Genomic DNA, 112,962 nt, shown 5'->3' with positions numbered 1-112,962 from the left:
AAGGTTCTCAAATAGTTTATCATAAAACACTTGGGGTTTTTAGGGTTTTCTAAGTCAGCGGCTAAACTCTTTTTCTGGGCTGAAATTTGTGATCCAAAACTTCAGCCTAAAGAGCATTTTTCCATTTAAATTGAGTTTCCATTTGATTTAAGATGGAATGATAAAAGAGAATTTGATTTTACTTATAAAAAATGGGAACCTATTTAAATATGCATACGTTTTATTTGTTCATTTACCATTGTTGCGTCATTAGATTGAGTTACAAAAAAGAGCTGATCTCTATTAGTGTAAGATATCAGTTGGAAATCAAGCACAATATAAAATATACAGGAAAAATAAACTATTGTGGTGGGAGATCACTGGGCACAGAGACGAGTTAGGGAGAGGTAAGCTGGGTTTTGAACTTGCGGCACATCAGGTACTTTGTGGTAGCTGCCTGTACACGCTCTTACTCACTTTCATTGAGGGCTAAATGGACAGAGCTCCCCATGGTGTAATAGCATGGATAGGCGCAGCTTCCTCAGAACAAATGATGTGTTAGAAATCTGCCTTATCTTATCTTGCAGCAACTTGTCTGCATGCCCAGACCCTTAGTCTTCACTGTTTGCATCTAAATAACGAGGATCATTCAGGCAGCCAAAGCCCTTTACAATTGTAATGAATTAATGTTCACAGCCTCTCTCAAACAAAAAGTTGCAGTTACTGCCCAACCATAGAGAGGAGCAAACTGAAGCACAAAGCGGTTATCTGATTGACTTAAAGTTACACAGCAAACACAGGAACAAAACTCAGGATTCCCATCTCTCAGTCCTGCCCGCTACGTTATCACCATACTGCCTCCCACTAATCCCACGACATAAAACGATGCACGACTTGCACTGCCGTACCACCAAGGACACTGATTCTCAGCCAGGGTGCCAGGGCAGCCAAAGGTGCCACGATTTTTAAGGTTCTCAAATAGTTTATCATAAAACTTAGTGGGTTTTCAGGGTTTTCTGCTGACTTTGAAGGCTGCTGCAGGAGGAGATAAAAAGATAAGGGCAGGCTCGGGCTCTCCCTGCCTGGCCCCTCCGCACTGTAATAAATAGATCCGTTTTGAAAGGGCTGCTGTTCAGTTCACAGCTATGGAGGAGCACCTTGAGTCCCACAAAGGGACAAAGATTGAGAACCACTGTCTTAGGAGCTCTAGTCCTAAGCTTGCAAGCTAAGCATGAAACAGGAGACACCAAATGGATATGGGTATGGAGTACAAGGAGACAATACAGATCAGTGCGCTAGGCTAAGCCTCCATGCACTAGCAGCCTAAACACCCAAGTTTTTGGGTGGCATTGTAGCAAAGGAAAACATTAAAAAAGGATTTGCAGAAGGCCAACCAAGTGACTTGGCAGGTCTTTCTAAAAAGCTCCTCAGGAGACACCCGAAAGATGCTTGCTTGACAGTTTAACGGTGGGCCATGCTTCATCGCACACCTGGCAGGGCTGGCCTGCTTCTCCGAGCAGTTTTTCTGCAGCCGGAGCGTTCATTCTTTATGGAAATACAATTAACTCTTCTGTTTACTTTCACACTTGCTTCACTTGCCTTACTTATTGTTTGCTCTCTCAGACTCGAGAGTCTCAGGTTCGGCACTGCTAACCTCAAGTGTTAAAGTAAATCAAAAGTCAGGCCAAGAAAGTGTGAGATGGGTTCAAGCACCATGAAATTTTAAACCTACTATGGGCTCTTTTTACTATTAAGACTTTGGGCTTCGCATTTCCAAGGTTTTCTCCACAACCAGGCGAGCTAGCGATCTATAGCAGTGGTTCTTGGTCATTTTAGTCTCAGGGCTTCCCTCCAAAGCTTTTCTAAATTGAGCAGCAACCCATTTTAAAAAAAGAATAATTTGATGAGTGAAGGAAATAGCCCATATCTTTGCTTTCTCTCATTGGAAAAATACGATGGAAAAATAGCAGACTAATCCTTCTGTTGCAAAGAGCTCAGAAACATAACAGGCATATTATGTGTTTAAAACTACAGATTCCTATTTGAAAGCTCTGAGTGGTAAATCATGCACAGGTGTTTCTACGCATAAAAATGCAAATATTACACGGCACCTTTAACAGGATCTCATGGCACAGTGGGTGAGGATCACTGCTCTATGCAAACACCATGGCAATTGGAAAGAGGTCATGATCTGCAGAGTAGTCAGTGCTGAGCACTGCACCTAGAGTGGGTGTCAGGCCTGTGGAAAGGGGCTAAATAAAGGAGAGCCCATGTATCTGGGGCTAACTGAAAAAGAAGCATAGCCGAACTGATTTCGGTGGAGGAATGAAGTTTGCTTAGAGTCAGGAACTGCATAAGATCGTGAGAGGTCAGAATATCCTTTAGGGGAAAGCAGGCTTCACACTGGCTCATTTGGGTTTATCCAGGACCTAATGAGTATTATTAGGTCAGATAACAGCAGGCAGTGCCCTGCAGAAAAAGAGCAAAATGCAAGTTATGAACGTTTGTAAGGAGGAGGTGGAAGGGCTGAGCCATAAATTTGCAGAGTAGGTGGGAAGTAACATCAGGGAAAGTGACAGCACAGCTGCGGCATCCTGCCCCGCAGTGAGGAGGCAGACGGGGCCCTGACCTGAAAATAGCTAGACTTTTTTTTTTTTTAAATAAACGATGAAGTTCTCAGTCATGTCACTAAGAGCTGGACTGTTAAGAAAACCAGCAAGTTGCATGAGCTGAGAAGTAGCCGTGGGGGATTTTATAAATGCATCTGCTGCCTTCTTTTCAATTCAGTCTTTCAGTACAAGTAAAGCTCCTTTTTCCTAAAGCTCCTGAGAACACACGGGTTTTTTTCATACAATCAGTGGGACTTGCAATTATCTAGGAGGAGACTGAAAAGCATCACTGCTAAATGAGACCCATTGCTATCCTGCAAAACGCTAGGAGTAATTAGAAATAATGGGTACAAACTAGTGGAGAGTAGATTCAGGTTAGACATTAGGAAGAAATGTTTCAGTTAGGGTGGCCAGAATCTGGAACGGGCTGCCAAGAGAGGTGGTGCTATCACCTAACTTGGAGGTCTTCAAGAGGAGGCTAGATAGGCACCTGGCTGGGGTTGTCTAACCTCAGGCCCCTTTTCTGTCTGGGGCAGGGGGTCGGACACGATGATCCTTGGGGTCCCTTCCGACTTGACAATCTATGAATGCATTACTTGAAAAACAATTAAATAAATAAGAAAGGTCTCATCCGTACCAGGACTGAAATCACATGTACGATACGTAGGTTAGCAGATGCCCGGTACTATTAGAAGTGACGACTACTATTGTGAAAACTGCAGAAGAAATCACCTGGAAGGGACTTCACATCTGAGTTCAGTTATAAGGTCAACAAGAGAACTCTTTGAACATAACGATTCGAAATGTGTAGAATTCAAGACACTTTGCAAACAAAGGATAACGAGACAGGCAGAAGGATTCAGCTGCTTCACACGTGGTATAAGGTGGCACAAGAGGGAATAGCGCAAGGCCTTAGCCATAAGCACTGCATTGTGCACGTCCGACACCAGTAGAGCAGGAATGGCAGAAAGGAATTCCTCTGCTCTATGAGACAGGATGTGCGTGGTCATTACAGCAACAACTTTGACCATGATGTGACTCTATTAATACACAAACAATGGCTTAAAATATAACGGATAGGTTTTTTCTTTTTAATTCTCCAACTTGGAAGTTTCCAATTTAGAAAAGGGAAGAGGACATAAAACCCCACAGCCTGGACAACTCCGTTACCAGAAGTTACAGGTCTCTCAAACAGCTTATAAGACGACATTCCTATCCATGCAGTCGTCCATAATTTGAGAAAAATGTCTAAGGTCCAACTTGTCCTTAAACGTGTTGGATGAAATTAGACGCAGTCTTGCAACTCCTACACATTGGTATAACAGATGATTTGTTAAACTGCTGCATGTCCTGGAACAATCCCAGTGTTTCATTTGGCGCATATCCTGCTTTGATGGCCTGGTTACTCTGTAAAAGATGAAGAAAGCAAAAAAATGCTTTAAACACAGATTTCGTCATTGTGGTTTTACCATGCAAACCAGACCAAAACACTCATTACTACAGATCATAAACTCAAAGTCCAGATATTAACTGACGCAAATACTGAATTGTTAGGCTAAATAAACTATAGCAATAGCCAGATGCTGAGGGCTCCAAGAGACTTAGCACTCTCAATTCCTGTTGAACCAGATGAAAAATGGATATAAAAATTCTCAGTATTTAGCAAGTATTTCCATGTTTTCTAGAACTGCAAAATTTATACTGCATTACATAATTTATAGATGTCTGCAAAAGTCAGCCCTGTTGCCTGTTAATAAGAAACACTAAATAAAAGAACAGAAACGTATTACTTATGGAGAGGGGATAAAACTCTGCTCTATGCCATTCAGAACTTGTCTTACCATTCAAGGACAAAGCAAACTGCCTATTTCAGCAAAGCAAAGCAAAATAAGTTTTAAATAGAAGATAAAAGCTAGTTACAATGTTCCTAGAGTAACACTGCCTATTTCAGTGGCTCTCCACACTTTAAAATCAGATTTTTTTTTTACCTCTAAAACGAATTTGGAATTTTCTGTTTTAAAATGAACCTGAGTTTCAAAGCTGAGTTAAAATCAGGGCTGTAACAACATGATTTGGGTTGGTCTGAAAGAGGTTTGGTTTGAAATCAGTCCACAGTGAAAGGCCTATGAACCTTCGGACAAACTCAGACCATACTTCATTATGAAAGGTCCTAACGCCTTCATAATCAAGCTCCAACAAACAGCAGGGCTGTGCTGAGCGCTGTTATTGGAAATATGTGAGGTTAATTAAAGTGTCTCTTACAGAAGTCATTTTAATTAAATACATTTGAAGCAACAACTCCTGACATCCTCTCCCCTTGAACAAGAAAGTAGCTTCCATAAGATGGCTTCTTTGATTTTACAATTTGAAAGGAAACCAAAAAAAAAAAAAGGGGGACGTTTTAGAGATATGCATTCATTTAAGAAATTTTCCTCTTTGGCTTACATCTTCTGTCTCCACTCTTACTCTTCCCCGTGTACAAAAATATCTTGAAGAAGGGGCGGGTGAAAGGTATACGCGAGCTAAAAACTTGCTTGGCTTGTTTGAGTGCTTTCTTCTTGACTTCATGAAGACCTGTAAATAGGAACTAATGTTTTAAACCTGTTTTGTATCATGGCTATGGGGTCTCTAGAACAGTGGTCAGAAATGTTTTTCGACTGTGGACCGGAGTAGCCCAGTTTGGGTCAGAGGTAGAAAGGTGCTAGGACCCTGCTGCTACTGCCGTGGCAGGACGAAAGTGCCCATCACCGCAGGCAGGATCTGGCCGGTGGGGCCATAGGTTACGGACCCCTGCTCGAGAAGCAGATCAGTTGGACTGCTGGGAGTTTTTGTAGATTATTTGTTAAGACTACTTAAAGAAAAACAAAGAACTTTAAACTATCCTTTGTTAACAATCTTTTCCTATTCCATCCTTCCCACAGTTCCTACAACAAGCCTCCTGCCTATGCGCAAGGCATTAATAAAGGATCCACAGGCTGAGAAAAGGAGAGGCTGCTATTATGCCAAGGTTTCTCTGAGATTTAATATTAAAAAGAGAACAAAGCTATCCTGCATCCAAAAGCAATTAAAAACTTGAGAAAGTTTTAGGAAGTCTTTAGAAAGATGCTAAGAGTCTGTCTCAGATTAGGAAACTGGTGAGTGTAGAAGCATTGCTTTATGGACCTAAAGCAGGAAGGCAAGTACAAAAATATTGTTTTCCACTATGGTCCAGCTAGAACAAGATTTTGAGACGGGAGGAGAGGAGGGAAGGCTATGTACTTGAACTTTGATCCTGAAGAAGACTTGCCAACTGAATAGATTTTCCCCAGGGTGAAGGCTGATATTTGCTTCTATTAATCTTGAGGACAAGCTTTGAGGAAAAAGTTCTGAGAGACACTCTGGACATCCCTTCAGCATACTCCAGTTACTCTCCGGTGTTACAGCACAGCACAGCACAGCACAGGGTTTTGGCTGGTTTGTATTATCATCCTAAAAGTACAATCGTTTACAGCTGACTTGTGAAGTTTCAGAAAAATCATCTTGTGAATCCTTTTCAAATCAAATACACAACATTTCCACCCAGAAGCCTGATGGTTCACTGGGAAGAGCTTAAAAAATGTAGGGGAAGACGCTCTTTTTGGTTTTTGGGGGGGGCTTTTTTTAATTGTTTATATAAAATTTAGTGAGGCTGAAATGTCTCCTCAAATCCTTGCTGCTTGTGCCTAGAGTCATTTGGGGTAGATAGAGCTATATATCATAGTGTATTAACAAAGGTTGCACGCATTGTACAGTATGTGCTGCCCGGAGTTTGTGCTGCTAAGACAAATTCTTTCCAGTGATCAAAGATACTGCATCTCCCACCATCTGTAATTTGAGCAGAGGATTTATGACAGGCTTATCTGATACCATTCTAACTAGCTCTAAGGGTGGGGTTGTTATATAAAGGACCTATGGATTACCACGTTAAATTGTGAATTACTACCATGTAGGCAACTTTGTTATCCATTTGGTACATCAGTTGAGTTGGATGCACATCAACTACAGCATAAACGCACTTACATAATCCTTAAAATGTTCATATATCATTCAATTCTGAGATAAAGTCTCTTTAAATAATCTGAGAGAGGTAGTTTGAAGCGACTACAGCCAAGAGATTCAAAATTTGTAGCTCAGATTCTCTCCTCCTCCTCCTGTCATGTAAGAGAAAAGGTACAGCTGTGAAAGTCTTACATTTCAGGTTCCTGCTCTTTGTGAATATCTTTCAAGTCTTTCATAAGAAGTCTTGTATTCACTTACTATCGCAGGGCATTCGCCTGTCAAGATATGCCTATACAGGTACTCCTCACTTAACATCGTCCCGGTGAATGTTGTTTCGTTATTACGTCGCTCATCTATTAGAGAACATACTCGTTTAAAGTTGCGCGACGTTTGCTTATAACATGGTTTGCCGGCCGCCTGCTAGTAGGCGACTACTGTGATGCAACTGGATTCGCTTAACATCGTTTTGCTTAAAATCACATTTTTCAAGAATGTAACTAATAACGTTAAGAAAGGAGTAGCTGTATCTTTTCCCGAGCGACCTAGGAAGCATCAAAATGAAGTACAGCTTTCCAGGTGCTAAACCAGGGGCGGCTAGCCTTTTTACAGTTAGGACTGCCAGGCTCTGGAACGGGCTCCCAAGGGACGTGGTGCTCTCCCCTACCTTGGGGTTCTTCAGGAGTTGGTTGGATAGATATCTGGCTGGGGTATTATCCCAGCACTCGTTTCTGGGGCAGGGGGTCAGGCTTGATGATCTGTTCAGGTCCCTTCCAACCCAAGAAACTATGAAATACATGCCACAAGTGGCACAGGTAGCCTCCATGGGTGCATATGGCAGATCAGGGAGGAGACAAATAGCACAGTGGCAAACAGGGGAGGGAGAAGAAGGAAGAGCAACAGATTGGGCAGGGGAAGTAGAGTGGGACTCGGGGGGAGCACAGGGCTAATTTGTGGCACGCCTGCCAGAAAAGGTTGTCCTGCACTGTGCTAAACCCAGAAAAGGAGGTGCCAACAAGTGGTGCAGAAATAAATCCTCCAGTCCTAGTTCTTATGAGCTGTGCTGAAGTACAGGGACTACTCACTGAGTAAAGGCTGCAGAACTATCCTCTTCGTAGGCAGATTTGGTAAACATCAACTTAGATCTATTTTTCCATAAACTGCCACAGAAATACTTTATCCTGTAAAAGCCTTTTTCTTCCAAGACCCCAGTGCATTTCACAAAGAGTTATTTGAGTCTCAATATCTCAAGGGGCCAGACAGGAGGTAGTACCCCCGTCAAATAGGAGTCCTAAGGCCAAAAGAAATTAGGGCCGGCAGTTGCAAAGTGTGTGCTGACATCTTGAGACACTCAGAAACAGATTTTAAGGCTCCTCAGCACCCAGAGTTGTCATAACAACGTCCCAGTACTCAGCACTTCAGAAGTTATGCCCTGGGTGTCTCTAGGACAGTGGTTCTCAGCCGTGGTGCTGCATGACCCCTCCAAGGGTGTCGCAACGCAGGCACCACCGCCATGGAGAGGAGGCTGCAAACAGCTGCACCAGGGTCTGCAGAGCTTAACTATAAATATTAGTTCCCTCCCCCTTTCCCCTTACTGATTAATCATTTAACCATCGTAATGACAAGATTTTAACCGTTGTAATTACAACCATTGTAATTGTAAATGGATTTTTTTTCAAATCAGTATTTACATTCCTATCAGCAATGCTGGTTCTCAATCGGGGCTGGGTGCCACCACAGTCGAAGTAGTGGATGAGTACCCAGACTCTAAAAAAGGGTGAGAAGCACTGCTCTAGTACATGCAAAGACAGACAACGAGCCAGTCAGAAACGTCACCCAACGCTGACTTTGGTCAAAGGAAGGCTACAGCATTTAAAGTCAAAGTTAAAAGGAGGAATCAGGAGTTCTGCCTCGCAACCAGTCTTTGAACCACTAATATGTTAGTTATCTTTGTTGACAAAAGCTTACAATAAATTCAGAGCTGGTAACTTGCATGTAAGTCTACAGTTCTGAACCAGTATGGAAGGAGAAAAAAAATGTTAATTTTTGACCCAACATGCTAGCATGTACACATCATTTCATGTCAGGCTAGTATCCTTAGAACCAAGTCCATGCACTAAAAATCCTTGCGAAGAAGAGACCCTTCAATAACGATTTTCTGGAAATGGTACATAGCCCACGTCACGTTTTGCTCATCCCAACAGAGCCACAAATGACCATGCAATTGAAAATGTTCCTATTTCAGAACTGCTTATCCAAAACAAGTTAGCTTTCCATTGCTCCACTATTTACTGATATGTCACGTATGGGCTACATGAAATTGCACCTACTTGATAATGGGACTGCAAGTACCGATGTTGTGGTACCAAAGGTGGGATTTAAGATGGTAACTTGCACCGTAGCTTTGAAAGCTGCAAAATCAGCTATGTAGTATGACAGCCCCTCTCTCAGAACAAAGCAGAAAACACAGTAGAGGCAGAAGGACCTCCCTTTCCACCCAGCATTTTCAAGTGTTAAGCAGCACCACAGCTGCTGAAACTAAAGCCTTTATACAGGCAGTTAGGTTGCAGCATAACTTTTTTCCCCTGACTTCACTTCTGGTCTCGTATGAACAGGACCTTGGCAGCCTCCAATGACCACTCATCTAAAATTTCCCATCTGTATGTATGAAAAACCTAAGATTACACTGGCACTGGTGCTGCTTTTCATATTTGATATGCACAGGAAGAATTATGTGGAAGTCTTCACACCCATTTGGCACCATCGAGATCTAGCCATATTTCACATTATACACTGTTTTTCATCCAAGAATCTCAAAGTGCTTTATAGACAGTTTGAAGCCTCAGAGGTTCCTGTAACAGATACTACACTTCATTTCCATTTTGATTGGGAATCTTCTGTTCTAACCTCCAGACCACATTTCTTTCTAATCAGTACTAGAGTATTTTAATGAAAATAGTACATTCCTAAAGTGGGAAAAGACAGAAGGAAAGGGATACAAGAAAGAGTGATGAAGTAACTGTAAGGATGAGGAAATATCAAGCTATATGAATTAGTCTTGGAGAACTAGCAATGCCATTAACTTTTAAGGTATCCAGGTTGTAGCCATATTGGTCTAGAGGCAACAGGAATCAAAACTCGTGGCAGAAGCCATATCTTTCATTAGACCAACTAGATTTTGCAAAAAAAAATTCTTTGTTTTGCAAGCTTTCGGGCACAGGCACCCTTCATCAGGGATAGGTGTGTTTGCAAAGATTGTAAAAGTTCTCCTAGGTAGAAATGAAAAATGAAAAAATTGAAAAATTTCTACCCAGAAGAACTTTTACAATCGTTGCAATCGCCTATGCCTGTGCCCAAAGTCTTGCAAATAAAGACCTTTTTTTGCAAATATCTAGTTGGTCTAATAAAAGATATCACCTCTGCCACAAGTTTTGATTCCTATTAACTTTTAATTCCATTTCTCTTCCTACTGCAGAACAGATCCTTCCATTATTGGCACTATATCTCTCTGCAGAAGAAAAAAAAAATCAAGATGGATAAGTATGGTATGTGCATGACTTACTCTATGTATAAAAGTACAGGATGTTCCAAAAGCAACGCTATATGATGAACAGATCCCCTCAGGTAAAGGCACTGTGACCATTTCCACAGGGTGAAACTTGCTTAACTGCCAAAAATCTTTTAAGTCCCACACAACTAATTTCCTGTTTTATTAATATTTATATAGCACCTGCCATCTGAGGAACTCAAACAGCTGTATAGACATTAATGAAATGAGCTCCTCAGCAGCTCTGAGAAGTGGGGGAGTATAATACCCCTTTCATTATATAGATGAGGAAATTGATTTGCTCAAGGTCACACAGGAAGTCTATTGCACGACCAGAAATAGAAGGCAGATAATCTAACTCTTCCCCCAAGACCATCCATCCTTTCTACAATCTTCCCTTTTAACAAAAATGAAAATTTATTTCTATTTTAGATCATACAATTCTCCTCCTCCTTCCCCCAACCCCCAAAAAACATATTCCGTCATTTCCACCTTTTTGCTTCAAATTGTATGAACTGCTTCATACATTTTGTAAAACCATTGGGCATGTTGTGCTGGCCTAGGGTTATAGCCTTTGTGCAATTTGCCTTGTCTCCCTTATGCATCAGATTTGATCAGCCAAAGGAAAAGCAGAAAAACAATTCCCATCATGTAAAATAGCATGATTCAGAGTTACTTTCCCAATTAAAATCACAGTATGGTACATTCTCATAGCAAATCATTATTTTATTCTCCATTACTGCATGTTTGTCATGCTTTGTAGTTCGATGACAAAACAATTTTACTAGCAAATTTACTAGCAAATGACAGTACCAGATGAAGCAACGTAGGGAAAAAAAGGGAGAGGGAAGGTTAATGAGCTTGTTCCTTTTTCTTGCTTATGCAGCTCCTTATTTTGTTCTACTCAAATGCTGATTTGAACCTCTCTGTGGAGCAGCTCAGGTTCATTTAAAGTCAAGTCACAACAAGTAAGGCATCACTTAATACAATGCTTTTCCATTTTAAGGTACCACGCTCTGGAATTTCAGGCTAGAGGGCAATTCCTTCAAGTGGTCACAACATGAAAGTCCACGTGATATTATAACATGGTTGGGACTCTGACACATTCAGCACTTAAAGTAAAATTAAGGTAGACCAGGCCTCTCTCTGAAGTAGAAAACCCATGTCATCGCAACTGATTTGCACTAACACACGCGCAGTCACAAAGACACGTGTTCCACTGCATGAACACAAACAAGCCAACAACCAGCAACCTACAAGGAAACTATGATTCAAGTCAATTTGGTAAGACTGTGATTGATGTTTGATTTCTAAGTACCGGTATAGTCTTAAGAAAGCTAGAGGGTTCATTCAAAGAAAGAAAAAGGCAGCATAGACAAGTGGACGGTGCATGGAGATAGGAGCTAAGAACCCAAACTCAAAAGGATAAAATGGGGAAAACGTTTACCCGCCTCTCACAGTTATTATCTGGTTCAATGAGTTACAGGGCTTTGAAGATAAGTGCTATAAAAACCAAATATATGCCAAATATCAAACCTCTGCTATAAAATATTTTATTTTTAAAAATACATTTTGTCCTGATTTATGTTTTTTTGAATAATGTATATAGAGGCAACTGCATGATAGCTCAAAATAAAATCCTATTTTTGTATACTGAAAATTAGGTTGAAGAAAAACAAATTCACTCAATGGGAAGAATGAAGTTTCTGCTGTGCGTTAACCGGAGAATTGAAGTCAGGTATCATCGCTGTTGTTGCAATGCAAAGCACTGCTGCAAGGTGGTCATCGCTCCAAGATCGGTTTTGATTTATTGAATTTCGGCACAGAAAACATCGGCTCACACATGCATGTTGATCTGAACAACACGAGCCTCCCTCTTCTGGGCTTGAGGCCTGATCTCTGGAAACTTCTGTTCATCGCGAGAGGAATAAACCTACAAAGTGGACTGATTTGAATTGCTCTGCAAGCAAGGTATTACACTGCAGGTCAATCAGCTTGAGATGGAGATCACATGGCACGTTGTTAGCCTCAAATGTGAAAGTGAGGAAACCAAAGACAGGTCTTTTTCTATCATTCCAACATCCTTGAATCAGCGAGAAAATTCAGCATGCAAGTCAAGTAATGACGATGCGTATTTTTTCCAGGCTTTGATCACAAACAGCAATCTGCTGCAACGTAGGAAAACGGGTGAACTCCTTGTTTCGTATCTCACAGGAGAAAAGGAGTCGCTTTGTCGTAAATGACTTCGACCCTGAAATGCAATTCATGAGCAAGAAGCCCCTTCCCTTGCAGTCTTGAATTGAGTTCGTCCATGTGGTCCATGATTTTGCGAATGGAAAATCAGAGCGCCAATCCGCATCAGTGGGAAATCCAAATCTTTTTCTCTTTCGTGTTCAAAAACAAAACCAATCTTGGCTCAGTTCCCACGTTCTTTTCAAAACGTTACCCAAATTAAGCCATGTTACGCTGAGCATGTCTGTGTGCTCAGATTCCCTCAAGCAGAGTTACAAACTGCCTGTGGTTTAATCCTCTCGTTCAAATGTAGTTGTCTGCTTTCGTAACTGTGTCCACGACCGTGCTTGGTTTCAGAACGCTTCTGCAGAGGACACTGTGATGAATAATGCAATGTAGAAAAATAATGTTCTGTTCTGGATTTGTTTCTTTGACTTGGCCTTGAATTCTTTTCAGCTACCCAACACGTTTGCCTGTCAGATTTGGGCTTCCATCGGCGGTCACACTCACCAATTTTTTCTGCTCCATTCCTAATTTTGACATGCATTGATTTACTGCCTCCAATAAATCTTTTCCAGTTGTTGCATCTTTCAGTTGACTGCAGTAATGCCAGTTCTTCTCTGAGCTCAAAATTTAGGGTGATACCACGAATGAAAATCAACAAGGGGGCTATCTCTGACTTCACAACTCCCGAGAAATTGTTTACCTTGCTTTTCAACGGCAGGCCCAGGGTCTCAAGACACATCTCACAATAGTTTGCCTTGACAAGCAAATGTTCCTGAACTGCTTTTTCTTGTCCGGACACAAAATTGCAGCAGTCAACCATTTGTGTGTAATCAAGTAGCTCATCCTCGTAATTCCATCCTGTGCCACCGACTGTTTTGTGAAGAAACTTTGCTCTTGTTGAATATTCGGCATTCAGGGCCTACCTTCCTCTTCTTTGATGAGCTCATTTCAAACTCACGAGCACCCTTGGCACTGCCGCGGGCTTCTAAGCTACAGGCAATGTTTCTTCTGGCTTTCCCTCAGTTACTTTAAAAGCCAGTGCAGTCCTCCCGCAACAAAGCAGACAGTTCAGCTAGTAATGAAATGTATTCTGTCTCTTTTGAATGCTCTAAACAGAATGGGAGGAGGAGAAACAAAAGGTGGATCTGTGCAGGCACTCGGGGCGGGCAGTTATTTTGGGCGGAGGGCTGCTTACTGAGTTTTGGTAAGCCATCGAGGGCCGCATGACAAGCAGCCAGGGGCAATATATATTAATTTTCTAAATTTTTTAGGGGCCCCGCAGGCCGGATAGAATGGCTGATGGGCTGCATCTGGCCCATGGGCCGCATTTTGCCCAGCCCTGCTAGCTCCTGGGTTAACCACAAGTATTTGCAAGCTGCATCATGGTGATTCAATACTACTTGAGCCCAGAAGAGCTTGTCATGTATGACCTCTCAACTGCACCGGGTGCTGTGCACACAAGGTCTCACACTATCTGCAGTGTTTCTTAAAGCCTCAGCGCCTGGAGTCCAGCATTTACTTATATATGGGAAAATAAGTTTTCCAGAAAAAGCAGCCCTCTGGTTGCAAAGAAAACGTAGAAAGCATCTCGTGAGGACCTCTGAAGACTCAAGAAATAGGAAGCATGAAGGTGTGGTTCATTTAAAGAGGGCAGCGGTTTTGTGATCAGCAGCATCGAGATTCCTTAACGGGGGGCGCACCCACCTCCCTCCACTATGGTTACACGTATGCCTGCTGCCATTCAACTCCTTGCTCCAGCCCCACCTCTCCTCCCATGGGACTCTGGCTATGGGCCCTAGAGCCAGATCTGGACCATGGACGGTGCAGCCACCACACTCCAGAGGCTGAGGATGCAGCTGCTGCTGGAGACAACAACCAAAGAAAAGGGAGCTGACCTGAGCCTCTGCCCGTGGGTAGACTTTCATGGTGAAGGAGCTTGACTTAGAGCAGTCCCCACCCCCTCAACGTTTCCCAAAGGAACCAAAACCAGCCAGCAAGACACTTGGCCAAGAGAGGACACTCCAACCCCCAGCAGAGCCCAGCCACTTCCCAAATCACAAGGGAGCTGCTGCCTCACCCTGCACCCCAGCAAGCCCTTCAAGAGCTGCCTGCGCTCCAAACCTGCCTGCCCACCACTCATTCCCATCCACACTTGCCCCTACAAAGCCTGGAGAAGCCCAGCAGCCCCCTCCAGCCTGTCCCAGCTCCCTTCCAGGGCATGCAGCCTGTGCCTAGGGGTCTCCATTCCCGCAGAAGCCCCAGACCTAGGGTGCTGGGGCAGCCTAACTTTGGCGACCAGGATGGGAGCCACGCTGGCTGCAGCTAGGAGGTGGCAGGTGGCTGGGCTGACTCGTGTCACTGCCTAGGGCAAGGTGGGAAGCAGGGCTGGGACCAGGGCTTCATCTGCCAGGAGGCTTTGGGGAAACTCTGCTGCCCCTGGGCACAGGAGTGGAGCACCCGTGGCAGCTCCCACCAGCTCCGACCCACAGGCAGGCAGGGCGCCACTGGCCCAACCTAAGCAGGGGAGCCAGGGCCTGAGTATGGCTTACCCCAGGCTTGTCATGTGGAGCCAGGCAGACAGGGCTGCTTCTGCCCAGTGTCCCCCACAGCATCAACAGAGGCCAGAGCTGGACCCACTGCCCACCCGTGGGCCAGACAGAATCAAATAGCAGGCTGGATATAGCCTATGGGTGATATTTTCCCGCCCCCTGGCCTAATTAATCTGTCTTCATTACAGCTTCATGCTTTTACTAATATCTACCAGTAGCAAATCTGAATTGATTTCTTAACACTTAAACACAGCTAAGATCGTAGAATCATAGAAAATTACAGTTGGAGGGGACCTCAGGAGGTCACATCTAGTCCAACCCCCCCAACGAGATCATCCCAACCAGGGCTTTGTTGAGCCGGGCTTTAAAAAACTCCAAGGATGGAGAGTCTCTGGGTAACCTGTTCCAGGGCTTCACCACCCTCCTGATGAGAACGTTTTTTCCTAATATCCAACTTAAACTTCCCTTGCTGCAACTTGAGACTGTTATGCCTTGTTCTGGCATCTGTCAACACTGAGAACATCCTCTTTTAACCCCCCTTCAGGTAGTTAAAGGTTGCTATCAAATCCTCTCTCGGTCTTCTCTTCACCAAACTAAATAAGGCCAGTTCCCTCCGCCTCTCCTCATAAGTCATGTGCCTCAGCCCCCAAACCATTTTTATTGCCCTCAGCTGGACTCGTTTCAAATTGTCCACATACTTTCTATAATGGGAGGCCCAAAACTGGGCACAATACTGCAGGTGTGGCCTCACCAGTGCTGAACAGAGGGAAATAATTACTTCCCTCAATGTGCTACAAACGCTCCTACTAATGCAGCCTAGTCTGCTGTTAGCCTTCTTGGCAACAAGGGCACACTGCTGGCTCGTATTCAGCTTATTGTCCACTGTCACCCCCAGTCCTTTTCTGCAGAGCTGCTGCCCAGCCAGTCAGCCAGCCCCAGCCTGTCCTGGTGCATGGGACCGTTCTGTCCTAGTGAGGGACTTTGCACTTGTCCTTGTTGAACCCCATGGGATTTCTTTTGGCCCAATCCTCCCATTTGTCTAGATCTCTCTGAATCCTAGCCCTACCCTCCAGTGTATCTACGGTGTGATCCGTGAACTTGCTGAGGGTGCACTCCAGCCCATCTTTCAGGTCGTTAATGAAGAGCTTGAACCCTGGGGCACTGCACTTGATACCGGCTGCCAACTAGACATTGAGCCATTGATTACTACTTATTGAGCCTGCCAATCCAGCCAATTTTCTATCCACCTTACAGTCCATTCATCCAACCCATACTTCCTTAGCTTGCTTGCAAGAATGCTGTGGGAGACTGTATCAATACCTTGCTAAATTCAAGGTATATCACATCCACTACTTTCCTACATCCACAGAACCAGTCTTCTCATCATAGAAAGCAATCAGGTTGATCGGGCATGACTTGCCCCTGGTGAATCCACGCTGACTGGTCCTAATCACCTCTTTCTCCTTCAAGTGCTTAGAAATGGATTCCTTGAGGACCTATGCCACAATTTTTCCAAGGACCGAGGTGAGGCTGACTGGTCTGTAGTTCCCTGGATCCTTCTTCTTCCCTTTCTTAGATAGGCACTATATTTACCCTTTTCCAATTGGCCAGGACCTCCTCTGCTTGCCACGATTTTCAGAGATGCCGGCCGGTGGCTCTGCAATCACATCAGACAACTCCCTCAGCACCCTCGGGGGCAACCCATCCTGCCCCATGGGTTGTACACATCCAGCTTCTTAAGTAGTCCCTAACCTCTTCTTTCACCACTGAGGGCTGCTCACCTCCCCAAACTGTGCAGCCAGTGCAGTAATCTGGGAGCTGACTTCCCCTGCGAAGACCAAGGTACAAAAGGCACTGAGCCCTTCAGCCTTTTCCTCATCATCTATCACTAGGGTGCCTGCCCCATTGACTAGAGCACCAACACTTTCTCTGACCTTCCTCTTGTTGCTAAAATACGTGTAGAAACTCTTGTCGTTACCCTGCACATCCCATGCTAGCTGCGACTCCAATTGCACTTTGGCCTTCCTGATTTCACCCCTGCATGCCCGAGCAATGCTTTTATACTCCTTCCTAGTTGTTTTTTCCAAGCTTGCACTGCTTGTAAGCTTCCTTTTTGTGTTTAAGCTCACTGAAGAGTTCTCTGCTAAGCCAAGCTGGCCGCTTGCCACATTTGCTATTCTTCTTGCACCTTGGGTTAGGTCAGTAAGGTCCCTTTAAAATACAAGAGGGCCTCTTTCAAGATGAGGAATGAAGACAAAATAAAACCATCATTTATTTTCTGATCCTGCAAAATGATATGTGCGCACAGCACCAGGAGTCCTGAATAGGTGCCGCTAAGGTGGGAAGTGCAAGGATCTCTCTCTCCGCAACAGGTCAGAGCCAGTTAAGAGTAATGCAATGCTTCGTAAGCCGTGCAAATACTAGTGTTTTCAGGGGTCAGTGCAAGCTTTTATTCAGCCAGGCATCAGACTGCCCTGTGCAGCCCCAGGACAACGCAGGGGTCTGAAGATTCACGGCCCTGCATTGTACGTCACAAATGCTTGGACATTTAGGGACAAATCCTGCAAATACTCGATCGCAGGAATGGAAAGGTGTTTGCAAGAGTAGCTCCACTCAACGTACGTATCGTTACAAGCCAAGAGAAATGTTTAAACCCAACAGGCAAAACTACCAGCAGCGCTGTACTCGCTTCTGCCATAGCACCCACAAAACGCTGGGTTATTTTTGGCGAAAATAAGGTATCGCGCCTGGGTTCAGGAACCAACCCCCCATTTACAACATTGTTTCCTAAAATCAGCTCCTAGTTGCAATGTCTCATTTTTTCAGGACCCATTTAGGACTGCCTGTATCTAAAAAAAAAAATGAATGCGTGTGCAAATAAAGAACGGTTGCACACTTTCAAGGGAGCCGGGCTTCGCTCTGCTTCCCAGCCAGCTCCCAAATCTAACCGAGGGGGGGTAGAGGAAGGGGGACGCTTGGCCTATTTTTCTCTTACATTTTTTCAGAAACAAACACCAAAAAAATGCAAGCAGCGCTGAGGCCGGATTGCGTTTGGGAGGCCTTTCTGACTTGCTGCAACAGAAATAAAAAGCTACGCGGGTGGAAGCGGCGGGATATCGTGCAGGGTAAGGTTTCTGCTCGGACGCGAGGCACCCTAAGGGACAAGGCGCTGGGATGAGCTATTAGGCCAGTGTAGACGCGGTCTGGCCCGACGCTGTTTCTACAACTTGCACAGAGCCCTGCCTCCCCCCGCGCGCCCGCGCCCGCGCCCCCTGCTGCCGCCCTAGCCCCGCCCCGCGCGCTCCCGCCGCCGCCATCCGGCTCCATCCCCGCCCATCCCGCGAGACCCGCCATCTTCTCGTACGGCAGGGATAAAAGGGGCCGCTCCCCAAGCCGCATAGAAGCCACCATTTTGCTGTACGGAATCCTCCCCTTCGCTTCCCACACACACATACACACCCGAGCACCGCCCTACGGGTGCCGGGCGGTGCCGCGCCTAGCAGAGCGCGCGTGGGCGGGGCAGCGGCGGCGGGAGCGCGAGCTGCGGTAGGAGACGGGGGTCGGGCTGCGCGCTTCCTGCCTGCTGCCCCCGAGCGTCCTGTCCCCTGCCCTGTTGTCTGCTCCCCTCCTTGAGCTGCCGCTCTGCTTTCTGCTCCCCAGCCCTGTGTTTCCCCTCCCTAACCTGTTGCTCCGCTTTCTGCTCCCTGCTCTGGAGCATAGGTTTCCCCTGTTCTGTCCTGCACTCCCTCCCTGATCTGTTGCTCTGCTTTCTGCTCCCTGCCCTGTCCTGCACTCCTTCCCTGATCTGTTGCTCTGCTTTCTGCTCCCTGCCCTATCCCCTGCTCTGTCCTGCATTCCTTCCCTGATCTGTTGCTCTGCTTTCTGCTCCCTGCTCTGTCCCCTGCTCTGCTTTCTGCCCTATCCGCTGCAGCACGTGCAGGCTGCCCCTGCCTTAATGAGCCCAGCTGGTTCAACCCTTTGCAGGCATGGCTTAAGGCCTTGAGCCCGCCGGCGCCCTCCACGAGCTGGTTTGGGGCAGCCCCGGCACACAATCGTGCCCTGCTATTTAGGGAAACAGGCTATTAATAGGGCTGGCGGTTTCGTGCGACAAACAGCGCTGTCCGCGATCGCTGGGAAATCTGGCATTGGCTGCAATTTTCCCACCAAAAAAAAAAATGGTAGCGATGCGAACCGAGTGAGGGCCGATCAGCAGCGGGGACAGGGCCCCACGAAATCGGCTCTGCGGGGCCGCAAAAAACCCTTTGCCTTGCCGCGACTTCAGTCAGTCCCTACCGATTAGGAGTGACAAACATCCAATCAAGGTGGTATCGCCCCCAGCTCGCACGGGGAGCGCGTCTGGAGGGTTATCCAGCTGGACACGCTTCTCTTGGGAAAGTTGTGTTTGAGCAAATAAAAGTCAGCGCAGACGTGCGTAGCCTCGTAGACAGCCATGAAAACGGGCCCAGCTCCATGTGGTGATTCAATCTACTCATTATCGGGCTTGAGGATCTTTTTTTCCTCCGTCTTCTCAATTTTTAGGCGTTAGGGAATATTTCTAGGGGAGGATGCCAGAGACATACCCACATGCATAGATGAAGATTTGGGTGAGGCATAAATACTTATGAAAGTTGGATCACGCTTGGTGCAGTTTCTAGATGAAAACACACAAACACACACGCATGCACACTGATCTGTGTAAATATGAGGTGCTGTGTTACCATGCACTGACCGCTCTGCAAGTGGATACGTGGGTATTTGATGCGGTTACATTATACCCGCCTAGTTAGTTTAGTCCATAAAGGAGCGTCTTCTGTAACGCCACCTAATTTTGTTCTGAACTCTTATTCCCCATACACCCTTCGGCAGAATATGACGCAGTGAATGAAGATGAATAATTCTCTTGCATCTTGAGCCACATTACCAACTGCCTTTATTTTGCAACAGTAGCCTTTTTTTGTTCGCCTCCATATTGCCTTTATAAGAATATTTGGACAGGACCGAGTCCTACTTAACAGACAGTGCGGTTTGTCTGCCAAAATTGAAACACAAAATGTCTCTCAAATGACTAAATATATGGAGGTATTAAACATCCGTATCGATTTTGATATGCAGTTTTTGCAATTAATTTTATTTTATAGGTCAGTTTGCTTTTAAAAGAAAATAGTGCCAAAGGAAAAAAAAGATGGACCCAGAAAATATCACCAAGGAAGCTGTCCTTATTACTGGAGGAGGTGGTTACTTTGGTTTCCGGTTAGTGCATGCAATTTTAACTTTCCTTTAAAATAACTATAGCTGCAAACACTTGGCGGAACGGCTTTGCTTCTCAGAAATCGGTTGGTAAAAATGGAATTGCAGAGTTCTGCATTTAGTTATTCCCAGCTGAGTGTTTTTCTTTTAACTGCCTGCCCCGGACCCTCAGCCCCCAGCCAAGTTGTGATTTTCTGCCTCAAAAGTTTCTGCAAGCTATGTTATGCCTTCCATTAACTTTGTGCAATCCTTAAATGAGAATTTATCCTACCAGCAGCTCCACACAAACTGCTCTTCCCTCTGTGCAGATCTGCATTTATGTTAGGCTGCAATCTTGCAAACATTTATTAGCACATTTAATGTTATGGAAGATTGAAGAGATGGGGGACTTCTTTGGTCCATAAAGTTAAGCACCCACCTAAGTGGTGTGGTAGGACTGGGACCTTTCGGGTGCACAAATTGGAATCAAATCCATCGCACCCTTCCACAGCTGGTTTTGCAGGTTTCAGAGGACTAAACAGTTGTAAACATTTATTTTAGCCATTACAAAAATCAAATGACTTCATATTCACACAGGAACAAATCCGTTGCATGACAAGATGTCATTTTTACAGACACTCTTTGACACCACAACTATGCTTTAGTGGAAAAATCTTTTATCCCCTGTCCAAGGGCTTGGTTTGGATTTGCTTTCTAAGGGTTATGGAAACAGCACTTGTCGCAAATAGAAAAAATTACCGTATTTCTGCTTTGCATCAAATTCCGCTGTGAGCTTTTGCCGAATCTTGCAAGTAGAAGCAGACAGTTAGTTTCAGACCCCTTAATGGGTACACAGATCCTTTGAAAATAATGACAAGCAAAAGGCAGCATCGAAACAGTTAAGGAGTCTCTCTCAGCCCAAGGTGAAAGGCTTTTATGCATCGTTATGCTACATATAGCACTAACATATGGCATCTGTCATGCTTCAGTTTAGGTTGTGCCCTATGCAAAAAGGGAGTCAGCGTGATTCTGTTTGATGTCGGGAAGCTGATCCAGGCTGTACCAGAGGGAGTGAAGTTCGTAGAGGGGGATGTCTGCCATCTCTCTGAAGTGGAAAAAGCCCTGCGAGATGTTATCTGCGTGTTCCATATTGCTTCCTATGGAATGTCTGGCAGGGAGCAACTGAACCGAAAACTTATAGAAGACGTGAATGTGAGAGGAACAGAAAATGTCATCCAGGCTTGCAGGAAAGCAGGCGTGTCGAGACTGGTCTATACAAGCACGTACAATGTCGTGTTCGGAGGCCAGGTTATCCAAAATGGGGATGAATCTCTGCCTTATTTCCCTGTTCACCTCCATCCTGATCACTACTCCCGGACCAAGTCACTAGCAGAGATGAAAGTGCTGGAGGCAAACGGCACTGAGCTTGGAGAAGGCAAAGGAGTGTTAAGGACCTGTGCTCTTCGACCAGCAGGCATCTATGGGCCTGGAGAACAAAGGCATCTCCCAAGAATAGTTAGCTACCTTGAAAGGGGATTCTTTAAATTCCTGTATGGGGATCCCCATAGTTTAGTAGAATTCGTGCATGTAGATAATTTAGTTCAGGCTCATATCCTGGCCTCTGAGGCACTCAAAGCCACCAGCCAGCACAGAGCTGCTGGCCAAGCCTACTTCATCTCAGACGGCAGGCCAGTAAACAACTTTGAATTTTTCCGACCTCTAGCTGAAGGCTTGGGTTACAGGTTCCCAACCCTTCGCCTTCCTCTCGCCCTCGTGTATTTCTTTGCATTCCTAACTGAAATGGTTCACTCTCTGGTCGGCCCTTTCTATAATTTTCAACCTCTCCTCACTCGCGCTGAGGTTTACAAAACAGGCATCACGCATTATTTTAGCATGGAGAAGGCCAGGAAGGAGCTAGGGTATGCGCCCGAGCAGTTCAGTCTAAATGAAGTGGTCGAGTGGTTTAAGTCACGGGGACATGGGAAGAAGCTTAGAAACTATACGGTAAAAGATCTCATTAGGGACGGAGGCTTGGTCTTGCTGCTGGCCGTGTTGGTGCTCTCCTGGCTTCCAACAGCAATCGCAATGTCAATGTGAAAGACACAACATACTGAGCCTGTTACGTCTACTTTCAAGTGATAATACAAGTTGAGAATTCAGGTGCAACCAGACATCGCCTGCTCTCTGAAGAAATCCCATTATTACCAGCAGTGAAATAACTGTGTCCTTTTCAAATCTTAAATCTATTCTTTTTGCATTCCAGAACAACACAGTGATATATCCCAGCACTTTTGGGGGGTGGCCATATGGATACTGAACACACTCTGTCCAGCTACGGCACTGTTCAGATTAAATGGATCAACAACATTACCAGACAGGTGACTATACTTAGTCATCATACATAATTAGTCATACTAATTATAGCCATCTGTAGGGTAAAGTGAGGCTGTGCTCTGAAACGTAACACACAGTTCCCAGTTTTGTGGTGTTTCGTTGACTTCCATTATCCGCTAGGTGTGAGAAAGCGAGCAGCCTGCATTCTTGCTTTGGGTTTGAGCCTAGTGTCTTTGCTTCTAACTGATCATCACAAACAATAGAGGTCCTTTGGGCCAACACAAACACATCTTTGTTCCCCCCCTCTGTTTCAGGCATGCCACTGCTGACATCCACATCCTATTGTTTTCTGCAGGCTTGGAGAGGCACAATTGATCCAGATTAATAAGCGTCTTGCTGGTGATGTGTACGGGGGATAGGGTTGTGTTCGCCTCGTTTGAGCTCTGGAGAAACAGGCGCGTAAAAGCACAGCAGCTCTAATTGTGTCACCTGGGTAAACAACAGTGGCTCTGAATACCCTCGGGGAACAGAACTGCTGATGCTACTTTTCTAGAGATCCCCTTTTCAGATGAGAACAGCACTTCTCTTACTAAGTAATCACTGGCAGGAGAAAGATCAATATGATTGCTAATGGCATGTTGTTTGCAGTTACAGCAGCATGCTGCAAATTATGGAACAAACTTAACTTTTTCACACTGCCCGGATTATACCCGTGACCCTGGCTATTGATTCTTTCTTAACAAATATGTGGTTCGTGGCCCAGAAGAGAAGGCTCTACCTTGCTCAAAAGCAAGCGTATTTCGAAAACCAAGTTCATTCACTGTCCATTCCCAGCCACAGAGAACTGGCCAAACAAACGGTGGTCTACAGTAGGGAGATAAGAAGTTTTTACAAAATGACCTCATACCCATGGGCTGACAAATCCACTTGAGTTCCTGTTCACCCGGGGGGGGGGTTTCCATTAATATCCACAAAGGATAAGCCTAACTGCTTAAATCTTGCATGCTAGTAACTTTTGTTAAATAAGAGCCAACATTCATCTGGTGTCAGTATGACAGAGACTACCTTGATCGCTTGTACTAGCACAGGTACTCCGATAAGACAATCTTTTCATGATTTTGAAATGGTCGCCCTGACGGAGGATTACCTGAGTATGCGATCAGCAATGGGAGCCACGCATTGGTTTCAAGTCCCGGCTCAGGAGTTTATACTGCATCAGCTAGTTTTGATCACTTTGTAATAATCGGACAAACTGGTGGTAACCAGAGAGCAAGCATGCAGTTGTTCCTGAAATGCTTTAATGCTCATCCTTGCAGCTAGTCTTCTAGTTCTACCAATTTAATAGAAAGGGGGTTTGCAAGGCATCCGCCACTGGTGCTGCAGTCATGTCATTCAGAAACCAAACTCATGCCTAACATTGTATTCAGAGAAGTTATCTCAGGGTAGAAGTTGACTCGATGGATTTACTGGTAAAAACAAAAAGCATAATGATTCTAATGGAAAAAATAATGAAACCCAACAGACAGAAGTTTTTGGCATGCTTGTATGTTTTAAATATATTGTGTCTGCAATGTCATATTTCTGAAACACTTCTACAGTGAGCTAATTTGTAACCATTACTGTAGCCAGCTGCTCAGTTTGAAGCACTGGTTTGTAGGCTTTTTCTAACGGTAAAACATGCTTATTTAAAATGAACGAGCTGATTAAAATGTGCATTAATAAAGGCAATGATTTTCTACACAACCGAAGGTCTCAGCGTTGCTTAATAGTTAAAGTCACTAGTAATCCCTCGGGTACCGTCATTATTTCTGTTCCTTTGCTCAAAATACACTTCTAGAAACTTGGAAATAAGAAGAATTTCCCTTAACACCCTCTGTCACCGGAGAAGAGCTTTGGCTCTATATTGGAAACAAAGCAATTTATTATTATGGACCTTGCAATCGCATTGATAACAGCACTTTTAGAAGCGTCGGAGTGGAAAGAGCATTCTGGGTCACGGAGTCCAGCCCTGCCACCATCACGTAATCCCTTTGATTTTGAAAAGTTTAGTTTTCAATTTAATAGGCGAAGCAATACTGACAGATTTGGGGAACAACCATGTTATGTCTACAGCTGAAGGTCAGTGTGCCTTATAAAAACTTTGTAAATAGCCTCTCTGTTTTAGAAGCTGGAGATACACGAAGCCCAAGTTGAACACAGAGAGAAGGGAGGAAAGCAAGCAAAGCAGCTGCTTGCTAGCATTTCCAAAAAAAAATCCCAGCATGAAGGGGGTTGACTGCAGCAGGAATCAAACTCTGTTCGGGAACTGGAGATTTTGGCGTTCTTGGCTGAATGAGGACAGCCCTTTTGTTTTCGATTCCAAAAAAAAATTACACAAAAAATGGTACAAATTCCGTAAGGTTAAATCAGTCAGTATAGACCTCCTTGTCTGGATGCTGTAAAGGATGAGCAATAACCTATCATAATGAGAGGTATCTCTATGCCAGCTTACTGTGTCTATACTAGTTTAACTATTTCAGTGGGGGAAGGGGAAGAAATCACACCTCGCAGCAAAATACTGAAGTCAGCACAAAAGCTGGGTGTAAGCCAGGGTGAATGCACTCCTAAAATAATGCATAGCATCTGACAAAGCAGGTTGCCTATGAAGCGCATGCCTCTCTGAACCAGTTAGTCTTGAGGGTGCCACCCTACCATGCCTTCTACCTAAAATAATTAAATTGGGGTATCACCCCCCTCCCCCTCCATAAACCATTTAAGGATGTTAGTGGCATCAAACTATTGGACTTCATCAGAGGGACAAGCTAAGGGGTGTATTTCCCCAGGCATAAATGAGGGGTTTTGTCTGTTCCTTGTTGGAGGCTAGTGTTCATTGAGAATCACTTCTGTGTGCTCCCATGTTTGAGATGGGGCATCTAGTACAACTGGGCCAGGAGGGTTTGGGGCTCTTTATGGTACAAGCAACCAAACACAAGCCCAATGGAGGGTCAAAGGCTCCGGGGACAAAAGCAGGCTGCATGCGCTGCACTATCCCATGCCACTTCCACTGAAAACAAATGACAAACAACACAAGACAACGGCCAAAGCGAGGGGAGACCCAGCCTGAAGGACACGGCTCTGCAGTGACAAAGGAACTGGGCTGTTGAGGAGCCGTTTGCATTCCCTTTAATAGGAAAGGAGGACAGTGCCACCCTCTCGTAAAAGCCAGCGTTTTCCCGAACACACATCGCCTTCCAAAACTTTATGCCCGCAGCACATGCTGCAAGTCTTGAGGCCCCCGATAGGCAGGGAAATAGGGAAAGGCCTCATTGTTTGTGGCAGGGAGGGACCCTTTTACTTCCTTTTTTAAAACAAAAAGGGGGATTGATGGCAGCTGTGACCTTACAGAACCACAGAACGCCTAGCCCCTTTCAAGCGCGGAGCATCCTTCAAATGCAAGCTGGTAGGTTATTTTCTGCTCCAATCCCTGCACCGCTGACCTGCCATTAAGAGAGACGGAGAAACAGAAATGTGAACTGAAGAGGTGGGCAAACCCATAACAGATCCATGAGAGCAGCAGGAGCAAACAGTGCAGAGCATGAGGTCTGTCCCCTCATGAAACTAGTCAAAGACAATTATATAGCAAAAAAGCAGATAGTGGAAGACGATCTTCCTGTAAAACACAAGTCTAAAAATCCTAGTCCTTAGCAAGCTTTCCCTTGGAGAGCTTTGCCAATCAAGACTGGTAAAGGAGGTGTATTTATGATGTCTCAATGACATCTTTGCTGGGAACCCAGTGGGGAGGTGCCAACTTCATTAGCATGAAAATTAGCAGTGACATTAATGCTGACTAAAGCAAAAGTCCCTCCTGGCTCTATAGGCGATATAGGACAGCACATCATTATTTGTGGCCATTTCTTGTGCTAGTGGGCTGAATTACTTACACATGAAAGGACTCTAGGATCAGGTCCAGACTTTTCATCCAGAAGAGCAAGGAAGATCAGATGTTCATCCACAGAGACAAAAATGCACACAGCTCAGGACACAAATAGAAACACCAGTGAGGATTTTTTCTGGTCCAGCCTATGGAGCTCAGCTGGATGCTGCAGAACCATTCAGAAGCAAACAGGGAGGAGGAATCATTCATTGCTTCCCAAAGACCCACCTTCATCCTAAGCATCCTTAGCTTATCCTAAGCACTACTTCATCCTAAGCATCCTTAGCCCTGGGGCCCTCTCCTCCCTGCAGAGGAAGGGTACGGGAATCCACATACTGACAGACCCTCTTTCCCCACATGCTTGTCTGCATAATGGGTGGACACGTGTACACTTGTTCTTCCCCGACCCCCTACTTGCCCCAATATCCTAAGTCACCTCCTCCCGTGTGAATGGTGCAATATGGGAGGAACGTCCATACCTGAAGAGACAAGGGCAGGGTTTTCCCTAATAGCAGATCCCACATAGGGGCAGACTTGGCTCTTTTACTTGAGGAAAAGCCCCACCACCTTTGGGTGAGGAACAGGAAACTGTGAGACCGCTTAGCCAACTCAACAGTATTCGGTATATTCAATAATTCTTCCGACTTTCAGCTCCACCTATTAAGCCAAGCAAAGGACTGATAGCAGAAGAGGGGACCGAAACCAAGTTAAAAACAGGTAGCTTCAAAAACACTCCAAATGCACCTGAAAATTATACTTCCTCAAAAAAAAATCTATTACAAAAGTTTCCTTCTAAGCGTGTTTTATTACGATAATCCCATGGTTCCCTCATTCTTTTTTTGATTCAGTTCAATGAAGGTCATTACTTGAACTGAGCGCTGTCAGAAAGTTGCCAAATCCCAGCCCGTTATTTATGTTCCTACATGCGAATTACCAGAGGGCAGCTAAAAATTGAAAAAGCAGCTACTGAAATCCTAGTACAGCTGCAAAAATGATGAATCCTCAAATGAGATCACATTCGAAAAAGGTGCCTCCTTTCCCTTCCTAGACCTTTTACATGGAGGAAGAACAAAACTGCTATTTTTAAAACAAAAATCAACCATCTAGAAATTGATTTAGAAGATCAGCAACCGTTTAATGTCAGAGAAGTAACCGATACACTTGTAAAAATACAGTACTCCTGAAACACGTGCACAAACTTTTCATGGATGTGTATATGTATTTATTTTAAAAAAAATCAAACTTCAGTTACCCCGCCAGTACAGAATGGCATTTTACAGCCTCTGATCCTGTGTGACAACCAAAAACGGCATTTCCCCTCAAAGCTGCCTTTCATTTCTGCTAGTTTTTCAACATCCTCACATTCTCCTCGGTGTGGTGCATGGCTTCATTCAGCAGTTTACAAAATAATTCACAACTAAGTCGTTCTTCAGCACTGGTGGGTTGCACTGATGAAAGGCCTTGTTCCCAATAGCTTGGGGAGGTTAGTTTTTTACTCCAAGAACAAAGATCCAAATCCAGAAAAGCGCACCTCAGAAATCAATAGGATAACTTCTGCTGAATATGTATTTTTAAATATAGATCAGATGCTACAGAGACATGTAACTGGTACGGTATCAAAAAGTACTCCATATGTTAAAAAAATAAGTTATTTTTTTAAGACTTAAAATAGCTTCCGGTCTATGAAAACAACATACAAAGTTTTAACAGACATTTAAAAGCTTTTATAGCGAGCAAATCTGGGAGATTTTTTTTTTTCTTTGCATAGATTAAAAATTAGCCCGCACATTCAACCTCGGTACTTCAGCGTTGGCAAGGACGCCAGTGCCGGCAAGTGCCGACTTGATCCCAACAAAGCGCTGGCCCCTTTTGGGGGACTGAAAGTTGTTCAAACATGGGACACTGAAAATGAGGAGAGAAAAAAATCCTTGCTCCACCTGGTCTGAATGCCAGCTGAATATCGAGTCTGCTTATTTTCCTTTCAAGTACCAAGCAATATTTAAGAAGAAGTTTGGTATGTGCCACGATGAAGGGCTGTCTCTCCCCACCAGGAATTGCAACCTGGCGCGCACACCAAGGAGTTTCAAGGGTCGTTTCGAAGCACTGTGAAATGCATCGATGCCTAAATACACGTGCAGTAACAGCATATCGGCTTCCCGTATGCACATACTGCTCTGTGCAAGGAAAGGAGATAACAATGGGAGAAACAGGAACGAAGGGGCCACGTGCACGAGTTATGTTCAGACACAATCGCTGATACTCAAAATTTGGGGTCCAGTGCTCTTGGGCTCTAGAGTACAAGGGGAATATTTCACCTGTACGGTCTGGATCAGTCAAAATGCTGCAGGAAAATACTTCATTGTAAGCAATGGAAAACTTCTTCACCACGTGTCATGCCCAGAGGTTGCCGTGCACCTGGATCCAAAAGCCTGCTCAAGGGTGTCCTCCAGGCAAAAAGAAAAAAGCCTGCTCAGGGGCTAAGAGGAGCTGCAGGGGATCTGGGGACTTGCAGGTCCACAAGGACTCCCTTCTTCAGAACATTTGGGCACCCAGCGATGGACAACAGGGGTGACCAACCCGTGGCAAATGGGGGCAGGGTGTCTGTCTGTCAGTCACATGCAAGGAAGCAGAAAACAGAGCAGCACATCGGGCAGGGAAAGTCAGGCAGGAAGCAGAAAGCGGAGCAGCGGAGCAGGCAGAGGAAGGGGATTGGAGCGGTACTTGGGGAGGGTGCAGAGCTAAAGTATGGCATGCCTGCCAAAAAGGTTGGCTCCCATTGTGCTGGCATTGCTGGACAAGCCCGTCTGTGGGGAAGATCTGACGGGACGCAGGATGGGCAAGAAATCCGATTCTATTTTTTTTTCTTCTTTCAGCCACAGACCGTCGAACCCAATCCCGCTGCAGTCGAAGGGGTTTTTGACCTTGCAGGAGAGAGAACAGGAGGCTGCATTCGCTACCCTCACTTCTCCCCCTTGACGATGCCTGGGATTCAATTTGCAAAACGTGTTCAGGAGCAGTTGTATTCAAAATCTGAAGCCCAACCCTTAGCAGTTACTGAGTCTCTACTAAAGCACGTCCATCTGAAGTCAAATGAGTCTTTTTGAAGAAAGCGAAACGGTAACAGTGTTCCTTGGACTGTCCTCTGTGAATGCGTAGTGGTATCAGGGAAGTGAGTCAGGAAACAACAGAAATGGTAGCACGGGGAGCAAGAGAAACTGAAAACTGCTAAGGCTTTCTGCTGGGCAGCAAATCCCCCAACCAAGCCAGCTTGCTGTGGTGAGAGAGACAGTATTATATGCGAATCGCTTCAAGCCTCAGGCTGTTACGTAAAAGACAGAAGACTGTAATTCTCTCCGCACCTATTTGAGAAGCACAATCAAATTTACAGACTGAAAAAAATTCCACCCACATATGGAGAGAGCAACAAGGAACTTCACATTAATGAATAATAAGCTGCTAACATGAAGAATTGATGCGCACACAAATTAGGACATCTGGTTTCCAATATGTCAGCCAAGGAAAGCAATTCTGTTCTTGCAGGGAAACAAACTTTCTGAATACAATCTAATAGGGTTTTCCCCATCTAAAAATCCTGTAATTGTTCTTTTAACTAAAGCCATAATGACGACACACCTGTTTGTACTTTTGCACGCTGCTGTGCCATGGGAAAAGAACATTTTAGGAAAACAGTCTACAGTTAAAAAAATGCAGGGCTGTTTGACAGTATCTTCTAAGAAGGTTTGTAAAAGTATAGACAGGCAGTTTGCTAAAAATTCATTTCTATGCACATTACCAGCTGAAAGGACTTGCAAAATGATACTACACCAAAGTAAATTATCCTTTCAGAATCTAAAACACCTTTCCTTCCTGCGAGCAACAGATATCTGCTACCACACATATTAAAATATTTTCTTGCATTGCCTTCAGGGAACAGATTTACATGATACAATAAGTTCACATTTCTTTCTCGCTCTTTTAAAAGCTTTTCATGAAGCCCATCAAGGACCCCAGTTAACAGTCTTGGAGGATATTTAGTTTTCAAAAACTGACACGTTCACAGGTACTAAAAAAAAAAGTAACAAACTTCTAGCAAGAAAAAGTATAGCAAGAGCTACAAATTACCCTGAATATTTTACACTGTGGGGGATACAATCTTCTGCCTCAAAAACAGTAATATACATGAAGTCTCAATCTTGTAAAAGTGCCTTTATAGCATTCAATAAATTAAACTTGCTACCTGTCAATCAAAGGGCCAGGTTTCTACTGTTGCAGGGTTGTATGCATGCAAACAGTTGTAAATGCCTAGCTTATGGCCTAGGCACCTACATGCCGAATACAATTTGCACTCATACATCAGGTATCTGCAAGGCAAAGCCAGGTCTGCACAGATGCACGAGAAGGACCACGTGTCCTGGAACTTTAAAAATCTCTCCCTTTGCTTCCTCACCACGCTGAGGTTTGCTATCCTGGATGCAAATAATACCTTGAATAGGCAGCAAATCTAGCCTGCAAGGTGTGTACACTCGGTACAGAATATAAATTAAAATGAACAAGTTTCTTTCATAACAAGGAAAGATTACGGGAACCCATCTGTCCTCTTCTCAGCCCGACAAAATGTTCATTGAGTAGGATGTCCGGAGCAAATGAATGCCGCCTCCTGAGTGACGTTAGTAAAGGTGCAATGAAGAGAATACCTTCCTTAGGAGTAGAATTTGCTGTTACTGACTTTCTTCTCCTTTAATCTTCAAAATAGAAAAATAAAGTAATTAAGTTTGTTGGATATTCTAGGTGGGGAAAAGACCCCTGCAAAGCTCAACTCGCTTAGCTGCGAACCAAGTGCATCAACAAGTCCATGCATTTCAATTTTTCTATAAAACTAAATATTGAGCATTATAATACTTCATATTTATGCAGCACTCTGTGTGGTCCAAGTTTTCTACACATGCTAGGAAATAATATTCAAGTCAAAGTATAACAAACATGCTACTTGAACTAGCCGCTAGCCATAAGAAAGAGTGTTTGCACATAAAAATATTTTTCCTTTTGAGCACATCCATGTTGCCCAATCTTTGAATATATGGCTACAAATTCTCCCCATTTTCCTAGTGTTTACTGTACAGAAAACATTTCCTGAAGTTTCTTTGTGATAACAGTGACATATATTTAAAATGCATTCCAGCCAGAGATTGCAAATACAGGATGCCCCAAGGAGCTGTCTCCATTCAATACACAAAAACATTAAGCAGACATGGTTCCTTGGGTGAATTTGATATCTTTTATTAGACCAACCCAAATAGTTGGAGAATAGTTATTAAGCAAGCTTGCTTAATAACTATTCTCCAACTATTTGGGTTGGTCTAATAAAAGATATCAAATTCACCTAAGGAACCTTGTCTGCCTATGTCCTTAGACCAACACGGCTACAACCTACTCCCCAAAAACATTAAGAGCACACAGTTTACATAAGAGATGGAGAAACAACTCAAGGAACTCAGCTCCCAGCTCTGTGCTCTGAATGCCAGCTAATAATACTAGCTCAGCTTAGTCACCCATTCCTAATGGGTCAGTCATTAATTCTCCACCCCACCTTATCCACAGGGTGATAGGATGACTTCCAGCTTGTCTTCTGCAGTCTTCCCTGGGGAGATGGCAAGGAGTCCTATTCCTACTGATCAGTCATGCCATATTTCTGATTTGGGTTGTGCCCTGGATCACTTCTCAGAAGAGCCCTGATGGGTTGCCGTCTGACTGGAACAATATTCCCCCATCCCCACCTGTTGTTTTAGGAGTGGCAAACATCTTTTCAGGAGCTTCCAATCTTTTGAGCAGATGGTGCCACTTTCGGGCTCAGCTCCTCTCCCAGTGCAAGACTGAGTCCAACAGCAACTGTATTTCTTTCTCCAGGGCTGCCCATCCTACTAGCAACCCCACTCGAAAACATAACTCCTAGTTTGAGAAGCAAACAGGATCTGAACTGAGAGTTGGACTTGGAGTAAGGGGTCTTCTTCCTCAGGATGCTGTACTGATGTTGGACTAGCAAGTCCTCGTTGTCACTATGGCTAACCATTGCATCTTCTCTTGGGCTCGGGCCAAACCAGAATCATGTTCTAATCCTGCACATTTTAATATGCACATAGCGCAATTTTAAGAGCGTACATAGGCCTCATTGCGGGAGATGGGGTCATTTATTTGGCTGTTTGGACAGAAAAGTAAGGAGAAGAATAAGCTCCCAGGAATGTACAATGTGACTAAGACTGTCACTGGCAGTGACTGATCAGTCTGGTCCAGGGCCTCAAATTCCCTTTCCTGGTGTACAAGCCTACTGTTTTGGCTGGGTTTGCTGTTTTTACTTTAAGGTTTGCCATGGTCAGGCCAATCGAACACAGCCGCTTCTCCCAGCAAAGACTCTCTTTACTCCGTCCCTCCAATTCTTAGCACACTCGATCAATTGTTGAACAAAGCCAAGATCTCTGTGCCATACTTTATCCTTAGATCTGAGGTGTGTTGTTTGGTATCCCCTGACCACGATAAAAATGGGGACCCTACCTCCTGTTGCACGTGTCTTGGTACAACTGTAGCTGGTTTTCATTCACGTTAAACTCTTTCAATACGGCGTCTCTATTCGGGTTCCTGTAATTCGCATGGCCGTCGTACAAGAACAGCTGGTCGTTCAGTTCTGCTTGGCGCTTCCGAAGCTGTCGACACGAGGAGTAAAGTTCTTCCTCGCTTTCCTTCAGGAAAAAAGAAAAGAAACCACTGCAATACGTGACCGCTTCCCCCTCTCCTTCCCTCGCCACTTTCTTGTTGCCCAAAAACGTGTTTGTCATCAAATTGAGCCTGTTTTAATTAAACATATCTAGAAACAAGAGAGAAATTGCTGAAAGAAATAAAGAAACTAGTCAAAAACAAACCCCTCCCGAGACTATAGCATGTGTCTGTGTAATGTAAATGCATAGGAGACAAATGAGAAAACAAGTATTCCAGTAATTGTGCCATACCGCTGAGGATAAAGAGGGAAGCCGCACACTGTGATGACCATTATCTTGGAACAGTCTTGAAAAAGGTTGAAAAAGGTCTTCCATTTTTCAACGTCACATCCACAAGAGTCCAACATGCAATCACTACTGAGCCTGGTGCTTCATGCTTAAGTAGCCCTCTCTCTCTCTCATTAAACACCTAATTAAATAGCAGATCCCAAAAATACCGAATGGTCAGTGGAACCATTAATGGCAGCAAGTGCTAAACTAACCAGGCAGATCCTCTGTTGGTCTCGTTTTCCACCATGGACAGGCGAGGTTGTTTGGGTGAATCTGATGCCTTTTATTAGACCAATTTAAATAGTTGGAAAAAATTTTATTAGCAAGCTTTCGGGTTTAAAAACCCTTCGTCAGGCTGAGGAAGCATCTGCAGTTGGTGTGTGCTCTTCCAAGATGGAGCGGGCAGATCTGGCCCTTGGTGTTTGCAAGATTGGGCTTGAAATCTGTATCTGCCTGAGTATCTGTAGCTGTATGCTGCCCTCTAGAGAAGGGGCCCTCAAAGCTCTTCGCAAAGATTTATCAAACCTTGAGACACCCCCTCTGAAAAGGGGAACTATTTATGCGATTTCAGACCTCAGGCATACGTGCCGTCTCTCCCAGGAATCACTCGTGTGTGTGAGTGTTGGCAGGTCTGGGGTCTTCACGTCTACCCTAATAGCAAAACAAACTGCTTATCCCACTTCACCAAACGTGATCAGTAAACAGAATCAAGTGAGACACTTTTGCAGCAAATCAAGCCCTTTTCATCACTCACTACACCAGCTCCCCAGTGCTGAGAAAAAGAGATGACTTTTGCAACTTGCTGCAAGGTTAACAGTTCAAAAATCAAGGGACCTCACTGAGCACACACCCTGCTGCAGCTCCTTGCCTGCCTCTGCCCAACTCACTAAGGATTTTTTAAAAATACACTAAATCAAGGGCTTGTTTTCTTTCTTTTTTTTTTTTTAAGGGGACCATCCTTGCTCCCTTGGTCACAAATGAGGACATGCAGATTCCTAACTACTGGTGAACAGGTGTAATCACTGCAACACCTGCCAGTCATCACTGGATCTCACAAATAATTGTATCTAGCAAAGCTAGATTTTTAACAGCCCACAAACACAGGTGTGAGCTGAACTGATTGTAATCAAAGACTGCTTCAAAAATATTCATACTTTCCAAAGCAAGTAAATCAATTTGCAAGAGAATAAGATATGCTTCTAAATTTAATAACTCTCTTAATGCGCTTACATTCCTACAATAGCTGGAAAGACTCCAGAGGACACGGAGAGGCGCTGGATATGGTCCTATATGATAATTTACACATGCACATGCTTTTATAGCATTTAGACATCTCTGTTTCTTGACAAATTCCACAACCATCTGTAATCCCTTTAATAACGTTACACTTCTCTCTCTAAGTGTATGCAGATGGGCTTATATAAACAGGCTTCTTATTAAATTATAACATTTTATGGAAGGATTTTTTGAGCGGTAGAACAGATGGGCATAGCTTTGATCTTTTTATGACACTTCTAGATTGGTTTGGCCAACGTTGTAAGAGTTTAACGGCCATGGCAAGTCTCTCTCTCTGCCGCAGACTGTGAAAAAAACAACCCTTTGAAAGCTCTCCTGCTCCGGCATCGCCACCCCAAGGTGACAGTCAGTGTAAATAGACAGTTGTGCTGCATCTCCATTTAGCCTTAACAAGCAGAAAGGGGCACAAGAGTGAGAGATGTGCTAATGCCTTGGTGCTGACGGTTTGGGAGGTGCACTGCAGCTATGAACAGCCCTTTAAAAGACAGCCCCAGGCAACTAACCAGCTGGATTTCTGAAGCAGATCTCAGGTAAAAGGCATTGACAGTGTACTTAAAAAACAATATCCACCCCCAGTGTGTAAAGTGATGGTAAAAGCTGGCTGAACAGTGTTTGTCACTGCACCACCCAACCAAACCCCAGAGGTAGCAGCTCACTGTCATAACCACTGCTGGAGACCAGCACCAGTGCTACCACGTCCACAGACCTTGCCTATGCGAGGCATCCCACCACCTACGCAGCAACTGAGTTGAGGTTATGAAGCATGCTGGAATGGAGGAGAGTGCTCAGAGTCACCATGCGACAGGCACAAGGAGCTAAATCATCGCCTCAGTCATCACAAAGCAGACCGATGCAAGCCATAGGAGGAAGGGGAGGTGGGAAATGGTTCTCCACTTACCAGCACTTGCTGCATCTCGCAGTAAACCAGAAGGGAAGCCAGCTCTATGTCTTCACTATAACCATTCTTGAGAGGGACTGACCTATAGCCTGGGGAGAGGGTTTGCAACAATAATTAAAGTGGAAGTGGTGGGAGGCTGGTACAGTTGTACCTTCACAGAACTGGGTACGTCCACCCCCTTCCATCCACCTGCTCCATTTCTGGGAATTGGCCAAGAAAGCAGCAGGAAGACAAGAACAATCTCTTGTTTCACCCACCCTTGCAAACCCAACTGGAGGTGGGCAAGTCTGAAACTAACTCAAGGGATGTCCACATCTGGAGCCGTTAGAGAAAAGCTAAAGTATTTAGCAGGGATTTCATCAGAACTCATTCGGGGACTCGCTCCCCTCGGTGAAATGGAGACTGCGGCAAAACGCATTAAATTGTCACAACTGTGCCACAATCATATCACAGAAGGAGCGGCATGAAGAGCACAGCACCAGTGCTGCCACATCCCTCAGAATAAAGCATGGGCTGAGAGCCAAAGACGGTAGGAGAAAGACTGGCCTCTTTTAGTGTTTGCCATCAACCTTCAGGAGCGGGGAATTAAATCCACCCTTCTTAAAACTCATAGGTCTGAGGGCATTGAAGCTGCTTTTAACACCTGCTGGGGTACTAGCTGCATTGTAGCAACAGTAGCTCCCTACCTGTTGTCCAGTTACTGATGGAATTTGTTCTACATAATCCTTTCCTCTTACAGCAAGAATTAAGGAGAATTTGCTAGTGGAGAGAGATGCAAGAAATAGGAAGAATTTGGTGGTGGGGAGAGATCTGTCTAAAAGTTTCTTCCGAACGAGCTCAATAACCCACATAAAAACGGCGATATCGTATTTACATTCCAGGCAGGTCTTTCCCAAGAGCGCTCCAGCTGAAAGCAAGAAGCACGATGCCAACTCTGCTTAAGATTACATTTCCTTACTCAAGGATTTATCACACCTATTGATCTTTACCTGACTTGATTCCTTTGATGGGAAAGGTGGCGTGGGCTAAGAAGTTGGGATCACTGAACATATCCTCCTCATAAACCACGAAGCGCAGAAATGCCAGGTTAGGATCATAAATTTCAAACTTCACTTGCTCCGAACACGTCGTCCATACTGGGTTAAGGCCATTGTCATCTGGAAAGAACGGGAAACTTCAGCAATGGATTGGAAGCAAATCATTTTTCTTTGCACGTAGACACGAATATATCCCAGGGCAGTCTCCAGATGTACCCCATCTGTCTCTTTTTGTAGACCTACTTTAATTACTTTATTTAGGGAGGGAGCCAGATACATAAAGAAAAAACCCTTCATTTCAATACTTAAATAAAACCTCTTCACATACATAGTTTTAAGGAGTGAATTCTTTGCCTAAAGAACTTGCTTTGCCTAATGAACTCCAAACCCTATGTTTCAACATAAAGAAGCAGACATTAGCATGAAAATGAGTAGGTAGGAAGATTTGGGACCGCTCAGTTTGTATAGCCATTTGCAAAGTAGCACAAGATCCCACGTGTGTCTGAACACATGCTGGAGTCTGAACAGACTTGATCATCAGTATAAAACATCAAGGTCTCAATAGTCTTCTCTAGGACAAACCACCCCTCTCCTAATGGGGGTGCAGAGCCCCACTGAGCACTCTGCATCCTTCTGTAGGGGGGATCTTCCACTGACATCTGTCAATGGTCTCCCCAGTTTGGATAGTAACAGGGGCTATAATCAGACACCCAGGCTGCCTCTGAAAATACCAGGTCAGGGTTTAAAAGGAAGGTCAATTAGCTCATCTATGGTAACAAAAAGTACAGTAAAAACAAAAAATATTCTTTTTCCTTTTAAAACAACCTGAATTCTGTTTATCCCCAGATGGGACACAGCCCCATCAGCCATCCCAATTTTCCAGAAGGGTCCTGAACTTTAGGCTGTGCCCCAATGTCATCCCAAGAGCTCTTCGAAGGGCAGTCTGGACTCAGATCCAGAAAACTGGTGCCAAGGCAGCAAACCCCTCTCTCCAAATAGTCCTATGGCACCAAGCAACATCCTGCTGCATGTGCTGAGCAACACAGCTGCCTTTAAACCAGGGGTGACCAAATGGCAGGTCCGGCCAGCAGCCAAACTCCGTTTCCCAGCAGCCCCGGCTCACATCACTGTGACCGATTTCCATGGAGGAGTGGGGCCGCAATAGCACAAGACCGGGGTTTCCACAAAGACCGGTCCAAGAAGCGCTGGCAGGGCGCATGGCTGGGCAGGGAGCTGCTTTGGGGCTGCTCCATGCATGCCCCAGGCAGGGATGTGCAGGCAGCAAATCACGGCTCTGCCCTGGTGCCCGCACACCCCAAGCAGGGGTGTGCAGGCAGTAGATCGCAGGAGATGAGCAGATAAGTGCAGGCTCAAGCTTGTCCCTGCCTGGCCAATCCCCCACACCCACTGCCTGGCCCATCAGCAAGGAGGTAAGCACTATAATATATAAATCAGTTTTTTGAAGTTGAGTGCCACTCAATTCACAAAAGTTATGGGGGTGGCGGGGTGTCTTGAGCCCAGAAAAACTGAGAAGCATTACTCTAAGCAAATTCAGCAAAGTGTTCAGGACTGTGTGCTGGATTCTGTAAGCCAGAAGACGGTCACTTTAGCTTGGGTACATTAAAATGAACCTGGTTTGTATACACAGAGCCTTGTCCGAGGGTCTTTTGGGAATATACCCATTTCCTGGATTCGGGACCAGGCTTTGCATGCTGATGCCCCTCCTGCCCAAACTGTCTCCAAAGCAATTATCTATCTTTGAACTCCAATCTAAAAAAGAGATCTCAACATTGCCTTATTCTCTCTGTTTGCAGTGCACCTTTGGAAGCGGACGAGCATCTTCAGAGACACTTTCAGCAAAGCAATTTAAAAACATGTAAATTATACAAGCTCAGGCATAGCCAGAAACTTAACAAATGCAGCTCGTTATGAACTGTGGTACAGTTTAAGACCTGCGTGTTTCCCTGCCTAAATCTGACATATAGCAAAGGTTATAAAATTAAATGGCTCCAAGGCAAGCACCATCAGTCAAGAGTAATAAAGTCACCTTATCCCTCCTGTATACATTGCTGGTAAATTATAGTTATGCAACCATGAGCATCCTTTACTCGATTTGAATTGTCTAGAAGTACAACTCCATCCACAACTCAGAAGGCTGTGCAGATACTCACTCACAACCGTGGACTTGAATTTGTTCGTATCATATTCGGCCCCACAAATTTCCACTTCTACAAATGGACAGGCGATACTTCTGCCAGGTTTAGGTAGATGACGAGCACCTAAAACCTATACGGGAGAAGGCAGGTCATGAAAGCATTTCCAAAAGATACAAGTCACCTTTTGTCTGTACAGTAATGGTCTATAAAGCTATAAAATATAGTTCCACCAATGGGGAGGGACAGGGGGTAATTTTTCTTATGAAGTAACTCTCAGGAGGGCTTACACTCATGCACTCTCAAGTGTGCACATAAGATGTGCTGGTGACACAAGTAAAAACATCTTTAATTAAGGTGGTTCAGCATTCCCCATTATAAGACATTATTTCGGTTACTAATTCTCTGCCAAACATCATGGTCTGGCAGTGATTTTCCATGCTGCCTCAGACTGATTTTTATTTATAAAACTTTCAGTTGAAGTGGCCTGGCCATCCCCAGAAGTTAAATTAGGGGAAACATTTTTTTTTCTTAAGTTAGAACCATTTTGTTGAGAAACACACTGGCACTGCTTTACTTTGCAGCTGGCACTTGAAATACAGTGCAGGGATTGGCCTCGTAGAAGGGATGTACCCTGTGAAAGCAAGCCCAGATACAGGCACGCTACAAGCCTCCACCAACAGGCTCAATAGGTTTGTTAAAATTTGTCCAGCCAAATTCTCAGAAGAGTCCATCTCCACGGAGCACGCTCCGTGCCCTCGCAGCTACATGCCAACTGGGGGATGCCAGGGCCATTCCCGACCCACGATTGAGGGGCTGCAGGGGGCTTTTCTGCAAGTGCTCCTTAAGGCTGCTGTGGACCAGAAATTGAAGCCAGAGACCGTCTCTTCTGCACGCTGCTGGCACCCAGGGCAGCAGAGAAGAGGAAGCCGCTAGATGTGGAAGTATGGAAGGGAAGGAGAGTTTCCAAGGCTCTTGTCCTTGGACCCTCACGTTGCACCTTGCAGAAGTTGGAATGTGTGGAGTGAAGGAGGCAGGAAAAGGAGGACTTCATGGTGAAAGAAATGCAACGGACTAGATTAGCATCCTGCAGGAGCTCTTTGCAGAGGCAGGAGTATCAAGTCATTTAAACCAAAATGACTGCTACTGGCCGATAGCTTTGTACTACTCATTTTGTGTGTACCTGGTATGAAACACCTGCAGCCAGATACACTACAGTAACAGGCCTTCATGGAAACACTTAACATCGATTGGGTGTTGTGCATTATGAAGGACTCAAGCTACTGGGGGGGAAAAAAATCAAGCCCTAGGCATCATAAGATGGAGACACAATTTTTTTTTTATTGACTGTATTGGTCTTACTCTTGGCATATCTTGGTTTACCAGGAAGGGAATGGGGTTCATGATGATACTCAATCTCAGAGGGATGTCATGAAGAAAAAGTCATTAGCATATGCAACGCACTGAACTACCACGGTAGCAACGAAGATGTACCCAGGAAGAAATTAGTAATTTAGATTTTGAATGAACTGCAGAAAACACAGTGTTTCATGAAACAAGGAGGATAAAAAGAAACGCGGCCTATCTACCCCTCACTGAAGATGGCACAGATCTTACGGAAAAATACTACAGGATCACACAGAGACTGTATCATACTGCAGCAGGGTCAGTCTTTTGGGCAGGCCTGCCATGAATTGCCCCTGTGCCTCCCCAAGTGCCAAAGCAAATCCCTTCCTTTACCTGAACTGCTGCTCTGTTTTCTGCTCCCTGCCCTATCTGCTGCTGTGCTGCCTGTTCCCTTCCCAATCTGCTGCGTCATGTCATGTGCTACAGGTTGGCTACCCTATCATCCCCTCTCAAAGCGGGGGATGAATTCAGGTTGAACAGGCAACTTTAATACAGTAAAATCCAAAATTTTTTATAAGCTTGACTTTGTACCTTTAACATCTTTTCAGACACCGGACTTCTGAGGATGTTAAAAATGTGTAGCTATAGACACCACTTCGTTTCCTCTCTTTGGACTGGCTTGTATAAAAAGGTGTATGGGACAAATTTTCTACTGGCTTTTAATTGGCCCTTTATTGTTTTGCAAGCATAAAAAATTGGAGGTGCAGCTTGGCACCAATAAGTATTTCTGCCCAAAGAAAGGGTTTCGTATCTATGCTTGTCCTTGACTGCATTTGCTATCAACCACAGGCATTTATTTCTGCCTAATTCAAGGGTAAAAATAATTGCAGGTGTAAAAACATGCCTGCAAAACTATGAAAACCCAGCTAGTGCCTCCACCAACTCACAAACTTACATAAGGATGCTTACATAGGATGTCCTGTTCCACTCGAGCTGAGCAGGTAACGGTGGAGCTTTGTTCTCTGGTTTTGGCCCTTATAACTATTTCTAGAAAGCACTTATACTTTGGTTCACTTTTACAAACTGATTTTACCTCTCCTCCAAACTGCAGTGAGAAATGCATCTGTTCCTTGACATCATTTCCTATAAAAAATATACTATCTTGAAAAACATCTCTCCTACTGAATAGCAGTTGAGAAAGGAAACAAGTGCAATTTCCATTTGGCACCAGAAGACACTACAGTGTAGTGTTCAAATGATAAACTCTTTTTCTTCATGAAAAATGACATTCTGACAAGATGGAGTGTACCAAAATAGCTACATCCCTTCCCCCTGCCCCATCCTGTCACATTTTTGGCTTCTCAGTTTCTTTCTTTCATTAAAAACTTATTTCTGTCACAATGGAAACCTAGTAAAAATGTTGCTAACCTGTCTCTAATTGGATTTTTCCAAAGAAAAATAATGGAGGTCAATGTTAGTTTGATTTTTTTTTAATAGTTATTATATAAATGGCTTGAACATCACTTGCTTCTGCTCTATAGTGTGTGCTTTGTTAACACGACAAAGAGAAACACATTTTGTTTCTGGGAAGGTGACGGTATTAGTTTTATAGTTATAAATACTCTGACTCTTTACATAAAATGTTTTGGCAATTTGTCACAGCTCTGGCTCTGAAGATATAATAGCTTTATTTTTTAGTCATACAGACTCACTGTTTGCAATGAAAATATATTTACGAAAGGAAAGACTTACCCTCACTGTCAGAATCATCTGTAATTTCCTCTTTGATTCATTTGGCATTGGATCATAGTCCTCATTTCTCATGGTTTCAGGCTGCAGAACATATCCAGTCCGCCCATTAAGCGAAAACAAGGCATGGTTCAACTGCATGTACTTATCTATGGAGAGAATTAAATAGTCATGATACTAAAGATCCCCATGTTAATAAATCCCAAGGGATTAATGCCAAGTACTTGTCTCAGTGGCATTTTCACTGGCTGTCACTTTTACCAGGGGGGAGGAGGCATTTCACATCAATCATTTCACTTCCATAATTAAAATGCTTGGATGCTCTGGATGGCCTTCTCGAAGGCAGATTTACCTTCATGCTGAACTTCCTAGCAATATGCCAAAGGCTGGGTGGCCTTTATCATAGAATCACAGAAGTCGGGTCGGAAGGGACCTTGTAGATCTTCAAGTCCGACCCCCTGCCTGAGCAGGAGGAAAACTGGGCTTAAATGACCCCAGCCAGGTAGGCATCGAGCCGCTTCTTAAAGACCCCCAGGGTAGGAGCCAGCACCACTTCCCTTGGAAGTTGTTTCCAGATCCTAGCCGCCCTGACTGTGAAGTAGTTCCTACGGATGTCTAATCTGAACCTACTCTCCAACAACTTGTGGCCGTTATTCCTTGTTATCCCGGGGAGGCGCTAGGGGAAACAAGGTCTCCCCCAAACCCTTCTGGGCCCCCCTAGTGAGTTTATAGACGGTCACAGGGTCCCCCCTCAGCCTTCTCTTGTGAAGGCTGAACAGGTTCAGGTCCCGTAGCCTCTCATTGTAGGGTCTGCCCTGCTGTCCCGGGATCATGTGGGTGGCCTCCTCTGGACCCTCTCAATGCTGTCCACATCCCTCTTGAAGCGGGGTGCCCAGAACTGGACACAGTACTCCAGCTGTGGCCTGACCAGTGTCGCGTAGAGGGGGAGGATGACCTCCTTGGCCCTACTTGAGATGCACCTGTGGATGCACGATAGGGTCCGGTTAGCCCTGCCGACCGTGACCTCGCATTGTCGGCCCATGTTCATCTTGGAGTCAATGATGACTCCAAGATCCCTTTCTGCCTCCATGGTCTCAAGAAGGGAGTTTCCCATCTTATAAGTGTGCTGCCGGTTACTACTGCCCAAGTGCAGCACCCTGCACTTGTCCGTATTGAAACGCATCCTGTTTTTGTTAGCCCACCCCTACAACCTAAACAGGTCTTTCTGCAGTCTTTCCCTCCCTACTAGCGTGCCCACCTCACCCCAAATTTTGGTATCATCAGCAAATTTAAACAGGTTGCTTTTCACCCCGTCGTTCAAATCGCTGATAAAGAAATTGAACAGTGCGGGCCCAAGGACCGAGCCCTGGGGGACTCTGCTGCCCACTTCCCCCCAGGTTGAATACGACCTGTCCACCACCACCCTCTGAGTACAACCCTTCAGCCAATTCGCAATCCACCTGGCTGTGTAGGCATCGATGCCACAGTCGCCTAGTTTTTTAATGAGGATGGGGTGGGAGACGGTGTCAAAGGCCTTGCTGAAGTCCAGAAAGACTATATCCACGGTGACACCTGCATCCAATGCTTTTGTGACCTGATCGTAAAAGTGACAGAACAGCCACCTTCCCAGCTGATTCTTATTCACTGGGAATTAGATGGCCCTGTTCAGATATTAGACCCAGTTGGGAAAGACCAGGAAAACCTATAAACTGTGAGAGAGCTCTATTAACCACACACTGTTATCCCTGGAGGTGACGGGGGGGGGAGTTGGAAGACAAGCTGTCAAGGAGCCAAAGAGATGATGCATGGGTTAGGGCCATTTTGTTGGATGCTGGTTGTCCGGAAGACCGAACTCATGGGAGGGATGCAGCTATAACGTGGCCGCCAGGTCATCAGGGTTGTTCCAGAGTAGCAAGAGAATGACAAAGTCGACCCTCAACATTGGCTGATAACAATTAACTGCTAAAGAGCATTGCTCCACTAATACAGCTCTTTAACATGCGATGTATTAAAGCCCGATCCCCATCTTGTGCCAGTTAGTGTCTTTAACGAAGCATATAGAGATGTACCGGTTTACTACAGCTGGTGCTTTTGCCCTATCTGCCCAGTTCAGCCCCTATTAGCATGAACTAAGACTTGCACTGATTTCAGTGAAAGCTGGAAAAGCGTGAAGGGCTTTCAGGAGATAACTTTCCAGAGAACAGACCCAGAGAGTCACAGGCCTGAAACACTTTCCACTTGCTCTCTCAAGCGTTCACCTCTCTCCTAGCACTAGGTAAAGGCAGCCGCAGTGATTGGGGCACAGGAGAAAAGTGGAAAGGGCGGCTCTTCCTGTGGTAAAGTGAAGAAAGAAGCAGCCCTTTTTTAAAGAAAATGTTACCTGGAGTCTGGAAATTAAGAGCCACCATCTGTGAACCGCAAAGCCAGAGGCGAAAGGGGTCATAATTGGATGAGTCAACCCTCTGTCCTTTAGGGTAGACCCGTGTCAGTCCTTTCTGGTTGTATGTCAAGAGCTCAACAGGTTTCTGCTTAACAATGCCTTCAGCCTTGTTTTCCACAAAAGAACGGATTTCTCGGAAATCAGGGTTTTCTACACAGGGGAGGAGGAACAAGGTGATAAAAAAAGAAACATTACCATTTCTTCTCCATTTCCATTCCTCATCCTTGAACACAATAATTGACTATGTTTTAATGCAGATGCTGCAAATTGGCTGAATATCAAATCTGAAAATTAAAATAACCTGCCTGCCTGACAAGTCTTCTAATTGTGCATTGTGGTGGGACAGATGAGAGCTGTAGCAGTGTCCTCATCCCGTCATTGCTAATAATGAGCAGTGAAGCACGTATTTAAATAAGACGTCCTTTCCTGGGCGTACATGGGGAAAGGGAGGGTGAATCAGGTTAGCGACGCCTCAGACAATGACTGCAATTATAATGTCTATCCACACTGACAGCTCGCTATAAATGTTTGCAAAGAATCTTAAGTAAAAAGGACATTTTCTAGCTACTCCACGGACCAGGCAACAGTGATAAAAAGCCAGCAAGCAGCCAATTCCATCATCTGCTTAAGGATGCCACAGATACTGGTTCAATTCTCATTTATGCCAAGGAAGCTACATTGCTTCAAAAGCTTAAAGGGGCCTTTCCATAAATGACAACCCAGCTTTTACTGTAAAATATTCTGTAATGTAGAACAAGTCTATTTTAAATAAATCATAGGTCAGATACAGCCTTATCTCATCGCTTAAAATGAAAAGCAAAGTAACATATGGATTTCTAGTGAGCTTCATTATTAAAATGTTATTGAGAGGATGGCTTGGGTAAGCAAAAATGAAATCTGCCACAATTCCAAAACACATCTTCACCCCATTAACAGAGTTAGCTTCCTACCCTTTGTCGCTGAGATTTTATTAACCTTGGCAATGCAGAAAAAAGAAAATCGGCACAAACTGTTTCCCAATTATTCTTCTCGCCTTGCTCATGGTTTCTTCACTCTCGCATTTTAGTAATCTGTTCTACATTTAGTCCTGTGCTTAAGCCCTGGCAGGTTGAGATGTGTGCTCCAAGCAATTCTGATCAATCGCTGGATTTTACCTGGCATTTTATAATTTTATAGCATCAAGCACTCTGCAGTGCACAATTCCCACTTGGCACTGCAAGTCCTGCATGCAAGAGAGAAGTGTCCCAGTGGAGAACAGATGCAGTCGATTTTCAATTCTAAAAACTTTTAAACATACTTGAAGAGTAGCAGCAAGCTGACTGTATTATTTAAAAAAAAAATCACCTAAGTTGTCCTTGGTTTTGCTTGTAGGCCTGCAGTAGATAACCAGATCAGAGAGCTCAATAGCAATTAACTGATTCTTTTCCCAATACTTCCTCCTATTCTCCTGTTTCAGACAAAAATAAGTTATTATATGTATGATATCATGATTCTAAAGAAAGTATATTAAACCATTACGTGCTCCTTGAATTCACTTGAGAAACCCACGTGAGAAACCCATATTTAAGTCCCAATTCAGGAAACCAGTCCTATTTAGGAAAGCAGGTTCGCATTGGTTCAGTGAATCTGAGTCACGCTTCAAAGTCTGGCAGCTGAATTATTGTCTTTATGGAGCACCACATCATTTCAGTTAAGTTCCTGGCTCCATGCAAACACACACAGAAGAATAAGCAAAGCATAATGAAGTTTTCCTCTACTTATTTATGATCTCGGGCAGGCTTCAGCCCTTGCTTATGACTTCCAAAAGGCTGTATTCCAGCTGCTTCCAAATGCACAGAGAACTGCTTCAGCGCTTCACCATTTGCAAAGCAACCCCCTGCCCCAGGTATAAAAAAATAACACACTGTCAAGTAGGCCTCGTTAGTAAGGAGACCATGATCTACTACAACACTACATGATTTAGGTCTGGAGGTTGAATGAGGGTATCTGTAACCCCTGTGAACAGAAGTCAGGAAGCCCTGCTCTTCCTTCCTCTGGCAGGCAGTAGTAGCTCATGGCAACTCAACGTGAGGCCCTGCACCAAGAGCTCAGGAGGCGTTTGTAATTACAAACAAGCTTTGCAGATGCAAGAAGTCATGGCAGGATGAGAAGTATCGAGGAGGAGTTGCACGCTGGACAGTTATTGGCTTCAGTAGAAAAGGTTATGAAGCAGCAGGAAATCTCCCAAAGGAATTCTCCCAACAGCAGCAGGAGGAGAAGGGAAAGCAGGACCCGCAGAGACATACTTTTCCAGAAGTAGTCACCAGGCCAGAGACCATATGCTGTGGTCTAAGGAAAGCAAAGAGGAATTTAGCATCATTAATGGAAATGGCCTCAGAGTAATACAGGTGTGAACTAATCGTACCTCTCTGTGCCACACCAGGGAGCAATAAGCATATGACCTCCAGACAGCGACGCTTTCCCTAGCAAGGTGCTATAAGCTCAGTTGTACAAGCAATGACTTCTAGCAATGGTTACCCAAAAATGGATCATTTCTCGAGCATGGTAGTGACAGATAGAGGCAACAAAGCAGATAAAGCCTAGAGTTAAATCCTCAAAGCTTTACAGTCTGCACATAGCGCACAGTGCCTAAATTCCCATTGGTAACATCTTTGACTTGCAGTATACCATTATGTTGTCCTTCCTGCACACCACCTCCCTTCATCCCTCCAAGCGTAAACTGCTCATCATGCTGGCAAACAACTCATTTCTTCCCAGCTGTCTATCCTATGAACTTTCAAGTGGTAATGTAGTAAAGAGTGAGTTGCCTGATTGACAGAGTGGGTTTGAAAGGATGTTTGAACTTGCAGACTGTTTAATACTTACCTGACTGTAAAGAGGGACAAAAAGCTACCAAACCCAGGAAGAGCTGCTGATGTCTCATGAAAAGCATCCTATTTGGACACATTTCTGATCGGCTGTGTTTTCATTCTCTCATTTTTAGTACTGAACTAAAGCCAGAGGCATGAAAACCAGATTTTTGTTTCAAAACAGGTCAACAGCTCCTGCTGCTTCTTTCCTTAGCTGGATTTCCAATCCTGTGTTTGTGACATCGCGTTTGTTTGATGTGAAAAGGACTCTGGTGACAGAAGGTAGAGACTTATCTGTTCAGGTGAGGGATAAGCAGCAGGAACCAAGGAGATGCTCAGAAACAGAAATCCTTTTGTCATGCAAACAATGCAGGTAAAAACTAAAAAGCAAAGAAAATGAATGCAGGAAAGAGAATCCCTAAACAGTTTCCACAACATCTTTTTGATGGTGTCAAAGGCTTTTCAAATACTGGAAGGGTTAAGTGGGGAAGAAAAAGGAAAAAGCAAGCAGAATATCTGTAACTAGTCTCTCTCAAGTAGTGGCAAACGTCTTGAACACTGAGAAAACACCTTTTCCAGGGATTTGGAAAACATAGTGTTGAAGATGGAAAAGTTCCCATTACATTGGAAGAGTAGAGTTCTGAAGTCACATATAACACATTTTGGTACAACTGGGAAATTATTTTAGAGGTTTGCTGGACAGCAGAGGAAGGACACAAGATTATGCAGGAAAGTTTAGGCAAAGGTGTATACTACCAATCTTCCAAGCTACCTATCCCTCGAGCTTTCACGTGGTAATGTACTGAGCATATACTATTTGAGGTACTTGTTTCTCTGCTGCCGTGCAACAGATGTGCCATCCCTTATATTCTCGCAGAGGGTACTGTTGCATGTACCACTGTGACTCTTTTGGTATTCCCCTTTGTACTGGTGCACACAGCTACACCAGGAGATGGAGTACCAGACCCATCAACAGGAAGGGGTACTATGCCAAAAACATTCAAATACTCTAACATACCTACTATATCTGAAAGTTTAGACAAGACCTAGTTTGGCAAGGTGTCTTATTCATGTAAGGAGTCTCCCTGAAGTCAACAAGCTAATAATAAGCAAGAGGGCTTGACGGACAAGAGCAAGGCTTGGAGAACTGATGGATGGTTCCCCAATACTCATTATTTCTTTATTTTATAGCACGATTTTTTTAATTTATTTTTTTTACCTCTTCTGCCGTTTTCCATGTGATTTCCCTGATACTCTGAAACCATTCAAATAACTCTTCCACTTTATCAGTCGCAAATTCAACAGGGGGATCTTCTGGATTCTTCGGTTCCAGCACGAAGACAAAAGGCTTATCATGCTTCCCTTGTGGCATTTTCACTGTTGAACAACAAAGAAACAGACACGTATACTAAAATCCATAAATATTTTTCATCTTTAATCTTTTAATCTGTGTAAGCAGAGCATAAATGACAAGGGTGCTCCGTGTGCACCCAATTCAAGGCACCTGAAAAAGACAAACCTGCCACAGCAGTGTTCCACATATAACATAGAACAATTTTATGGCTGTTTCACATGGTGCTTTAAATTCAACATGGGGCCAAGCCAACAACCTGCTGACTGGGCTTGCACCAGGGTCTGGATTGGGGCTCACACCAGGGTCTGGAACCAGCCCCAGTGCAGCCCCTGCCAGACTATCAGGGCCCCAGGCCCAGACCTTTGAGCATCTAGCATCTGGCAAGCAGGAATTGAGGACTGGGGATAAGAGCCCACAGAACATTTAAATGAACATCTGTCAAGGGCCTCATAGTCCTATTTCTCTTTGCAGGACCAAACGATTAGTATCACCCAACAGCATTATGCCAATGTGAACACAAGCATGTTTCACTAATATTTCCCGCTAAAGGGATAACTGCTCTAATAAATACAGAAAATACAGGATGCCAGTTAAAAGTTCTAGAGTCTACATACCAACATTATATGTATTGAGGACCAGTATACCACGACACAGAGCTCCCAAAGGATTGTCCTCAATGATCTGTGAAAAACAATGGGTTTAATTTCACTCTGTCTTTTCCCTTTAAGAAAACATTCAAAGGACTCTTAATAAAAAAATAAATACAACCCACAATTTCACTGAAAAGCTGCCAGCAGCCCTATTTAAAAGTTTAGTTTTATTACAAGCATTTCTCGTTATGCGAGAGTGATGGAGAGTGAAGCTGGAAATAACTCAATGAGTGTTTTAGTAACTGTTGGTCTGTAGCACTGTCATTTCACCCTTTCTGAATCTGAAAAAAAATCTGGCACTTGAATCCAAAATAAACTGTTTAATTTTCCTTGTAAAAATAATTGTTGTTTAAAACTCGGAAGTCCCAAGGCCAAAGATTCTGTCCTGCTGGAATCATTCATTTTTGTAGCCTTCCTTTGCTCTAAGTCACAATAACCATAAAGACTTAAAGCACATAACCCAACCCCCAACAGCTCATGGCAAAAATAGTTTGAGGGAAATAAAAGCAACAAGAACATTCAATATTTTATTGTTTTAAACAACCAGGAGACTTAGGAAGTTGAATAACTGGGTTTTGTTTACCTAAGTTAGATTAAACTGATCCTTGTCCAAGACTTTGCACCAGATTTTTGCACATTTTTGGCAGCCATAACTGGGCTTTTTGTGTACGAAAACTGGGTAAAGAAACATGAAGATAGCTTGCTGGATGCATTTGTCTAACCGGTTTTCCTATTTGCAAGTATCAGTGCAGAACCTATATAAGCAAATTGGGGGCATGCTTTGGATATGCAATTCCTAGAATACAATCAGCAGGTCTGTCCAACTTCTAAGTAGTCAGGAGCCACACACTGCTTGGGCCACACTAGTAGAGACAGCACTAGTGTGAGCCACGGGCACTCAGGCTACCACCCACCTCCCTACCACCCAGTGTACCCCCGCCATACCTCTGCACCATGTGTGCAGCTCTTTCTTTGCTGTTGCACAGCACCTGCGTGGTACCCTCCCCCACCGCACTGCATATGTAGGCTGCCCCCACCTCAAACTCCTTCGCTGCACTGCTCCATGGGCTTCCCCTGCAATGCGAGCTGCATTGCCCAACCCCCTGGGGTGGGAGTAGGAAGCAGAAGCTAATGGAAGGAAGGGGAGCTTTGCGACCCTGGCTGCAGGAGCAGCTAGACTGACAGGGGAAGTAGCAGCTGGGGGCTGCACATCAACCTCTCAGGGGCCACAAGCAGCCTGCAGGCCATCAGCTGAACGGCATGACCTTAAAGCACAGGTAAAAAAAAAGAAATTAGATGACCCACAATAATCTTCTGCCTGCAGGGAGGTATTATGGCCTCATTCTTACCCACTCAATCAATACCCAATCTCTCGAATATGATGGGTCCTGCCAAACATGACTACCAGCATCCAGGACAGCAAACAGTGGGTTTACTTTCTCATCATGCGGTAAGACTCTATTATACAAAACATGCAGAGCTACGATTCCAGAGAGACTGGCCCAGCAGGCAGCATCATTGTGATAGAAAGTTATCAGCCAAATCTCAAAGGCCTCACCTGGCTTTCAAGTTCTGCAGCGTTAACAGATGACATGTCCTCCACGTAATTGGATGGAAAATAGTGCTGGACTTTTTCTCCATAGTCTCCTTTCCACCTAAAATGAAAACGAAAAGAAAAAGACCTTCCAACTCAGGCCATTAATTCAGCAATAATCCTCAAGAAATTGGCCATTAATACCCAAGACCAGTTTGCTAGCAGACTATCACCAAAATAAAAGTGATGAAGTAGCTAAAAGCTCTAACAAAGTGATCGTTAACTGTGGTAACAGATGATTTCAAAGGGATTACAGCTACTGTAAACTGCAATTAATGAATGAAGAGGCTTTTTCCCCTCCGGTACTAAAAATACTCTTGCGTGGTTGATTGCCTTATGGAAACTACTGGGAAACATTAGATCCCTAAGCTTTCCCATCAATTTATAAAACAGGAAAGAAAATACTTATGAAGACTTGGGGGGTGGGAATATTTCTAATGTGTTTCTGTTTCTGGAGGCGTCCTATTCAAAGTCGGGAGGGGGGCAGCGGCAAACTGGTGACACGGGGTTAGCTGACCATTGTGCCTCCTGGAAGAAGAGACTTCCAGAACAGAAAGTCAAGAGGGCGGATGCTTGACACACTGTGATATGGTGCTGCATCAGGCCTCGCTTGCTGGCATGGGAAAAGGCACAGGCGTAACAGAATGGTAAAGAACTGAAAGGGAGACTGAGGCTGGAACAAAGGGCACTTGTACACGTGACGAATATTGCCCATTTTTGAGGTTTAATTGCATCATGCTGTACATGTCCAAGGGTTTTTTTTTTTTACAATTTAAATGAGTTTGTTACATTGCAAACTAAACCACAAAAAAAATAATCAGGCTCCTCGCCATAACAGTAATGGAAGCCCCTAAATTCAAACAGTGGGTTTTTAACCGTCGCACTTAAAAACCCACCATTTCAACTTAAGGGACTAAACCCCCGTCACGTGTACAAGCACCCTTTTAAAAGGGGCAGACAGCCCAGACAGCAAGGGACCAGGCCTAGCAATCAAACACTGCGCAATAAAGACTGCAAGCCCAGGGTCACTCCGCTCAGAAGCTTTCAGGGTTCCCATAATGCATCAAAACCTCAGGCACAGGACAAGTGAGTGTCAAAAGAGGGAGCTGAGGAAAGTAAAAGGGGATTTTCTTTATTTAATGGATTCTGGATCTATAAGGGTGGGCCTAAGAAACAGAAGCACAGCAACAGAATCCATTGGCTTCGATGGGACTTCAGGGGCCACTTAATCCAGGATGTGCTATTTCCAAACCATCCTAGACAGACACCTATCCAGTCTCTCTTTGGAAAAAGGGAATTCTACAACTTCCCTCAGCAGTTTGATACAGTTTGGAAGTCCTTCTTGAGATTTAGTTTAAATCTACTAAAAGGCAGTTTAAACCCACTTTCCTCCTCTTCTCTATGACAGCCTTTCCAATATTTAAGAACTGCTATCATAGCCTTCCTTGTTCTCCTTTTCTCCAAACTAAACAAATGTCTTTCAGATGACTTGCTCTGCAACTCCTTTATTGCATTTGTTGCCTAAATCCAGATCATCTCTAAACTTGCAACTTCTTTCTTACAATACACAATGCTCCAGGTGTGGCCTAACCAGCACTGACTAGAGCTGTGTTTCTCAACCCGTGGGACATAAGAATGCATGAAAGGGTTGCGAACAAATTTAAAAAAATGGATCAACTAACTTTAAAAATGGATTCTCCTTTAAAAAAGACAAATTTGGGAAATGGTGGGTTTTCCTTGCAGGCTGGTAGAATTCCAGCCTGCAAGGGGCTATTTGGGGCCCCTCCTGCCCCACACACCCACCTGCTCCCCATACACTTCAGGGATGAGAGGCACTGGGTCAGGAGTGAGGGGCACTGGGTCAGGACTGGCCAGCTATGTTTACAAATGGGTCCCGGTACAAAAAAGGTTGAGAACCACTGGACTAGAGGGGTACTATTGCCTCCTATGTCTTCCACACAACACCTCGGTTAATGCAACCTAGAACTGCATAGTAAATGAGAAAAGTTTTGAGAACCATTGCCCAAAGCTGAACCCACTTTCTTGTCAGGATAACTCTACGTAAGCTCTCTCTTAAGGATTCCCTGTCCTTACCATCCTCCTGTTTCCTTTGTGACGTTATGAATTAAAGCCCCTTGGCAGAAAGTCAGCTCATCACTTCTTTTGGCTTTGTAGTCATATAAGGCTCTCACTGTTCTCTGAGGCTTCAAGAGAAACAAAGGGAAAGGGGTCAAAGAGAGGAACAGGTCAGCAACACGATCAATAAATCCATCTTAAAGAGAGAAGAGAAGAAAATAAATTGGATTTCTTCTTTTTTTTTTGTTCTTAGATTTCGGAAGCTTTATACCGAAGTTCCAGAGCGACATCTACTGGCAGAAGCCATCTACTGCTCAACCACCATCCTCGCAACAAAGGATTTCTCTTCTCGGTGCAGCAACACGGTCAAATAATAGAGAGAACACTGAACTGTCACCTTTGCATCCTCTTTACATGCCTGCAGATAGGATCAGAGTCTCGAGGCTTGGACGCAGTCCAATGGAGGATGGTTGTATCCTCCGCAAAACCTCATCAGCAATACTACAGATCAAATTTCCTCTAGGAAACCCTAGTTCCTAGCACTACAAGCAATTTCCTTATCATGAATTCACTCCCACCTGCATTCTTTCATCGTGAAGCAAAGCTATCAGTCACAGAGACAAAGAATTACAGCTAAACATGCATTTAGAGCTGAGTATGCTTTTATGAGAGTTAGAGATAAATGTGTTTACCATCCCACTTGCTTTTATATGTTAAATGTTATGCATCTTCAAAAAAGGTGTAATAAAATCTAATTTAAATAGTTAAATGTTCAATAAAGAGCCCACTTTTACATAGGAAAAAAATGTATGCATGACTATGCACCCACTTTTGCCTGTAAACCACATTTGTGAGTTTACTTGTAACCGCATACACGAATATACCAGCTCAAATGTATGCATTATTGGGGCTTTGCAGGCTGGACTTTACTGATGTGCAGATTTGACCTTCTCAGGTTGAACTTTCAAATGGGCCCTTCCTTTTCCAGTTGCAGCCACAGAAGCAGGCATGCCAAGCCAAACTCAATACCCAGGTGCCCCATGTTCCAGTCTGCATAAATCAATACAGCATTTGTAGGTGCAAGCGGAGAGGGAAGACTTACATACAAAAAAAATCACACCTCTACAGTTTTACTTTCCTCCACACACCAGTTCTGCCAAGGCATTCAACCACACTTTGCAATGTTTCTAACAGGAAATTAACACATATGTTCATGGCTGTTTCAAGTATCTAAAAGGAAATTTTGTTCACGAACTATCTGGAGCACATACATACCACTGCAGGGGTTATTTCATTGGGGTCCACGTACATCTTGACATCATACAGCGAGTTGATATCTTTTTCCTAAAAGTAGAGTGGGGAAAAAAAAGGGAGGTTATGGAAATATATTTAAATCTCAAAGATTACTGTTGGCAGAATGAGGGCTCCTTATGAGCCAGGCACCTCCCTCTGTGTTGCATGTGGGTTAACCCAAGCTGTGTTATGTACCCATTTGTAGACCCCTGCATATCTTTAGGAATAGTCCTTCAGGCTGAAATGAGTGGGCTCACAAGGAAGTTGTCGCTTCCTCACTGAACCACTTCACTAGCTCTTACAAGACCCTTTTCATCCATAGGTCTTAAAGTACCCATTTTAGAGATGGAGAAACTGAGGCACAGAGAGAAATGGTTTGTTCAATGTTACCAAGCAAGCTAGAGGCAGCACCGGGAATAGAGCAGGGTCCTGGCTCGGCGTCCTACCGCTAGCCCACATGGCCTCCATTACAAAGATAATCACTTGCCGTGCTGTAGCGATTCAGCAGTTCCTCAGTCACTGGGTAACGCAATTTCATTTTCCTGTACAGCGGATGCTTTTCATAGTAGGTCACCAGCTCTATTAAGCTTTCAAAATAGGCAGAGGTTCCAAGCAAAAAGTGGCGGCCTTCTTGTTTAATGCGGAAGTGCTTCACTTTCCCCTCAGCTCTGTGGAATAAATGTGGGTGCTGTGACACTTTAAAAGACACCGGCACATGGCAGAACGAAACCCCATTTATGATATGGATCACAATCCCTGAATACATGTTCAGTTTGTAAAAGAGCTCCCCGCTTTTCCAAAGCTCCATGTTATTTTCAGGCCATCCCATCTAATCCTCAAAAAGAAACCTGTTCAGGAATTTTCTCACACTTTTCCCATTAATGGAGCTAGGGACCTCCATGGGTTTTTTTTTAATCTACTTGGACCTTTCTATTTTCTCTCCAATGTGCAAGCTATTCTAAGCTTCACAATCACCAGCCCACAGCCTTTTTAGACATAAAAGACACCTTATCAACACTTCAAACCTGCAATGACTTTGAAATGTCTACTGTTTTTTTCTGACTTTGAAATCTTTTCATAAGGATTCAACTGCATAATAGGCTTCAAATACCTATCTCATCAATAAAAGAAAGGAGAGACCAGGGTAGAATAGACTTGAGACTTCTGAACAACTTCAGTACAAAGTGAGGTATGTAAATAAAAGCCAGCATGTACCCAAGGCAATTTTGCATATTGTAGTGTGATATAGTCCTAAAGAAGAATTCAAAAGGAATGACTGAGTACATTATGGTTCCTATAAACATGCATTAGTTTTATAAGTGAAATTGAAGTTATAAAGCAGTTTCCACTGGCAAGAAATACTGCAAAGCAAAAAGAAGCTTTTTTTTTTTTTTTAAGTGTACAATATAACAGATTTTGAATGAACCTCTGACTATTATGCAGTCCAGCTAGGTGGTCCACAGGCCATCAGACCTGGGATGTGTGGTACTGATCCTACCCAGAGGACCGCATGACAGGACCACTACACCAGGACAAAGATCATGGAAGTCAAAGGGAGTCCACACACGTTTCTCCTGACAGGAGTGCCCAGGCATCATTTAATCAAATATAAGGACAACGTTTTACCTGCCTTCAAACTAGCTGGGTGCATCTACACATGTGATTTATTGTGGAGTTGACTATTTAGCTTTGCAGTAAAGCAATCACCATCTACATGTGCACTGGTGTTAGGGCACAGTAAATTAATTAACTTCACCGCAGGATGAAGGAGACTGTTGGGGACATTACTATCCTACGGTGGAGTAATAATGTATGCCAGAATGCACATATAGATGGTGACAGGATGCCTGGGGCACAAGGGTGCTATAGTGCGGAAACAGCCTGCCGCCTAGCCGTGCACTTCAGCACTGTCGTGCCCCAGCCAGCCCCTCTGCCACCCACCAGCACCACCCGGAGCCTGGGGCTGATCCCACGAGACTGCCGCCAGCCTGGGGTGGCTCTGCCCCAGCTCAAACTGCTGTGGTCCTGGGTGCATGTGCAGACACTGGGCCCGGGAGCACCTGACTCCAGTGCAAACTGCGCCGGAGTTTATCACATCCCCTTAATGCCACATGTAGATGCACCCACCGCAATGTACATCTTCATGTATTTGTACACACATTCAAGATGGTGTGAGCAATTACTCAAATTGCACACGGGTTTGTGAAAGCAAAGCAGTACAGCAGGAACACTTTCTGGAGAATAAAACAGAGCACAAATGGCCCTGTATGTTAAGCAATCAAGCTCGCCTTTTCTTACCTGAAAGTCATGGCAAATGAATCAGGCTCATCTCTCTTTCTAATCAAAAATGCTCCATCTCGAGGAATTCGCATCAACATGTCTTCTGCTTCTCCTCGGCTCAGGTTACTGTAGTACCAGCTACAAGAGATGGGGGGTGGGAAATGGAAAAGCGATTACAAAGCTTGTCAAAGTGCCATTCACTGAAAGTAACTGGAGATGTTACTAACATGTTACAAGATAAATTATTCATTAGATTTTTCCCATCTTGCCACATATGACAGCAGCTTATTGCAAAATTCTGTAACACATCAGCTTATTTGGGGTAAAGCCATCAGCAAAACATCAGAACACCTTGTCTGCTCAAAATAATAGAACATAAATCAGCTTGTCTCCCTGGAACAATTGCACAGAAAGCTGCCTTAACTACAGAAAATCAAATGACAGACTGGAGTAGTCGTTTTGGCATGGCAGATTTTGAGGAAAAGCCCAAACACCGGTGGAGGGAAAACAACAAGCCTGGGAATATACTTATTTAGGACCAGATTCTGTCTCTTGTGGAAAAACTGTTCCACACAAGCAATGATGGCAAAGTCTCGCCTTAAATGACCATCATCTCATTTGAGTGGAGATGGGACAATTCTCCACCTGCTAGCATAAAAAGAAGGATATGTCTCCACAGCACAAGACAGTAGTGAGCAGAGAAGGGAAGCAGGGAGAGGGAGGTGGAGATCTGCAGCTCACCCTGCTCTTTGGACTTCCCTACAATCGTAAGGAAGTTCCCCCTTTATCATTAGCCTCTTCGGGGAACGGGGTCTTGCTCTGCAATTCTCACGATCCTTAACCATCAGTTGTTTCTATAACGCCCACAACCAAGCGCAGCACAATGTATCCCAGAGAGAATTTTAATTTTTCCATAGGAAATCCATTTTCTTCCAAGACGACAACCGAAAAAAAAAGTCTGCACACTCCAAAACAACCACCCTCCCACTTCCCTTCAGCTCTACATACTCCTTAGTTTCATGGGGGCTGGGATTGGGCACAGCATCGGTCAGACGCAGCTCAAACTCCGCACATCGCAAGTTGGCTTCCTTGTAGTGTTGAATAAGATCGTAGATACTATCAAAGATGAGGTTGTCGGTCAGGTAATATTTCATGACTCCCCCTTCTGAAAAAGAACGGATGCGGCAATGCTGGACACGACCTGACCTCCTTAAAGAAAAAAGGATTGAAAAAAAAGCAGTTAGTAAGGCTGAGGCTATTTCCACACCTATTCTGGGCTAACTCTTATTTTTGTGAATTTGTAAAAATGGTGGCTAATTTGCTGCTTCCTTAAAGAAACAAAACCCAAAAGTAGCAACTCGTACCACTGCAGAATTCGTTCTGAAGGCCCCCTTACTGCTAGATCCATCGGATGTACTGTTACTCACAACGCCCAATTTGAAGAAAGCATGCAAAAATCTTTTACTTCTTCCCCAACAGGGGCATTCTCTATTATCAAAAATGGTCATTTTTACTAGCAGCGATCAAGCTCAAGAGACTACCTGCTCAGTTTGGAAGCTGATGATTACACCCCAGCGTACGCGGGGTCAGATTCGAACCCTCAGACCGCACATTGTAACAAAACCCATAGGCTACCACTGCTTTGGAGGACTGAAAAGTAAGACCCATCAGCCCACGACAGGCTACTGATCAACAAGCTAACCTCACACAAAACCTAAATCGGGTCGCACGATGTGAGACTGAAATACAGCAGAATTAATCAAAAGTACAATCTTTCCTCACCTGTACCAATAACACTTCACAAATGCATTTCCCAGTCTCTACTGCTCATCTCAGCTGTCACAACACACGCTAAAAGAGTTATTCTCAGCAATGTGCCTTCCGACTCTATAATCTATGAATCTCGACAGAACAAGCCAGACCCCTGCATGATCAAAGAGCCCGCACCAGCACCCAGGACCAGCAGCCAACGTACCAGAACGACAGAGTGCAGTCATCGGGGAAAGCTTCACTCTCCCGAACAAGGAAAGTGCCGTCCTTGCCCCCCATCTCTGCACAATATTCCTGAAGCAACCTCTCGGCAGTGGTTCTCCCCTCTTTCATTTTCCCGTGGAACCATTTCTCACGTAAGTGCAGCTCAGTACTTTTCACCTCCTAGATGGGAAAAAGAAAAATGTTCACTATCACGCACACCAATTTTCTAGCCTCTTTGAACTTTTGTGACCCTCTGGAAGGAAACGTCCATCTCAAAGATCAGACATATGTTGTGCTGTCCTGGACATGTTGTAGGAGGTTAGGGCAGGGCTGTGACTAGGAAGAGTCCTCTAAAAAAAAACCCAACTCCTCTGAGATAGTCTTGTCCTTTTCCCCAGGTTTTCACAGAATGAATAAAGGCAAATCAGATCTTTTCAGGTTACTTTTGGGCAAAATGTCTTTCGCCTCCCCAGATTTACCCAAGAACTTATGGTCTACAGGCAGAAATGTAAAGAAAATACGTGTGGAAATGGGAGTTTCTTGTTACTAAACTTTGCCCAGAACTTTTTTTTTTTAAAGCTACATAGCATAATAACCAAATAACTTACAAATATAATGCATATCACCAGTAAAACCACCTTCTATTTTAGCCATAAGGGCTTTACGCCATCGCAGCCCTGCATTATATAATGAGGTCCTTCTTCAAATAGTGCTGACACTAAATCTCTGGAGTCTCCCTGATTCCCCCAGACAAAGCTCCCGCTTTTTCTTTTTCTTTTTTAAAGCAATCACTGATTTAAGCTCTACTCAAAAAGGTCATAGCTATAATATCCAAGAAAGCAAAACCTTCAAATCTTTATGCTCTGGTTCAAAGATAAAGTGTTCTCTGCTAAGATACAGGATTAGGAGTCAGGACTCGGTGTGTGGATCCTGTAGTACTACATCTATACATGGAATAATATTTCAGCAAATATTTCTGAAATGGCAGAGCAACTTTCTAGTTACTTTTCAGACTCTCTAAAAAAAGCATCCATCTAAAATCAGCTTTGAAACACAGAACTCACAGCTGAGTTGGACTACACTTGAATGCGTCTGTTATAGCACTTTACTATCAAAAAAGGCTATTTTATTGTCCTGATATAAATAGGGTGCCTGTACATCCCAGTTTGGTTGGGATAGTCCCAGATTTCGCAGGCCAGTCCAGGCGGGCTGGTGAAAATTAAAACGAACATCCCGGCTAGTGGGCGCAGGATGGGGAGACAGAACTGTACCAACTGTGAAACAGGAAGCTCTAGCAGACAGCAAAACTGCCCAAAAATAAGTCAGTTTGATTAGTGGAATAAGTGTTAAAAAGTGGAGATGATCATTAACACCTGTAAGGTAAAAAAATAATGGGTCACTGACTCCTGTAGCTGCCTGAATAGTACAATACCAGAGCAGCACCATGCTGCCCAACCCCTGCCTGCACCAAATTGAGGCAGTGTCCAAGATTTCACACTGCCCCATATGGTCACCCTATGTATACACTTCTTTAGCTCTAAATTAGCATACACTACACATATTTTATTCCGCTTTCAAAAAATGGCTGTCAAAGTGCTTAATAGAGGCCCAAATTTTCATCAGGTGACGTCAGCAGCTGCACCCAGTTACCAGACAGATTCTCTACAGATGCATGTGCAGCAGACCAATCGAGTGTGCAAACGACTAGGGAGTGTAAACAGACCCATCTGCAAACACTGTAGAGGCAGTCTGAGAGGAAGATTTTGACTTTCAACTTGAAAAAGCTTCAGGTAAAATTCATCCCCTTAGTTTAAAATTAAAGAGAGAGAAGAAACATTTATTATTCTCTTGATGTGAGCATGGTATTCCCATAGGCACCAGACATCAAGCAGCCGATGAGGAAGAGTGACACTCCTTTAAATCATGTGTAACGCAGAATTCAAATCAGACAGGGCATGTAATTAATGCAAAGCACTGGACTATGACATGCATATATCATGTCTGTAATGATGCTCTCTTCAAACTTATTCCATGGAAACAGAAAGAAAACCTCAGTGCCCTCCTTCCTCTGTTCAAAAACCCTCTGTGTAAAAGCCTGTGTGTGACTTACAGCCAGAGTGAAGATGATTAAAATGCCTGGGTTTCTGGAGGTCTGGAGTAACAAGCAGGATGAATTTTAGTTTCTCCTGTCTAGTCACATGAAAAAACCCCATTTAGGGTTTTCACCCCGGGGGAGTGAGCTTGAAAAATGAACAACACAAAGACTAGCCGTTACCTTTTGTGGATCCTCATCGGGGTTCTGTTCTATATCATCGCCAAATGAAAGCTTTTCATCAGCAACAGCGCAGTAGTGTCGGGTCCATTTCTGGAAAGCAAGACAGGTGTTAGCACTGTTAACAGGATGACGAGACAAAATTGCTAAACCCAAGCACAGAGCACCTCTCTTCTACACATGCACACACGCAACAAAACAGCAACAACCAAACATTGCTACCTCTGCCTACTAAAAATGCTCCTTTAATATTTAAATCCCTGTGGCGTCCGAGATTTAACAAGCTGCAGCGGGCAACAAAGAAATTATACCTGTTCAATGCTATCCCACATGTAAAGTTCTCCTTGTTGCTTTTTCTCCTCCTTTTTGTCTTCCGGGTTCACATCTACGTCTCCCTTAGGTCCCAGCTTTTTGTGCTAGAAAAAAAAGTTTAAATAAATACGATAGATTCTAATCCTATTTCCTGAGCACATCCCAGCACTATCATAAGAGTCAACTCTTCACTTGACTTCTGTTTGGTATCTTGTATGCAGAGGTTACACGTGGATTTAAGCAGGAGGTGCAGCTTTCTATTCTGAATGCCAATCTCATCTGAGTGCTCCTCTAATTACCTGACAGCAGGCACTAATCAAGGAGCAAGAGAAACAACTCCGAGGATGAAAGCCTACCATTCATTAGAGGACACCTATTGTTAAATGACCTTTGTGTGACAAGAAAGGAAGGAGAATAAAGGGGGAGAGGTTGTCAGACCTCTGGCTGAAGAGAAAAAAGAACACAGCTAAAAGGAAACTAATTAAGAGGAGTGGAAATCTCTTATCCCAAAAAAAGGACCACAAGAAAGAAACGGAGGTGATTATTTCGCATCAAATGGAGCCAAATTCTGCTTTCTCCTCCCACAAGCATATAACTCTTCCCTGGGATAGAAGCACTCAAGTTCTATTGTGCAAAGAGCAATTACCATGGCACAATGACTGGGTCGAAAGGTATCACATAGTGGGAGTACAAGGGCAATGCTGGTGCTTGTAGCCAGGAGAAGATGATTCTTATATTACTGATACACACACCAAGACTTTCAGTTTGTTCAGGATGCCAAGCTGCTATGTGCAAAGTACACGTCAACACCCTTGAGAAGAGTAACTCCAGCGATTATCTACAGAATAAAGTCTTCCCTTCTAATGAAAAAGATGCAGAGATTTAGACCATCCCAGAGCAGCACGGAGACATTCACAACAGGGCAGAACAAAGAGAAACCCAAGTGAAGAATAAGTCACTATGACCAGTGCCACAGGGCAGGTTAATACAGGTGAAATGGCAGCAGCCCAGATATTTTATGGGGGGAGTATAGGAAAGAAGAATTAGCTCAGGGGTTGGCACCCCCAGCACACGTGCCAGACCACTGTCCTCACGTACACACTGCTCTCAGATGCCAAGGGCACATTGTTCTCACGTGCTTTGGGCATACCTCAGCAGGCCCAGGCTCTGGGCAGCTGCCACTACCACTCATGGAGCCCGGGAGCAGTGCAGAGGCTGCAAACCCTGCTGCAAGCAGCCTGGGCTCCATGGCAGGCAGCAGATACCCAGAGCCCAGGCCAGATGTGGCAGGCAGTCAGGAGGTGCAATGGGTGCAGCAGGGTCCAGATCTCTGGCGTGGTGGTGGCTGCGGCTACACAGACACCTCAGGGCACAAGGTGGGAAAGGGGCCAGGAAAGCACAATCCCGGCCCCTCCCCTGTCCTCTGCCCAGCAGCGCACGTGCACCCGCCACCAGCAACAAGCCACGCCAGGTCTCCGCAGACCATGGTTGGGCTGTTTGCAGCCTGTCCAGCGCCTGCTGCGAGCAGCCCAGGCTCTATGGTGGGTGACAAGGACCTGGCCAGAGCCCAGGCCTGCTAATTAAGCAGCTCCATTTTATGTAGGCAACTAAACATCTCATGTAGATGTGGCCCCAAAGAGTGACATTAAGGAAGACTTTTAGTCTGAAGAAAAGAGGACTGAGAGGGATTTGATAACAGTTTTCAAATCCCTGAAAGGCAATTATAAAGAGGCTGGAGATAGTGTTTCCCTGCGGCTGTAAGGGACAGGACTAGGAACAATGGCCTTAAACTGCAGGAGAGAAAATGTAGGTTGGAGAACAGAAAAAACTTTCTGTCTATGAAGCATTGAAACAGGCTACCTAGAGAAGTTGCAGAATCTCCATCCCTGGAAATTTCAGGAGCAGGTTGAACATGCACTTGGCTGGGATGGTTTAGGGAGGGATGATCCTGCCTTGGGCAGGTGGCTGGACTATTTGACCTTATGAGGACCCTTACCATGATCATCTGAGTCTAAGACCCCAAGATCTCAAAGCTGCTAACAAATCTGCCTATGTGAGTCAGACCTTTATTCTTTGTGTGTGCCAGAGTGCCATTTGCTTTTGCAATGTTCAATGAGCAGCATCTTTTGGAAAATGAAGTCTATAGTCTGTAAAATGCTTTGGGATCAACTGGAATGGAAGAGGTTATATAAATACTGGCTAATAATATTAATATTATTTTCCATTCAAGAGCGTACTTAACATTTTTAAGCAGGATGTAATTGTGCAAAGAGTCTATGATAAGGATCTGTAGCAGCAAACCTTCCTGAAATTGAATGGTGACATTTTAGAAGCTGAAAGGTTTGCTGGGAGACCTTTAGAAAAGAGCTGACATTTCTTCTTGCACTTAAATCAACCACATTAATTACTAAGAAAAATCAAACAGCAAGCAATTTAGTATGTAATTTATCAAAACTCCATAAAATGTTGCCAAGTGCTAGTAACGTGCACTTCAAGCATACAGCCTCTACCATCCCAAAGGAGCCCAAAATGCTTTATAAACATTAGTTAATTAAACCCAGGTTTTGCTCATTTTATATATGGCAACTACAGACTTGTCCAATGTCACATAAAAGTTAAAGCAGCAGAGCCAGGAAAGGAATCCAGGGTCTTGGTTCCCACCACCCTGTTTAAAGGTACCACAATACATTGTGAATCCTGTACAACGAAACGTGCCTTAATGATAATTTTCTCTTTCAGCTGCGTTGGCGATGGCAGCTGATCTGCACTGGCTTCAATGGGCTTTGTCAGAAGCTGGTCCCCAAATACGTCCTTGAACACTTTGGCCATGTGTCGCTGCTGTTCCACACTGCAATGCTCTTCAATCGAGAGGATCACAGGGAAGCTGGGACAACGAGAACAGAGAGGCAGCATTCAACATCTGTTCCTGAAAAAGGGCTGCGGTGGGGAGGGAAAGCCGGAACAAATGGAGAGAGGAATGCATACACCCATAACCACTAGATTACATGCTCCAAGGAGAGTACAGGCACTCAGGGAAATTGCCAGTGTACTCATTACTTTGTAGTTCGAGGTGTTTATGGCATAGCAGGAGGCTTGGGTGCACCCATGTTTACTTAAACATCTAATGGCTGAGATGATGATACCCATCTGCAACTCACTCCGTCAGACAGGCTTGGAAAACCCTGCATATCAAGGCATGCCTGTGCTCTTTATCTAGCTCCCCAAATCACATCCACTTCAGAAGTGTTGCCAAACCAAAAATAAACCACTGCCTTTGCCAGGTTGTAGCTGCTGAGTACAGGCTAAGACTCATACTGCTGTCAACAGGTGCCTGGGGAGGAAGTCTTTCGCTCTGATGGAGGTACTGCAGTCATTGTTCAACTCCCAAGGGGAAACATTTGGGGATGGATCAATGTCTTCTTCTCTCTATGGCCAGCCAATTACACCACATGGGAACGAAGGCAGGAGGCTTGCAACCCTATCTCTTTCCCAATCAAGAGATAAGAAAAGGCTTATAAAGGTATCTCAGCACAGAACTGGAAAGGCAAAGCTGGGACACTGCTGTCAATTCAGGTCACCAGAGCCAGAAGCTCACAGACAGGTTTCCCCATCTCCACATTAAGGAGCTCACCTACACAAGTAAGTTAGTGGCTTTGAGTTTCCAACTCACTAACACCGCTCAACATTTCCAATAGATTAAAAATCACATTATTGAAAATATTTGCTATAACAAGGTTACCTATACAGGCAAGGTCTCATGCAGGGAGATGAAGAGCGTCTTTTGTATTTTCTAGCTCTCCCAGCAGCACCCTGAAATGTCATGGGCCCCCTCCTGCAACTTAAATATACTGAGATTTGTGTCTCCTGGAGTATCACAAAAACCATGCTATGGAAGATATAGACATCTTGGCCTTTTCATGAATCCAAGATGAACAGTAAGGAAACACCAGCCTACGAAGTCAAGAAAAACTTACTCAGATGTGACAAACGCATGATCCTTGATGGCCTGCACCACATCATCAAATTTGATTTTTGTTGTCCGAGTCCATCCATGATAAATTATCGGTTTCCCATCAGGACCATCCCAGCAATCCACTAATGAACACAGCAGGAGGGGAAAAAATAGAGGCAAGGTAATTATTTAAACAACTCCAATGTATAGAGCACAACTCTATCTAGTGCCTCCAAGTGCTCTATACAATCCATCGTATACTTTTATATTCTGTTAAAATGCTGCTTGAGATGGACTGATGTCCCTTACAGAGAAGATTAAGTTTGTTTAAGTATCAAACACAGAACATCACACAGATTGTTCAACGGTTAGAAACCAGGAAACAAGGGGTGTTCTTACACATGTAAGCGCCGCAGCATCGGGCAATTTGTAAAGCACCCAGCACGGCGACGCTTGCAGTTGTATAAGTGGCAAAATGCACGTCAGCACTGAGAAAACGGCGGCAGCATGGTTTTGAACTAAAATACCTGGGAGGTGCTTTAGTTCAAAAGTGCACCAGCACCATGGTCTGCACGCTGCCCTGCATTTCGCTGCTCATACAACTGCACGCAGCGCAGCGCAGTTCGCCTCAGCTCGCCTGCAGAGCAGACTTGATTCATCAAGTTGCTCCGAAGCAGCGGATCTCCAGCATGGTGTGGGGAAAAAAGTATGTGTATAAATGCCCAAGGAGTTTAGACAGTTGTTTAGACTGTTTACCACCTATATTCACAAGTAGTAAATCTGCTCCTACAATTTGGAAGTTTCTCCATTTACAGCTAATCCCAGTTCTCATGTCGGTACTTAAGACAGATGCTCAGTTACCAGATTAATAACTATACCACGGGGCCTCTTGTAAATATGGGGGAGAGAGAGAAAGAGAGAGGCTGATCGCAAGATAACTTCTGAACACTGCTGAGCGGTGCCTGGCCAAACAACCCACATAAAATACCATAAAGTGTGGACAAACCCTTCAGAGGATATCCTTGTAGTTACTGGAGATATTAATTTTATAGACTCTTAGCTGGGCTGACACTATTTTCTGTGTGATACCAGTACAAACACAGAGGGGCTGCAACCTGGTGTCCATGAAACGACTGTCCATCAGCATAACTGCATCAATTAGCTACAAACCTTCATCATAAATGTTCGTCATAAATTTATTTACTGGGGCTTAAACCGTTTGCTTTCATTTGGTAACTGTGACAATTTGTCACTGGTGTATACCCTGAGCTAGGTGAGAAAAGGGCTAGTTAGACTTCCAAGGAAAGAAAAAGAGCAAGTGCACAGTGCAACAGATGGGCATTCCTGCGAACACTGGTTCAAGGAATTAGCACATCATTTAACAAGAAATGCATGACCCTGTGTTTAAAAACAAAACAAAAAAAAAAACCCTGAGAGCTCTTGTTTATGTCTGTGCTTAGCAATCAGAGGAAGCTCCACCTAGGTGGGGAGCAAAACCATTCTTTCATCACATGCCAGTCCACGAGCCTCTTACTCACACTCAATACAGCGACATCCCATGCGAAGGCACCTGATATAAGCTTCTGTGGAGGATTCACTTCGAAGCTGGTCCCCCGTGAGGTATCTAAGCAGAAAAATGAGACTGTGAGTTAGGAAAGGCAACGATGCCAACATGTTCCCCCCGCCCCCCATGAATATGAGCCAGCAGTGTGTCCTTGGAAGTGATTATTCCCCTCTATTCAGCACTGGTGAGGCCACATCTGGAGTGCTGTGTTCAGGTTTGGGCCCCCACTACAGAAAGGATGTGGACAAATTGGAGAGAGTCCAGAGGAGGGTGACAAAAACGGTTCGGAGGCTGGGGGACATGACTTATGTGGATAGACTGAGGGAACTGGGCTTATTTAGTCCGGAGAAGAGAAGACTGAGGGGGGATTTAATAGCAGCCTTCAACCACCTGAAGGGGGTTCGAAAGAGGATGGAGCTGGACTGTTCTCAGTGGGGGCAGATGACAGGACAAGGAGCAACGGGCTCCAGTTGCAGCAAGGGAAGTTTAGGTTAGATATTAAGAATATTTTTCTCACTAGGAGGGTAGTAAAACACTGGAACAGGTTACCCAGAGAGGTGGTGGATGCTCCATCCTTGGAGGTTTTCAAGACCCAGCTAGACAAAGCCTTGGCTGGGATGATGTAGTTGGGGCTGGTCGTGCTTTGAGCAGGGGGTTGGATTAGATGTGACCTCCTGAGGTTCCTTCCAAAACTAACTTTCTGTGATTCTCTGAAGATCAGAGTGAGGGCTGACATCTTGGGCCATGCCCCCACATGCCTATGTATGGCAACACGCGTGGGCACTCGGTTACTACAACCCGTCAGCCACATTCATCTCCTTCCCTGGAAACAACCCTTTCCACTTTGGAAACTGTTACACCGCCAGTCTGTATTCCAGCATCTCCCCACTGGCACCCTGCACTCCCTCCTGATCTGGCAGAGATCAGCACAGCACTTCTGTCACCTTTCCAGTCACACAAAGGTGGTGGCATTTTCCACCCCAAAATGATCTGACCACATTAAAGCAATATTACATCCTGGTTTTAGAAGCTGACTGGAGGCCAGAACTCCTGGGTTCCACTCCTGGTTTCTGCCACAACTTTCCTTTGAAACTGTAGGCAATATAAGTGTGAAATACTATCACCATCCTTCTCGAGAGCTCTGTTTAAACACAGATGCACGCACAGCTGACTAAAATGCTGCAGCACAGGTAGCACAAGGACTACCAGTACAATTCTGACCCCTTGTATACAATACACACTAAGACACGTGCATCCCAGAAAGAACTTTTACCCAAATTCTGCAACTTGCACAGAGACAAAAGTCCCACTACTGAAGAAGCTTAAGATTCACCTCTTAAAGTCTCATAAAGCCCAGACACACTAGGTCTGAACTGGGCGGTACATGCAGGGCTCTTTGAAGAGCCCTGACTCCTAGGGCACATCCAGATGAGCATGCACGTGCACTTTCCAGCGCCTCAAAGGCTTCTGAGGTGCTGCAAAACACATGCAACGCACATCAAAAGGTGCTTCACTCTGCATGTTTGCAGCACAGAGCCAAAATTAGATACCAGGAAACCCCAGGATCTACCAATAAAATGCTCCAAAAAAACCCGCAAAAAACAAATGGCACAGTGTACATGGCTGTAGCACACACCACCTGAAACAGGAGCCTGGCCAGACAGCTGCACTCCAGCTGCCGGCCAGGCTCCACGTGCCCAGGTCACTGCAGCTGCAGGAAGCCCCCAGGACCCCACGTAAGGGGCCCAGGTGCTGGCCTCAGCCTCCCCTACCCCAACCAAGGCAATTTGCCGCACATCAGAGCATGCATGCAGGGGCGGCGTTCCCTGGGGACAAATAGCAGTGGTGCGTAGTTGTGCCACTGTCCCTGGGGAAACACACGTGCACACTCATCTGGACACACCCTCAGAGTTATTTACAGGAAGCTTGTGCAGGAGTCTGAGCGTAGACTAACGGCTATTGTTCTCTTCCATTTTCTCCTGGAAAGGTTTTTTTTGCTTTGTATTTCTTGGAAATACAATTCACTGCTTCTCAAGACTTTTTTTTTTTTTTTAAGTTGTCAAACAAAGGTCAGTGACCGCTGTCAGGTGCATATACATAACCTCCCATTGAGTCTTCAGAAATCCAGACTTCACGTTCCTGGCATAACTTTTTTCTCTTAATATATGCCAGGTCTATCTGATCAGAACTGGAAGACCAAGGTTTTTAAAAAAACTTACGTGTTGTGAGAGGAAGAGATCCAGTAGTGGGACAAAGGGTTATTCATATCCTGGGCATCTATTGCATCATATTTATCATCCCAGATACTGTTTTCTTTTGAGAAAAGGTAAGTGAGAAACTAAAACATAAAGACAGAGACTGGATGTTAATGCATTTGGTTGCAAGAGGGAAAAGAATACAAAACATTATAAAAAGCAGAGTTCACTGAACTTGCTCTCTAATCAGCAAACTAAAATTTACAGGAAATAAAAAGAGAAACTATAGATAACTAAAAGAAATTATCACATTATCTCACCTCATCAACAAAGAGGAAAGGCTCAGCAGTTTCTCTCATAGTGTCATCTATAAACTTTGTCATTCGTTCTCTGACTTTACTGATATCCTGTGCCCAAGATTCCTTTAAATTAAAAAAGAAAAAGTTATCGTCATTTGTTTCCACTGCCAAAAGCATAATAATGCTCCTTACATGTGCACTATATAAAATAAAAGAGACAGACTTTCAGAGCAGCAATCGACTGAATGGCTCTCATCTGGCTATAGTTAGTTATTGTATCTTCTGTTTCACACATCCAATCTGGTTCGGGCTATAGCTGTGCTTAAAATGATGATGTCTGGGATCACATACAAATGCAGTCACATACCAAAGAGTGAATGAAACTGGCATGCTCGGAGGTTTTGCAAATCCCTCCAGCCACTTGACATCAATCAATGTATGTGCTGTCATTTAGGTTCATCATTTTTTTTCCCCAAAATAGATTTAATTTCAAAATAATGCAACTCTATGTAAGGGAAAGCCTATATGCCGATTCGGGGATAAAAGACGCCCTCAGCTCTAGTACAAAGCTGACACAGGCAGGGGCTATATTCAGGGCAGGAAAAACTACAATGTATGAAATCCTGACCCCATCAAGGCAAAGGTAATCTTGATTCTGGTCTAATTTCCTAACTTTCGAATGCCTCACTTTGCAGCCTTAGTGTTACTATAATGGTCACGTCAAGAAAAAAAAATCAAGTTCATTCAGGGAATGCACAAATGTCTGTGTTCGATTTGACTGTTAAATGAGATTTGCAAACCTGGAGCTCAAAAGGGCCTATGAATTATCAAAGCTTAAACATACAGAAAATATGCCAGGCTTTCCAAAAATATGCACGTGGTAACAGGGTGGGGGGGGGGGTCTGCAAGATATTCTTTTATCACACCTCCACCTGGAAAATACCGTATTTTTTTTATATCAACCCAGGACTTTTATCAGACAGTCTAACCAGGATAAAACCCACAGTTTAAACTAATCTATGTTAAACAGGATCTCGTCTTTACCTGTGAATGCTGCTTGTCCTCACCAGATCACTGCTGGGAGACAGACCCTACTCCTCTTAAAATTTCCTTTGACTCAAGTGAAGCCAAGATCTCAATACACTGTTTCTTTCCACGGTGCCAAGTCCCATGGGGCCATGGCGAGGATACCACCTCATATGATTATCTGGTGTCACCCACAACAGAGCCAGGATGTCACTCCTGAGATCTATGTGGTGTCAGTCAAACAATCCCATTTATGTAGCAGAAACCAAATAAAACCACATTAACTGCAGCATCTCCCTCTCATTTTTTTCACACCTGGCTTTTCTTTACAGAGAATAAACTATCATACAGCTGCAATTTATGCTTAATCATCAAGACCGATGCTTACTGATTTCAGTGAAACGCAAGTATGAAGTGAGATCATCTCTTTTATTGGATCAACTTTGATTTGGGAGAGACGTTCGGCAAGCTTTTCTCTCTCCTAGCTATAGGTTGGTTGAACAAAAGATATTACTGCATCTCACAAAACTTGCTTTTTATTTATTCCCGGGACCCCTAGGGCTACCATACTACTACTACTAGTTTCCGTGTCACCATTAGCATTGCTGTACTCTACGTCCGTCTGTGACTTCTCTGCAAAATGTGTTAACGCTGGAAGCCTTGGTAAAGAGGCACTCGGGTGTCTGACCCTCTCACCTGCTGCTCGTGTAGCAGAAATCTCTGGAAGTCATGCAGATGGACCGCTGAAGCGTTTGGATGGTCAGTATTTCTAGAACAGAGGGAAAGAAAAAAATTAGCAAATTTCCTGATGGAGGAAAAAGGAGAACAAATATCAGCTAAGTCAGGCCCTCAGGTGGATATGGCTACAGAACTGAATCTATCCAGATCGTGGACTCAAAACTTAGTCAAAACCCTGTTGAAGGCAATGGGTGGATGACAGTGTCAGGGGTGAATTTTCAGTCTCAGAATCAAAGGTCACAGCCGGCTTTGAAAATGACTCGCCACATCAGGCTGGAAAAGTTACTTAGGCTCTCTCTGTTTATCGTTTTGTAATGTGAGAGCTACATTTCCTTATGTAATCGGGGTGTTGTGAAGCTTAATTAGGGTATTGTTGAAAGTATTGTTCTTGTAAATTATTTGCATAGCTACGTGTTTTATTAAATGATACACGCACTCATTATGAGTAAGGACCAAAGAAGTTATTACATCAAGGGCAGCGAGTCTTAAGATACTTAAGAAGTTCCTTACATGCAATATACAACGTCAGGATAAACTGGCTTTACCTAGAAAAATCGTATGTGTTCCTCACTTATATTCAGCGGCCCCTTGTCTCTTCAACATGCTGCATGTACCTTATTTGCTTAGGGAACTTGAGACTTATTGCAGACAAGTAAATCAAGACATGATTTGCGTCCAAATTCTGCTTTGCCTTGACCAATCCACAATACTCCTTTCCCTTTGGGTTTAACTCCCAAAGCAAAAATTCAGAGAGCCAACTGCTGTCCTCCATTAAAGCTCTCACTGAAGTCCATCAGTAGGAAAAGTTTAGTTCTTACAGCGCATCACCCTTTCTCACTTTTCATGCCAGCTATTAAAATGAATGTCAAAGTAAAGGTAGGGCGCATTTCAACGATAAATGCTCATCAAGCAGCACAGCGATAAGAAATCCACTCTCTCTTCACTTAAAGTACCATTACACATAAACAGTGCCATCACTTCAAAGAAAAGAAATAAATGGTTCCAGTAGATCAGAGGATCCCAAACTTTTTCTTATGGCGTACCCCTTCCAGATTTACCAGCTGCCCACGTACCCCTACCAGCATACATTTTCTATTTTAACCCCTTATATGCCAGTTATTATTATAATGAAAATTAAATTACACAATTTCTCCCGCATACTGTCTTGTGTACCGCCAAGGTATGTGTACCACAGTTTGGGAACCCCTACACTACATCATTGATTGTGGGACTATGAAGTGTAGCTGCATTACAACTACACGCACACATGCACACGCACACACATGTATAAAATTGTATTAATAGGAAATCTCACCCAAGAATGAACACAGAAGAATCCTTTTTGAATTCCTCAAGAATCTTGAGATAGGAATAAAAACAGAGAAATGATACACAATACAAAAATCTACATATTTTCACTCAATAATATCTACAGTGGTTTGTGCTCTCCACATGCTGTATAGCTATTTAGTTTTTATTTGATTTATATGCTACCCTTTTAAGCTACCAAACTTAAGTTCAAATACCCAACAAACAAGCTGTCAAAGCTAGTGGGTACATGTCAGGATTTGTCCATGTAGAAGCACACAATTCTCAAACAAGAAACTTGGCCTTGATAATTCATGTTATAAAACACAAGCAGTCATTTTCCCTGGGAGCTTTTATTGCTTGATAGTCTGCAAAAACTGTAAGCACATATATACTGTATCATCTTTATTCATCTGGGCATAAAATCTAGACTAAATTGCCTCCAGGTTGGATCGGCACAGATACAGATCTCAGGAAGCAGTTGCCAACTTATCTGAAAACAGTTGTTAAGCAAGATGAGGAGTTTCTTAAAATGATCCACCAAGTGTGAGAAGAAGAGTTCAAAGGAGGTCAGATGCTGTGTGCTTTACTCTCCCTTTAAGTAACTTTTTAACATTTAAGGTGAAAAGCTAGACTCACCCTGCAAAAAGGAGCACTTAACAAGACAAACTGAACAAATAAGGCATTTCAGCAAGCAAAATCCCACGGCATACAGTTATTTGTATCAGACAGATCAACATTAAAAATAAGCTTACTCTACAAAACTGAAAGGAGAAGCTATGAACAAACCATTCCTGTGTCAACTGAGGTGAAGCAGCCTGAATATCAACAGTGGCTTGCATTTCCGCAGACACAATTAGCGGTATGCAATTACTACCATTCAGCCATTCGGACCAACATCTTCAAGTTTGGGTGCTGAAATTTAAGCACTTAAGAGCCAGATCCAGAAAGGTATTTAGGTGCTGAAGACCTCCTGAAAACAATAGGACTTAGGCACAGAAATCCCTCCTGGGATCTGGCCCTCATACCCACATTTACACATTTAAGTAAATACCCCGATTTTCAGTGACACGAAGCTTTTGAAGCTCCCATCAACTTGATGACTCTGGATGCAATGAACCTTTTTGGTTGTAGTGACCAAAATGTTCCCTTAGTAAATCTGTAAACACAGAGCCATGCCATTTATATACTGCCGGGGCTGTCACAGGCATATCACGCGGTAAGCCAACTGTATTTATGCACCATCCTCACACCAAAGGAAACAGGACAGCGACTGCCCTCATTTGGTGACCAGGACATGCAAGCAAAGTTTAAAGAATGTAAAACTTATAACGTAAAGAACGTATTTATTCTGCATTCCTTTGGATGCAGAATAAATCAAATCAGGAAATCGCGCAAGAACAAAACCCTCATTATACTGAACATCCATTAATTAAACCCAACCTATGAACATCCTACACACGGCGCAGACAAATGCGCTTGACAAACTGCTCCCAAAAGCCCCGTTATGTGTTTGCACACTTGCACTATGAGAAGTCAAGAAGCAACACTAATTTCTCCATTTCTTTTATTAAACTAGCTATCGGTGCTGGTTGTCACCGATCCATCAGACATAGTAAGACGAGTGAGCATTTTATGGTAGAGGGCAGACGGTCCCGATTCAGCTTTCATTCAACCCAAGCAGGGTAACAGCATGCTCGCTGGCTATTTTGAGATGAACTTACCGATCTCTGTTGTTCAAACATAATTTTCTTGTAGAACAAGTGAAATTGTTCAAAACTAAGATCTTCCTTGGGTGCTCCCACTTCCTGTGAGAGAAAGTTGCAGAGCATATTTAGAATTTCCTCTTCGATTTCTGTTGCGGCAACAAACATGTCCTTCCCTTACTAGCTGCCGCACGGTGCCCAAGCATGCATGTGTATGGCTGTTGCGCCCTGACGTCAACTATGTTGACATGCCAGCTAAGTGATTTCTTAAGATAAAGGTCATATGTAACATGAAAAAAAAAAGAGATGTTTTGGTTTACAGTATATTGTTTCTGATCCACATCTCTGGCTTCCAACTCTTTTATCGCTGACCCGGATAGCAATAGCTAGTTCACAAGTCTCCCACTTTCCTCTTGCAAAGTATGAGGGAAAGTGTCCCATTGATGCCTTGTTAGTAGAAGTAATGGTAGCAGTTATTTAGGGCTTTGCAGTGGAAATTACAGGGCAAGAACAACACAGAAAAGATTTTTAAGGTTCTGGGAGGACTGAGGGCCCTCAAAATGTTATGAACAGTAGTGAAAGATGAAATGAAAGTCTAAGGGGTTGGGGCTTTTTTCATAAGGCAAAAGAGTTCTCGGTTTAAATAGCGAGGAGACTGAATCTTTGTGAATTTGGCCCAGTACCGCGAACAGGGCGGCCAACCTGATTTTGGCTTTCCGCAGTACTGCAATATTAGGAACTGGAATAAAGGTGATAATAAGTTTAAAAAGAAGAAGTTTCTGAGTTACAGCCAGATCTAAACACACACAAAAATAATCTGATAATTAAATTAATTCACACTGAAAGAAGCTAAAGATCTAGACAAAATACCATACGTAGGAATCAGTTACAGATGTTAGCCAGACATCGAGTACTTAATGATAATTACCACAAACTTATCCTTCAAAAACTTCATGCTGCCTACTTTGAAGTTTACTAGTGGAAGTATGGTCTTCAGTTCCCTAATGCTGATACTGAAAGAAAAAACAGAGCAAAAAACAGCAGTTTTATTAGTATACAAGTAGCTGGCATGTATTCCTCACCAGCACAAAAGTTAAAATATTGGTACAGTTTAAATACTTTTTGTTCATTGCTCCCATCCAGCTACAACTGGTAGCTATGGTCAGAAGATTGCTGTCTTAGTGTAATAAAATGGTAAATATTCTTTAAGTGTGTGTGTGTGTGTGTGTGTGTGTGTGTGTGTGTGTAATTTCACACACACCCCCACACACACACTGCATATTTACTCAAATATAAGACAAGGTTTTTTCCCCCAATCAACATGGAGAAAAAGCCTTACATTTGCCTACAAGGAAACCTCACTAAATATATTGTCTATCATTAAGATCCTGCCCAAAGCAGCATGTGTTCAGCAATAGAAGCCAACTATAAAGTTGATTAAATGCAGCCAACACGGAGCATGACTATAAAACACGTGGCCCATATAGGGGAAACAATAATTTATTTTTTTTGGCTTAAGACCAAATTAGTTCTGAATTCCAAATCAACTGAGCCCAGCTCAATCATCAAGTCTGTGGCTCTACCACCGGTCAAGTCTCCTCCCTCCCATACCCATCAGTCTGGGACTTCAGATACTCCCCAAATCCATTGCAGGCATGATGGGAGCCACCACAAGGATAGGTTAGTATAGCCCATCTGAGTAAGATATATGGTAGTGCCCACTGGACTCAGTCCCTCTCAGCACTGACTCCAGTCGTGGTGAGCCACTATACTGCATACATTTCACTGTCCTCTTCACTCCCACAGCTGAGCTGATCTTTTCTTTCCTATTTCCAATGAGCTGTTTAGCCAAGTTTGCTAGACATTTAAGGCTGTTTTTTAACCAGCCTTAAATGTCTAGCAAACATTGCTAAACAGGGCCCCAAACAGCCTGCCAGAATCCCTCTGCTGCCCCTTGTCTCAGCCTGTCACATATGATTAGTGTGGCCCTGCCTTCCATGAGATGGAGCTGCCCCGGGCCTCATGTGCATAAAAAAATTTGGAGGATCCCAGGACTCATAACAACAACACCAGGTTCCAGTCACATACGAAACAGTGCTGAGCTGTGGGGTCACAATATGGCTTGAACTGCTGTTGTCTCTGCTGGGGCCCAACCCAATGAACTATATGGTAAATCATCAGCCTTCTGGCTTTGGAATAATGGCATGCACAGTTTGTAATGTATCCAAGTAGGTACAGAAGTGCTGCTTAAAGTGTATTTATGGAGTACCTGTGCTAAAATCTGCAGCAGTTTCAAAACAGATAAATTGCGGCAATTCTGGATGAATTAAGGCTCCAAGCACCTGTAATTTCCCTATGTGCAAGTTACTACAGGTATGTTTGTTTCTAGGTCAGTGTTTTCAGACTTGCTTCTCACTTCCATGTGCTCAGTGAGAGCAGGATCTGACAGTAAGGCAGGTGGGGGTGGGGAATAGGCTGCAGGTGAAAGAAGTTGCAGGGACAAGGAGCAAGGAGGCTACCTGTCTGACTCCCCAGACTTATTTTCCCTGCTGTAGCAGTGAGAGGGGGATGAAATCAAGGCAAACCTGCAGTAATTAGATTCCATACCTAGAAAATTATATCAAATATCAAATCTAAGGGGGGGAGCTGTGGCAAATATCATCAAAGATAAACTACAAGAACAATAGTTCCAGTCAGTTCCAGGGCCCAGAAAGTCTGTAGACTGTGCAGAAAGTCTGTCTGTAGACGTTTGTGCATGCCTGTACATACACGAATATACAAGTGTCCTCCTGCACACAGAAAATAGGTATTTCTTCAATGACATACAAACAAATACCTTTGCTTATACATTTTTGCACATATTTTAGGAATGGAAAACAGAAAGCAGCATTTGAAAATTTGCCCCCTTTGTTCCAAATGTTTTTCACAGAGTCACATGACTGAACAAGACCTCAAACATTAGACAGTCGAAACCCCAATATCACTATCCTGTAACATTAGGGTTTTACAGGTAAAATACAGTTTACCTGTATTTTACCTGTATTTTACCTGTATCAACCTTATACATGCCCCTACATTCTTACACAAAGCAAAGAGCCACGGGTGATCCTGGAAGTATTTAATCTCAAGCGCATCTCAAGAATCTCAGAGTTAAATAATATAGAGTGGACAGAATACAGTGTCCACTTAAAAAAAAACCCCAAAAAAACAGAAACCCATTTAAAGTTTATTCAGGTCTCCAATCCCAACTGCTGCCACAGTGGCTGCAAGCCAAAAAGGGTCACTTGAGCACAAAACAATAGTAACTAGCAGCGTAAAAACCAAATTGATTCTTTAAGGTGATTTCTAAACTCCACTCACATAACAGGTTTTATCATTGTGGTTTTCCATGCAGAGAAAGAAGCAGAACACGAAAGTAACTTGTCTAGAGCCAAAGAGGGCACGAGCATCTGAGGCAAGACTGAAACTCAGGGAAGTCCATTAAGCACGGTCCACATTTCTTTCCTGGGATTTTTCCCCAGGTGGGAACTGTCTACCCATAAAGCGAACACACTAACACTTCACAGTACAAACCCTCTGGATTCAAAGAGGACCGGCTGTATTGTTTTCTACTAGGAGTGCACTGATAGAGGTTTTTCGGACCAATACCGATATCTGATTTTTTAAGCAGGTATATTGGCTGATAAGAGTCCGATTTCCGATGCAGCGCAGAAAGCTGCCTCCAGCTGGTAAATCCACTGTGGTGGAAGGGGAGGAGGGAGGGAAGGGGTATGGGGGGTGCAGGGAGATCAACCCACGTGCCCCCCACGTGATCATGGAGGGGACAGGGGCTGGGGTCGGGCCAGGCACTGCCAAGCTGGGGCCGGGCGGGGTGTGGGACAGAGCCGTGGCTCCTGGGGAAAGGCAGCTCCTGCTGCTGCTGCTTGCACCCAGGAAAACCTGGGGGGGGCTGGGGGAGCATGTGCCCCTGAATCTGGGCATGGCGGGGTGGGTGGGCTGCAGCTGTGGCCTGGAACTGGGGCTCCTCTGGGCTCTCCTCATCGGAGGGCTGGGCTCGGGGCAGGGGCTATGGAGGGGGTTGCAGCCACCCCAGATTTCACCATAGCTCCCTCCTAGTGCCACCGCCACCACGCACCTGGCGCAGCCCTGGCTCTTCCCAGCTCAAACCCTACCTCCCCCCACGTACTAGGAAGAGCCGGAGCTGCGCTGGGCACACGGTGGTGCTGGGAGAGAGCTATAGTGAAATCTGGGGTGGCTGCAGCCTCCTCCGTAGCCCTCACTCCGAGCTCAGCCCCCAGCAAGAAGAGCCTGGTGCAGCCCTGGCTCCAGCATACAGTTGCAGCCCACCCACCCTGCCCCACCGTGTCCTCCCAGTGTGCAAGCAGCAGCAAGAGCCACCCCCACACCCCACAAGCCACAGGTCTGTCCCATGACCCGCCCGACCCTGGCTGGGCAGCACCTGCCCCTGCCCCCTCCCTCACCATGGGGTAGGGGTTGATCTGCCCCTCCACACCCCTTCCCTCCCCCTTCCCCTTCTACCACAACAGACTTACCAGCTGGAAGCAGCTCTCCACGCTGCTGAGCTGTGTTCCTTGCTTCCTGAGTGCTGCGCTACGGCTGCACACACGCATGGCATTTATCGGCCGAATTATCAGCCGCATCAGGCCCATTTCCAATGCAGTCAATCTTTTTTATATCAGTACCGATCCAATATCGGACCAATGTATCAGTGCACCTCTATTTTCTACTATTAAAGCACAAGGAGACCTCAAGCGGATATACAGTAGTGCCGGCAGCTACTCTGCACCAGGGTCTTCCATTGTGGTGTGGTTCTTATTGTGCTTTCATGAACAAGCACCACATCAAGAGAGCACGTGCCAAGTGCAGCGGCCCTGAGCTGGCATCCAGTAAAGAACAGTGCAGGTGGCACACTTCGTCCTTCCCCCACCCCAAGCCTCTTGGAGCCCATGTGCTTGGGAACCCAACTCTGTTCCAGATCTTGGGCGTCTCGTTTTGTACCACAGTCAATTGCCCAGCGCATGGACTGTTTGCAGAATGGTGTGATTTCCTGCAATAGCATGGTCTCATTCACACGAGACCACAGTTTATTCTGCTCTTCGGGAAAAGGCTAACTGAGAGGAAATGCGTGTCATTTTCTGCACTGAAGCAGAGGTACATAAAAATGGGTGTGCCACAGAGAGGTTGAGGGCATTAGACAAGCCGTGGTAAAGTGCAAAGCACCCAGGGATTGCATTTCCTCCTTAAAGCACTGGAGAATTTCCATCAAGGCTAGTGAGAAAATATACAACTGAATTCACAAGACAGCAGCCTCTGCACCAGAGGCCTAGCTGAGCAGCGCTGTGCCGCGGCAGTACTTCACACCTCTCCAATCCCCACAACACCCGGCATCTTCCCTGCTCTGGCAGCAGGGACGGCAGAGCAGCAGCAGAGGAGCAATGGCTGGAGGGTTGTTGCTGCTGGTGGAGATTTTGCCGCCTCTTTTTTTTTTTTGCTGCTAACTCATGTGTCAAGAGGCCAAAAAGCCCCCAAAAAACCACCAGTTGTCAGCAGCAAAAAAGAGGTGACATCTTCCCCTCCAGCCACTGCTCCTGCACCACCTGAGTCTGATTCCCTGTCCTTCCTGATGCAAATACGTTGTAAGGTGGGGGGGGGGAAAGGAGGTTGGGAGACTGAAGTACCCCCCTAGCTCTATTCTGGTGCTCCCCCCCACATCTGAGGCAGCACCAGGGGCTCATGCCCCCACTTACCCGCCCATCATTTCATTCCTGCTCTGCCCTGACTGGCAGAACATGGATTCTCACTCACCACAGAGGTCTTGCAGACTGCAGATGTCTAGCACTTTATGCATGGACCTGCAGCGAGCACCTGGTCAGTCCCTACAGGAACCCACATACACTGGCTCCATGCTGGGAGACACCATGCTGGGCCTGCTCAGCCGAGATGTGTGAGTTCACTCCTGGGTCTAGGTCTCCATTAATACAGAGCAGAGTAATGACTAAGCCAATGTCACAGCACTACAAGTCCTTGCAAATGACACCTGTGAGCCCTCTGATATTTTGCCGGTATCTGGCTTCCTCCCATCCCGCTTTCCCAAGGCAGCTTTTGTTCCCCCTTTGCAAGGTACCCCACACCCAGAGTTTCTCCAATGCCCCTACTCACAGAACATCTCTCCCCTACACTTGCAGTCACTGCAAAGAGGAAGGACAGTGGTTATGCTGCTGCTGGACCAGGCCAGGCTATGCCCTACCCGCCGCTCTCCCTGCACCCACATTGTGTTTGCCATGTCGTGAAGACATCTTTGAGTGTAGTGTGGTTCAGAAAGATCTGAGCCAGCTAGGGCACCAGTCATGCCAGCAGGCCAGTTGTGGCAGCACAGAGCTCATCTCAGGCAGCCACAGACATAGCCATAGACACCCCAACAGCTGTGCGGGCAGGAGCTGGAGCAATGGCCCAGGCTGGAAAAGGGATGCCCAGCAACAGGGTCTTACTCAATTAACAAAGAGGCAATACCCTTTGTAGAGGAAGTAGCCAGGTGTGTGGTGGGGGGGATGGGACGGACTGGGGAGCTCAAAGCAGAGCTGAGGGGAAGGCACCTCCTTGATTACAATTACAGCTATGCTAACACCAGCCATGAAGAGAGGGCTAAAAGGAAAAAGATATATTTGGTCATATTATACTATGTCTGATCGTCGCTGAATGTCACCTGCTTGATGTTCTTCAAATAAAACGGGGCGCGTATGTTTACTAACAGTAAGCGTCTCTTATGGAAAGAAAAAAAATCCCCTGTAAGGTAGTTTACATTTCATTTTACACACATAAAATAGAAGAATGGGCCATGAAAAAACTAAGGACACATACAAAGGGTGAGATTCTTACCTGTTCCTTCTTGTCTGATCAACTGAATAGATCTGCTTTCTCAGCCAGCTGGTAAAACAGACAGGTTATTTTGAGAATAAGAACAAGCCTACTCCATATCACAGTGTCAGTGATGAAACCAAGCAGAACAACATTTATGCTTCAAATCGAGTCATTTGGAAAAATTAACAAGTATTTTCAGGGCACCCTTCTAGGCCCCCACCAATGTTCCCGTCCTATTTTATTATTGTTCAGTAAATGTTTCTCTCCAAATGTTGTGCGACACAGCCACATGAACAACAGTGGGAAATGACTAAACCCAGCCAGGGGAAACAGGGGAAACAACAGGACTGCAGGGCCCTAGTCCTCAGATGGTGTAAATCAGCTGAGTCCAAGGAGCTGTGCTGGATGCAGTGGGACTGAGCAACGCCCAGCTGAAGAACTGAACCCAAACATGGGCACGTGCGTAGAAAGTAGAAAAATGTAAAAAGAGAGAGAAAAATGTTTTCCCCTTCATGTTTCTCAGTTATTGCACATTTATACCAATCGGAGTTTTTAAAGAAACCTGAATCAGGCAAATTTCAGTTTGAGCAGACAGCATTCCTGCAAAACAGTATTGGAAATAGTGCAACTTGTACAAATTTCTTGCGTAGGGAAGCTCTACATACAGAAACACTTTTTATCCCAAAAAGATAGTGACAGTCTTTCATTAACAAATGTTGAACTCAGTCTATAAATGCAGGAATCCCTTTACTCAGGGGTGCTCAATCCCTGGCTCACAGGCCAGATCCTGCCTGCAACACCATGTCACCACTAAATCCCCCACTGCCAAACTGCCGGACCCGTTAGGAGCCCCAGGCCCTGAGCACTGGATTAGACACCCGATCCCAGCATGCAGGGCAGGGAGGGATGTTGCCAGATCACAGGGCCAAATCCTGTTGTGCAGGGCCAGGTAAGGGCAGTGCCAGGCCCCAAAGACCCAATCCCAGTGGAAGGGGATAGGAAGGGAGGGCGGTGCTGGGCCCCCAGGGACCTATCCCAGCACGAAGGGGCAGGGAGAGGGCTATGCTCAGCCCAAGACCTGATCCTAGCACACAGGATTCATCTGGCCAGCAGACTGGACCAGCCTCATCCCATTCATCTGGGCCATGAGACCAAAAATTTGAGTACTCCTGACTTTGCTCGCTGCCACAACACAAGGGCAGCAGTGCAAAGGAAAACTGTACCATGCAATATTACATGGTCAGACCACAGGGAGAACGACTGGGTAGGACATGCACACACCCTGAGAAAAAGAGGCATGTTACAGAAAAGCATGAGCACGGGGTGGGAGCAAAAGGCCCGTTTTCAAGACCAGGGGGCTCAGCGGGATATTAAAGGTGTGGGGTCCTAAGAAACTCAGTGTAGCCTGAACTCTCTCCAAGGCAGCCACACACCTGAGCAAGGCACTGCCCTGAACATCTTAGGATGGTATCACACACTCACTTACAACCGTTGCAAATCACTGGACTGCTGTGATGTACTGAAGTTAATACATATTATGGCAGGCGTGGCCAACCTGCAGCTCTGGAGCCACACACGGCTCTTCAGAAGTTCATGGGTGTCTCCTTGAATCTTTGCACAAGGACACGGTGCCCACCTTCTAGATGGATGGATGACCTAGCTCTACAAATGGAAGCTGGTCACCTTGCGCTTGTGCAAAGATTCAAGGAGATGCATATTAAGTTGTGCAAAGATTCAAGGAGATGCATATTAACTTCTGAAAAGGTGCACTTGGCTCCTGAGTGGCAGGTTGGCCACCCCTGTATTAGGAGATAACCCTCACCTAAAAAGGAGAGACGTTTGAATGCCACGAGGGCATTTAACACATGGTACCCTGCTTGAATGTGCATCTGCTCACATTTTAACTGAACCTAGTAAGTGTTAAAGTTGAACATGTGACTGTCTTAGATGTCCAAACCCAGAACCAGGCCTGTTTGTTAACAAAAGGGAAACCAATAACTGGAGCCAAATTCACTGCAGTGGAAGCAGCCCTACTGCCACAAGAAACTCTGAAGTGGCATACACTTATACAGAGTCTGATCCTGGACTATGATCTTTCTGACCAGCATGCTGACAGTTACTCTTTTAGTAAGGGATGGACCGCTCTACCTTAAACATCCCTTGCTAGACTTTTGCCATCATATTCTAGATGAAGCATCTAGCTGTCACGTGTTTCTCAGAAATGAAGGGTAAAAATTCCACTTTACCTCTCTGTGATTGCAGGTGTGGGAGCGCTCATAACCTCTTGATGCAAGATATTCAAGCCGCACAGCCATTTATCAGTATCATCTTTAGAATCGGCTGAAAAAGATGAATATGCTATGAGGAACATCGACACCAAACAAAGACATAAAACTCTGATGTTCAGATAAGCCCCAGTGTACGAAACACAGTGGTTAACCAGCCCCTTTGATAATGTTACTTCAGAGTTTTATGCTGCCAAGGAAATATTTAGTTAGTTTTCATAACTTTTTTTTTCTCCCAAAAAAGTCCTGCTGGACCTGTCAAAAGTGCCTCTTTTCAAAGGTTTGCTCCTCAGATCATATGAAGATTCATAGCTTCTGAGATGCTGCTGCTGACCTACCACTACGCTCTCACTATGACATTTTTCTGTTTCAGTCTTCTGCTTCCAAAAGTGGCCGAAGTAGACACGAGAGCATCCTGGAGTCTCCTTCTGCTACAGAAAGACCGTGCAGCTTGTGGATGCTATAGATCCCATTGTGCTAGGCTCTAACTGTAGCCTTTGACGCTTCTGCATCACCTGTGAAATAAATTTTGCAAGCAAAGAACTGAGTCTACTCTGCTATGATCACACCACTAAGAACTGATTACTCTGGACTGAATTAATTGAACTGATTTATCTTGTATAAGTGCTGTATGCTGGAATCCACAGTGCCTGGGTGACAAATTTGTATTAAAAGTAAGGGTGGTCTGCAAACTTCCTTTCCCCTCCCCTCATTTCACTGGGGCAGGATCTGGAAAGCCCTAAATTAGGGGTGTCAAACTTGTCTGGCCCTGCAAGCCAGATGAGCAATACAATATTGTCCACGGGCTGGATGAATGGAGCCAGAATGGCTCCGTGGACCCCAACCCCTTCCAGTCTGGGACCTGGTGGGAAGAGGCCTGACATCCTAGGCACCTGGCTGCCGCCACGGAAATAAGCAACGGTGTTGGGCCTCTTCCCGAAGTGCTGCTACAGCTGTGAAGGTCCCCATCCTCCCCACCTCCCCCCCCGTGAGGCTGTAAGCTGGATGACCTGGCTCTACAAGTCGATCTGACCCGCAGATCATATATGTTTGACACCCCTGCCCTAAAGCATTCAGTTCTGACATCAAAGCTTTTCTTTACCCGAAACAATTTCCCTTCCAACTGGTTTCCCACCCGCATCTCCAATTCAAGCCATCTGCGCAACATCCTGCAAAACAAAAATGGTCTCTCCAAAGATGCAAGGCTATGTAAGTTAAAAATATACTTTTAAACAATACTGCGTCCCCCGTGACCCCGGCTAGAGCCTGGCTACAGATCTCAGTGGGACTTGCTCACAATTAGTTACGTTTTGGAGAGGAACAGGCACCACCCAATGCCGATCTCACTGTTCCCTGAAGGCAATTTTGCCCTGAAGAAAGATAAACTTTTCCCCCTTCAGTAACAGTTACTCTGTATTGTTCTAACAAACAAGGACAAAGTGTTTTAACAAAGGAAAGGATTTCCCCCTCATTGAAAATCACATTAGTCAAGCTGCACTATGATTTAGTGTTATGGAAACATAGCTCCTGGTACAGGGCATGTTTTCAAAATAGTGGCAAAGGTTAGTTTTTGACAACAGCAAGAGAGGAAGAAAAAACAGCAGCCTTCAGTGTGGTTGGCACATTTATATTTAAAGCGTGCCGACCGCACTGCGCGTTCTCAGTCTCCAGAAACAGGCTGGACTTCACCTCTCAACTAAAACATCGAAATGTGCTACCTGGGACCCAACTATCACAAGAAACCTCTTTCCAGCCCCCAAGATCATGCATGCCATTTACAAAAAAAAAAAACCCCTACAGTTTAGCGCAACAGTGTACGTGCAATTAGTTCAAGCATATAAATAAGGCATTTGCTTACACTATTGGGAAAGTGCATCAACTACAAAGCACCTCGATTTTACATCAAAAAGGCACTGCTCACTTCTCTGCTCGGCTGGGAACTTCTTTTTAAAATGACTTGAACTTATTGCAGCTTTGCAAAAAAAGGTGGTGCTCCCGAATGGGACACTACTGGCTTCAACAAACGCAGAAGCAAGAAAATTACTGCACTACATAAGACCATTGGTCCACATAGTCCTGTACAAAGGAAGGTGCAAGGATGCTTCATCATTAGAGATGTTTCTCTCTCTTCTCTTATTTAAATAACCCTTTTCGGCAATTCCGGACAATCTCATTTTCCATAAAAAATAGCCGATTCTAGTCTGAATCTTTCCAAGCTCTTGGCTACACAGCTCTCCTGAAGCAAAGAGACTTGGGTTGTGTAAAAAAGTCTCTTCTTTAATTAGTTTTTGATTCACTGCCTTTCAATGATTAATATTTCTTTGTTCCTATAGATGAGACTTAGTAAGTCGAGTGACATACGCAGGCCTAGCATGGCACCTCAACCTGTAGCTCATCCGTTACTCTAGTCCTTCCACTTTCCTAAGTAGAGAGACATTTTCTGTCACGTGGAAGTTTTTGTGATTTGGCCACACTGAGAAAAGTCATAGCTGTAGCTCCAGCAGTCAGTGTTACCTGTGACCCACACTAGATTGAAACTCAGGGGTGAAATCCAGGCTAGCCTCCCCCAGTGTCAATGCCAAAACTTCCAGTCCCTTTAACAGAGAAAATCTTTCATGCACTGTCTTCAGTGTTGAAAGTCTCAGCTGAGATAATTAACCAGAAAGGGTTTACACATAAAGAAAGAATGCTAACAGTGTGTCTACACATTTTTGTGAATCTTTGAGGCCTTGGGAAGCTGCAAGCACAAAGAAGTAGGTTATTAAAAATATATCCAGAGGCTACTACTTATTTTTTGCTATATATATTGCTTTCAGACAACCTGTCTTGCATCAACTGGCAGGCATTTCATCATTCCAGAACATACAGAGACGAATGTCAGGCGGAGCAAAAGGCTGATTGCCACAATGCAGACATCTGAAATGACCGCTTCATAAACTAAGCAAAATGATCAGTTTAGACAACACAAGAGAAGACTTTGTACCAGCTATTTTAAAGCTTAAAGTACAAAAGCTGCCACTCAAGGACATTAGTGGCAGCAGGGGTAAAAGCATTCTTTCTGGTTTTAAACACTGAGCGAATACTAGGAACGCCATAACCTTTGCATTACTGCTCCATCTTTGCATTATGTTCCTAGTCTGCAGGGTTCATTGTCTATGAAACAAAAAGAAAAGACTTACCTGCTAAGCTTAATGTGCAGAGAACAAATTGGGTACCATAAAAAATAGTGAAGCAATGTTCATCTTTCTGCTTTGCTTTCCCACGCTCAAAGTCCTTTGAATTTTTCCCTGGGCGAATTTCCTTTATTTCCATCAAATCCACTGAAAAGAAAGAGAATGCGAGTCACTGCACCCTGTACTTGCATCATCCCAAAAGAGCCCACTGCAGGAGGACAAATGAGTATTACATTATTATTATTATTATTATTATTATTTATTAAGATCATATTAACCACAGATTACAGGTTTCACAATTCTCCAATTTGGAGCATACAACTTTTGTAAGATCATCTAAACATGCTAATAAAGCTGCCACGCAGGTCAGGCCAGGGGGTGGGAAAGGGAACAGGAATATGACTTCTTTGCCATAACTTGTGTGACCACAATTGTCTCTACTGGATAACTCCCATCTAAAACCTTGACCATCAACAGTTGTTCAAGCAGTTTTATGAGCGGCATTGACCTCGATAACTGATCCAGGATACACGTCACCAACTCCACCATGAAAACTTAAACGTTTTGAGCAAACCTATGCTCTTACAGTGCAGCTGGTTTTTTTGCTAAGCTTCACTGTAACCATTAAGACACGTATCAACCCCTCTCTGCTTAAATCCAAACAGATCTCAGTGCTTTAGTGTAACCTTTATTGTGATATTACTTGTATTACTTCCCAAAAAAGAGCACAGATTCACTTTCAAGAATCGTGAAATGGAAACGCTGCTCGGATGCACGCTGTGGAGTCAGTCCTGTACAAGTCCTCATGCATTACTCTATAAGTCTGCATAATAGTTGAGGCAGCACTGAAATAGAAATATGTGCGTTTGTGCGATAAGATACTTATTAGAAAACTGAGGAAGTGGTTTTATTCTTCCTGGACTGGACAGAAGCATACATGGCTCTTCCTACTTTTGACAGGTCAAAAGCTATTGGTTACAAGTTGAAGAGTGGGGAAAAAACTGCACAGCTGCTATCGAAGTGTGTCTATCAGATCATAAAGCATCAGAGGAAAGTGGCTGGGGGGTTCTGCGATTCAGTGATCTGTACCATATATTTTAAGATGAACATTTTGCTGCTAGTAGATGGTGGCTTATAAAGCACAGTGACAAATTAATTATAGTTTTCACAGAGGAAGAGCTACCCCCACCCCACATTTTTCTTTTTTTTTTTCTTTTTAACGCTGAGATATGTGGAGTGATGAATTTGTATGTGGTTTGAGTTTTCAGGCTGGGAGTGCAAGGAGTTTTATCAGCAAAGCCTGGAGAATGCAATATTCCCACACCTAGGAATGCCTTGTGCTCGACCTGTTACCCCAGGCCAAACTTATCCCTGCGTTGGGTAGTGTTTATCCTGACAGATCAAGGGACCTTCCCAGCTCCTGTAAGGGGCAGAGCCTAACTGTGAAGTGCTGTGCAGCGTAGTACAGCAACCCCGTAGTTCCTGACCCAGGCAGAATGCTTATTCCCTCGGTTGAGCTTTTGCCGAAATAAAGGCTCTGCACCCTCGCAACCTTTCTGCTCTCTCGCATACAAATAACCTGGGGAATATCATCCTCCGAGATTTGCAAGCTTGGATGCCTAGCTATGCAGCCTGTATTTTGGAAATGCCCCCCTACTGTCTGCACCGGACACAGGGGCCGACCCCTACACGCCAGAATGAATGATCTCCCATCTGGCATCAACGGCAGAAAGGCATGCAAGCCTGCGGCAGAGCGCTTCAGCCTCCCTGTTCTCAGGCAGCAAACCTCTAGAAACCAATTTGAAAGGGGAAATTGTGGAATAAGAAATCACCCACAGACTGGATTGTGTTAAGTACGGTTTAAATAGGGCCGGCATATTATTTTCCCAGGACCTGGGCTTGTTTCTGTGACTCCTTTGTTCCCAAGCTTTATTGCCTGCGTGTTTGCTCCTGCCCCTTCTTCCCCTCTCCCCATCCCTACCTTCTGCTTTCCTATTCAAATGTCTCTCTCCTTTTTACAGAACCTTATGACGTGAACTTCAGCCCACAAAAGCTTGTTGTACATCTACCTGAGTTAGTCTATAAGAAACAAATCGACCCTGTCGTCTACTTGACTTCAGTCTAACTCAGCTAACTGCGTCTCAGCACCCAGCACCCAACAACTCTTAGTGACTGCTCTCAGCCCTCTGACAATCCAACACCTTGCTTCGGTCCTCCGGCCACGTTTAGGTCCTCATCCTGAAAGACCCACGTCCAGAAACTCTGGTCTCACTCTACAAGCCTATCACATTTTGGCAGAGACAAGTCAAAATGCGTAACTTCGATCTCATTGAAAAGTAAGGCAATGGGGAAGCATTCATCCGACTTCCTACATCCTTACAGGGTGTCGAACACCCTCCCCTAAGACCTACAGCAGAGATAAAAATAAAGTTACACAAGGCTAATTGTTGTTGCCATTTTGAGTGACTATTACCTCATACTGACCTCTATAACAGACACAAAATTGCTTAATTTGTTCTCTCCATTACACGCACACACACACACACACACACACACACACACACACATGTACTACTTCCTTTCTCTGCATACCCTTTCACCCTTTCCTTCTTGTGCTCTCGATGCATGTGTGTGCATGTGTGCCGGGATGGACTACGGGTTTTATTGCAATGACTCTGTTTTAAATGTGTTCGTGTTGTAGTAAGCTTATGTGCCTCAGTTTACCCTAACTAGCTGGTACACAGGGAAAGAAAGTCCCAGAGCTCCCTAACAAACAAGACAGTCCTTCAGCAACAAAGGAAAAGAATAGCTATTTATAGATATTTCAAGAATAGATTTTCAACAAGAATAGATATATTCAAGAATAGATATTTTCAACAAGGTGGGTCTAGAAGTGACACCCGAGAGGTCCAGGGGAGGAGGGGCAAATATGCTTGATGATGGAGGAAGTAGCTGGACAAAGCAGGGTTTCTGCTTGGGAGCTAGAGGCTGAAGCAAGGGGACATCTGGGATATTTTGGGGTGTGCAGACTGGAGAGAGAATAGCTGAGCTAACTGTAGGGGTGCTCAAGGGGATAGTGTTGGGACAGGGAAAGCTTACCCCTTTGGAGGTAGGTAGGGTCTTCTTGCTGCCTTGTTTTGCTACTTGCATCTTGGGATGTACTCTTTCCCCTTTGGAGAGCTAACATCCCTTTCTCAGGAGCTGAACCAGATGCTGGCTCCTCGAGGAAGGTTGTAGACAGCCAGGGAGGGTCAGGGACCGAAAGGCTAGGGTTAAGGGCTGCATACCCAGGAGATCTGCACCCAGCAGGCACACGCATGGATCGGCTTGGCCACAGGTAACCTGACTAAGTCCCACTGAAGTCAAAGGAAACAGGACCAATCAGGCTCCAAATGCTTACAGCTGCAGGCTCCCTATTAACCATTAAGCACTACTTAAAACCAAATGACTTGTGCACAGCCCAAGGAAACATGTCAACCTCAAAATGAACCACGTAAGGCAACAGACTGCAACCCAAGAAAGAGAAGACTTCCATTTAGTCTAGTCAGCCTCATGCCAGTCTGGAAAGCCAAAACCCCAAAGACATTTTCAGGCTTCTAGTTTATGGATCATCCAGGCTTTTATGAGGTTATTTCTGTGGGGTTCAAGGGATTACTTTGACAAGCAAGGTATCCTCTTGATTCTGACAACTCATTCAAGTGGCTGCTCGATGGGCTTGGAGCCAGAAGGACCATCATTTACCGTGCTATTTCAGGATCTGAGCTGGACATGCAGTATAGTGGTCTGGGAAAGTGCTAAGAGCCAGAAATTCCTGGATTCCAACCCCAGCTCCACCCGGTAGTTGTACGCTTTAGGGGAAGCCAGCAAATGTCTACGCATTATTTCACTACAGCTGCAGAGGTGCCACCTGGGTTATCTGCACATCTCCCAGAGCTCTACCATAGCAGGGCATATACTGATAGCCCTAAATTTAGGCATAAAACTTTCGACTGCTTTATTTCTTCTCCACCGAGTGGCTAAGCAAAGAAATGCTTAAATAGATTGAGGACTGCAGCTGGAAAGGAAAAGATACAATAAGAATGTGCATTAGAAAGAGACAGCTTTGACCTGGCTAATAGGCCCCAAGTCTGAAAGACTTACTTATTTTCATCTATAATAAGATGAACTTCAAACATCACTTGGAAGCTGCATATCCGGTTATAGTCAGTAGACTCATGGTAGAAGAGGGTCTTAAAAGAGGATTTAAAGGAGCAGAGTTGTGGTTTTATGGACTCTTTCACAGAGTTCTGCTTTTCTAGAAAATATTGGCTGAAATGAATTGTTATATAATATGCAAACAAACTCTTGAACGACCTGGATTTTTTAAAACTTGGCTTTTAGCAAAGCACAGAAGCAGGCAGTCTGTCACACGGCTAAATTGCCCAGGTGACTATGGAAATAGAGCGCGGCCTGTCTTCCGAGTTGTACTGTCTCACATCTGGAGCCTTTGTAACTGTGTCTGAAATAATTTTGTGGCTTATGATCTTTGATAGGTCCACTAGACCACAGTGTCTCTCGTTAGATTTTACTGTCCTTATGAGTCAAGCCGTCCTCCACGCTGCATCTATGGTGTGGTTTGTAACATTTCGGAGGTGTCTGCAGTTCCCAAGGTGACTATGCATTTTCGGTCTGTGAGCAATGCCACTGCCCTCCGCTCTGCGCACCGCACTAATACCCAGGTTTCAAAGAAGGACACAATAGCTCGCATTGTCAGCCACGTTTGATAGTTAAATCACGGATTCTGCAAAACTCGAACCAGGCGACTGTCATCACTAACCACACCAGAGCCTATTTGCAAAAGGGAACTGAAGGCTTTTTAACTCTTCATCCAACAGGGATCACCTGCACCCTTTCCTCCGTTGCAAGGTTATGCACATCTCGTGTCAGATCAGGTTTCTCTCTCTCTCCAAAACAGCAACCGCCTCTGAAAAATTTTGTGATGCAAATGACCAAACTTTTTTTTTTTCTTTCTGAAAAACAGTTCCCAAATGCATGCAAATGATGTTGGCCGCAAGCAAAACCATCCTTTGTTTGTAGAGGGTCAGTCTGTATCTAAGCACAAACTTTTTTCCTTTTGGTCTGTCTATACCACTGAAGCTTTAGTCCTGCCCTGGCAATGAAACCAGCCTTGGTTAATGATACGCATGTACAGGAAGAAGAAGGTACCGTTTTCACATGCGGTCCTGGTCATTACATTGAAAACCTTTCACTCTGCACAGCAACACACTTTACCAAACATTTTATAATCTTTTCCAGCTGGGGATTTCATAATTTAAAAAAAAAAAAAAGCAGTAAATGTGAAAAGGTTATGGTTTGACATTAAAAACCCAAATCATCTTTACAGTGGAGTGGCAACTGTGAGCAGAGAGAGAGGTGGTTAGCCATGTCAGGCTGAGGTCAGGCAGAAGGAAGGGCAGGGTACCTTGGAGACTAACTTGATCGCTATAGTATAAGGTTTTGTAGGCTACAGCCTGCTTCATCGGATGCTATGAATGGACTCCTGTCTCAGGCACTGGTTCTCACCCTTTTCAGACCTCTAAGCAGACTCGCGGTGCCCCTTGGAAAATGCCAGCTCTTGGTTTTCTTTTTTTTTTGCCTACAGAAAAAAAACCTATAGAGCAGTTTCTCTGCTGTGAAGCACTGAGAAAAACCATAAGATTTCTATATGAAATCTACCCAGGTTTATCCTATGAATCATACTGTGCTAACATTGGATGGCATCCCACTGCACCCTGGAAAAGATACTGTGGCATCCTGATTGGAAATCACTGGTCTAAGGTGCCACCCTGCCCTGTCTTCTACCCTACTATGTCATTTTTGCATACATACAAAACATGTTGAAATACCAGACATTTTTATATATAAAACTAGCCCTTTCAATATATTATATCCTACTTATTATATAAAATTTCTATTTCTAATTTATATATATACATACACACACGTATGTGTATTTTCGTGTGTGTATATACGTGTGTGTGTATTTATAATATATATATATTTATAAAATATATATTTAAAATAAAACCTGGGATTTGGAGAATAAAATACCATCTGAAGTCAATGGGTGCCGTAGAGTCTCAGCACATACTGGGATCATATTTATGACCGAGCACACTACAAAGTTCACTTCGTTCTGCCCCTGTTTTACTCACTGACCATGACAGGAAGTCTGGCCTTTGTAAGTAAGTATTAAAGCACAGAGCAAATGAGCTGTTAAAGGGAAGAAATGATCCGAGAGCAGTTAAAGGCTACATATGTTCATCTTTTCATTTGACCACAGAAACCAAGCCCTAAATACTTAGCTGAAAAAAGAAAGAAAAAATGCATAAAGCACCTAAAAGTTCCATGAGCAAGAACTGGAAAAGTTCAGTTTCTAAAGAGAAAAACGTGATTTTTAATATCCCTTTGAAAAAGTTATTTTGTGAAGAACAAAAAAAGTGAATTTGCTGTTTACGGTGGGCTAACACTAAGCAAGCAGTCACCAGTCAGGATATGCACAGCAAAAGAAAAAGGAAGCGACAAACCATAAGCTTAAAGACCTCAACATGCTTTGTGTTTCCCATGCGTCTACACAAACAACATTGAAAGAAATTCAGATAGGCCAGAGAGTGATAAAAAACAAATAAGAGTTACTGATTTAAAAAAAAAAAATCAATCAAGGTGATTAAATTTAGCATTTGGTCAAAAAACAGCACTTCATTATTTAACACTTTTCAATAGGAAAATATGCAAAATATTCATCACTTTTTCCACAGGGGCATAGATAGCATGAATGCTTATTTTTAGTCTTTAGATCAGTTCTTCTAAATGGAGAAGAGATGAAACTTGTCCCCATCACAGCCAGTTGCCATCACTACCATTTTCAGAAACACCCCAGTGATTTCGACATCCAAGTCTAATGAGCAAAAGTGACTTTACCACTTTCGTAGAAGGGTAAGAAAAGGACCTTGTGAGGTCATCTAGTCCAGCGCTCTGCTCAAGGCAGGATCATCCCTCGCTAAACTACTGTAGCCAAGCATCTGTCTAACCCCATCCTCATGCATCTTGATTCCCAGCGCTGGACCCTTTCCCACCTGTCCACATCCTTCTTGAAGTGTGGGGCCTTTCAATGAGTCTTAGGTGGTAAAGGGCAGAATCCTATTTTACCACCAAGCACCTACATAACACTGATAGCCACATGAGTGCAATTTTTGGTGCTGATGCAGGGCTTAGTTTTCTTCCACTTGTGGCAGAAGAGGATAACCCAGGGGTGTGTGTACCTGCTGTAAGTAAAATAGAAGAAGACCCTCCCACATTTTAGCTCTGTAATGTAGCGGTTAGGGCACTTACCCATGTAGTGGGAGATCCAGATTTTAGGCACACCCTCACCCAGGTTCCCATGCATAGCTGTGCAAGCACGTGCAGAACAAAAAGGTGAGCACGTGCTGAAAAATCACACGCAGCTATGTAAGTAGCACTTAGGCACTTACGGGTTAAATAGGATTTGGTCATAAGCAGGGATCCTGGTTTTCTCCAATTTTCTGATTAAAAAAAAAAGTAACCCCAAATCTACATTTTCCCGCAATTAAAATGAAACATCGCTAATATATATCTATATCTATAGATTTAGCTATAGATCTATCTATATCTGTAGATCTACAGATATAGATCTACAGATATAGATATATATTAGCGATGTTTCATTTTAATCACGGAAAAACGTGGATTTGGTGTTGGGTTTTTTAATCAGAAAATTGGGGATCTGTTGATAGATAGATAGATAGATAGATAGATAGATAGATAGATAGATAGATAGATAGATAGAGGTGTTTCATTTTTATCAGGGAAAATGTGGATTTGGGATTACTTTTTTTAATCCAAGAACTGGGGATTTTTTTAAATCAGAGAAAACCAGGATCCCTGGTGGCTCCAGGTGATGCCTGCATGATACACTCACCCTGCTAGGCAGTGCTAATAATCAGCCTTTTCACAGCATTGCCCAGACATGGCAGGCCAGGAGGCAGACCCGATGGTGCAGATTAGTACATTCGAGGAGGCACAGTAGGTTTGCAGCACAGACATGCCCGAAATTGCTTCTGCAAATGGTACCAAAATAGTATAAATAGTGTTTTGCACACACCTCTGGGTCCTGGGAAGGTGCGCAAAGCCTAACTGTTGTCTTTTTGGATGTCCAGCAATAAGTGTTTTCAAACTACGAGGCACAAAAAAATAATTTTCAGAGAAAGGATTTTTACAATAGCATAACATTCATGAGCTATGGAGGCCTAATTGAAAAGAAATAAGTTAAATAAATCCCTACGCAATTAGGTCAGCACTTTCTGTGGCATTATGGATACAACTGCGTCGCCATCCATGAGAGACACCTGTCTTGTCAAATCTGATGGCTGCCCAATCTAGTATGCTATTACCCAATGGCCATCCTACACCTGGAATGCTGCTTTGTAGTGTTGCTCCAATACACCTTGTTAATCCAACTTTCACCTTGAAGTGCCAAACCGTCTGCCAGATAGACAAGTCACACAGGCAGAGGTCCCTATTGTGCAGTGTAATCCAAAAGGAGAATGGATCTGGAGGAAAAGAAATCTCATGAGCACAGCCAGCCGACAAGTAGCATTTGCCAGTAGCATTTTTATCCCAGGTTATTTCTCTACGTCGTTTCATTCAGTCTAAACTCAGCCTCAGTGTGTGAAAATCCCACCGCTCCTCCACAACGGAGAAAGCCTCTTTACCGAAATTCAGATTTCCCTCTTCTAGGCAGGACAGGAGCACGCTGCTTTTTACTCGGTGTTTCAATGCTGGGGAGGTGAGAACAACCAAGCCATTTAACTGCCTGGTTGTTTTCCACAATCCACCTCCTAATGCTTTGTGTAGGCCCCCAGAAAAGGCCACTTGCTGAATGGATGGCATGGTTTGAGATTTGTCTACAATGGATAAGGTGGTTTGAGATTTGTCGACTCTGGATTTAGTAACTGCCTTCAAAAATGTACGACCCGCATCACAAACAGTATTCACAGGCCACCACGGAAACGGGGAGACTGCGGCAACAGTTCTCCTTAACTAGAATTATTTTGGGGGTAAGCTACTAATATTATGTCCCTTTCCCAGGTGCATAAACTGAGGTGCAGAAGTATCACGTTAAATGACCATCTCATTTTAGTTAGCGTTAAAATCTTCTGCAACAGTCCCTTTCGACCAGAAATGAAGGAAGTAGTAGCAAGCAGGATACATACTCACACTGCATCAAGGTATTGCTGAGGCTGAAGAAAGAGGAAATGGTTACTGCATACACTGACACAAGCTAATTCAGAGAGCTTGTATTCCTGAGCGTGGCTACTCTTAGCCCTTGAAACATGTATGGTCTCTGGGGGTTCGCTTCTGTTACTCCCAAACCTGGGTGCTTCACTGTCAAAGACAGACAACAATGTTAGGAATATGAAAACCACAGCAAAGCTATGCCGCTGTCCTCCTTCCAAATGATCCTTGAATCTTTCCTCTGATGTGAGTGCTACCAAAAAAAAAGTGGCTTGACCACTGGCATATCGGGACCACTGCTTATCTTCCTAATCGCCGCTGTCCTTTCTTCCCATATCCAGTTCCTCTGTCTACTTATTGTTTCATCTTATACAGTTTATGTCTGTATGCTTTATGTCTGTACCCCACAGCTTTTGCTATGAGTTTCTACTGTTCTTCACGCAATGAGGCCCGGGGCTTTGATTTGGGCTCTGAGGGGTATTGCAATGCAAGTAATAAAGAGGATAAGAAAAAAAGAGGAGTTGGAGGCGCTCCTTCAACTCTGCTCCAAACAAAACAGGCTTCCCTGAGCTTCCAGTTGCTCCCATGTCCATGTAGGCCACAGAAGACAAACCAAGGGTTTGGGATGTGCAAAAGACAAAACCGGTGTCCAGGCAGTCCTCGGACTTATGACACAATTGGTTCCTGAGAACCACACCTTAAGCTGAAATGTTGCAACTTGGAACCGATTTTCCCATAGGAAACAATGTTATAAATGGGGGATTGGTTTCTGAACCAAGGCTTGATACTTTATTTTCACCAAAAATGACCCAGAAATTTGTACTCAATCCATTACAGATGAGTAACATAGCTACATTAATGGATTTATATTGTAAATAGCAATCATATTGACTTGGAAGGACTTCTTTGAGGTGACTTGGCAGGACTTTTTGAAAGGCTCCTGGTCAGACTTTTTGAAGGGCTCTTGGCTGGAGTCTTCTCAGGAGTCTTGGTTGCAGGTTTTTCTGGAGTCTTGTCTGCTTTCTTAAAGAAAGTGTCCAAGGAAGTTTGGACAGATGTTCTCCAGGGAGATGGGCGACGCAGCGAACTTGTTCACTGGCGTGGCGTGGCGTCAGATCAAGCATTGTAAAGTCAAAACTGATGTCAGAAAGTCGAAATAGGGTGTCAATTTATAGCCAGTGTAAGCGCAAAACGTTGTAACTTGGAACGTTGTAAGTCAAGGACCGCCTGTACCTGCAAACTCATCACGGGCCTGGCACTTGGCAGGTCCTGACAATAAAACTAGCGGCCGTGATGTGATGGAGGTTGGAAGAGGGGCACAGGGGAAAGAAAGATCTTTTAATAATCACAAGGGGAAACAAACAGCAGCCAAAAAAGACAGAAACCCTCATCTACAAAACCATCTTTCCTTTCGGCGTCTCTCTGGCTTCCTCCTCCTTCCACCACAGCACAGTCCCCTCACATGGCTTCAGTTGTTACCTTTCCTTGGGCGACTCCCATTGTCCTCTGCTCAGCCCAGCTTTGCTGGCCGTTATTTCCTACAGGCTCTTCTGCCAACTCTACACAATCAGAGCTCTTTCCTAAATATCTACTCCCCGTATGCTAAATGTCAGTAATTCCAGCACTGACCCCTCCAGCCCAGCCCAGACCTCAGCAAGCCGCATCCATCTCTGTACCTTTCTCCCACTACCAGTCCCATCTCTTCTTCCTTTCATCCCCAGCTTTCCTCTGAACTGCACTTGCCAACAGCCACCCCCTGACTCCTGTAACCAGTTTTCCTGCTACTTCACTTGCTGCATCCCAGTCCCAACCAAACACAATTACGTTTCAGAGTTGTCAGAGGACAAACTCTATGTATCCTATAGATCCGTTCATCAAGGGCCTATAGGACAGTACAAATACATACTGTTAGGAGCAAGTGATCCATCACCCTCTACACAGAAGGTGAAGGGGCTTGATTTTAAAGTCACTGTAGATTTAGACAGCTGAGAGTAGTGATAGGGCACCCAGAAGAGGGTTGATCCAGGTCACGGTTGTGGGATTGGGGGTTATTCCAAGCACTTGTTGCAAATAGCCAGTCAATGTGGGGAGGAAGGGGGTCCCCTCCCCAATGTTTTCTCCACTCCCTAACCCCAGACCTCAGTAGGAAGATGTGACACAGCCCCATTCTATAAATATTAACACAGCAGAAAATTAGTTTGCTTAAAAAAGAAGGGAAGAAATCAAGAATACCGAAAATCAGGCCTAGCTTCCTAGGTTCTAAAGGGAAAAAACAGATGAAAAAAAATTGCAGAAATTATTTTACAAAGGTAAGTCTGAAGCAGGCACTCAAAATTGCTAACCGGCCACAACAGACATAGAGAGACTCCACCTAACAGCCGCGGTACTTAATGCTGCGTTTGGCGATGGCAATAAGTGATGCTGGGTAGGACCAGGAGCACCCGTGCCACCTGTGTTCCAGTCAGGCAGCAACAGGTAGGAAGTTTGGACAAAGCCTCCCGTTACCCTCTGAGTCCCTGTTCATGAACCCACTCCATTGCCTTAAAATCTTTGCCTGCATGTATTTATTACACACACGAGTACACTTTCTCCACGTTGCAAGAAAGCACGATGAACTCATCGGAGTGTAAGTTCTCCTGGCTGTGAATCAGCAGTGGAAATCCAGGGAAAAGTCAATGCAACATGTTCCACTGAACCTAGCAAGTCACCAAAAACTTTCCCTCAAAGGAGCTCCATAAAGCAGCTTGTGGCATTAAAGGAATGAAATGGCTGTTATAGATCAGCTGTCCTAACTTCGGAAAAGGCCTCCAAAGTGACAAAGGATCATCTGACGTGCTATAAAAATACCGTGCAATAAGAGAGGGGACTGGGAAGAAAGGCTGTTTCTTAAGAGAGGTTCAGCTTGTTGTTCTGCATCCTGGAGAACTCAGCGAGAACGTACAAAATGGCTTGGCATGAAGAAGAATAGCAAGAAGGCTAAAAATCAGCCACGCATGGATGAACGCAGCCCCTTGCTGGCTCAGAGCTGGCTCAGACATTTGCATAACCCTCTGCAGTGCCACCTAAGGATGCAGATGTTGTTGCTGTTCATTTTAAGATGCTCAGGAAATCTTGTGTGCTGGACACCTGCTGTGAAAGCTTCTCTCACAAAGGTGTGACATTTCCTTCAGTCTAGTTTACAAATCCCCCATGAGCTCTGCAGTGCAGGTGGCAAGGGTCACCCTAAGAAGTCCTGCAAAAAGAACAGCAGTACCCAAACCTTTAAGGGCCCCATTGCACCTAACAGAGGAGCCCAGGGCAGGGAGCAGCTTGATTCCCAGCTGCTGACCTCTTGCTTTGCAACCAGAAGTAAGCCCTGAGTGTCAGCACAACAGAGAACGTGACCACAGAGGGGAAGCAAGGAGCTGATCTACCCAAGTCCCTGCTAATCTAGCTATGTAAGGGAAGGAACAGACATCACCCACACACACACACACACACATGTGCTTCTTATCAAGCTCCTTCTGGGCCTGGAGAAACTGAGCTTTAGACACAAAAAGCGTCCATCAGGAAGGCAAGAAAATCCAGACTGCACAAGAGGATTACAAAAAAGGTTTAGTACAAAGACTAGAAACTTCAAGGCCTTCAGCAAATGCATGGGCACATTCAGGAGTTCTCCTGAAATGGGTGCAATTGCACACCCAAGGGAGTGAGGCATGTCAGGAACACCTAAATCCCCTGCATGAGCTCCCGACATCCTTCAACCCTGCAGCGGGGAGGGCGTAGGAGCCACTGCCAGGCTGTTCCCTCCGCTCTTGTGCAGACGGGCAGGAAGCAAGGGGAACTGGCACGGGGTGGCAAGGACGCTGTTCCGGTGCAGTTTTCCCCGCTCTCGTCTCTCCTGCTGCAAGGGGAAGCAGAAACGCGAGAGCAGCAGGGTGTTCCTTATGCAGCGCAGATTGTGAAGTTATCAGCCAGCCCTGGGAACTTTTCCTCCCCCAGAAAGATGAAGGGATGAAGCAGCAGGCTCATCCCCACCAGGCTAACAGGCAAACACATCCAGCCAGATCCTCAGTGGATCAAAACCCGTGGGGCTCTAGCAAAGTCGAAGGATTTACTTGATTTCATGTCAGCTGAAAACCTGGCCCTGGGATCTTTCACTGACACACTTCCTTCCAAGGAAATACAAAGAATGTGTAGGTTTGAGTCAAAGAAACCCCAACAGAGGCTTCACCAAAATCTATTCCTATTAGAAAATTCCCTTTGCACAGAGTGGTTTGAGTATTTGGGATGGCAATGTGAAACCCTCGCTCAGTCAAACGTGCAGGCAAGGTATTACACCGGGGCAAAGCTGTAAATCCCAGTGCCTGGGGGGCGGCAAACAGAGGTGGTTTGACCCAGCGGTTCCCAACCTTTCTAGATTCAAGGGGGGAGAGGGGAGGAGGAGAGGCAGGGCCTGAACCACCATGTGCTTATACCTCCTCAAGCCCCGTGGCCCCGCGGTGAGAATGGCTGGTCTAGCCTTTGTGTGTAGCCCAGTTTGTTACCACTTTGAAGACCTGGGCCTTCAGGCTCTCCGGATCATCTCCCCTCTAAAACCAAGGATAGCTTCTTGCATTTGGCTGAGAGAGTCATAGCATCTCTGCTACTCCATTTAAGATGTTACAACACGTCAACAGAAGCAACTACAATCAGTCCTTTTCCATATACGCCAGTACAGTTGCACTTGTCCATCCCCTCCTTTTGTGGGCACCACCTCTTTTAGAGCACGACTGGCTTTTTGAGGCTCACAGTTTTTAAGCCACAAGCAACACAACAGTAGGTCCTCTTGTGCCAGATTAAGAGAGTCCACCCAGGGAGTATAAATGTAATGCTAAAAATTCACATGCTACTTTTATACCAGTATAACTTTCTCATGCAGACGAGCCCTTAGCACATATGCAGAGGTACTGCCTGGAGGAGTGCATTTCTTTAGGACAGAGATGAAAATGAGGCAAGCGTGTGCACCAGAGTGCAGGAAGGACAAGAGACCACAGCTACCCATCCCACGTGTGTATGTACACAACAAAAGCTTACCAACTGTTACAAAAATAACCTGGATCCAAGTGCTGAGCAAACTCGCTCCCACCTTTTTCTGTTCATTCGGTTGTTGCTTAAATCATTTCCACAGAAGCAAATGTAGATGAACAGGAAAGATCACAAAGTTGAACTACATGAAATTCCAAAGGCTGATCCAAAAAAATGAGAAACAAAATGAAGAAAGGAGCAATTATTAACAGCAGGGGATTTTAGCACGGTGCAGAGTGACAGGTGGAGGAAGAAGGGAGGAAGAGAAGGTGACTGGTGAGCTGAACTGTGCGTTTCAAAATATAACAGCAAAATAACCTGTAAAGATTTCATGTGCAGGAGTGGCAAATCATGAGATGTCTACACATATCCCTTATTTATGCAACTGTACATTTGAACGGCTATTGGAAGAAAGGAGGAAAACCAACAGTGGTACAAAACCTTAGCTACTGTAGGAGAGACAGCAGCAATGTTGAGCACATTGTTTGGGGGTGGGGGAGTGGGGGGAGGAAGACACATAACAGCTGCCATCCCACTTAAAAAACTCAGAGCTAGCATGCAAACTATGTAAAACAGCGATAGATAAGATACCCAAATAAACAGCAGAGCGGCATGTTCTTACGGTAAAGAATGACAATGAAGCTGTTTAGCATTAGGCTATCCATAGGAACGGATACGCCATTGTCCAATGACTTAAATAAGGAATGCAATGATTTACAAAACCATCCTTTGAATTTCTGAACACACCTCTCACAAGCACTGCTGCCAACTGCCCTCCCTGCACAGCTCTACCTGCACCTTGCAAGTGGTACCCGGCCACATTTACTCTAAACACGTTGTTCTGGGATAACTGTGGGTCCAGCCTTGCAGTCTTTACTCTCATAAAACTTAATTCCTGCAAGATCAGGAAACAACTACAAACTACACCTGCATGTATCTCCTGTGCTTCCCACAGTAAATCACATAACTCCTTGGTTTTGGTCTTAATCCACTAACTGCAATACAGAAACTCCCATTGACTTCAAGGCCTAAATGCTTAAGACTATTTATTCTATTCCTCCTACAGTTTACATTAAAAATACTAAATATCCATATCCTGGGTACCTCAGACTATGGAGTTTGCGACCAACCAGTCCTGGGCACTGTACAGTCCAAGCGATGAGTTGCCAGGGATCTTAGCAGGCTGTCAACAAGCTTCACTTAAAAATGTATAATCGTACGTATAACATTTTCTGAGCAAGCATTTGTTGCTTTTCAACTGATCCTACATTTATAGCAAATGTCAGAAGGGTTTCAATACTCCGCTCTAGAAAACTACTGATGGTCAGACAACAGAAAGAGAAAGCATTGGTGGATGCTATGTGGCATTATCCCAAGCTTCAGCACAGCACTAACCCCTTTAACTCTATATCTTCCACTCGGCTACTTTATCTTGCTTGTTAGGTTAAATTTCTGCCCGCTGGGCCAAAACATAGGGAGTCTGTACCAACATACTAGCAGGCCATTTATTCTTAATAATTGGTTCAATATTTACAGGATTTCAGAAGTTAGAGATGGGAAAGAGATCCATCGTGCCACTAAGTTTATCAGGGTACTCTTTATCTAAAAGGCATAACTCGTACAACATCAATATTAATATTTGAGACTGTATTTCAGCATGTTTAAGATAAGCTGTTTGAATGTCCCAGGTATAGGTTTTTTTAAACAACATTAACACAATCTGTCACTGAATCTCTGAATCTGTGAGCAAGCTTATATACAAGCACATACATTATGGCAAGCACAGTTATTATCACAAGGTTGATAGGCTCTCCACACTCTAGCTCCATAGAAATAAAAGTTGTACTTTTATGGATGGACTCTGAGCGCTAGCGACATTTAACTACTTTGCCACATAAACTTCAGATTCATAAGTTTCTTCCTATTCTTTCAACAAAACACAAATCTACAGGCCTATTTTGTGAAAAGAAGCAATGCACAACTTTCAATTAAACCGGGTTTCCTTCCTCTTAAGTAGAAAATGTCGGCAAGTTACAACTACAAGAACTCGTATTTCCAGCAGATCAAATCCAATCTGTCGTGAACTGAAACAGACACTTTTCAGCACGTTCGACAGAACTAATCCTGCATTTTTTTTTTTAAATAAGAATTCAATTCTTATGTCTATGTTTTGGGGTACTCCGTACAGGCAGGTGAACGGTTAGACAATTCATCGTTTAACCGATAAGCCCAGTGACAACCGGTTATAGCAGGGTGGGCAAAATGTGGCCCGCGGACTGGATACGGCCCGCCAGGCCATTCTATCCCTAAAAAATTTAGAAAATTAATATTCATCTGCCCCTGGCTACCTGTCATGTGGCCCTCCATGGCTTGCCAAAACTCAGTAAGCGGCCCTCCACTCAAAATAATTACCCACCCCTGGGTTATAGCTTAATGGATATTGTTTAGCATGGGGCAGGGAGCAGTCTGGCGGGGAAGGGAAGCTGCACGGTGCCCCAGCAGAGCTGGAAGGCAGCAGGGCAGGCAGGAGGGAGAGAGGAGGGGAAAGCAGGGTCTCATACCTATACTTAGGCTCTGCAGATCCCAGTGCAGCTGCTTGCAGCCTCCCTGCTGCCTGCTACTCTGGGCAGGCCCCTGCTGCCCGCCATGGAGCCCAGGCTGCTTGCGGCAAGCAGTGGCTGCACTGGGGCACGTGAAGCCTCGCTATTAGGTACTAGTCCCCCTTCCCTCCTATTCTGCCGTCCGGAGCACAGCTCGAGTCCAGCACCATGGCGCCCATCCACAGACCAGGGCCTGGCAGGGGCAAGGTGGAGGTAAGAGAGGGTGCAGGGTGGCTCCCTCAGGCCTGTGGCTCAGCCTTGCAGTGCACCCTACTCACCCACCCCATCCCATCTGTGCCTGGACCCAGGCCTGGAGGGGATCTGTCTGCCTACCCACCCGGCTCATTGTAAGGCACGGCCCCGGGGAGCCACTGGGTCCGCACCGCACCTTGGGGGGCTGGAAGCATCCCGCTGGTGCCGGGCCAGAGGACCCCACATGGGCAGACAGGGGCTTTCCATACCGATTGTTTAACTGCTGTAAATACAACAGATTAAACCAATACATTATTAATCATTATTTACATCCCTGACTCCATATCCTCAAACTCCCGGCATTACAAGAAGTCACTTAGATGCTTGCGAAGTAGAAGCGCTGCTGTGTAACTTGCCTACACAGCAAGAGAAGCAGCATTCTCTCACGAATAAGTCACAGGACTCAAGTTATAGCCATGACTGCTACTGACTCATTTTGCACCCACAGGCAAGACACAAGATGCCTCTGTTCCTCAGTTTCTCCATGTCTAAAATGGGGATAATGTTGCTTAACTACCTTTGCAAGCTGTTTTGAAAGAAGGGTGTGAGAAGAGCTATATAAATAAACAGCATTATTATTATGCACAAAGAAACAATGTTAAAGAAGAGATCCCAACGTTAGGAAATTCCAGATTTCCGTTTTCTATGCATCCTTAATTTGGCCCCTTTGAGTGAAGTCATTATGACACTGTTTTCAATGATGTAATCGCACACTGTTTTTCTTGCCCATTATACAAATTTCATCTATTTAGCAATTATTCACTAGTTTGTTTTACCTTCCTTTCTTGTTTAATCTCATGTTAGACCTTACCTACTGAACAGTATTCAAACCCTGTTCTCACGACATAATTATTAACATCTTCATGGACTTTTGCAACGGGTTCTCCTCACTGTGGAGTATGAACTTATTACCCCAGCATCCTGTGAGGAAGGTGGGTTTCTCCCCATTTTACAGATGGGAAAACTGAGGCACAGAGACGTTAAAATCAAAGCATCCATGGAGTCTGAGACACCCGGGCCCTCGCTCTTCTGAGTACGTAGCACTGCAGAACACATCTTACGTTCAAACCACAGCTCTCACTGAGCTCTGCTGCAGCTGCAAGCGCTCACCACATTTGCATATCAGGCTCTTTCCCTTCTTCCCCATCAATGTAACACCCTTGTTCCCATTACTTCCTAGCTCAGTCTTCTCTCTTCTGGCTTCATTTCCTAGTCCCATATTCATCTAGGCAGACAGTCTCATCTCCTGAGGCTTTTCATTCAGTCCTCCCATATTCCCAGTCCTCCTCCAGTCTCGGTTTCCCCCCACTCCATCTGCCAACTCCTTCTCGGTCGCCTTGCCCAGCCAGTCCTAGGCATCATCATGCAAAATCCCAACCACCAGAACCAGATTCCCGATCCCTCATAGCTTCAGGCACAGTTTCTGTGCTGCTCCACACCCTTCATGCTAATCCACTCCTCCATATTTCCAACCCCTGTCATAGCTCTACTCCCATTAGACGTTCGAAGGAACCTTCCTCCTCCGTGTTGCATGGGGCCAGCAAGGAGAGACCTGAACTAGAACCAGACCTTGGATAAATCAGAGCAGATTTTCATGGGAATGGCCAAAGACCCATCCCAGCCAAAAAAGGTTTCCTCCCTGACAAATATCAAGTCCCCGCTCAAAAATAGATGGGGACTAGAAATTTTGAAAGACAAAACCAACAAGGCTGCCAGGATTTTTACTTTTTTCTGAACAGGCATTTTTTTGTCCCCAACCCTCTTCTCACAAATGACTGGATGTCTCACAACACAATAAAATAAAATCAGGCTCAAGCAAGCAGACATTCAAGTATGGAAAATTGAAGGCCAAACTGTTGAAATTTGACAAAGTTAAATTTAACTAAAAATCAGATCTAATAACAGGAAGTGCCAGGGAAGTTTAATAATAAGAACTCTACTAGCTGAGCCTAAAACACAGACTTCATCTCAGAGCAGCTCACAAATACTTAAACCTCGCAAAGTACCATTAACTATCATTATATCATTGTATATCAGCGGGATATCACTCTCAGACCAGCATAAAATCAGACTTTGGTTTCCTTACTTGTATAATTTAAAATATTCTCAATTATTAAAGAAAAGAAAATGGGGGGAAAGCATTTATTCCCACTAGCTGTGCTTCACTCCAACCGGACGTGAAACTAAACTTATCAGTTTCCCTGACGCTGCAGTATCAATCACTACCTCGTTGGTGTACACTGAAAATGCACTACATTGTATTTTCTAACTTTGGCCCATAAATGTTTTCCACGACGATCTGAAGGTCCACGTACCACTGGAAACATGGGCCAGGATATCTCATTTTACAAACCTGTTCAGGATCAACACATTTATGCTTCAATTCTATTTTAAATGTAACTTTTCAAAGTGCGTGTTTTCTGGAAGGATTATTTAGATTGTCTAATTGTCACCCATCTCTCCTACTGTTGCAGCTCCTATAATCGTTTTAAATTGCCACAGAATGAAAATAAGATATCCAAGGGTATTTCTCCACTACAGTCACAGAAACCTCATCAACCAGAGCGGGCTTTAAATTAACTCCCTTGGTCGCTGTAGCAGTCTAGTATCAGCAACGTTTGACTCCGCGCAAAATATTTTCAACCTGCTTCTCTGGCAGGTTTTGCAGTCCTACTGAGCTCCTTGCTGCCACAATCAGATTGTTACCAGTACTGAGCTAGGAGGTTTAAAGCTATCACTGAAATGTCAGTGCTACACTGGAGTGGAGACAATCACCAATATAGTGGCAACCATTAATCCTCCTGGATCATGGTGTATGCACGAGGGCCACCTGGCCCTTTGATGCACATGCCTAGGCAGGAATTTTTGGAAGAGCAGACCTTCCGTCAGGCCACTGAGACAGAATCCAAAGACCAAACTGAGTCCAGCTGTTTGGTGTAGTTGTATAGGTGCCTGGGAATCAAACCCAGGTCTCCTGTGGGATAGACAAGGGTGCTACCACTGAACCACAGGGGACTCCTCCCCACTGTGGTAGGGTTACTCTATCTCTGGACTGCAGATAAGGTCGTCTGGCCCTCCATCTCTAGAAATTGCTGGACCAGTCTTCATAGTAAGATACGAATCATGCTACATACAAACAGCCAAGAGTTCAGCATCTATTATGCAGCAAATTGTGGTTTTCACCATTACAGAAGCATGCACTGCATTAGCAAAGTATATGCACCTAACACTATCCAGTCAGAGATCTCCTAAGGTAACACCAAGAAAAGTTACACAAACCTGGAAATTCTCTATTATAACCTCAATCCTGACAATTTTAATCCACCTGCTTAGAGGCTCACTGAGGTCAGTAAAACTAACCAGGCAGATGCCAGCCAAACCCGGACCTCTCCCTCTGCACAGCAAGAAAGTAATTAAGTGGTAATCCACAAAAGCCTTGGTACTAAAGCACTTGGGAATTTACTTCCTCTTACCTTTTAATCCCTGTTTGTTGGCAGCATCCTTTGAGTGTATGCATTAGTGGATAATAACAGATTACCTTCTATACCCAGAAAGGGTTTGTTTGGGGGTTTTTTCCCAAATCAGGACTGAAAATCACCTAACCCTGACTATAAATTGATCAGTCCTGATAAAGAAAAACAGCCAGTGGTTTTATGCACAACAATCCTAGATGGAATGAAAGTTTCATTGGGTTTCTGTTGGGTTTTTTTAGGGAGGGGGGGAGGCAGGGGAAAGGGCTCCCAAAGCAAGAGCTCCTAAGTCAAGTTTCAACACATTATTTTTTTATTTAGGCGTGTTTGGGTTTTTTTTAATTTTGGGGGGCAAGTTCTACAACACCTGATCACGTGCAACAGCCCTCGCTTGGTAATATTCCCATGGACTCCAGTAACACTATTCACGTACGAGGTAATGGATCTGGTTCCAAAGCCTGAGTCTGAGAACAAGTCACTGGAAAGAAAAGCACGCCGGCATCATTAACATTAGCAATCATCAAGGATGCAGGCCTAATTAGCAATACTTTGTCTACATTTCAGTATACCAGGAGTGTTTACAGCAAGAGATTTTCACTTTGCTTCTTTTCAGCCAAAACCATAACTAGATTGACGAAGGCTCATTACATCAGCCCTGGACATTAGCAATCAGCATTAATAAACTCCGCATTCTGGCATGCCTTGCAGATACTCACAGAAACCCTCAATCTTGTCAGCTGTCTTGCTCCAAGCTACCTGTCTGGTTTCCATTATGACTTGAATGGTCCTTCTTTCTGGGTTAGACTTCTTGAGACTGTACACGGTCATAACTGTTCCCAGCTCCAGGGTCCTCTTGATCTGGCTCTTCTCATACTCTGGGAGCGCCCCATAGTCTATGCTTTTTCTGGGCATTTTTAAATCAAAGCTTTAATCACACCAATATGTTCCCGATGTGCTGGGGAAAAAAGTGATAGAAAGGGGAAAAGTTAACATTGAAAACAACTTTATTTGTATTCAATTAAGGGGATAAAAACAACCCCAGAGGATCATTGTGCATCGCTGCTCATCAGATATAAGCACAAGTCACATCACAGCTATCTGGTTAACCTGGACAGTCTGATTTGGGCTAAATGTCCTGGAAAAAAAAGTGGTTTGCTGGAGGAATCAGTGCTCCTTTCATTAGTGTGGCATGATTTGGAAGTCCTGGGAGGAGCAGGCTTGGTTGGGAATGAAACACAGCTGCAACTCCCCAACCTGATCAGCACTGTGCTCCCTCTCTCCTGCTGCCACACAGTGTTCCCCAGTGGCTTAAAGCAAACCCTTTTGGCCCAAATGTGCTCCCCTCTCCTCCCAAAGCAGGCAGGAAGGATGGGAACAAACGTGCAAACAAGGAAAGAGAAGGGAAATACACAAAATCCCTGACTTGTCCATGCACACCTGCACAAACACAGGCCTCCATCTGTAAAACCTTATGTGCAATAGCAGGCAGGAGGCTCAACATTATATATGACTAGGCTCTGCAAAAATAAAGGTGAGTTGGAAAACCTACTGAATATAAGCAGGGCTGTGACATACTGTCCTTGTGTGCAAGGAAACAGCACCAAAAACTAAAGGAGATGCAAGAGAGGACTGGGCCTGGCTCATACTAAAGAAAACTGCTTAGAATAAAAGGTCAAGAGTTTGTGTGGGGATGTTCAGGTCTATCTCGAAGGTGAGATCTACACTTCTGCTGGTGCAGCCATCCTGGTTTGTGGTGTTGGGTTTCCTGCAACCTCTCTGTGCCTACAAAAGACACAGTGGTGTCAATGCACCTATACAGCACAAAACTGCCCTTTCTCACTGGCTGATCAAGCCTACAAGCCAGACAAGCAAAAATACTGGTTTTTGCCAATACAGGAGTTACATTTACATGAGGTTCATCTTCTATCACTATCTGCAAGCCTTAGTACAGGCACATCTAAAACGTAGGTCCGAGCTGTACAGCAGTCAGTGGAGCCCATGTCAGCTGTCAAATGGCTGTTCCATACAAGGCACATCCAGAGTCCTTTCATACCACATCTTGAACAGCTACAGAGACGTCTCATCAACACCAGGATGTGAGAAAAGCTCCAGATCCTTCATATAACAACTCTATTTTAGAGGGAGACCCAGAAGTTTCGCTAGAGGATCCAACATGGTCTCAACCTGATGAACTCATTATCCAATGGACAAGTGTCCGCAATAAGCTCCTTTCCTTTGTGTGGCCTCGCCTTATCCGGACAACAAGTACCTTCCCGATGAGACCCGGTTCTCTCCAAAAAGCAGAACTGCTTTTCTAAATGTATCAGCATGATTTAATAGGGAGTGGTATTCCTCTGAAACTGCACGTAGCTACATTTTTGGAGAGACATGAAGAGACACCAAAAAGGGATCAGCTTTTTTCCGTCAGATCACTGCTCAACTTCTCTTCCTATAACCTGCCTCTCGTTGTAGCACGCAAGCACGTTTGATATCCCGTGTGAGTTTCTAGGAGTTTGACACGCTAACTGAAAGATGGGAACTTAAAAACCAGGATATTGCTATTATTTCTACTCCTGCAAGAAATCCCCAAGCTCTTTTTATAACCTAGGCACCAGGGCACAGCATCTTAGATCTGGTAGAACAGGTATCTGCAACTGATTCAAATTTATCCAAAAATTTTCCACTCTTAGAGACATGATCCTAAGCTATGAGTCCGGACTTTCCCCAGTGCATAGGCAGCCTCTGAATTACCATGACGAAAGCTTCAATTATTTCTAATTGGGATAAGTCTTGTCCCTGATCTTGCCCATAAAGAAGTTCTGAAGGGTCACTTGCAGGGATCTCTGATCTCTATGTAAGAGGTCCAGGAAAGACCAGACGTGACAGCTAGTATTGCTGCTGCTCTCCCATGACTGCAAGCAGAGAGACAAGTGACTGAGGCCTGATGGTGATGCAAGAAAAAGTGCCATCACGGGCCAGAATCTCGACTGGTGTAAATAGCCAGAGCTTTGTTTAAGTCAGCAGAGCGAGGGCAGTCACTAGCCGGGCTTTGGTAATCGCCGGGCCCTGAAAGGGGGATGACCGTCCACAAGGGACAACGTGAGCGCATACCAATACTGCGATAAAAACCAGCCTTTGCACTGTGAAGGCGTCACAGACACGTGGTAACTGCATCTGCACACAGTCCGCTCTCCTCTCACATCTGCGACAGGGGACACGTTTCAATTTAAGACAGCCCTCGACTGGAGAAGCCAGAGAGGGCACAGGAAGCAAAATGCACATGCCGCAGCTCCTAGAAACGTGAACACGGGGGGGTTTTTGCGTCTCCCAGATATTCTTGCAGCAGCAGACCAATGCCACCCTGGGTCGCCCCTCAGCCTCGTGCACAGGAAGGACACTCTGGTGCCAATCCTGTCATCCAGGAGCGGAGGAGGAAGTGTGTGCAAACGATACGAAGTAGCAGTGACTGCTGCAACATCTTTCCCAACCACCCTCCCAGGCCAGAGCCCCAGAGCAGAAGGCAGTAAACGCACTTGAGCACTAGCCACTGTCTCCTCCGCTTCTCCTTCCTCTCTCCTCAGTCCAGCACTTTTCACTGCGAACACTTTCAGTTTCCACACTGATAATCAATTTAATCGCGCTGCTTCTCACTTCCCTTTTGCAACCTCTTCCTAATTCCCCCCAGCCACCATGTCCTGACCGGCTCCATGCTGATCATCCTTCAGGCCACTTCTTTGTTATCTCTCGTATTTACCAGCGCTGGCTAAGTTTTATAATCTCACCATTCACTTCTTTCCACGGCGCCTGGTCTGCCAACCTCCCCCCGGTTCTTCACTGAAGTCGCTCTTTATGACTCCTTATAGTACGCCGGTAGAGAAAATAGTCTCCTTCCTGTGCTGCTGCCCTCTATTATATTGCCTGTGGTACATCGTAAATCCGGCAGAGCAACAAACAGGTCACAGTCCATTGCTTTCAAAGTATTACATAGGTGTCCAGCACCTACTTATTAATGCTGGAGGCACATAAAAGATGAGTGGAAAAATTCCCCTCTTAACTCTCATGGAAGATCTTCAGGGAACAAGTGGCCAATTATTTAAAGGGTCATTGTATAGGCAGAGCGGAGCTGGAAGTGCAATTTATCCTTTCGTCTCCATAGGACTAATCACATAATACATGGGTTAAATCACTCTGCATTCACATCTAATGATCTAGTCATAACCCCTTCTGTTACAGCATCTTCAAGTGACAGAAGATAATAGGGAGAAAAATCATCAAAGGAAATCCTGGGTCTGGATTTGGTTTTCAAAAATTAACTAATGCTCTAACTTTTTTTTTTTCCCCTCCTTCATTAAGATCCGCATTATTATGGATCAGGCTGCATTTCAGATCTGCATCGCTGACCCATGGCCAGCTGTAAAGCCTGACTTCTGAATAAATGCCCTTCGTGCAACAAAACGCAGACCTGAGCCGTAGGAAAGGACAAGCTATCCGTAAACTGAAATCTGGCTAATGTGTCCGCGCAAGGGACTTACCAAATGCCAAGGCTTAAGAGAAGTGGCCTTGAAACAGAAATGGAGAAGCAGCGTTTGAAGGATGGCTTGGGGTTGTCTCTTAATACAGGAAACCGTCTAGTGAGAATAGTCCCTCGTACAAAGTCTGTAGCTGGTACGGTAGGCTTCACGCATGTCCACTCTTAACTTATTTCTGCGGTTTAAAGTACTGATAAAATAGGGTGTTTTCTGCACACAAAAAGCTATGTCAAAGTCTTCCCCGGCCTTGCCATCCTCAGTCCCATCACAACGTAAGAATCTGTGTTTATAACCGACCCTCGCCCCCAGCGTCCAAGTACCTCAAAAAACGGACGCAAGCATCCAACACCCTTCTTCTGCAAGGCAGCGTTATCACGCTTTCACAGCCGCGTACTGAAAGGACAGGCATGGCTCGCGACTTGTCCCCCCCCGGTCGCGCAGGGCGAGCTGGAAAGACCCCCGAGGCTCCCCGTTCAGGTACACCCCCACGACGGGCCCCGCGTGCCCACCACGCCGCAGCCCGCACGGTGAAGCGCGAGCTCCCCAAAAATACAACTCAGCCTGTGGCACCCACTGCCCCGGGACACCCGCACCGCGCCCGGCGACAGCGCGACCCTCCGCTCTCCCTGGCACAGACAAGAGCATCCGATTTGCTCAGGACTTTAAACCCACGTGCACGAAGCTGGGATGCTTGCACATGCATGAAGCCAGGAAGCGCGGACATGCATGCAGCTGGGACACGTATGAAGCCTATAAGACACCCGCTAGACTCGGTCCGAGACGTGTCGCTGGAGGGACGCGGTGCCCCACGCCGCCCGCCCTGCTCCCACCCCGGCCCCGGCCCCGGCCCCTCACCTCGGCCGGCCCCGCCGCTCCGCCGCGCTGCTCCCGCCGCCGCTGTCGCGCGGGGAGGAGCGGGGAGGAGGCGGAGGCCGCGGCCATGTGACCGCCCGGGGCGGGGGCGGGTGGGGCAGCGCGGGCGCCCGTCGCGCGACTCCCGGACCTGGGGCCGCAGCGCAGCGCGCCGGGCGGGGCTGCCGCAGCTGGGGGGGGCGTCTGCCCCTGCTGGCACCGCTCTGCAGGCGCCTGGGAACGGGGTAAAAGTGGGGGTAAAGCTTACACCGCTCTCTGGAGACACTTGCAAATGGGGTAAAAGTGAGGGTAAAGCTTACACCACTCTCTGGAGACACTTGCAAATGGGGTAAAAGTGGGGGTAGTACTTAACCCGCTCTCTGGAGACACTTGGAAATGGGGTAAAAGTGGGGGCAGTGCTTACCCCGCTCTCTGGAGACACTTGGAAATGGGGTAAAAATGGGGGTAAAGCTTACACCGCTCTCTGGAGACACTTGGGACTGAGGTAAAAGTGGGGGTAGTGCTTAACCCGCTCTCTGGAGACACTTGGAAATGGGGTAAAAGTGGGGGTAGTGCTTACCCCGCTCTCTGGAGACACTTGGAAATGGGGTAAAAGTAACGGTAGTGCTTACACCGCTCTCTGGAGACACTTGCAAATGGGGTAAAAGTGGGGGCAGTGCTTAACCCACTCTCTGGAGACACTTGGAAATGGGGTAAAAATGGGGGTAAAGCTTACACCGCTCTCTGGAGACACTTGGGACTGAGGTAAAAGTG

General features: G+C 44.7%; 2 protein-coding genes and 1 long non-coding RNA gene across 5 annotated transcripts; 2 read left to right on the top strand and 1 right to left on the bottom strand.

The window, feature by feature from the left end:
• The first annotated feature begins 11,081 nt into the window (after positions 1–11,081).
• LOC132243612 (uncharacterized) lies at positions 11,082–12,967 on the top strand. Its single transcript, XR_009455304.1, has 2 exons — positions 11,082–11,433; positions 11,814–12,967. It is a non-coding gene; the product is annotated as an uncharacterized LOC132243612 (long non-coding RNA).
• Positions 12,968–18,419: 5,452 nt separating this feature from the next.
• On the top strand, positions 18,420–24,239 carry SDR42E1 (short chain dehydrogenase/reductase family 42E, member 1). Its single transcript, XM_006273966.4, has 3 exons — positions 18,420–18,482; positions 20,075–20,186; positions 21,152–24,239. Exons 2-3 carry the CDS (start codon positions 20,119–20,121, stop codon positions 22,257–22,259), a joined length of 1,176 nt encoding a protein of 391 aa, XP_006274028.1. The 5' UTR covers positions 18,420–18,482; positions 20,075–20,118; the 3' UTR covers positions 22,260–24,239.
• A 3,280-nt stretch (positions 24,240–27,519) lies between these two features.
• PLCG2 (phospholipase C gamma 2) lies at positions 27,520–112,236 on the bottom strand. Of its 3 annotated transcripts, none has more exons than XM_059713900.1 (33): positions 112,192–112,236; positions 107,524–107,762; positions 86,152–86,292; positions 82,934–83,027; positions 80,706–80,753; positions 74,737–74,821; positions 73,827–73,910; positions 72,110–72,153; positions 70,753–70,825; positions 69,052–69,153; positions 68,756–68,874; positions 66,511–66,596; positions 64,995–65,115; positions 63,736–63,904; positions 61,020–61,124; positions 60,712–60,801; positions 58,438–58,616; positions 57,471–57,671; positions 56,481–56,600; positions 54,670–54,850; positions 54,165–54,233; positions 52,908–53,017; positions 50,778–50,874; positions 49,184–49,250; positions 48,435–48,592; positions 45,711–45,813; positions 44,307–44,516; positions 41,930–42,075; positions 38,849–38,963; positions 36,630–36,797; positions 35,641–35,729; positions 32,956–33,140; positions 27,520–31,151 (listed from the first exon to the last, which is right to left on the bottom strand). In XM_059713900.1, exons 2-33 carry the CDS (start codon positions 107,717–107,719, stop codon positions 31,109–31,111), a joined length of 3,798 nt encoding a protein of 1,265 aa, XP_059569883.1. In that variant the 5' UTR covers positions 107,720–107,762; positions 112,192–112,236; the 3' UTR covers positions 27,520–31,108. The 3 variants fall into 3 exon arrangements, with proteins under 3 accessions (XP_059569883.1, XP_014464765.1, XP_019343767.1); XM_014609279.3 differs by lacking the exon at positions 112,192–112,236 and adding an exon at positions 111,340–111,662; XM_019488222.2 differs by lacking the exon at positions 112,192–112,236 and adding an exon at positions 110,590–110,693.
• Positions 112,237–112,962: the final 726 nt, after the last annotated feature.

This window comes from Alligator mississippiensis, chromosome 10 (genome assembly GCF_030867095.1).
Source record: "Alligator mississippiensis isolate rAllMis1 chromosome 10, rAllMis1, whole genome shotgun sequence".
NCBI lineage: Eukaryota > Metazoa > Chordata > Crocodylia > Alligatoridae > Alligator > Alligator mississippiensis.
Note: the sequence above shows the minus strand (reverse complement) of the source record. Positions and strands in the feature narration are given on the sequence as shown.

What these genes read in the sequence shown, in the direction of transcription:
- SDR42E1 (XM_006273966.4), top strand. Translation starts at nt 20,119, where the DNA reads ATGGACCCAGAAAATATCACCAAGGAAGCTGTCCTTATTACTGGAGGA. An exon ending in GGTGGTTACTTTGGTTTCCG is followed by an intron (nt 20,187 to 21,151) that starts GTTAGTGCATGC and finishes GTCATGCTTCAG; the next exon opens with TTTAGGTTGTGCCCTATGCA.
- PLCG2 (XM_059713900.1), bottom strand. Translation starts at nt 107,719, where the DNA reads ATGCCCAGAAAAAGCATAGACTATGGGGCGCTCCCAGAGTATGAGAAG. An exon ending in GATCAGACAAGAAGGAACAG is followed by an intron (nt 74,822 to 80,705) that starts GTAAGAATCTCA and finishes TTTTTCTTTCAG; the next exon opens with TATCAGCATTAGGGAACTGA. An exon ending in CTGCAGAACTTGAAAGCCAG is followed by an intron (nt 49,251 to 50,777) that starts GTGAGGCCTTTG and finishes TGTTTTTCACAG; the next exon opens with ATCATTGAGGACAATCCTTT.